We start from the raw sequence: 119114 nt of genomic DNA, 5'->3' as shown, positions 1-119114 counted from the left end.
GGACTAAGCATAGTTATGTCACCTAACAAGAGCACTTTATGAACCATAATTTTCTCTGTTCAAATTATATCTCTCAACTTAGGAGGTACAGGAAGCACCTTTCCATACACACACACACACAGGAGAGAACCTGTCAAAACATGTAGCTTTGATAACATTGACTCAAAACCCGAACGTTTAACAAGAGCTCTCTATGAAATAGATGGGGAAGAGCCTAAAAAATCATGTTTTCCTACAGCTAACATGCTTTCCACGCTATCTGTAAGGCAGAATGAGCTGTGGCATCAATGGTGCACATCTCATCAGGTAGGCTGGTAAGTTATGAATGCAGAAACAGACTTCTAGGAGGAAGAATTGGCAGCACACAGAGCACTTCCCTTCCTGCTCCCTATGCTGTGGGATCTGGGGCATCCCCAGCTGTGCTATAAAGCAGACCTGTCAAGGCTCATACATTGCGTCATTCTTTTATATCACGCTCTGTCAGTGCCGGCACTGCACATTTTTATATGGCAGTACCAGGGCTTCTCTCACACTTTTGGATCCCACACATCAGATGCAGGTGGTCAGTCTGCTCTGTGATTATCTGACCAGCTGCATCTGATGTGTGGGTCAAGGAGCACAAGAAAGGTCATGGTACTGGCACTGCAGCTGGGGAATGCGCTGTTTAGCAGGAGCCAGAACTGACAGGAGCCCTCCTAGGAGGCACGGTCCCCTCTCAAGGCTATGAGCTGCACGATTCAGCTCTTTAATGACTGGACATCTGTTTATCACCTAACCTTGCACAGAAATGTGTGCCCCAGCATGTGGAATCTCACATATCCGAAAAGCAGAAAGTTAAGAGGTGTGTCTTTTTAGCCTTAGTTTTCTCATGAAATATATGCAAGAGGAAGAGATAGGATGACAGCTCTGAGATATGGCTGATATTTCCTCAAGAAACCTTTTGTTAACCCGACCTCTTCCTTTTTGCTATTATTGGTCTGGTCTTGAAGATACAGAAACAACATGAATTCTAATCTTTTTATTTTTCCTCTCCTTGGTTTACAAAATATAAAGGCAATAAGGAAGCACTTATGGTGAAGGTAACACCTGTGAACTGATTTATGTTTACTTATGAGTCTCTCTTTGTGGCAATCAAAAATTACATTTCATAAGTACACACTTGTATGCAGTTAATTGAAATGAAAAAGGCAAATATTTCATTCTGAGGTTTTAAATGTCATCCACCCCAAAAAAGCACTGTAAACGTTTTAGCTGCTCTCAGTGGGGAAGCCCAGTGACTGACATACTAAAAGCCTTGAGGCTGCAGTTACCAACTCTGATTTTCTAGATTCTTCCACACATTTAATTCCTTTCCTCATTGTCAGTCTTCCCAGGCATGTTAACAACACTCTGGTTATTCCTAACGTTTCTTTCTCTGGCCTGATTTTTCATCACTTCTAGAACTGTGCCAAGGAAGACCAAGAACTGAGAAATACCTCTATGCAGAGAGCTTCCATACAATCTTGCGTATCATTCGTTCCACACTGATGGATGCAGCAGGCTTCCGTTGATGCACATGATCCTCTGTAGGATTCCCACAAAACTAGGAATGGCACTGCATAAACACAGGCATAATAAATCAGCACATTTTAACAATTTTCCTCACAAATACAGCCCCCCCAAAACTGAGTAAAATAAGGCTGAGGAAAATATTACTGTCTATGCCTTTACAACAATTAGGATCTCACTGTTTATCTGACAGAAAAACTCCCTTTGGCAGAATCTTCACTGACCACTATTTGCTTAGAGTACCATATTTGTTGGAACACAGACATCTGCTCTTTAAGGCATTTAATCTTTCACTACACATGAAACGCACAGTTCTTACATGTAAAGAGAACTTCTGATCCTAAAGACAGGTCATTCCTGTCTTGGCTCTCTATTAGTGCAATTGCATTTATTCTTTATGCACTGAACCCTAAACATCTGCTAGGCTGGAAAATCTTTGTGCACTGTTTTTACTTCATTATATCCAGAGGTGCAAACACAAAAACATGGAAGAAACAATATGCAGTTCACCCTATCTCAAGTAATCAGATGCAAATAAAATAGTAATGTTATTTGGAATGTGACTGGATAAATCCAAAGCAGACATTCTGTTTAACGCTTAAAATACCAACTTATGTTAAAACCTTTTAAATGGAACGTATATGTTTTGCTATCCTTCATATAAGGCAGTGAGCAGAGACAATAAAGAGTCAAATACTTCAAGGATTCAAAGTATATTTCAAAGACAGGTAGGGTTATCAATACCTGCCCCCCAGTGTGTAAAAAACCAACATGCGCATTCAGAGAAGCCATGAATTCAGCCCATGCTTGACCTTCTGTAGCAGTCTATCAGCAATACTGTTCTGCAGAACATAACATCTATCTGCTTTCTCCAAGTATTTTCCTCTCTAGTTACAGCATTTTCAGCTATGGTTGTTGACTGCTATTTCTGATGAAAGTGAAATAAAAGTCATTCCCTACAGATATTGTTCACCCTTTCTTTTTTCCTCTGGTCAAATAAATCCAGCATTCACAAGTGAAAACAGCTTTCAAGATTCCACACCAGCTCTCAATCCCTGCTTACCAGTTTCCACCCAAGAACTCCAGCGTTCCTGTTCCCATAATGCCTTGATTTTATTTGCCACATTACATCCATAATACTCCACTCACTGCCTTTGGAACAATGCAAACACTTTCACCTGTGCTACCACCAGCCACAAAAGGGGTTTGCTACACTTACTTCACTAACTGTAAAGGAACTGAACTCAGTCTTTGAAGCAATTGTACTAGTGGAGTCTTAGGCTGCATCTACCTCCCGCAATGTACCTTCACCAAAACAAAACAGACAGAGCTAGCTTGGTATTTGGCTGTACATAAAGTTGTACCCTGCATACAAGAAAGTTAATGAGTTCTCCAGAACAAAACTCCCCTTCTAAAACCATTCCCACCAGTTCACTTCTTTCTTACTTCTACCAATAGTTGATCTTACACATCTACTATAACATCAGCGGAAGAAAGGGATCCACATTTCCAGTCCACCTTTTGAGTAAAGCATCCACATTCTTCCATTTAGAAGGTAAAATGTGATTGGAAATATCTGGCAGATGAGCCGTCTTGTGCAAAAATCAGTGCTTTATACATCACATTGTCTTTGTGTCCCCTGCTCTACACACATTGGAACAAAAACCAAAGCAACACCCTCACTTCCCAGTCCTCAACAACCTCTCCTTTTCCTCCCCTCTCCTCCTGTATTTCTAGTGGTTTAAGCAGTTCTCCCACACCAGCACAGAGGACAGGCGTAAGAAAACCTCATTATTACACTGGGCAATAGATTAAGATTACAATGGCAACAAAAGGGTTAACTCTAACCTTACCTGGCTTCTAGATTTGCAGTCATAAACAGCTTAATTTCAAGGATCAGATTATGATTCTTACTACCTTCCCATAGTAACAAAGGATTCACATATTACATTTCTGCCTTTATTAACTGATAATCTATGTTATTTTGGGTGCCCGGTACTTCATTTACTTAGTTTCTCCAAGAGAGAATGAAAAATTTAATTCTTGAAAGGTTTCCGATTTTTTCCCTCCTCCAAATTTATTTGCTTTCATTCCGCTATTGAATGTAAAACAACAGCAAAAAATGGAGGGACAGGGCGCTCTAATGGCCATTATTAATTTATCCAAGAAAGAGGATATCCATCCCTCCTCCTGGCAGGTTTGCACCTCTATTTTGCTTCAGTGGATCCTTAGCAAAATCTAGACATAGACACAGGACAGGGAAACAAAAAACCAAGAATGCAGAGGTTGCTCTTTGTTTTGGGGTTGATCCTAGCTTCCTCCTATTCTTTTCTGTTACTCTTTCAGAATAAGGCAAGAAATGATACACATCACATGACCAAAATTTATACTTATTATTCTTTATCCTTATTATTATACTCATTATACTTATTGCCATTTTAAAAGCAGATTCACTCCTATTTTGTTTTTTCAATACTGTCAAGGTTGAACACTCAAGTAACCCACTGTGTTTAGGTTTCCCTGAGTGCTTCACAGAGATTTGTTAAAGATATAAAGTAACATAACAAACGACGAAAGAGCTTGTTTCCCCAACCATTTCTGCTGGAAGCCACATTGTATATGCTCCTATGCAACAAAAAATGAAGTTTATGTGTAGGTGTTCCACGTTTTTACAAACTCTACACTCCTTAGTTGTTATAAGATTAAAACAATTTTCTCCCTCAGTAAATGCTTCCCCTGAAAACCACTGGAAGCACATAATTCATCTGCCCATTTATAGATTCTATTTTCTTCTAGGCACTGAGAAACTGCTGATTGTGATTGTTGTTTTCCCTTTTAAGAAGCCAATGTTGAACAAGTGACAGATAAGACAATTTAATGTTTCAGTGACCATACAGATCAATTTTTCATTTATTCTGAAGTTTAAAGGCGGGGGGGGGGGGGAAGGTAAGCAACCAAGGTACGACTGCAGGGATTTTGTTTAGCAAATTATTCTTCTCTACCCAGAAAATTTAACAGGCTGTCTCATTAAACCTGCAGGGAGTTTTAAGGTAGCTTTAGTCCTAATATTTCTCTCAAAATGCATTCAAATACTTTTCCCCTGAATCATTTTCTTCTCTATGGAATCTATCAGAAAGGTTTGGAGATACAGGACAAGTCTTTAACTGCAAATAATAGAAAAAAAAAAAAAAAGAAGAAAGGAAAGAAATGTATTACCACAAGCTGTAGAAGATCTCAATAAAAAGATAAATGAAAAGGCAACATTGTGCAGTTTCTGTAGTGGATTCAGAAATGGAAAAACCACACATAGTTGGGAAACTCTTTGTAGGGAAAAGGTATGGGACTGGTATCACCTAGTAGCACTTACCCATTATCATTGTAGGGTGAGGGACACCTGATTTGCTCTTTCCACCCACTTCATTTCTTCCTGTTTTTTCCCCCTGTAGACCTCTGCCTTCTGTCTGTGCAGGAAACACACGTGCCATCTGATGTGCAGCCCTATTAAGCCAGCTAGCATTATAGCATCATATGTGGGCTGGCAAAATGTGTGAACTCAGCCCACTCACAATGGGTCCTAGCTACATGATAGCTGCACACTTCATACAGGTTCAAACATAAAGACACTAACCCCTGGTGCAGTCTGGTGTTCCACATACAAGCGACCCTTCTGGAAAGAGGAGGGGGCCTTAGGTATCTGACTTGGCTGTCCTCAGGAAGAGTAAGAATGAAGAACATCTAAGTCAGAATCTTCCTCCTTCCATTTATTCATCAGGAGACTGAACTCAGATGCCAGGACTGTTTACCTGCACTCAATCCTGCTGCCAAATAAGACAGCACTCGCAGGAAGTTATGCAGTCTTCATGCTATCATCCCACAAAAGTAAAAACTGAAAGAGAGTTTATCAAGTGAACAGCCATCAGTGACATCAAAATTGCCATCAGTAACCAGTGTTTTCAGCTTCCTGAATACGTGAAAGACATTTAAAACTTATGTCAAGGATTTTACAGTGATATCACAAGCAGTCTTACAAAAGTCCTGGAGATACTATGTTGGTTTATATTCCCAAGTCCTATTGCCTTTGCAACTTTAAACATCAGGGAATCACTGTAAAATACCCCAGAATTTTAGCTTCAGAAATGTAAAAAGAAACCCTAGAGATAAGCCTGGTCACTTTTTTATTGTTATTTTATACATATATATATATAACATGAAAGCTAAGAAAATTCCCATCTTTGTACCTTATAAGGCAAAGGGTTTTTTTCTGCTTTTGGGCTAAGTCCTGCTCATTTTACTGATGGGAAGTAGAATTTGAAATCCCATGGATGGATATCTGTGAGGTCTATAGGTAGTAGTTTTGTCCAACTATTCACTATGAGATTTTTCCATGGGCTTAACAGTTATTCTCATGTTTAAAAACATTACAAATCGTACACTATGAATGAATGTGTTTCTAGGCAAGCTTTGCAGTACAACATTTACATCATTATCAGTACTCTGTAAATAACATGCTAAATGCTAGAAGCAGATTTTACTGCCTCATATACTACTCTTGACCACTTAATTAACTCCCACAAAAGCTAATTAATTAGACATCACAGTCTCTAATCATTCTGGAATTTGCTCTATTATGTTCAGCTGGAATATCCTCTTTCCTCAACAGACCCCCTAAAGTTTAGATGAACACAATAAAGCACTCCGGGTTTTTCATTCTCATCTTTCCAGATACTCAAGATCAGGGTGAGAATATTTAGGCTGATTCTATTGCAGATTTTCCCTGTTTAACTCTGTCTTTACTACAATGGATGTTTTTGTGAGCTTGGAAGGCTTCAACCTGTTTCAGTGCCAGGGTTCTGATATTTAAACTAACGCTGTCAAAAAATGCTTCTTAAGAAGTCAAGAAGAATTCCAGCAGCTTAACTCAATGACTGCCTACTGCTGATACATCACAACATGCATGTCACACGCACAGGTGTTTTATGAAGCAACTTATCACTTAAACTCAAAAGCTGTACCTCCAAGATTATCAACTGTTTTGTCAACAAGACACAGTCGGTCTGTAAAGTCAGCCTGTCTCGTGCTGGAATGAAAGTCCCAATGAGAAACAAGCTGATAAATTGGTTTGCCTGATCATTAAAACCCAACGAGTATAATCGTTTTAGCTGATCTCGTTTAAGTCATTCCGTGAAGCTGCCAAGAGAGTTCAGGGATAGGTCGGTCTTCTATTCGCACCATACAAGGATCAGGCAGATAAAATCCAATCAGTTACCTGAGCATTCTTGCATTTATATGTAATTATTCCCTGTTGTTCTAAAGCTTCCATCTGGAGGAAGGAAATCTGTTCTGCTCCTGACCTTTTCAGGCCTCATGTCACTGTATTTAGCTGTAACAGATGGATTCTACCAATCTGATATCAAGATAGAAATAAAAGACTGAAACCACGAGAAGGGTAGAAAAATATAGAATCATTAAAGCCTTGAATCATTGCAAACAGCAGGTCAGTGGGTGAATCTTCACTGGATTCATGGGTCGTTGATCATGCCTCACAGTTTGTTCCTGCCCTAAACTGCAAAAGAATTAAAAAGACTCTATTAAAGAGGTAACTGGTACTACCTTCCTCTAATACACGCATTGGTGAGAGCAGGAAGGACTGCTAACACACACTGTACCTCCAAAGTCATGACTATTCCTAACAGACAGCTATAGTCTACAATCAGTACCAGCCCTGAGCAACACTCTGATCTACCTCGGAGGAGCAAGAGCAACTGCTGTGAGTGGCGCAGATTTCTGCATAAGAGCGGAATTCTTCCTATCTGTGCATGGTTTTAATTCCTGTTATTGGCCAGACCAGGTGAATCAACCATAACTTTCTTGCAGATTCATATACAAAACACTTCAATAAAGGGGTTTATTCTTCATTTTAAAAAAAAGGAAAAATTACAACTATCAACATGGAATTAAGAACTAAGAAGAACAATATACACATGAACTAGCCATTCACAAAGAAAGGAAGCAACAAGAATATTCAGCTTGGGCATGTATTTTATGCTTAAGGAGTAACCTGGTGAAGAAACATTTCTGAGTCTTATAAATGGGGAGCAATTGAGAGAAAACCTGATTCTCTGTCCTTGGTTCAATTCACTTCATCAACTTTATGAAGATAAACTGCAAGGCCGGATGCCTGGATTGATGTATGCTGCTGTTTAACACAACCGTACACAGTTTGGAGTAAGCTACAGCAGCATGAATTTCTGGGCATATTCCCAAAACTGTACAGAGCACAGGGAAGTCGCTTGTAAAACAGCCTTGTCCCCTCCACATACCCATCTTAAGACTCCTGAATTACACATTTTAGGCTACTCAATGTGCTGCATCTGTGGATATAATAAAACAAGGAGACAAAGACAGATTTCTGCCTAAAAAATCCCCAGCATTACCTTCATGGTGTTCTGCATTTTACAACTTTCCACCATTTCAAACTTCTCAGCACAGCTTCACCTTTGCAGAACGGCACTTTCAGAGGTTAAAAACGTATGTTTGGTGCTTACATTTCTTCAATAACTGATATGCATGTTACAATGTGAACAGAAAATCAATTTTTTCAGCACACAACAGAAACCAAATCACCTTCTCTTTTCAACACATGCATTCCTGAAACCTGCTGAGGATCTGCAAATTTTATGACTGCAGACATCAAATCAAACTACATATGAAGACAGAGGACAGAATGCAGGAAAATATGATCTGGGATAACCAAATGGGTAATTGGCATTTTTGGTATTACCAAAATCATAACACTCCCATTGGACCCATCTGGCAAAAACTCTGTGCTACTGTCACTGTCATCAACTTCCCAAAACCAGTCAACATTACTAAAAGACGGCTAAAATCCTTTTAGACCACAGGACATTAGTAATAAAGGCACAGCAAGCATTCTGCTCCATGCTCTTTGAATAGCAACGAAATAGCTTCACATAAGACAAGGAAAACTACTTTTCCCCAAAAAAAAAAACTATCAAAAGAAAGAAATATCCCACCTGGAAATTACTTTGTGGGCTTGCACTGAGCCAGCAACTGTCCTGCATGCCAAGTTCTTTTTAAAATGATAAAATATGATGTACGCTACAGAGCCAGAAAGTAGATCAGGCAGGATATTGACTGATGTGATTCATTATGTTTTCTAGTTTCATTTTCTCCTGAAAGAAATGCCTGTCTCACTATTACCTTCCTATTGTAATATTAATCTCTTTTGAAAGACAGGAATATTGTCTTAATAAACTATGTAACATAACTTTTAGGTCTCCCTATTGGGAACATCTGGCTGCTATAATAGTTGTCCTCATTGAAAAATAACTTTTATTAAAATATTGGAATAGAATTAAACTTCAGTTGTCCTTGCTCTCATAAAGCATAACTGCTCTTCAGCTGAAAGTTCAGATTCTATAGTTCCAATTCTGATGAATACAGCAGAAGAGGGTTTGTTTGCTCCAGAGCTGAATTTGAGTTGTCTTTTGGATCAGAGATAAGGGCAAATTAATAAAATAATATTAATTTTTTAAGTGTTTGACAGCATTAATAAGAAAGGATGCAACTGTTTCCTGTTACAGTCTTCCTGTTTAGAAAGCCCCTAACACAGCTTACCATTAAATTATGGCTACAGCTATCAAATGATATAATTTCCTTTATTGTTTCCTGTCAATATTATTGAGCGTTATTAATTAGTTGTCTATTATTAACCAACTGCTACCAGTGATTTCATCCCATAGAGGCCAAAGCAATTTCTGCACATAGTGACTTTTCTGTACATAGGGAACAGTTAAATACATCGGCTTAAACTGAGAATTCCGAAATCTAGTTGAGATCTGAAACACAGAACATTGTCTGAAAATTAGATTAATCTTAAAGAAATCTAGTAAATTATTTCAAGCTTGATCAGTTTAATGTTTTCTGCCATTTCTTGGTAATAGTCAGCAAGGGTTTATGTTTTAAGGGCTATTTTCTCAGTTAACATAAACTAGCGTAACTCTGATGAAATCAAAGCGCTATTGATTAACTAAGTGAAGATATCCATTTTTAAAAGCCAATTCCCCAATATGCTGATGATCTGATTTTACAGTCACCACCTGTCAAAACACCTAAACCTGACCACCAATCAAAAGCATGTGGCCACATACGGGTATTGTCAGTGTGCTACTAAGAAACAGGTGAGGACAAAAGAAAACTTCATTTATTCTGGTTTTCTTGTGTTTTTAAGAAAAAACCTTTACTACGGTAGTGATGAAATAAAATTTTAAACATGTTCTAAGCCTTTTTTTGTGATTGTGGAAGCATTTTGTGTTTTCTGAGGGTTACTCAGGGTGTTTTGATTGAGATATTTAATGTATATTAATAATATGGAACAGGTTTGCAACACAGAAGTAGAAAAGATTTTATTTATGGAAGGCTCTGCACTTATTCCTTCTCCTTTTCAGATCTGGACCGCTCAGTGCCTGGTTTCTGGAACCAATACTATTTCTGCACCACTGCCTAAGGTTTATTTGGGGAGGGAGGGGGGAAGGACTGCTAATGATCTCCCAGAGATAAACTAAATTGCTGATTTAGTCAAGCTCATTCTTGACCTTGACACAAGATAGGACAGGCAAAGGGAAGAGCTCAAAATAGAGCAAGTGAAAGAAAGGAAGATCAAACGAATGCTCAGGTCTGGCCCAGAACCCCCCTACATTCAGCTAACACCTGGCTGAGTTAGAAAACATGACCAGCCCAACCTTCCTGTTGGAGCCGATTGAAGCTGTCAGCTCCCGGCTTGTCACCCACTGCATCAGGAGGCCCCTGGGCTGCCACAAGAGCCCTAATTAGGCAGAAATGGCACTTGGGCAACTGACCCGCCAGGACCTTTGGCAAAGCATTTAACATCATTAGTTAACATTTTTATTAAAAAAAGTGTGAATGTAAATGAACAGCCAATGCATTTCAATAGGGTCTGTCGGTGGCATCGCCCCCCCACCCTCCCAACCACACACACACTTTTTTGCATGAATAGTTCACTTGTTTTCTCTAAAGGGGGATGGGGATGTAGAGAATGTTTTTCCAAGGGAACTAGACACGTTCAAAGCAGAAGGAAGGTCTAAAACAATCACACACAAACTCTTGCCTTTTGGGGAGGGTGGTGGGGAGCGAACAAACAACTAAATGCAATCTTACCTGCACCATGCCTAAGGGGACATCTGAAAAGGAAAATTTGCAGAACCCACACTCGAACAAGAGATACACAATCACATATTCACCTGATTGTTCTAAGTGTACTCGTTGTATTTGTGTTCTTTTCTGCTACATCCAAGAACAGATAACTAATCCTGTAAGCCTGCGACCCCTTGCCAGAGCTATCAAACGGTACAGCGATGTAAAAGGATGAACATCTAAGAATACTCTGTCCTCTTCTTTCTGTATAATTTCTTTAATCTTTGCACAATACCTTTGACAGAAGATTATAAAAAAATACCACTCAGGCAAGTTACTGATCTACCTCAAATAACTCTCCACTGGCAGGAATTTATGTGTGAAAAGGTGTTCATTCATACAGGAGAGAATGCAGCCTTGAGACACTTTATTAGTACTCCATTTTTCTGCAGGTACTTTAACTGAGGAGTTTCTGTAATTTATCAATATTTGACTAAAATCCTGGCACAGGTTTTTGTAGACGAGAGACACAAGAAAACATAATAATTACAAACATACTTTTAAATAAAGAACTGGACAGGACCTGGAAGGGTGTCCAGTCTTCAGCCATTTTATGTCCACTTTCCATGAACATGTCCCAGCCCATGCTCCTTTTATTTCCTTTGAACCCATTAGCTCCTTCTTTCTCCAATGGAAGCCACAAAATACAGCACTGGGGCTGTCTCCTGGACAAAGACTATCCTACCTTAGGTTCTGGAATTAGCAAATCTCTAACAGACGTATGTTACCTACAATACTTTTCCTTTGCTAGGAAATCATTCTATTACATTGTAGCTGCACAGACTATCACTTATGCCTTCTAAAATATAGCACAAAAGTACAGCTTAAAAGAGATCTTCCACATAAGGTGATGAAGATGATGAAGATGTCGGTTCAAAACCCAACTCATCAGACTTGCTCTGCAGCCAATGGAAGGTTATCCTGTTTCTCAGATCCATGTGTTAGAAACTGAAATAACAGTATTGTCATTTTCTCACACACTAGAATACCCAGAGGTTCTGGTCCCTGGCTGTTTCCAAGCCACATAAATGCTGTACCAGGAAAGCAAAAGACCAAAACAAAACACAAAACAACCCCAAACTTGGCTCTGCACCTTTTCCCTGAGTGGTTCAGTTTGTTAAGTAAGCCAATCTTCCCTTTCAACCCTGACCTCAGTACAAAGGGAGAAGCACTACATTTGCATACATCACCTGAGAGGGAAAACCTGAAGACCATACCTTCAGGCTACATCAGGTGCCTCACAAATTTCCTGTTCTGTGATTGATACGCAGCAAAGTTTGTGTCCAAAACGCCTGAGTAAGGCCACACCAGGACGTAACTCCGTCCCACAGTGCAGCTGCAACCAGTGTTGACCTCTTCAGCTTCTTTGCAGGAATCTTCCATCTTATCTTTGTGCTATGCCTAGTATAAAAAGGTCTGACTGGGACTCCAAGACCTTTGCACTAATAATACACATACACAGTAAGAAGAGTTGTACATGCAGAAAGAACAAAAAGAATGTTACACATGTCCATGGTACACACAAATATGTTCACACACAAAAGGACTGCATGTTCACAGGATGGGTAAAACCTTCTCCTTTGCAAGTGCTTTGGGATCTATGGATGATGTCATGGAAGTTCTTACTCTGTGTGTGTATATATACACAAACAAGTGCTTTCCTTCTCTTTTTAAACAAGTATGTGTAGCCTTGAGGGTACTCAAGAAACAATAAAACAATATGGGTTTCTAAATACTGATTTTGGCAGTATTCAAATCATTTTTACCAGTGAATTAACAAAACCAATACGAGAAGATAAATATTCTTTAAATGTATTTGCTGACAATATTCATATGGTGAGTTACCTGTCCCAGTGAAGCAGTGGTTTAGAGGTCATTAGTTTAAAAGCAGTATCAGCAAAAAAGAATAAATGCTCAAAAAAGCTCCAAAAAGCTGAATCATTCAAGGCTCAGAAAGTTAGTAACAGTAAGGTGTCTGCATCTGACCCCTTTTCCCCATCATATGACTATTTTCCAGTCTAGTTCTTCAGTATGGCTTCTCCTCTCCTGCTGGGAACTAGAGGGGTAGGTGAAGGGAGAGAGAGGTGACAGCTTATTGAAAAGCTTGTGCTCCCTGCCTGGTTTTGGCACATTTTCTGCAGGTGCCTCGCACTATAGCCACAATAGGCTCTGAAAGAGAGGATTCAGACCTGTCAACAGCTACAGGAGGCAACTCCACAGCTTTGTCTTACAGGCTACAACTTCATTGTCTGCTGCTCTGAACCCTGCAGCCCAGGCACCCGTTAATGAGATGAGCCCCTTTTTCCTCTAGCTGTTCCTCCCTCTGTTTCTCTTGCCTTTTTGTAATGACTTAAGTTGATCGTATTGGTTCCTTTCTAGTGGGGATTGCTCCAACGATCAGATAGATAATTGCCTGCAGAATACTGCTCAGCAACAACTATTACTTCCTTTGCTGAAAATGTCAGAGCAATTGAAAGCTCTTAGCGAAGTTCAAGAACAACGAGGCAAAAAAGAAGCACCTCCTATATATGTGGATGTACCTGTGTATCTATGTTTGCATATAGAGTGGCCAGCTGTCCTGGAAAACCTGGCTTTCTAAACACCACTTCCAGCATATTTTATATTTTCATAACTTTTTTAAGAAGCTAAACAACATTCCCCCCCTCTAATTCACATAAAGAAGTATTTATCTCATTTCCTTTGGATTTGTATGTCATTTACTTCAGCTTTGGAAAACAATATTGTATAACTGCTTGATTTGCACTTTCCTCACTTCCCATTCCATTTCTTAGAAACCAAAGTAATGCAATTTATTTTAATGTTTAAATATTGTCTGCATACATGAGATGCTGAGGGAAAGTCTGGAATGGCTTGAAGACATGGGTGCAGTTATTGAATAGTGCTGTGGCGTAATGCTCTTCTGATTTAGCCACTTGCTAGCAATGATGACGTACCTAACATTAAAAAAAGGCCATGTTTCGTGTTGCTCTGCTCTGTAGTTTCATGAAGTGATAACTGATAGGAAAATGCTATACCAAGAAAAGGTCATGTAAACGTCACACTCTGAACCTCAGTATAATTACATAATTATATAATATAATTATATTATAACAGAAATAGTTTGTGTCAGTATTTAATTAATTTCTTCATTGGAAATGTATGAACTTCTACCAAACACGTGATGTCAAGCATTGATAACTAATTCAAGAGCACACCCAAGGACATGATGCTTTTTACCACTAAGGTATGTAGGCTCTAGAGATTGTGTATGAAATCAAGATCTCCATTTATTTGACGTACAGCACAAATAAGCAAGAAAAAGCCTGTACATAAAAACATACTCAGAGTAAAAGCAGAAAAACTGCACAAAACCTCATCCCTTTATCATTTTCCAAATCACATTTTTGCTATATGACATATGCATTATCACCAGTAACACACCACCATAAATTCATATCCATCAAATCTTTGTACCACAAATTCCATAAGGAATAAATAGCTTTTTGAAGCTTCTTAGAGCTTTGCAACAAGGATGGAGAGCTGAAGCAGCAAATGGATCACTACAGGCTATTCATACGCTGAGTTAGTGAGGAAGCACCAGAGGGAAATCACTTACTCTTCGGGAAGGAACTCAGACATGGCCAACTACATGATGGTTCTTTTATTACAAGCCCCCAAATCAGTGTGCCTGATATCTGGAGAGATCCAAGTTCCAATCTGGCAATATAACTGAACCAGACTTACACTAGTTTAAGTACATGCAGAGAATCAGGTGCACAACTTGTTCATACATTGAAAATTTCAGAAACTGAACTACTATTTTAAAACTAATTTCATGGCTACATTTTGTTATACAGAGCTACATGCAGTAGGGCTTGCCACCTGATCATGTGAATTAATTATAGTATAGGTATCCAATTCAACTAAGCAGTGATTTCTAAAGTCCAACCTGTAACTTGTTCATAATTACTTTAAAGCTTTTGCTGGATGAAGTAAAAGGATTCAGCAGATGCATGAAATATTGTTTCCTCTTACTGTTTTCATAACTATAGTTTGAAAACTCGATAGTTGCCATAGGATCAATTCAAAGAGAGTCCCACAACTTGTTTGTCAAAAATAGAGTGGAAATTCTACCTAAAACTTCAACATCAAGAACTGTGACAGAGGAAGCTGAGAATAACTGAGCTCTCTTTGTGTCTGAAGCACAGGCTAGCAGCCTGACTCTGGAGCCCTTGACACAAACTCACACTTCTAGAGAAAAGCTGGAAGTGGTAATTGCTACTGATGCTTGTCCTGATAAAACATGGCCTTTTAATGAACTCCCATTACAGGGCAGACTAGCGCTGTAGCTTCACAAACACTTCATGGCTGTCCTGAAAAAGTGACCATTTATAAGCAGAAACACAAAAGAAAAGTTCTACTATCTTCTGACAAGTAGCCAGGGAATTTATGATGTTCCTGTGCTTTTTCTTGCTTATTATAAGTCAATGCTCACAGAATATGGATAGAATTAAAAGGCTAAATTGCTAATTGAAAGCTATGCTGTTTATTAGGATATTTTGCTATAAGCAGGCAACAATTCATCTCAAATTAAAGCCTAAAATATTTCAACTTGTAGATTATATGCACAGAAAACCCCAATGCAGCACTTAGTATACACAGGAGGTCAAGAGTAGATGATCCGTCCGATAGCCCTTTGTCAATTTAAGCTTGTAAGTGCTGGGATACCATTTAACTTTGAAATAAAGCAATAGTGAGCACTTCTCAAAATAATTTCATTGTGTTATTTACTCAGACACAGCTTGCACTGCCAGAATGCTCTAGGTTGTGTGTGATGGCCTGCTTCCCTCCCCATGAATGGAGGAAGAAACAGAGAATTCATAAACTTGCACAGTCAAAAAATGTGAAGGTTTTACGCTCTGACAAATACACTTACGTACATTTTGGTTCTTTCCATCAGGTCCTCCTGTTGTGTTGCTCTCATGAGCTGTTTGTAAGAAATAGAAACTAGAAGCAGCTGTCCTCTATCATGGTTAAAGGTACATTCCTATGCAGTGAGTAGGCAGTATTTTCAGTAGATAACATGCATGGGTTTTAATAAATATACAAAACCTGACAGAATTTAAGAGTCTGACACTGAATTCTATTCTTAGGCACAATTCCAGTTACTCTCCATCAAACCATAATATTACTTACAGTAATATAATTAAACATGCCATACCAATACACCATAACCAAACACAGCTATGCAAGTCCATCAGTGCAACTAATGCCAGAAAGGAATGAGCTTGCTGGAGTGAGTCCTTTATACAGTAGAAGGATGATTAAGGAACTGCAGTGTCTTTCCTAATGGGAGAAGCTGAGACAGCTGAAACTCTTCAGCCCAGAGAGAAGGCTCAGGGAGCAACCATCAATACATATAAATACCTGATGAGAGGGAAGGAAGAGGAGGAAGCTAAAACCTTTCAGTAGTGCTTACTGGCAAAACAAAAGGCAATGGGCATGAATTTAAAAAAAAAATAACACATTCAGTATATGACAATGTCCTGGGTTCAGCAGTAGCTGGTGCAGTGCAGTGTTTTGACTTTTGGCCTGGGAACAGAGCTGATAACAAGGATGTTTTGGTTTGGCCAAGGACTTTGTGAGCCTCATGCTCTGCCAGGGAGGAGGGGAAGCCGGGAGGAAGCAGAGACAGGACACCTGACCCAAGCTAGCCAAAGAGGTATTCCATACCACAGCACGTCATGCCCAGGAGGTAACTGGGGGTTACCCGGAAGGGCTGGAAGTCTGCAGGGTTGGAGGAGGTATCGGTCAGTGCTTGGTCTGGCTGGGGGGACGAGTTATCGATTGGCTGGTGGTGAGGTATTGTATTCTCTTCCCTTCTTATTTCCTTTATCATTATTATTATTGGTGGTAGCAGCAGTGATTTGTGTTATACCTTAGTTACTAAACTGTTCTTATCTCAACCCATGGGAGTTACATTCTTTTCGACTCTCCTCTCCATCTCTCCGGGAGTAGGGGGAGGGCAAGAAGGCGGGGGAGTGGGTGAATGAGTTGTCTGGTTCGGTTTAAACCACAATAAACAACAATATAATTTTTGCTGTGAGTGTGGTCAAACATTATGGAATCTCCCTCTGGGCAGATATTCAAAACCTGGCTGGACACGGTCCTGGGCAAGATGCTCCAGTCGATCTTGCCTGAGCAGGGGAGATGGAGTAGATCCTCTCAGAAGGCCCCTTCCCACCTGAATGATTGTGACTCTGTAATTTACATCATAGTATAGCTTCAAGAAATTAAGATAAAGATTTGTGAAAGTTCACTAGAGAGCTCTAGGAATATGAAATATTAGGCTAATATTAAACTGAATTGTTTTCTAAACATCATCATGTTTATTGCCTTACTCACTTGTTACAGTTCCCAATCATTCTGTAGAACCAGAACAAGCTACCAAAACCAAGTCACATTCAGAAGTAGAATATTTGTACCTCTGTCCATATGTGTTTGATTCTCGAAACATGTTTATCAATGTTTGAAGAAGTAAATAAAAGGAGGTTTTGTATTAGAGACAGTCACTTTTTCTATGTCTGTATCAACCACTGTTTAATTTTAGAAAAGAGAGATGGCTGAACTATGAATTAATTCCCTCTCTGCAAATGGGCCACCATTTCTCCAATAATCATAACTTCTCCAAAACACCACAAACCCACCAGACTGACCCCATCTCTTCACACAACTCTAATTTAAAGCCATTCTGGAAGAAATGTTATGGATTCACAAGTCTCATCGACTTTCAATGGAAGCCAAAGGTGTTCAAGCTCCCTCAAAATCTGCTGCTTTGAGACAAGCCACACAAATAGCATTTAATCAAACTCTATCAGAATTCATAAAAACAGTATTTAGTGGATGACTGCACCCCCACGCAGTAATGCCAGTCAATAAAACCTTTTCTGCAAAATAAGGGACATGACACAGCACCAGTTGGATGTTATTGAAATACGTATCTTACCTGGAACTGTAAATATTATGTATTCTTCAGAAGTCAGACTCTGACAAACTTCTCAGTTTATAATCACATTTAGCTTGAAATCTGTGCATACTTTTCATGAATATGCAGCAGCAATATTTCCTTTTTTATTTTTTTTAACTGAGTATTGAAGAAAATTATTAAATGGAAATAGGGGAAAATAGAGAATTTTATCTCTACAATTCACACAGTATTTTCCTAGTCTCAGGGAAACGATCTTGTTTATAGCAAAAAATAGGATCAAAATTGTTATAAATGAAATATGACTCATACAAAACCTGAAAATTTGGAGGTATTGTGCAAAAAATAGCAGCAAGAGGAGGCAAGTTTTAGTTTTTTTAATAATAACATTTTTTGAATTAAGGAAGTGTAAATCAGTGCAATGGAAAAAATTAAGTCAGTTATAAAATCATATGATCTTATGGGCTTATCCTGAAATGATAGTCAAGCTTTTGCTCCAGATGGTGCAATAGTGTTTGTGACATCCACTTTGAACTGCAATCTAGTTATGTGTCAAGCAGGAGAGTCCATTATTCACAGCATCAGTGCTGGCGGAAGAAGGTTAAAAGTTCAAGACATGCCCCAAGTGATTAAGGTTGTAAAAATCAGGAGATATACCATGGGGGAAAAAAATGCCATTCTGCCTTTTCTTCCATGCTCAGTTTGTCCCCAAAAATGTGTTTAAGTTAAAAAAAAAAAAAAAAAAGAAAGAATCACAGGATGCAGGAAAGCTCCAGCTTTCAATAGTAATATAAAAATTACCTTTGTATTTGAACTCCTTAAACCCCCCTGATACTAGCTTTGCTTTTCCTGGAAAGAAAGAGAGAGGCTTCTCTTAAAACCTGTCAGCAAGTTACAGGACTTAAGAACTCAATTAGCTACTTCTCGCTCGTGATATTCACTTCAGCTGCTACATACATGCAAATAACTCTGATTTCCAACTTCATTTTTCATGTAGCCCACAGATGACCAGTCCATCTGCCCCTGCGAGGCTTCACTTCTCAGTCATGTAAAATCTGCTAACCAGAAACAAATAACCTAGAGATCACTTCAACCACCCCCAACTTTCTGTATTTGGAACTGCAAGTGCTGCTTCTCAAATATTTGAGCAAATTCAGGGGGATTTCTATGCCAATAGAAAAGGAAAAAAGAAGACATAAAGCCTGAAGGGTGAAGCTAAAAAAAATTAGATTTAAAAAAATCTTCTGCAAAATTCTTTATTGTGAGAGTAATGAATGGAAAGATTTACTAAAACAAACAAACAAAAACAAAAAAAAATCAAAAAGTTGCTTTAGTGCTCTGATAAGATTTGATAATTTAAGAAGATACAAATCATTCTTCTCAGAAAGGTATCTCACGTCAACAAAGCAGAAAAGTAGAAAAGAGTAATTCCCTTCTAACCAATACATTATTTTTTCTGTCTGCTGTTTGAACTGCAGGTTCAAACTAGAACATCAAGAAAACCATTCTAACCATTAAAAATAAGAGCTGATGAACAGGAATAAATTTTGCTGATTTCTGTAAAAGTAAGATTTTCTTTTAGCAGTAATTACTCAGCCTCAGAACTAGAAAACTCAAGTACATGTACCTGCTTTTCTAACTCTCTGCTTACCTCGGATTTTGATTGCTGGTTGGTATAAACTGCAAATGTATTATGGCCATGTTGCCAGATCATCTCTGAAATCATGTTAATACCTCATCTGAATTAATTGATGTACATCCACACATTTCTGTTTTCATTTCATAGAAAACATTTAACATAGATTTCTCAGAGCCTGGTAAATTTCAGACTCTGTATAGATTTGTAAGTCCATCCCCATTTCAGAGAATGATATTGACAATATACTGACAACATATACTGACAAATATCCCTCTAATCCTTCATGTCAGGGGCCCTGAACTAGGTAGGTTTCAATAATGCCTTAAAGCTCATCACAGTCTCTTCAAAATGCATGCATAAAGAAATCATGTAGTAAACTCCTGATACCTGAGACTAAACCCAGCATGCACCCATAACCTGTGCATTACACTGCACAAATCTACAAACTGAGAATACAGTTGTATCACAGAAATTTGAGAACAATCTTCTGTAAACCCAAAAATCAGCTCAAAACCTTTGTCTTTAAATACAAATAAATATGTTCCAAATCATCTGTAGAGTCAGAATGATAAATCAAAGCCTATCAGCTCTTACACTTGAGTTCAGCAGGCTCCTTTGGAGGAGGCTGGGCTTACCCTTGCACAGCAGGAGTCGAACAGACCCACAGAAAGAATCCTCAAACTTTAGAAAGAAATTAGTACTAAAACCCACTCAGCTTGAAGTAACCATTGGAGCGGAGCACGATTACTCAAGGCAAATGAACTCTTATATGAGTACTCTAGAAATTAAAATAATAATGCTAGATGAATTATTAGAAATTTATATATATACATATATATTGCTCAAGTTTTTGTAAGTTTTTAATCTTGACTCAAAGTCCAATCTAAATGTTATGTTCAGTTGTGTCCTAGGACCAAAGCTTTTGTTTACTCTTGTACAAAAAGTTCTATTTAGTTTTGTACTGGAGTTTATGCTTCATAGAATACAGAATATTAAGAATGAAAAGAAACACTTACAGAAGCATTATAGGTGCAAAAAGGGGGAAAAAAAAAAACCCAAACCTTTTATTTAAGAAATTCAAATGCCTCAAAACCAGTAAGATAGCTGTACAAGATTGTTTGTATCACCGAGCTAAAATGGCAATCCTGATTTTATTGGAAATGTCATGCAGGTTTTATGTACTCAGACATGGCTTCTTGAAGACCCTGTCAGTGGAATGAGCACACATTACTCTCCTGTGGAATCCCACAAGAACCCAGGTGGCAATGAGACCATGATCTTAATTGATTTAAGGGTCGAGTTTATATCTTTAAAACAACATTTTAGAACACCAGAAAGCAAATCCTTTACACGACGCTCAAGCACGCCAAGTTATACTGGCTTTTAGAGCGCCCCAGATTAACATCACATATAAACACCCAAGTGAGATGCAATGCATCTTGCAAAAAAAGGAAGGTACACAATACAATTTCATAAATTAGGAACAGTTTATCATAATTTATTTCCTGGCACTAGCTATAGTAAAGGCAAGAGGTGATACGTACAGCTATTTGCAAAAGAAACACAAGACTCATTTCTTTATCCACCCAAAATACTATATGATCTCAAAGATTCTGGGAGAAAATCTATTGAAGACATCAAAATACAGTGTGGAAAAGTAGGAAAGTAGGAAAGTGATGATTGCCAGCTTATACAACTGGGTTTGTATGTTTTAAATGCACGTGTTTATATAAGTAAAGCATCTTTAGTGTTTAAAAACAAGAACTACTGTAGGGCATTATTTTTACCTGATCACTTCTCAAAAGCCAGAGCCACACTAGTCACGGGCTTTTCATCACTGGGTTTTTCCCTGGGGCTTGCAATACATACTTTGATTAGAGAGTTTTTAAATTACACTTTAGCCTGTTAACACCACAGGGCCAATAAAACTAAGAGAAATAGAACTAAATTATTTTCATTCAACACAACTGTTAACTAAACACCAATTAATTACACCCACACAGGCCTAATGAAGATAATGGGGTTGCAGAGAGTTCACTGATGGTATGAAGTGGCTTGCAGCATCCTAACCTTAATCAGTTAACTACTGCATAATAGGTAGGATCACAGGATAAGCCATCCTCTTTCTACATGCTTACAATTACTATTACTGTTAATGGAAATTACACGGCCATACAGAGGATTCATTTAACATTCGCTTGATCACGTACCAAAAGTGATAAATATTTGAGGGGAATCCTCACTAGTATTTCAAATGGTTTATTAAAAAAACAGAGTGCAAGGTTACTAAATAAACCGAGTATCAATCTGCTTCAGGTCACTGCTGTCCTAAAGGTAAAGCTGACAAGTTGTTTTTTTTTTTTTCCCAGATGGTTAATCAATACCGTCGAAGCTGTTTCTCTATGATGCATTTTATTTAGAGCCCTTTAAAAGGCAGAAGGTGGGAAACTGATCTAGAGGCACTTGAAATGTATCAGAAGGCACAGCTCTTGCATTGGCTTGCATTATCTAGCATGCTGAGGATGCCCTCAGAGCACGACACCAGTTACCTCCACGAGTCTTCTTCCAAGAATACTTAATTAAACTGGAGCTTTCCTGGCCAAGCACACAGACGTGATGCAGATCTGGAACTAGTCCACAGTAACGTACCCAAAGGAGCAGCCGCCCATCGTGCTAACGTGAAGGAGGGAAGCCTAATGAGGTATTCGCTGCCTGCTCTCCTCAAGGAACAGGTAGTGTCAGTTTAGAAACTTACTTTGAGGAAACAGCTTGAAAGAAAAGAGGGTTTAACTCTCTGGAGAGGCACCATATTATTTCTGAAGGATGTGAAAGGAAAAGAAAACGATTCAGTAGGGATTTTTCTTCATTATCACCCCACCCAGAGAAGCGAACACACAATGAGCAAACGTCTACACATATTGATTTTAGAGCTGAGGAAGTGTGCAGCTAACAGCTTTTTAAGTATCTCCATTTTCAGTTACTTCAACAAAATTACCAATGAACAGTGTAACAAAGTGAAAGTTTTTTTCGTAGGAAATTGCAGACTAAAAATGATCATTTAGGTTGTGAAACGTTTCTTTTCATTGAAAGTAAAGGGCTTTTAAACACAGGAGTTACCGGGGCATTTTGCGACGTTCTCCTCACTAGACATTTCACAAACCATAATCTGTCTCTCTGTCAGGATGATAATTTCACACCATTTTGTTGCTCGGAGACTTTTAAACCTAAAGAGTACCTGCTCCCGGCATTCTGACTTGGATCGCCACAGCCAGCCTGAGGGAAGCGCCGACACGCGCGGTATTAAGGAAACCACCCCACCCCACCGCCCGGCTCTGCAGCACCCAGCCCAGCACGGGCAGGGGGTTCATCAGCGGCTCCGCGGCAGCAAACCCCCGTTTACCGACATTCACCCCCTCAGCAGCACCGTGAGGAGACCCCGGTACCTCAGGAAGGGGTGGCGGTACCGGTGCGACGCTCTCGCGAGAGCTGGGGCAGCCGTCGCCTAGCAGCCAGCCCGGCCTGCACCGCCACAGCCGCGCCATGGAGGCCGAGGCGGGGCAGAGGCTGCGGGCGTTGCGGATGGAGGCGGCGGAGTACTACCGGAGCCACGGAGTGCCGCAGCGGATGGAGGACGCGCTCAACACGCTCTTCCCCCAGCGCCCCGGGGATCTCTACGGGGAGCTGGTAGAGCGGGGAGGGGAAGCAGCGCGCAGCCTTGACGGAAACCCCGCAGAGCCTCCCTCCTCCCGCGCCGGGCTGAGGGGCTGCGGGGCCCGGGGGTTGCTTTCCTCGGCGGGCAGGATGGTCAATTTCCTTCCTGTACTCGCTACAGGGGCGAGGAGCGGAGGGGAGGCCCCCCCGATGCCCGCCGTACCGGGCTTCCCCGCGGCTCCCTCCCAGTGCCCGGCGAGGTGCCGGGCTCTGTACTTGCCCGCAGGCAGAAGGGATGCTGCCTGCTCCTTGGGTTTAGTCAACCAACATGTTGATGAGTGTTCAACGTCTCCGACTCATAGAATCGCAGAATGGTTTGAGTTAGAGGGACCTTAAGGCTCATCCAGTTCCAACCCCCTGCCGTGGGCAGGGACACCTTCCACTAGAGCAGCTTGCTCCAAGCTGCGTCTGACCTTAGATGGGCTTTGACTCACACAAGGTTTGCAGTGTTTTTACCTTTGTGCCCGGTGGCACTTTGATACTGGGCCAAATACATTTGCACAGCAGTGGGGCTTTTGTCCTGTGCTGGTTTTGTGTGTCAACACAAAACCGAAGTAAGGTCCCTTCCAGTCCAAACCATTCTATGACTCTGTGTAGGCTTAGGAGGGCACAGATGGATGTCCCTAACAAAGGTGTTGCCTAGCACGGCAGTGTGTGGGACCAGTGACAATAGGAGACAGGGTGCTATCCATACTGCAGCTGCTCCTGAGAAGCAAGTGGGCCTCAGTGGAAGTGTCAAGAATCAGACCAATTTTATTGTTCCCAGTTGGCAAAATACTATAGACAGAAGTTCTAATGAAACGTTAGTGGTGATACTGGAATTACCATCACTGCAATAGTGAGAAACTCTTGAAAAAATAAATTCTGGTATGTTCTCTGACGGGAAAGTGAAATATTTCGTTGCATCTTCCACCATTTCCCATCTCCAAGAGTTTTGCTATCACTAGTGGAAGGGACTAGAACTGCTAACACCTTTGCTTGGTGTTTGGCATATCCTTCTTCTATGTAGCTGCAAGTGTTTCCTGGTTTTCCCATTTGGTATATTCAAGGTTTGGTGACTGTCTCTGATACCAGACTAAAGAATGAAACTAGTAAGGAAGTATGTAATAAACCTCAGGGAGCAACTTAATCCTTTTGTTAAAGCAACATCAGTGTTTATTAAATACGGGCAGAGCCCTGAATAAATTCACATAGTTGGATGATGACTGTTCAAAAGGCCCATTAAAGACCATGTTGGAAGATGCAAGAGAGTTCTGCCTGCCAGAAGTCCAGGTTTCCATCTTTCTCATAGATCTCAAAGTGTCCTAACCTAAAATCCCAGATTTCCTATGGAGTAGTGACCCCTAGCTATATCCATTGTCTTGAGTCTTGCTGGTAAGTGCAGCATAACCACAGCTCCTTAAAATCGTGCTGGCCTTGTTAGCTCACTTCTAATTAGGAGAGCTGGTCATGGTGATAAATAACCTTACACCAAGTATGTTCTGTAAGAGAGGAAGCTACAAAAGAAGTAGTTATCATTGTTATTGAGAAGCTTCCTGACAAGCTTCTCTTCCAGATTAAGTCTGCTATGAAGATCTTTAATATTAGTTGAGTGTTGAGACACATGAACATAAGAACGTATGTTCTCATGTACATATGTAGTTGATGAAGCAACCTTGAAACATTATTAGATATCTGGGACATTACGTACTTCCTATAAGCAAGAGGTATATTCTAAATATACTTATTGTTTTCCCTGTGTGCAGCATGTACACAATTTTATGCATAGAATTTCACATGAGAACTTTTTCTAAGCAGGAGGATTTGGGTTAAAGATTGGTTCTAGTTTTATTGTTAGGGGAAAAAATGTAATATTAAATCTTAATAACTACCGGTTAATAGATGTTAATAAATAAAAGCATGCCACAAGAATTTTAATATGCCATTAGAATCTAGTAGCATTCTTTACAGATTTTAAAGAGTTACTCTTGGCCAGGATTTTTTTCTTTCCTTATGAGAGGGAAGAGACAGGTATTCTTTCAAGATCTTATCCACAAACAAACCCATTATTTTAGAGCACCTCACTGCACAGGGGAGGTGGAGGCTATGTGAATTCTAATAGAAATCAGTTTAATGAGTAGCACGATGACTAATTTTGGTTTTCTCTGTAAAGCCAAGTAAGCTTTGGACAAATGCATGGTTTTTAGGAGAGTAAAGGAGATTTGGATGCTCATTGCTAACTTTGCTAAATAAAACACATGTTCATCTAACCTGGATGCGGCTTTGGACTTCCACACTTAGGTATGAGTTGGATCTGTTCCCTGGAATCTCATTCTCAAGGGTATACTACAGAAGTAAATGTTCAGTAACAAATCTTTTGAATACTGCAGCATATAAATGAATTTGCTCAATGGTGGATTTGATTGAAAATACTTAATGTAATAAACCCCTCTTTGCATAGAAATTGACTTTTAACGAAGTTCTTTCTCTTTCATTTAAGGCTAACTACTTATCTAAATTTTCAAAAGTTCCAGTAATATCCAGATTAGTTGGAAGAAAAGTTCTTGATGGAGTTGGTCAGCCAACACTGGAAGTGGAAACACACTGTACAGTTAGAAACTATGAGAGGGTATGAGCTGCTTCTTCCTGGTTGATTTATTTTAGTAAGGAATCGAGGAGAGGTACTCTTCTACTCACATCCTAAAGAAAAATACGTACAGGTGAAAAACACAGTATAGGTGAAGGCAGGTTTTTACACTGAGCTAATAGGCTGATGTGGGTGATAGTTAAGTCAAACATGATCACCTAGCACCTGCAATGCAAAATTGATGGTGCATTGCTATCTCTTCCCCAACCACAAATACTCAAGGTATTGTGTTTGCAACTCTAGCTGTTCTGGAGTAATTATTTCTGCTTTCTCTCAGCTAAACTAGGGTTCACCTCATTCTTGAATTAAATAGCATTTCTTAGCTATTCACACTATGCAAAGGTAATACTGTTAATGCAGGCAGCACTGTGATATTTGTAAATGATTTCTTCATTAAGCAAATTCTCTTTTAAGTATCATTCTTCAACAGTACAGAAAGGTAAGTTTAAATTACTTAAGTAAGACAAAATGTAATTTATCATGAGGGATGTCATCAAGCATGAAAGCTGATGAATCGTGGTACAACAGGCTACCGACAGCTGCACTTAAACATTCTACTGACTGTATAGTCTTTAAAATAACTTCATTCTATTCTGGTAACAAAATGTATGTGTAAACCAGCTCTGTCAGGAGGTTTTTACCTAAGTAGCTGTAATTGAGGTAAGAAACTTGAATAGCATCTGTGATTACTAGAGATAAGGAAGAAAGGAATGGATGAAAAAGCGAAGCAAACAGTAAACTTGGAGAAAAGTCCTTATAGAGTTGATAAGGACAAATACTTCTTAGTCTTTCAAATGCCATTTCCAAGCGAGAAATCAATAAATAGTGTTTTATTAAATCAAATAGTAGTTTAAGCCTTTTTACGTTTTTATTTTGCAGAGGATTTGCTCTGTTGTCATGTCTTCGCATTTCCAAACACTTGTAAATGCTTTACCTGAAACAATTGAAGCTGATGAGAAAGAAAGGAATAACTCTGTTAATGCTGCCGTGGAATGGGTCAATGAATCACTGAGCACAATGTTAAGAGACGTGAAGCCTACTGACCAGGGTGAAGTTGATAAGATGCTTGGGTAGGTCTTGCTTATTATGCAAATTATTGCATTTGAAATATACACCATTAATTTATATTGTAAATTAAAAACATATAAAATATTAAATGTTTTCTACTATTTTTAAAATATTTTTAGAACACGATGTCTCAGGTACATGCACCACATTATTTCCTGCTTTTTTCACAATTATGATATGAAAATCATGCTGGTTTTTACAAGGTTTCATACACGGGATACAAAAATAAAGAGTCCTTAAGAAAAAAAATGCTTGGACATGTTCATGAGTCAAAGTTTACATTTATGAAACTCATTCAGTGCCAGTTTAATTCAGTGGGAATGTTTCTTCAGACTGCTACTCTCCTTCTGTTCATTGCACTGCAGAATAACAGTGATAAAAAAGGCCTCTGTGTGTGCCTTCTGCATTGAGGTAATCCATAGAAAACATATATATATAAAGTTTTCAAGTTCTGGTGGAGTCTTCCTTATGTGCAAGCTACTCCAAAAGGCTTCTTAGTTGAGGCAATTATTTTCTTTGGAAATATAGTTTCTGTGGTAAACATCCATATTAACTTTTTTCATACAAACATTTCTTCTTGGGAGTATCCCAAAGTGAAATACAATGGCCATGTTTTTCCATCTAAGGAAATATGTTTGGATTTTATAAGTCAAAACCAAAAGAGGTAAGGTAAAATTATCACAGATATATCTGAATGTGTTTTCACAGTAACATTAGAGGAGCTACCACGCAACATTAGTGGCTTGCTTCACCCTGGAAGCAGTAATAACATCCTTTGTTGTAGTCAGAAGTGTCTTTCAGCTATATCACTGAGGGAGATGACACAGCCTTAAGGGTAACGATTGGGCTGCCACACTTAACACAGTCTCAAGCAAACAGACCTAATTGCCTTCCGTGTGGATTAGCTTTGGGGAAACCTTGATGAAGGGAGTAAGGACTCCACTGGGAAGAAATTCTTCCAAATGAAGTGAGTCTAAATAAGATTTTAATGCCTTGTTTACACTACTTTATATATCTTATATATTTCCTTTGCCTGAATTGGGTGAGTGTGACCCATGACTTTGGGCATGTAATTGAAATTCTGCTGCTTCTGAGCTTGGAGCTGCTTAGATAACCAGTATACAGCTGATCTATTGGATTAGCAACCTAGGCCAGGCTGCTGTATGTCATGAAGTTATGACAGGATCTGTTAATACAAAAAGCAAATACATCCCTCATGCCAAAATTGTCTGCTCAAAGCTGACTTTCCAACCACTGTGATTTGAAAAGCATGCTTTAAGGTTTATAATACTTGCTTGTGTTTCTTTTTGTTTAATCAAAGCTGCAGAAGACTACCTAAAAAAAAATGTCATTTATTGACTTCTGTAGCTTCACACAATGAGCCTATGGCAGAAGCTCAAGTAGATGCCCGTAATCCACCTCTTAGCATGTTCTTTGGCATGTATCCTGTGTCTGCTTGTCACATATCTAACAATATTTTATTAATATTGTAAATATGATGTTATATCGTTAATATTAACAAAATAAATATTAGAATATAATATTTTTAATAGAGACAATAATCTTTATGTCTCTTCCCTCAGTGAATACTTTACAAAAAAGGTAGAGGAAAAAGAAGAAATTCGAAAGCGAGAAGAAAAGGAAAAAGGCGAAGAATCCCCTTCATGCGTTCCACCAGCAACAGCACTACCTGGGGGAAAAAAAGCAGCAAAACAAGGTTTTATTTTACTTCATTGTAATGTTCTCTGCAATACAGATGTTGATAAGGGTGCTAAAATATTTTCTGAATTATTCTGTGGACACATGACACGATGTCTCATGGTCAATGGTTACTCTCCTAAATCTTTCTGATCACAGCATTTCTGCAGTTTCTACTGCAGAAATGAGAGGGGGGAAAATACAGTTTTCTCATCATTCACATGCATTTCTGCCTTTGTTTTACAGTTGGCTTAGACAGGAGGTTATTAATCTTCAGAGTAAGGAATAAGAATGGAGGAGGATGTAAATGAATAATAAAAATGAAAATGATAAGGAAAGAAAAGAAAAGGGAATCACAGCACTGAACAGGGAATTAAGATAGAAGTTGAAAAGAATGGAAAGAGGGAGGAAGGGAAGTTTCTTGCTAACACCAAGAAAAGGTGAAAAGCAAAAGAGAAAGAAGGAAGGGCATGAGATAGGATTGATGGGCAGGACATAGTAAAAAGCAGTAAACAATCCTACTAAAGGAAAAAACGGTGTGAGAGGAGGGAAAGAGGGGAAGTATAGTGGCCCGAATTAAAATCCCAAAGGGAAAAAGCACCATATGTTATCTCCATATATGCATCACCCTCATTAAAAAAAAAAAAATTATCATTTATTGGAAGGGCAGAAAATTTTGGCAAATTATTATTTCTTATCAGTTTAGTTTCCACTCTCATATACTATTAGTAAAACCTCCCAATTAATATGTTAGGTATGCACACAGTAAATTCACCTTTGAGCTGAAATAGAATCATAGAATCATACAATAGTTAGGGCTGGAAAGGACCTTAAGATTATCTAGTTCCAACCCCCCTGCCATGGGCAGTGTATTATCTGCAGCTGTCAGGACCATTCAGATATCATTATGTTGTGTCTTATACTTTTAGCGAAGCTTCTGCTGACATATATATTACTTGTTATCACTGTGTTTTCTTTATACTTGATTGTGACATTGACTGTAATATTATTGTTATAATCAACACCTACTATTAACAGCCAATGATTATAAAGCTACTTGTTGTTCCAGACCACTAACAGATGGTGACTTCCAGTAGCAGGTGCTTTCAGAGCATCTATGGTGTAATTTATGCACGTTACAAAGTAGTGTAGTGTGAAGGATCTCTGCGAAACACTGCTTTGTCAAAGTCGCTCAGTACTGGATTAGTAGTGTCTATGTATGTAGCTTTTCATCCTCAATGCAAGAAGTATAGAGTCTGTTTATAAGATGAAAATGATGTATTATCTGCTCTGCATATCCCAATTAAGGTTCCATTAAGAACATTTTATCATAAAATACCAGTTGTATCCTGTAGTATTTATCCTTTATTGAAATAAAAACTTGTTCTGTACTCCTGTTAGGAACCAAAGTAGTTGGTCAGGTTGACAAAAAAGTCCCCAGTGCAAAAGTGTTGGGAATCAGAGTACTTACTGTGGTTTTACATAGGTGTTTACTGTACAAGTTCCTGTAAGCACTGTAGGAAATAAACATGGTAGTGGAAACTGCTAGGTTTCAAGCATTTTGGCAGCAGTTACTCTATGTGAAAGGGAAATAATTCCTTTTGAAAATGTAGATTACGTAAAAGACTTGTTTTCTCATTGGAAGACCCAACTATAATAGGACTAAATTTGTTTCACATACATTATTAGAAGAACTCAAGTATGGGAACTCCCAAAAATCAGGTTATTATGTCATTTGCTGGTTTTGCAAAAGCTGAGCATACGAAGGAGAAGGATAAAGAATACTGAAATCATGGTTATGAAAGGAACCTGAAAAATGATACAACGTTACTGGATATAAACATAGATAAATAAAACCACAGATTTCAGTGGCTGAACATCTCCAGAAGAAATGGATTTGAAATATATTTGAAACCAGGGTGACATTTGCATATTTATAAGGTCATTTCATATAAAACAACTGATTCTTTTGTAATACATCGGATAGAACTGAAATGACAGTAGCATATTTACATAGAACTGTGATACATAAGCACATGTTTTAAACCAAGAAAATAATTAACTACTAGTCTCTGACTTGTAGGAAAGAAGGTGTCAGTTCCAGAGAAAATGATCCCACCTGCAGAACCCATTGAATTGGTGCTTTGTGGCAGCTTAGCCATTGGAGGAACATCCCTTGCTATAGCTAAGGCTGGTGCCACCATTAACCGTGTCCCGTTGTACTTACATATCTCACTGCTGAAACACAATCAGGTACATGTGACTTTTGTCCTTTTTATTGATTTATTTTATCCCAGTTATCACAATTACTCTGGAATTCTGAAGCCAGTAGTCCCTCGTGACAGTGGTGTTAAATATACTTCATGGAATACACCTTTAAGACCATTGCCTGTAGCAGCCTTTGAACCCTGTGCCGTAATTCAAATATATAAATCTTATATATATTTACATTTTATATACATTTATGTAAATCTGATTTTTAACATTTTTATAAACATTAAATATGTTACTTTAATATTTAACGTTCATTTAACAATTTTATTAATTGGTACCCCCAATTACAGGATTCACCTAAAGAAATGACTCTACCACTCCCAATGGTTACTGTATTGAACTGTGAAAAAACTGCAAAACTGAAATTAGTGAAAGAAGTTATGCTTATACCACCAGTTCATTTATCATTCAAACAGGTACTATTTCATTTATGTTCACATGTATGTATTCTATAGACTTAATATCAACTATATATGTACATGAGTACCTGGAACTTTGCAATATAATCCTTACAATCTTTCATTTCCTTGTTTGCTTGCAAGGCCAAACTTTGAACAAATGTTAGTGCAGAATTCTAACACTAGGAACATTAATAGAAGTAAATAGATGAAGACTTAAAAGAAGGTACATGAAGATTTCAATTTAAAAATGTATGTGCTAGAGGAAAAAAAAAACTGCATTGAAGATGATGTAGGGCAATTGTGTTACACAAGCAGGGATTTTAGTTTTGTTTCGATTGTGATTTTACATTATTAGATTATAAATAGTATCAGTTGACAGACCACACAAAACAACAAAACTCTTAAATTCACAGGAGAGCCTAAAATCTTTGGGAATACATTGCTTTTAAAATGACATTGTGAAGATAGAAGGGAATACAAAGCAGAACAAAATCTATTCAAGGGGCAAGAAGGATGGTTGATCCAGTCTGTCAGCCTGGATCAACCTTCTCTTTTTGTTTAGCCATGTGTTGCATTAAAGAATGTATCTGCACAAGATGCCTACATTAGGGCTGTGATTTCTACTTTGTATGCTGGTGACCTGAACAAATTGCTGAGCTCGATTCTCTTTTTCCTTTAACTGTATAGAATTGTCACCAAGAGCTCTGAATAAGGTTGCTAATTCTGTACTTTTCAAAGACAGAATGCCTCCTAGTGCTCATGGGAGAGTAGCAAGCTGTTTGCTGCATTGCAAAAACCGTAGCCATTCGTCCTGTGTTGGTGTGTTGTCAGCTCTGACTGACTTCTGCCCTCTTCAGTATTCCTTTGCTGGCACAGTTGAAGAAAATCTGAAATGGGATTTATGAAGTTAGCATTAAACTTTTACTAACTTAAGCAAAAAGGGAAAAAGGGTCTTACACTAAAAGCAATGGATTCATTTAATTAGAGTGTTCCTCATTCCCATTTTAAAATTAAGACAGCGATTTCTTTTTCCCTGCTTCCTGGGAATGTTCTGAAGGTAAATACATTCAATCTTGCCAGTTTCCAGTTAGGAAGTCTTAGATAGAGTTACAATTGTGAAAAGTGATTATCAACTTTCCATTCCTCACATATTACACAGACTGAGGTAACGCTACATGTTAGATTTGGAAAGGCTTTCTTTTGGAGAAGAAGAGACTACTTTTCTTGCCATCCCATTGAGCAGCATGACTAAATACTCATGTTCATGCCACTGCTACTAACCCTTTCTCATTTGACACTTGATGCATTTTTTGGGTGGGGAGGATTGCATTTAGGAAGCTTATAATAGTTTTGGGGTTTTTTTAAGACTTAAGATCTACATCTAGAATAAGTGTTCTCTCTCATCTGATTTAACCTGCTAAAAAGGAAATAATTCATCTTCCTTTTGAAGATTACTGTTGTTTAATTTCAGGGCTTAGAAAGAGCTCTGGATATTCAGAAAGAATTTATGAGACTGTTGGATCTGCTAAGCAAAGAGGTACAATAAGAATGTGCAATAATAATGTGATGTACTTTGTTTCGTCTTTCTGTTTCTATTCTCTTTTCAAGATTAAATACGGAACATTTAGCCTGTTATCAGGCTTTGTCTTATGGCACAGGTTAGAAGATGTGTTTCTCTGACAGATGAATAAGCATTGGCCATTTGGTGATATTAAATTAACAAAGATAATATAAAACAATGTTCTAAGCATAGTAAGACTTTCTGGTTACCTGAAAAAGTATCCTGGGAGTGAATGGTATCACAGTGAATATACAATATATGGTTCTGTTCTTGCTAAGTCACACACAGCTACACACAATGTGCATTATTCAAGGTGCTGTTGCTGTTAGAGTCTACATTATAATTTCTGAGATCCCCTGTATTTTTGATAGACTTGGTGAGAATCTTTGAAACAATGGTTGAAGTGATGCCCATGTAGAAATGAACATTTCTATACAGGTTTAGGGGAGACCTTATCACCATGTTTCAGTATTGAAAGGGTGGCTACAAGGAAGATGGAGACTCTCTTTTTACAAGGGGTCACATGGAAAAGACAAGGGGTCACGGGTACAGTGAATCCCAGGGAGATTTAAGTTCAAAACAGGAGGAAAATTTTTCACAACGAGAACAATCAACCACTGGAATAATCTCCCTAGGGAAGTGGTGGATTCCCCACCATTGGGCACTTCTTAGATTCAGCTGGACAGGGTGTTGGGGCAACCAGTCTAGGTTTTCCCAGAAAGGTTGGCCCAGATGAACCTTGAGGTCCCTTCCAACCTGGTACTCCATGGTTCTGAGATTTGAAATGAGTTACCACCACAAAATAAAAGTGGATAGCTGCTGATAGTATTCAAGACAAAACAGAAGCTGTATCCTAACAAATATTTGCAATCTCTTTAGGCCAAAATTCAGTCCCTTTATTTGTATGACTTTTTTGGACTTTTCCATGGAATTGATTTCTTTCTTATTTTACCACCACCAGCCCAGTCCTCGAGCAGCAGACAGTAAGGAAGGAAAAGCACAAAATACGAGGAAGAAATCTGTGGTAAGAAAAGAGACTTTCATTTTAAGCCTTCAGCATAGTAATAACAGCAGGGGACCAAAATGTTCTAAGGAAATGAAGCATTAATCTACATTACTGCTTTGGAAAGGTTAAGGCAAAACTTTTAAATGTTCCAGATGCTCGTATCTTACATAGTAATTTGGATTCTTCTGGCCATACCTTCCCTTCCTGTGGAACAATAACAGAAAGGGGAAATTCTTCTGGAATCTGGTCTTTTTTTTTTCATATAGAGATCCTGGTAAATTATCCAAACAGGCATTTTTCAGGGCTATAGTGCCAGGAGAGAATGTGCCTTTTTGACCATGTAGGCCATAAAACTATAACCTGTAAGATTTGCATATTGTGCTGTTTCCTGACTCAGGGAGCATAACTCCCCTCTTAATCATGCTGCATTAAGTTCTCAGTTCCTGTTTCAGGTTATAGATAGTGGCAGATACAAACCAGGAGCTAAAGGGCAGCACTCCCAATGTGCACAGGACATTATTTTATATGACTCAGATCACTTCAAAGCCTGTAGTTTATAGATGAGTTTTCCATCTAATGGGATTGAAACGCCATGTGGGTTTTGCTCTCCATTCTGAAACGATTAAAACAGTATCAGGTAAGAATTGTTGCTCTTGTTGAGTATGAGCAAAAGAGAGCATGACCTGAAGTTTTCCTATTCTTTTGCTTAAACACAGAATTCATCATCATTAAGCAGTGGGTAATTTCCACATTCTTATCACAATATATACTGAAGTCACAAGTTAAAACAATTCCATAAGATCTGCATAGGGAAACAATCCATTAGATTCTCTGGAAAAAAAAAATCCATTTATTTCAATAGGAGAAAGCTAAAGGAGATAGAAGTGAGACTGAATTTTAAACTGATAAAAGCACCATGTTGGTTTGAACTTTTTTTTTGGGGGGGGAAAGGGAAAATTACAAAGTAGGCAGTGAAGAAGAACCTGTTTAGGTTGTAGAAGGTTATAGTATAGATAGAAAGTACTATGTGCTATAGTATAGACAGAAAAAATGGTTTTATAAAGATCATGCTTTTAATAGAATGAACAAGGGTACCTAAGGGTACCAATGGAACATATGGGTACCTTGAAACTCACATGAAAATGCAGACTTAACCTCTGTAGTTCATTCTCTAATTCTTGTCAAAACCGATGCTTTCCAATTGTCGTTTCCAGTCTAACCTAGGATTATATCCTGCTGCTTTCTGGGCAACTTAAGGTCACTCTTCATAATCCAAAATTCACAGGCTTTAAAGTCAAAAATCAATGTTTGAAAAACCTACAAAAAACCCTCACAATAGAAGGACACATGAAAGATTTTCTTGATACAACTCTGCTTGCGGCTCATGTCCAGGAACACTGTTCCTGAGGCAGACAACTCTATGCAGCTGTGCTTGAGGTATTTCCCCTCTATGAAATTTGTTCCTTCTAGAAGTCCAGGAAGATTCTAGTGTTTCTCGAACACTCCATCAAAGCAATATCAAAGCTGTAGTTGAGGATAAATGAGTAAAAGCTGTTTAAAAGTAGAGATTATGTTTTTGTTGCAAAGAGATGGTCCACAGTACTGTCAACTTTTACACAGCATCCATAGCAACTCAGTGGTTGTTAAAAATGTGTTTAGTATCTTTTTGTAAGCCAGTATTGGCCGCGTAAGTACAAGAACTACGTGACTGGACATATTTCCAAACACAGTTATCTCTCTACTCGTTAGCACTTGATCATCGCTAATTCATAGAAAATTGCCCTTAAAGTTGCCAATGCAATATCTGAGAACAGATTTATGTTTTGATGACTGAATGCAGACTGAAATGACAGTGAAAATATATATACAAGTATAATACATATACATGTGTGTACATAAAGTGATTATTTTTGTTTTACTTGCAGCAACAAGCCTCAAAAAGAGTATCACACTTAGGATGCCCAATAACAGGATGTGATAATCTAGAACAACTGCTACTCCTAATGCAAACAGCTTGTGACAATAGAAGCCTGCAGTTAGGAAAAGATATGTACTTAGCAATAAATTGTGCTGCTCATGAATTAATGGATTATGTAAGTTATTTTCAGCATCTATTTTGTTGTTCTTTCAAAGAAATATAGCTATTTGTTAACATTATTTAGCATTACGTTGCAAACTCACCTTGAAGCTTCTAACTCCATTTTTTAAGGTAGCAATCAAGCAAACCAAAAGAATTGTCTCTGCATTTAAATCAGTCCTACAAGTGTAACAAATGTGTTACTGGCTTGTGAGTGCAAGGGCTGAGACATGCAGACATCCTTCTGGTAGCCTGGTGCGGTGGGAGCAGGGAGAATGGATGTATTCCTCCTCCCCAGCTGCACCAGCATACTGGTGGCATGGAACAAGGCTCACTGGACCAAGGCAGACCCCCGTTATAGCTTTGTCCTACGTGCATAAATCTCTGTTCCTTTCATGATTTGACTTTAATCATTGAAATGGTATAAGCCTGACTGCGCCAGCCAGGTTTAGTCCTTTTCTCTGTTTAATTATTCATTCAGATTTTTCAGATCAGCCTGGGTCAAATATAGCAAACTCTTTAATGGGCAAACACCTCTGTTTGACAAACCAGCTTCATCTCGCATCACATCTTAGACAATTTTGAATTCAAGTATTAAGCAGCAAATCCTGTTTTGATGTTTGTTGTTTTTTGTTCATTTCACCACAAGGTATAAATGAAATAATTTTGTCCTATCCACCTTACTTGCAAGGATGAAGAACAAGAGATTATTTACACAAGTGTACTTCTGCAATTCCTTAGCACCGCTACATGCTTATTTCTCCATTATACTACACTACATCTGTTGTTTAATTCAAACAACCTTAACCTTCCTGTCATAGTATGATTCTGTACCAACTAAGATTCATCTCATTGTGTATCCACATTAACCTTTTAATTCTGATTTTTAGTCTTAAAGTTCTTGCCCCTTGTTCCAAAATTAATCAGATTTCTCTCTCAGCAGAGAAACTTTCTATTCCATTTAATATCTAAAGAGGTTAATTTGGGTGTACTGTAGTGACTAATATCTTCTGTTAAAGCAGTTGTTGGTTTCCGGACAGTCTGGTGTCTGTATCCCATATACGAGAACAAGAAAAATCTTAACCAGTGAGTTACAGTTACTCTCTTTCTGTTACTGAACTGCTGAAGTCACTAAAGCAGTAGCTATTCTGGCACTGTCTGTCAGTCTGCTTTTAATAATCCTGCAGTTTGTGCTTCCCATAATGATGACACTCATTTTAAACTAGCCCTTTTTGAGAGGGGTGAAGGCCAAGGAAAGGCAGCACCTACGTTTTGAGCACTGGAGGTGCACTCTTTTCCCCTAGCAATATTTTCTTTATGAAATAAGGACCCAAAGTTAGCTCTGGGGGGGAAGTGATTAATGAAGTTTTTCATGCAAGATTCAATAAAAATGTCAAAGATCGATAACTATCATAAAGCAGTGTAAAATGGGCAGTGTTCCCTAAAAATGCTGAAATAGATCTCCTTTGGTTTAGCAGTGGCATGGTTCAGAGATTTTGGCATGAGCCCCCTGGCAGAGTTTTCTATAACAATATGCTGGGCACTTACATGCAGAGTAAAGCAGACAAGTGAATGGGGGCTTATTGAAGAGCACACAACCCACTGCATTGATAGGGATACTGGTGTCACAAGAGCTGTGTGCTTACATTAGCACTCTGGTTTTTAAAGCATTACCTTCCTTATGTTTTATGTTTTTTTACTTTACTTTCTAGAGTAAAGGCAAATATGAAATACTCACTGGAACATTCAAAAGCCCTGATGAAATGATTAAGATGTATGTGGAGCTGACTGACAAATTCCCTTTTATTATTGCATTAATAGATCCCTTAAGAAAAGAGGTAAGATACCACAGTACAGTCCTTAGGAAGCTGATAATACTGTTTGGTGGGAAATCACTGAACTTTTCACATGTTTACAGAAAAGAAAATACAAAGCTTCTGCTTTTGGAGTCATTCAGCATATCACTAGAAAAATTATCAATTCATTTGTGTATTTGTAACTGACAGTAACTCTAAATCTTTCTATACTTTTGACACAATTCCTGATGGAAAATAATCCTGGCATGAACAGGAGGTGGTCAGTACAAACATTTTAAAGAATTATAAGAAAATGCCTTTTTTTCCCTGAACAACTGTGCCATTTTTATTACATTTTCCTTACATTTTGTTACATTATTTCCATTATTCAAATTATAAAATAAAATTATAAAATTCAAGTTATATTTTGCTGATTATATTATATTATATTATAGCTAAAATTATAGCTGTATATTCCTTAAAATCCCTCAAAAAAAAAAGATTGCTGCTGTTCTTCATGGCTGAGATTTATTCCCAAAGCCTGACCAAGCCTGTCACTGGCAGCATTGTGTGACAGGGATTAAAGTGATTGTGAGATCTCATGTATTTCCTATTGTGATCAAAGTTAGAGGAGTTAATTTAGTGTGGCTAATAGATTATAACAATAAAGTAGAATACTGTTAAGCATGTTATCAAGTTAGAGATGGGTGAAAGAAACAGATTGCATAACTCTATTAGCATTTCTACATAGCTAAGATTGTTTCCGTGCATTACACAATAGATCAGGACTTAATTGTAGCAGAACCCACAATTGCAGACCTGGATCCTGCAGATGCAGAACTTCATAAAAATTGCTCTTGCTGTTGAACTTTACACATTATCTTCTTTAAAATAAATATGAAGGTGTTGTTTTCATGAACAAAACATGAAGGCTGTGATTAAAGGGGAAGCAGAGTGAGGTTGTCTTTGTGAATCTGCCCAGTGAATAAATAATTCTAAACCTGATGAACTGCAAAATCCATCTGAGTTCATTCTTAACTGGAACTTTAGAAGTTCATTTTTCAAGTCTCTGTGTTAATTGTTACCTCACTGTAGTTAGCCCTGTCTTCCTGCACTGCTTCTCTCTGACTCTCTGAATTACCCGTGTTCCAAACCACCAGCTTATTCCCCACTCCTGCCAGGGCTGCAAACTTCCATGATAATCCTTATGAAGGAACAATTACAGTATGCAAATCCGCAGAAGAACTTTCACAGATAGTGAAGTGCAGTTGGGATTAGAATACTACTAAGGGACATGCCTCTCCTGCTCCTCCCCTCACTCCTAAATCTATAAGGTTTGCCCATGCCACATCTTTGCCACAGATCATTAAGTCCTTGAGGCTTAGTTCTGGTACCAGTTCAGCAATTCATTGCCAGACAGCAGAGTGTTTGAGTTTTAACATTTGTTCAGGTGTCAAAAGCTTCATTTTCACTTATGTGTGGGCTTGAAATCCTGAGACGAACGGACCCTTACACAGATTGCAGCTACATAGGTACAGAAGTCTGTCTGATCTGCAGATAAAGAATTATTACTGGCAGAATGATTAACTAGAATAGTCATGTTTTTCATGTGATAACTCTACATTAATTGATAAATTTCTGCTTTCAAATTATTTACATATCCTTGTCCTTTGTTTATCCTTAAATCTCAGTACCATGTGGGCAGCGCATTAAAAATCAAGAAACAAAACCCCTAAAGCCCCAGAGCTTTGCTGAAAGCGAGCGTTGCAGTCTGCTGTTCTCTCTGGCTCAGCCTTGCAGCTCTGCTCATCCTGTCTCTATACATGTCATTGAGTCTATGACTGCCTCCAGTTTCAGTATTTTATATCCAAACAAATATTAGGACACTTAAAATGTTAACATAAAAATGAGTCCTCTGAATAAAACAGTAGAAAATTATTTGATACTCCATTAAAATGGAATAAATTTCAGGGAGGAAACCAAAATAGCAAACTCCTAGAGTTAATTTATATGGAAATATTTTAAACTATACTTGTATGCAGCAAGGTTTGAGTAATTCCAGATCAGCATTTATGTTTTCTAGCAAGACCTTAAAATTCAAGCAAAATTCCAGTAGCATGTTTTTCATAGCTGGACAGATTTAAAATACAGTATAAAATATGTTTATATGAAGAGTAGCTTTGGGATTAAATCCAAATTTATTCTTTATTTTTATCTCGTTCAGTTTAGTTTTATAAACTCCAGTTATTTACCTGATTCTTTGTGCAGGACAGGCAGCAATGGAGTAACATATGCTGTGCTCTTGGTTCCAAATGTTTCCTGATTGCTGAAGACGCTGCCACGTATATTTCCAAACTTAAAATTGACCAAAACTTAAATGTACCAACGTGCAGTGGTGTTGTCCTAAAGTATATTAACCAAACTAAGGTCTCAGACCTCATAGAACTTACTGGACTTCTAGACGGTGAGTAGAGTGGGGGGGGGGGGGGGGGGGGAAGGCTGTCTGTCAAAGCTACAATAAATAGCATGGAAATACTACATCATTTTATGTAGTTAGTGCCACTTCTAATTTAGAAACTAAAGAAGAAACTAACATTCATGTTTTGATTCACAAATCTCTGTTCAGGAACTTAAACCGGCATTCAGTGCCTAACTACAGTAAATGAATACACTGTGATGTTTTCAGTGTGGGTGCCCTTTGACACTGCAGCCAAGTGACATACACTAGATATCAGAATTCAACAAAATAAAGATGTAGTTGAGTAATCTGAATTTTAACTGCTACTAGTATTAATGATTAAGGAATCAAACAAGTACAAACTGTTTAAAACTGCAGTTTACTACATTCTTGACTACATATTGCTGAGCCTGTGTGGTAACAGTACTACGATCTTGTGCAGTTTCAATAGGGATTTCTCTTTCTATCCCTTTTTCTTTATTCATTTTTATACAATAGATGGACAAATTTAATATATCTATTTGTTCCAAAAGCCCAGAATCACTATATCAAAGCAAGTAAATAGCAACTTAAAGCTTTCATTCACTCAGGATGATAAACTCCTTTTTTATACTGAATAAAAATCATTACTGTAAGGAGCACATTTCAAATGAACAGAGCAGCCTCCTAGCCTGTAAGAATACATTACCACACAGATCAGTGAGAGACAGGAATCAGGCTGGAATGTCAGAGATGCCCTTCTCCACGCTGGAAATAAACCATAGTGTTAATGCAGCAGACTTACAGAGTTTACATTTAGGTGAGCTGGGTTTCGATGGGTTTACTCCTCTTTGCATTTAAGTTTTGGTAGCCCAAGGATAAAAAAGAATGCAAAGTCCAAACAATTTCTATGTAAAATATACTCTAATGAAGTTTTTCCACTCCCGTTATGTGCAGGTCAAAGACAAATTACCATATTAGGAAGCCCAGATGGAGAATCTTCTGATGATAGCCTTGTGGATCTGGTACGTATTGAAAGCTGTTCAATTGCAGAATTGCCAAAACACTGCTTTTAACATGAACTGGTTTTTAAAGAGAAAGCCTCTTTCTGCCTGAGAAAGAAACAACGTTTTACAAAATGGGCTTTTTCTTGAGAGTTGCTTTTTTTTTTTCTCCCCCCACAGAGTGTTAATCTTTGAGTTTAAAGAGAGCACACAGGAAATTTGCCAAAGCAGGGAGGATATTCAGAAGTGTGTGTGATCTGTTCGGTTGCGTAAAAAACCCTGAGTTACTTCAAACATTTCTGAGTAGTAATAATATTTTAGGCAAAAAACTCCTTCACACCAATATATCGAGTCTTTTTGGATCAAAGCTCCATTTGCAAATACAGTTTCATCCCATATGCCAGTGAAAATTATTGTTTGCATACGACCAGTCTTTCACAAAGGGATTTTATTTCTCCTTAGAGGAGGGGTTTTATCTGTAGAAAGCTGCGAGCGTTAAATTAGGAGCAGGATACCATGTTTAATCAGGGAGAATGCCTTCCCTTCCCCAACTGTAGTTTTAAACTGCACTTTCTCATTTAAGGCTGTCGGACTGGGTGCCAGGTTCATCAAGTTGGGAGGTCTTGCCCGCGGAGAAAGGGTGACCAAATACAACCGCCTTCTTGCTATAGAGGAAGAACTGGCCGAGAATAGAACGCTACGTATGAGCTTCTTTCTTACTTTGTTTTCAGCTCGCAATGAATACGGGAACAAAGATTGGAGGGAGAATGATTGAAACTGCACCACAGGAGGGAAGTGAAATCAAAAGACTATAAATAAGCGCTGACAAAAAAAAACGTAGGATAGCACTTGCCACAATGTATATTGTTGTCCTAATGGATTATCTGTTTACTGAATGTTAAAATAGACCCCTTCTTGAGGAGTAGCCCACATTAAGCTTTTCTCCAGAATTAATTGGTTGGAGTCTTGAAGCCCACAGTGCAAAAAGGAACAAAACAAAACCCATGCATGTAACACGCCGAAAAGCTGCCAAAATGGAATTTTAGGCCAAATACCCCACCTCCCTGGAGCCCCTAAACAGATATTGCTAACAAAACTTCATTTCACAACCCTCCTTTGTGCGTTACATTTCCAGCAGAATGTGTTTGGAAAGCTCCAATTGCATAGGGAAGCGGGAAATAAAACCCAAGAAAACCTGAAGCTGGCAATGCACATTCAGCCTGAGCCACTCGTACGCATCTGCCTGTGTTTCAGCATCTGCATCTTCTTTTTACACCCTTAGCTACCCTGTTAAACGCTTAACAGTTCATTAGAGGCACTGCTCACTTGCTCAGGTATCAATCAAGGCAGAATAAAGGCATACAGGCTGAAGGGGAAGCAGAGACAAGGGGAGGAAGAAAGGAAGGAAAGGGTTTGCAGGAATTGCATTGTGCCTAAGAAAAAGACACATGAAGGAGAATTTAAGTCATTTTACCCTCTTATTTCTCATCATTTTCAATGTGCTATACACGGGGTAGCAGCACTTGACATGCACACTATAGAACAAAGTTTTTATGTTAGAAGAATTTGTACTGAAATCTGAGTTGCTGAAATCTCCCCCTTGCTCATGTATAACCTGATAAAGAAACAGAAGAGCAGAAATTCTTCTTTTTGCTAAGAAAGTGGTTTCACAGAATACACTTCTCAAAAAACAAGACAGATAATTACAGAACTATAAATCTGAGCTGCCTCAGGCATAGTAATGTGTTCCCTATTCAAATGGTATAGTCTAAACAAAAGAGCTTGAGTTTGACAAATATTTAGACCTATATCTCATAAAATGAAAGAGCAACAATTCCCCACGCCGTTAATCGCTTGGCAGCAATAAAATCAGTAACTAAATCAACAGCAGGGAAATATTGAGATAGGGCGTCTGAGCTGCATACCAAGCTCTTCATTTGGCTGCGCTGTGAGCCGTGGAATACACCAGAGAGCTGGGAAGTCGAGGGCTCTCTAAGTGGCTCATGGATGGGAGGTGGCACTGGCCCATCAGGAGTCGCCACCCTGGAGTGGCTGTAGGGGGCCTGCAGCTGGGCCAAAGAGTACCCCTACAATGGGCAAGCTCAGGTCTCCAGTGCCTGGTCCCTGCTCCCTACAGGTCAGTCCAAGCCTTAGCCTCAGTGCAGCCCCTCTGCTGGCATGTGTATCAGTAGCTGGGTTCACGTGGCTGTTGCGTGTGAGCTGCTCGCAAGTGGAATCAGAGAATCCCAGACTGGTTTGGGTTGGAAGGGGCCTTAAAGCTTAACCAGTTCCAACCCCCTGCCATGGGCAGGGACACCTTCCGCTGGAGCAGGTTGTTCAAAGCCATGAATCACACACTAAAAAGTAGTCTGTACTACAAGGGAACATACAGCTGAGCCATGTCGGGGTGGGCACTTGTGCCTGTGGCAAAGCAGTGAGTGAGGTGGTGAGGTAAGGGAAAGGAGTCTCACAGAACTGGGGAAAACAACAGTGAGAAGAGGATGTAGTGTTAGTTTCAGGAGCAATGGCTGAGTGTGGGCTTACATGAGGTTGTGACAGGCCAGGGTAGAGAAATGGCATGGTCAGCTGAGGGGAACTTCTGCAAGAGCAGAGTAAGATGGGTGTTCAAAACAAGGGCAGCGAGATGATTAGTGAAGAAGGGAATGTGCAACAAACACCCCAGCTCAGGCTGCTGTCCACCATGCCCTGTAATCAAAGTGCAGACCTGGTGCTCCTTCATTTATAAGGACCATAGGAGGGCCACAAAAATGCTGGAGCAGCTCTGCTCTGGAGCCAGGCTGAGAGAGCTGGGCTGGGTCAGCCTGGAGAAGAGAAGGCTCCTCAAGGGGAGACCTTAGAGCAGCTCCAGTGCCTAAAGGGGCTGCAGGAAACCTGGAGAGGGGCTTGGGACAAGGGCCTGTAGGGACAGGCCAAGGGGAATGGCTTTAACCTGCCAGAGGGGAGACTGAGATGAGCTCTTAGGCAGAAGCTCTTCCCTGTGAGGGTGCTGAGGTGCTGGCACAGGGTGCCCAGAGAAGCTGTGGCTGCCCCATCCCTGGCAGTGTTCAAGGCCAGGCTGGACACAGGGGCTTGGAGCAAGCTGCTCTAGTGGAAGGTGTCCCTGCCCATGGCAGGGGGTTGAAACCGGATGAGCTTTAAGGTCCCTTCCAACCCAAACCACTCTGTGATTCTATGACCAGCTTGTAAAGGTGTTTCCAGGCTCTCATAAGCATCACATATCCCTGGTAAAAAAATCCAAGTGCACCAGAGAACATTACAGGAAACCAGATTCCAGCAAACATTAATTTTTTTCTCTTCTATTTCAGGTGAACCAACTCTTGAATTTATTGCTTTTCCTTATGAATCACAGCCAGAAGAACCTTCTGATGAACTCGCTCCCTCCACAGCTCTCCTAGACAGCCCCACAGGTTCACAGCCTGTCTGCACAGCTCCCAGCAAGCAGCATACTGACTGACCCAGGTTGTCAACATTCACTTCTGGATAAATTCCTAAAGAAAACCCTGTTCTAGTAAGAAACTCAGATATTAACTCTTCTTTAATCCATTTTAAAGGCATTTAAATGGTAGTAGCTTCCCTTTTCCACTGCTTTCAGCTGAAACCAAGTTAACTGAGCAGTGGCTGTAGTCTGAAAACACCCCCAAATTCTGTGCTGTATTTACAAACTGACCAAACAAATACCTCTGTGTTAAGTCCAAAACTAAATGTTTGTTTTGGGAAAGTGGAAATCTCTCTCCACACAAAGAGCAAGCTATTGACAAACAGTAAAAAACCAACAACAAAGCCCTTGACTGTTATCCTGCTCCATCTCCCCCCCCCCCCCCCCCCAGCACTCTCAATGCTGCTCTTGGAGCCTACATGGGGAGCTGTGCTCCAGTTCTAGTCAACATCAGCACAAGTGCATCTGTGCAAACCCCAAATGTAGGGCACAAAGCTGTAATTGGCATCGCCAGGAAGCCTCAGCCACAGACAGGGAGTAACAAGTCAACTGCACAAGGTCTGGGAAACTTGTCAGGAGTCTTTTTAATAAGCACCAGAGAAGTGATAAATAAGTAATTGATGTCCGAGGTAACAAACAGCTCAAGTGAAAGAGTCTTTAAAAAACTTGTGGGTTTGGTACCATTTGAAAATTAGAACATATAATACAGAAGCAGTAATTCCAGGGGAAAAATACATATATAAAATGTTGCATTTTAAATTCAGTGTAACAGATACCCAAGAGAAAAATGAACCACCAGACCCAATCCCCGACCCCCCAAATGAGGATATCAATGAGAGACAAATTTCCCCAAGTTAAGGAATTCTAGGTAGTCCTGTAATTAGACCAAGTCCAAGATTTTCTCAGCAAACATGCAAAAAGCACCAAAGAAGATGTGAAACTACCACACTCGTTACTATCATTTTATTGGTAGGGAAAGCACCAGACAGTTGCATGCAGAGCCAAACCACCAAACTCAGAACATTCACCCATCACTACTATCACTGTTTCAAATCATGAAATAAAAAAGAATCCAAGTGCATTCAAGTACTTGACCACCCAATTTCAGTTACACCCACCTTTAGGTAAATCCCTGATTACATTTGTTTGTTCGTTATAAAAGGATGAGATACCGTGTTGGATTTAAGAAGAGACTACAATGGAATGTGAGTTGGCAGTGGAGGGAATGGGTGACGTACCTGTCCCACTGCCTTCACAGGAAGTAAGGGCTGAGGGAAACGGGGATTTGTGTTATCAAATACAGACATCTAAAGTGTTACCTCATCAAGTAATTAATGCCACCAGTGTGTACCAGCTGCAAAGCAAAGGCTGATCTGTTAGTGCTGCAGCTTTCAGCTGGAAGCTCTCAAAATGCTGATGCCAAATAACTTGGTCCCAGAATGAGTGAATCCCAAGTGTGCTCCATGATCAGGGAGCCTAGGCTAAGTTGTTCTTTTGCAGTTTTAAGTGCAGACTCCACTTGCAGCAGTTCCACACTTTGCTGTGTACACTGAAACAAAACTCAGGATGTAAATCATCCTTTGAAAAGCTTTTCATCCAAATGAGAGCACCAGCTTCAGCTCACACACTTCTGGCTTATCATCACCAGAAGTCTCGGTACCAAAATGACAATGCTGCACTGCCTCTGCTTTTCAGTCCCTGACCTGGCTGGCCACTGGGGAGTCTGAAACAGACATGGTGTGCTTGTGCTTTCAGCTTCCTCACAACAGCCTCTGTGGAGAGGGCAGGAAGGAGACCTACGAGGTCCTGGTTTAAGTAGATACCAAAATACTTTCAAACCAATGTGTCCAAACGCTTATGTTTTTACTAATGGGTAACCCCCCACTGTACAGCTGATATGTGTGTTATCACCTTCATAGGGTCTAACCCAGACCTGTGCAGTTCAGAAGGGCTGCAAGGGGCTTCTGGCAAGCTTTGGAATGGACAAGGCATCTTCTCAGTAAAAGAATAATTTTAAAAGCCTTTTCAAGTACAGTTTAAAGTAAAGGTAACTGACCCTATCTAAGAAAATAATAACCATAGCTGCAAAATTAACACGGAAATGGGATTTTGAGGGATATATTGTTATGTAACACTTTAAAGCATGTAACAAAACTGCAGTACAAAAGACCATTTCAATGTCTATTACTGAAAACCAGTTGAAGAACAGACCGCAGCCCCTAGTAACACACCTAAGCAACCCACATGTCCTGATAATGATTCCCAAAAAGTTACAGCCTTTCCAAACAACAACTAACAGTTAGAGCTGTCTGTTTCTTTGATTTTCCCAACAGTAGTTTCTTTATGCAGGGGCTTGAGTTTTCCTTCTCTCATTTTGTTCTGGCTCAGCGCAGCTTCAGACATCTGCTCCCCACTGGTGGAAACGGGATCTAAAACCACCACGGATTCTGTCTCTTTTTCACCACTAGAAGCTTTTCTTGTGAATTCTGGATGACTAGTTGATCTAAAGGGAAAAGAACACATGTATTTATACTTACATAAATATATATACTCATATAATACAGAAAACAGTTCACATATTTAGGAGAAAGAATATAAATATACAGAAGAACATTTCTATTTGGAGTAGCACATACGACCAGCATAGGTCTACTCAACTAGTAAACAGATTTGTAGATTTAACAGCTGTTTCAAAGAGAGTGTAGTGCACTAAATGCAAGTCACATTAACCCCTTCTGAACCATGGAAGGTGCTGAACAGGAAAAATGAACTCACAAGGCACTGAGTAAACCCTTACACTATGAAAGAATCAGTTTAAACATAGCCTTTAAGAATTCATTTTCTCTCTGCTCATGGGTTTAGGTTCCCCCATGTCCAACAGAGCAGCTGCTCTGGAAGGAAATGCTACCAGTTCCTAATAGTCCTGCAGCCCAAAGCACGGCTGCTTCTCCACACCTCCATCCAGAGCAGCTTACACAGGGCTTTCACTACTACGCTCTTCCATACCACAGGGAGCAGCAGCAGCGTAACCAGATCTTCCATGTGGCTCAGCACCAGCAGGCTGCTAGTGGTCTCAGCGGGAGCAAGTGCAAGTGATTTCTCAACATTCACTTGCTGCATTTGCTGGAACAGAGGGTGCAAAACCTGCATTCTGTACTGCACAAACAGGGCTACGCCTCGGTGCCTTGCCAGGCAGGGATTCGTGCAGATAAAAAACCCCTCAGAGCACGGAGAGGAAGGAAAGGTCAGAGACACCAGCGTTTGTTGTCGAGGCTGGCATCATGCTATAAATACTAAAAGCACCTGTCTGTATTCAAAAGCTTTGTACTATGTTGAAAACATGCAGGCAAATCCTTACATTAGCTAAAACACACCAGCAGAAATTCAGAGAATCACAGAATGGTTTGGGCTGGAAGGGACTTCAAAGCTCATCCAGTTCCAACCCCATTGCTGTGGGCAAGGACACCCTTACATCAAATACTGACCAAGCCACAGATGGGGGGATCTCCTTTGCAGGAGGCATGTGCCTCCCACACCACCACATCGCACTTCCTGAGCCTGCTGGTCTCAGTGCCAAGGGTGTGCAACCAAGCACAGTTAGGGCAGTGCCACACTGTGCCCTCCTGCTTATCCTTGGGCAGGGCCACACACACCACAGTGTAGGTGTCCACACCGACAGCCACTCAACGGGCAGGGGCAGGGATGCCTTAAGCAGGAAGGTCCTACTCATACCAGCGGGTGTGTGGCTCTGCTCTCCCCAGCAGCCTCACTGCAAAGCTGCCAAATACAACGGCATCTGCTAGTCCAGAGCCTTTTGTTTTCCTTTTTGCTGTTCTGTTTTATTTATTCTTTACATTTTTCCACGCTTACTGCTATGGAACATCCTTCCACACTGCTACAGTAACACCCTCGAAAGGAAAAGCAGTAGAATCAACTGGAGGGCAGAGAAAGAAATTCAGCTACAGGATCCATCTGCCATGAACCGCCCTTTATTGTGACAGTCTTTGTCCTAGAGAAAATGACAAAGCAAAAAGAGGTCACCCCACGCCACAGAGCATGGGGCGGGGAATGTGCTGGCTCCCACCTGATAGAAGAAGGGAAAGGCACAGGTTAAACCCAAGCACATAATCACACAAACAACAGTTGTTGCCCTTTCCATTTCAGACGGGATTTACTCAGCTTGCTGCTGCACAGAGCAAATGAAATTCCATGTTCAAGCTTTAATGATGAGAATTGTCTCCAACATTAGAACTTTGCTATAAGTTAATTAATGCGGAAATGGGTGCTAATAGACACAGTTTCACGCTCATTTGATTACCATCAGAAGGCAGTGATTTCATAAGGAAAATAATGCTTATTTTATGCAAAAGTTGCCAATCATTCCAGAAAATACAAGCCGGGGTATTGGGAACCTTACAGCAAATTAAACTTTTTAAAGCAGTGTAACCAGAAGAGGGTTATTTTTAAAAGTGCTACCCTCTGAAAAGCTGATTGCCCAACATCATCAAAATGGTCAAAGCCATAAATGCCAAGTTCATTTTTATTTCACTTTGGAGGTAACTATCTTTCAAATCCCAACAGCTGGACTATTTAATACAATCTGGTGAATCAAAGTATAATTCTTCAGTGGGCTCACAGCGGGGAGTCTGCATTAGTGTATGGCAGCATTCCAACAACTGATGCACGGCCAAGCGCGCTCAAGTCTGTTTCATTTCTAACAAAAATGGATAAAACTGCAATCATATTTACCACCTTCAAAGGACAGAAAAATGAAAGATGTCGATATAAAGTAGTTTGATGGAGAAAACCAGTGATTAAATCAGCGTTTCCAGCATAAAAATAAGAATTACTATTCAGACTTTGTTGTACTACCACTCCCTTCTTCAAATCCCTTACGGCACCCGTCTGACGGTGATGCTGTTACAGCTGAGGTGCTGTTAAAATCATTAACCCTGTGTACCAGGTGTTCCCAGCTCCTTTTCAACAGTTTGTCACAAGCAGAATGCAGGTGGAGCGAAGTTTCAGTGCAAGAATGAGCATCATTTGGTGCTCCCTTTCAATAACCGGGTTTGACTGCTAGAAAATGAAGCTGGGGAAAGCAATTCATGCAGATACAGTGAGCCACAGCTATGAACTGTTACAGATCTGTCCAGCCAAGATACTTGCATTTAGTTCCATATAAAACTCTTCCCTCATTACGACTGTTAATGCTGTTATCAGTATTCCTGTTATTTGTCCAACTATGTAAGCCAGAAATAGAGAATGTCGTTCTACTGTTCTCATTCATACATCGATTCATAAGCCTGCACGTTATTTTTATGACTAAACACATAAAACCTGTACTGATTTAGATGTTAAGGGTGTTTTAGGTTAATTATATGTGACATGCAAAGTCCCACGCAGTGCAGAGGACTGCTTGTGATACAAGAGTACCAAACTATTTCTATAGTTACAAAAGGATGAAAATAAAGGGTTACGCCTGACGGGCCATCCATGCGCTGGTACTGCTGTGCCCTTAGTAAATAATTTACAGCAGAAGTACAGAAGGACAAACTAGGGCTTGGATTATCAACTGAGACTTGGAGTTTCTTTGTTTCCTTTGGTTAATGTTATAATCTGGGTATGATTTAACCTTGCTCTGTGCACTATGCCCAAAACCATTGTACTGTGGTTCCATTACAAAACAGAGTTTTGTGTAAATATTATAGAACACATGATTGGAGCAAGTCCCATCCTATTTTTAACTATACGTAAAAGCAGAAAGCTAAAGGAAACCAGTCAAGGAAAACACTGTAGGAAAATCTATGGGGTTTACAGCATATTCAGAAAATACCAGCAAAAATCTATTCTGGCAAAGATGGTTTTGCATGGAGGGGACTCTGCCCGGAATCCGAGGTGGCAGGAATGAAGGCATTTCTGCTGCAGGAGCCAGCGCCAACAGGGCACCAAATCAGCTCCCTGATCTGGGACACTGAAATAGCTGTCAGCTGCCTGCAAACAAAACTGCTTTCAAAGACAAAGTAACACTGAACCCTTAGTCCCCAAAAGATGAAATACGAAGTATTAAGATAATCTGACAGCTGCTCACCACCAGTTGCTTCTTTGTAACACTTAAAAACCAGGCTGCCATGTCACTCACAGAACCATACAATCTCACTTCTTGCTCCAAGCCCCTGTGTCCAACCTGGCCTTGAACACTGCCAGGGATGGGGCAGCCACAGCTTCTCTGGGCACCCTGTGCCAGCGCCTCAGCACCCTCACAGGGAAGAGCTTCTGCCTAAGAGCTCATCTCAGTCTCCCCTCTTCAGACCCAACCCAACCAGCCCAGGGAGCCAGGTGAACTCCAGTGCAGGACAGTGGGTCCCAGCACACAGGATGACACCACGTCTGTCTGTGCCATGCCAGACAACAGGAGTGCTGGCTCCCTTTTATCCTCCATCAAAAACGAACTGAGAATAGAAGTGAAACTGCAGATGTGTCTACTAAATATTCCAGAATTCTTAACAAGGCAGGGAAATCCAACAGACAGGACCAAAGCCTAACACAAAACAGCAGTAAAATACCCACTAATTCTAAGTCTTCAGTGAACAAAAAACTCCATCACACTGTGGTATCTGCCAACATGAAATTACAGGGGATACAAAAGGTGAAGCTACTGAATTTGTCTGTTGGTTCCCTTTTCCGATTTTTAGGTGCTGTTTTGAAAATGCCCAAACAAAAAGACTGGCAATGAAGAGGCTCAGAAAGCTTCTGCCTGCACTGAGAGCACATAAGAAATACACTCATAACATGTGGAAAACATCTTACAGTCTCTTTTCGACCAGTGAAAACTGAGGAGACCTCAAACTTCCAGAACATCCCATTGTTTCCTTCATCTGTTGTTCACACTAAATTGCCCATGCTCAAGCTGCAATGGCAAACCTCTGCAATGGTGTCTGGCTGGGGCTGAGCTGCTTCCCGCAGAGCTGGTGGATGATGCAGGGCTACTAAGATTACAGCCAGAAGGAGGACAAATCCTTTAATTGTATAAAATCATCAGATTAAGACTAACCCTCTCTGTGGTTCCCTGTGAGCAGGGAGCTCTCCTGCCCAGAAACTCAATGTTTATAAAGTGCTGGGAAGAAACCAAACCCAAACCCCCAAAAGCAGCAGGGCAGAGCCAGACACACCTTCCCTTTCTGGGTCTACACACCACAGGGGGGCACAGGAACTCTCCTTGCTCACAAGGGAGCTAAATTGTCACCTATTCTCCTTTAAGCAATTGTCACCAAATTGCACTCCTGCTGGATTAAACATTTGGGAAGAGATCTGCAGATTACCTGAATGCTGAGGTAAAGCCTCAATTTCCCTACAGGATACACACCATTGATGTCTTTCCCCTCAGCACCACCTTCCACACATTCATCAGCTGCTGAATGGCTTCAGACCTTTCTTCTAACAGCCTCCTGCACTGAAATAACACCTCACCTGGGGGTTCAACCCCCAAATTTCTCACCTGAATTAACTTCTCTAAGCTATTGCCACTTAGTTTGATTAAAATAATATTTCAGAATCCACCTGATTCACCATGGCCAGGTGGATGGGGCTTGGAGCAACCTGCTCTAGTGGAAGGTGAACCTGCCCATGGCAGGGGGTTGGAACTGGATGAGCTTTAAGGTCCTTTCCAACCCAAACTATTGTGCAATTCCATGAACCTGTGTTTATGGATGTTACAGCCCTTTTCCACAACCCCTCTTTAGGCGACTCAGGAGCAGCCCAGAAGTAATCACACCATGTGTGGAGTCCTACTGCAACCAAAGACTGGAATTGCTTACCCCATGCCTGTGTATTTGGGTTGGATTGTCACCGATTTGGGGGTGGGGAGGATCCAGGGTTTCACTCAATGAGCTAACTCCTCTCTGGGCATTGTTCACAGATACATTCTCAAGACTGGCTCTTTTTCAAAGGCACAACCTTCTTTCTCTGTCAGAATGGGTGTGCTCAACTGTTACTCACCGTGAATAGAGAATGATGAATAGGGCTGTCCACATTTAAATGTCTGTCTGTATTACCTCCTCCTTCACATTACTAGCCTTAGGAAATCGATGGTGCAGCAAAGAGAAATAGCTCATGCACACCTATTCCTCAGGTTTTCTATAGGAAGCTGTACATTAAGATCTGGGTGAAGAAAGAGGAATAAATATGCACAGTATGGGACCTGCAATCCTCTGCTGTGCTATAAACTGGCTGCTGCAAACAGTCAAAGCAGGTCACACCTCTGTCAGATTGCAAGGAATTGCAAATGATGAGGCAGCTGCATCCTCTTACCTCAGGTAGGAATAAGGAGAAGAGCTACAATAAAGCTTTTGTATGCCTTTGACACTTAGGGTACCTGTTTGTCTAGTTAACAGGGCCTAATTGGGGAAAGAGTGGTTCATGAGAAGCAGGCATGTAGAGGGAAACAGCCTGTGCTTCAGACCAGTGCCCTGTCAGTGCAGGGGGGTTATTCACTGAACTAGCTCTGATATGGCCCCTGGGCCAGCCCCTACAGGCTGGATCACATCTTCTGGCTTAGTTTCAGTCTTTCGGTGAGTCCAGGGATCCAGTTTACGCACTAAGAGCACTCCAGGATACAAATCAAAGCATGGCAAATCATGGACAATGAAGAGATGCTCTGCTGATCCAGACTGAACCGCAGGTAGAGATGGACCCAGGGAAGCCCAGAACGCTGCCTAACCACAAAGCCATGCTGTCAGACAAATGAACTTCCTTCTGATGTCTGCATCACATCAGCCCTGTTTCAAAACAGCACATACACACCTTGGAGTCCAGACAGTACCCAGGAGAAAGTAACTGCATTTCCACATGGTACAAAGCATCTGGGTTATCTCTGCTCCTCCCTGCCAGCCCAGCAGCAGAGTAGGAGAGCCACAGCCCCTTCTCTCTTGCTGTAAAACCATCCTCAAGGATGAACCTTTCCAATTAAGCAGGCTTACACCAGTGGCTGGCTGCAAAGATGCCCCACAGCGATACGGAATCTGGCCCACTGCATTTGTTTTAATGCTTTAAACAGATAAATTAAAGTGAAATGTGTCTTTCAGGATGTCACTGAATAGGCAAGCTGAGAAATAAATTGAGCTTCACGTATGCTTTTATAACACATAACAACTGTGACTGTCAACACAAGATCCTTTTCACTGTCAATTCATCACGCATTCTGCAAGACCTTGGGGCCTGCAATTATTTCATTTCCTTTCTTGTAAATGCAATTTCCACTTAGTTTGGTGGAATAAAGGTAGACAAAAGGGGGTAGGAGTTGCTGTTTTTCTGATTAAGGTTATCTGCTCAAAACTGAAGAAATCCACAAACTACACACACGGTATTTTTCAGGAACAGCCTCACCTTTCTGTCAGGGTAGCAGTTCAAGAAAACACAATGGCATCACTCCTGTCAAATTAGCTGCGGAACCAATCGTCATCTTTCGGATTAAATTCAAATGAAGATCGCCTTTCTTTTAAGAATACTCAGATGAAATCAAAAGGAAAAATACACATGACTGGAAAAGGCATTCTGCTTTTAAAACTTGGTGTGAAGGAAATAAAACTGCAGAGCACAAAAGGAAACTGGGCTCTTTATCCATCCAAAACTAAATGATAGAAGTACCTGCACGAGAGGGAAACAAACACCAGCCCATAAAAATAGATGGGAATTGAATTTCCAACTCATTTGTCATGACTTGCTCCTTTGATCCAAGCAATGGAGACTTGCTACAATTGGTACTGGTGGTATTTTCTTACTGACAGAGCAGGAAACCAGAGGTTTAATTAACCACGATTACAATATTCTGCCAATCTGATTTGTCTCATCCACTCCCTTTTCTTGCAGTGACAAACTGACAAACAACCTGACAAGGGAACTGAAGTAAGTGCACAGCCCAATTTCAAAAGGAGCTTGGTATTGTTGTAAAACAAACCAGTCCTCCAGGAGATATACCTGTAATAAGTATTCCTGAAGCAGGTTTAACTCTTTGATGCTTTACTGGCACCTTGGATCTTCAGGCTGTCATGACAGAAGATTCTGCTGCCCATCTGTGCAAATGCAGCACCAACTATATGCTGGTTTGGGGTTTCTTGAAGAATTCATCTTGAGATTTCAGGCTAATTCAGAGCTTTCACCAGCAAACATTTAAGAGTAATAGTGAGGACTTCTTTGGGTCCAACAGGACCTGCCTTGTACACGGACCAGCATGGATTGCATGATTCTCGTTTTTAACATACTGTGCTAGAACTGCCTTTTTTAAATCAAAAGTTAACTGTATAACTATCATCCCTCTTCAGGACATGGAAAGAACCCTGAACCTTGCTATTCCTCTTAAAACCCTGAGCTGTCTTTTTTGGCAGAGAAGATGAATGGGTTTTTAAAGAATATTCACAGATTTTACAGGGAAATAACTTCATCTCAGAGAATTCAATTTCTACCTCCATGTGAGACTTCAGATTCTTTGAGGAGTCAGTGGTAACCAGCTGCAGACTGTACGTATATCATAGAATCATAGAATCGTTAGGGTTGGAAAGGACCTTAAGATCATATCCTCTTAACCAAACCTGGTATTAAATTTATGTGAAATTAAAAACATAATAGGGTATATTTCCTAATAATAAATACATAATGAAGTGGCTGGCCCACCCCGGCAGTGTTCAAGGCCAGACTGAATGGGGTTTGGAACAACCTGCTCTAGCAGAAGGTGTCCCTGCCCGTGACAGGGGGTTGGAACTGGATGAGCTTTAAGGTCCCTTCTAACCTAACCATTCCATGATTCAGTGAAGTTACATTCAAAATTCACCAATTAAACCGATCTGATACTAAAACACATCCAGAGATCCACATTCTACTTACTGTAGTGTAGGCTTGCAGCCTGTTACACCCTTAAGCTGGTTAGAGGTGGGACCTGAGTCAGGAACTTGGGAACTGAATTGTGCCTCCAGGTCTTTCTTGTTCAGGGCTGTTTGTGCAGCACTGGCTCCAGAACCTAGCACAGGCAGAGATTTTGATTCTGATGTGGCCAAGATTCCAGTGGGACCTAAAACCCAAAGAAAGTTTAATGCTTCTGTTATCCTGGTCTAGGAACAACACATAAGCACAGCAGAATTCAAGCTAACTGCAGAGATCAGTTAACAAACACCATTCAGTGAACGGAGAGGATCAAAACACCGTATCACACAGTATGCCACACAGCCTCTGCTCTCCCCACCAAGATCAGCCCCATCTTGTACCATGAGCAGGGCTTGGTACATCAAGTTGTGCACTCAACCCCTTTACCTTCTGCGATGGTAAGTCCCATTGCTCACACAGCACTAACAAGTCACAATTTGGCCATGCTCTCCCAGATGTGCAGCTGGAGCAGGAACCAGCCCAACAGCACAAAAGCCTCTTCTCACACTAGTGAGTACTCAGCGAACTCTCTATCTGTGAAGTCCAAGCTAAAACCATGTAGTGACACTGAAACTAGTTACACCTGCATCGACTCTGGCATGGGCTTACACTTGCACCAACTGTTTCTAATCAGGCAGAAGGTCAATAAATGATAGTAAAGCATAGCTTAAAAACTGCTGAACCTTGTTCTGCAGAAGAGATTGATTCAAAATCAGTCCTAAACCCTCGTTTGTCTGGTTACCATTACTTGTTTCACAGTAGGCTCAGACTATTAACTCCAGTAACAATGTCTGAGCTCCAGGCAGGACAGAGTAACCTGTGTCTATATGGCTGCGTGCGCAGGAAATCCTGACAGAAGCATCTCTTGGAGAAAATGGGGATGGAAAGCGGCAGGAGCGATGGGGAAGTGAGTCACTGCAGAGGTAAGCAGAGTTCTCCAGAATGGCTGAAATGGCAATGGTCTGGAAGAGAAAGTAAAGCTTCAAGAGTCACTTAATGCAGGGAGAGGAAGAGGACTACAAAGAGTCCAACCACTTACTGCCACTGTCCTGGTCTGTGGTCACTTTCCGGCGCCGCAGCACTCGCTCCAGCTCTGTTTCACTGCTGTCTGTTTCGAGGGACTTCAAGCTTCGGGAACTAGTGGATTTATTCAGTGTTTCCTACAGCAAGAAACAGGCATGAGAAGCTGAGGACACACTGTGGTGCCTTGCCAAACATCCCACGTGCACCTTTTAAACAGCATAAAAGCAACTGCAGTTCTAGACCAGAGTGCAAAGCTCTTCCTTTAGTGCAACAGTGAGCATCTGGGGACTGGCTTACCACTCCTCCCCTTACTTGGATTTCCTGATGTAGGGATTAACCACACTTACCTACATATTAGAAGACTGATATCAGGCTTAAGAAAGATGCTCTGGATCATTAATGAACAAATTCTGATGTTTGCAGGGAATTGCCAACTGCCTCTATCTTAACATTTAAAGGATCTTATAAAAAACCTGCTACAGCATTAGCATGGCCAGAATTAACCTTTTGGCAAAAAGCCAAAGATCCACATTTTACATGATGTATGTTTTAGCATGATCCTGTGTTGCTGCATCCTGGTACGTACACGAATATGCAGAAGTCAATACATATTAGCTGCAACTGCAGCACACTATTATATCCTGTATCTAGCTCATCTGCCATAACCCTCACCCTGTGCCCTTGTACTTCATGTGGACAGAGCTAGATCTCAAGCTGAAAGCTTTTTAAACATAGAATAATCAAGTGGTTTGGCTGAAAGGGGCCTTAGAGCTCATCCAGCTCCAACCCTCACACACCACAGGCAAGGACACCTTCCACTAGAGCAGCTTGCTCCAAGGCCTGTCCAACCTGGCCTTGAACACTGCCAGGGATGGCGCAGCCACAGCTTCTCTGGGCACCCTGTGCCAGCGCCTCAGCACCCTCATGGGGAAGAACTTGTTCCTAAGATGTAATCTAAATCTTCCCCTACATACAGAATACATGTTCCAAAACACGTCTGACTCATACAGTGGTTTTCCAGGGACTAAATATTCTTAACATCTTTTGTTGACAGGCACATAACTGCTGAGCAGAAATAGCAACTGACACAAGAAATGGCATCACAAGCTGCAAAAGCTGTGCTGCCTTGGGATCCCAGCAAAGTAACTTGTTCTTTATCCCTGCCCCAAAAATTCAAGTGTTCTCTTTGGCAACTATTAGAACTTGAACTGAGCAGGGACATTAATAATCAGCAGCATGCTCCAGATCCCTACAAACATGCACATACCAGAGCAACTTGAGCAACGGAGTCCCTCAAACTCTGCAATTTACAGAGCATAAATGAGGTTTGTGTGTAACAATTAGATGGAGGCCTATGTGAAATGCACAATTAGCAGAGTAACAACAAATGTTTGCTCCACCACATCCCACCCCCATGTTTGTTGTCTGACTGTGCGTAATGATCGGTCTCAAGAATAGACTGGAATTGGATTTTATACAGTTTGTCTCACACTGCAAATATCCTGAAGGGCTCAAAAGCAACGAGCCAGATACAGAAGGGCAGTGACTGCAGGTTTCTCTCTGCTCCCTCTTAAGTACATAATCGATCAAGTCTCCCCTGATGTCTGTGGTACAGTGTCAAAGACATTAAAGAGCTATCAGAAAAGGAAAGGACCTTCAACAGGACCCTTCAGCCCAACCCTCTCTGGTCCAAACAGCTCACCACATCAAATCAAACCACTCCTGTAATTACAGAGCTCCATTTTAAACATAACCTCCGTGTGGCATTTTATTCCTTTTCTATTTACCTTCACATTTAATTATGTGTCCCTCTAATTAGTGCTCAGTGTTAAGGTCTGGTGGCTCTCTAGATCATTTCTTCCCTTCCTCCCCTGCTTTCATGTGACTGCTGAACTGTGAGTTTAACACAACGGTGGTACACACTCATGATTTTAAATCACAGCACAGGCTGTGGCTACGCTCTTTACTCTCCAGTCTTCCACCACTCAACACAACACTGAAGTTATTTCTATAAGGGCTGTTTAGGTGCTACCACAGATGGTCAGAATGATTAGCCCTACCTTCTGTAGAGTGGATGCGAAGCATTTTGATTCAATGAAGGCAGAATGTCACTGTATTTCACCTTACAAAGGCAAAATTTCACCTGATGTGCCAAAGTTACACTTCAAATTCAAAAGCCTCAGGGTCAGGGAGAAAGAACTACAGCTCCTTCTGACTGATACAATTTTAGCACTTGTGCAAATGAAGCCATCAGTTAAATAAGCAATGCAGTGTATGAGTAAAGGACAAAACAGGAACAACCTTAGCACATTGCTCTGAGCAGGACCAAACACATGCCTGATGTTTGTATTTAGTGATAAATGGGCATATGGACAGCTACTCAGAATCAATGTTTTCTACACATTCACATGCAGACAGACTAGAGAACTCTTGCTCTATTTAAGCTATGCCTACCCTATCAAGAAATTGGGTGACTCGGGAGCAGGAGTTCAGAGCAGTTGATGAGGAGAACCCCACACCTACTGTATGTGCAGTCCAAGGGCTTCACTTCAGACTAGACACAGATACTTGGCTGCCTCTCCCTCCCTAAGCATCCCCACTGTGAGCACTTGGAATGTCTCCAGAGCATCCACGGCAGGTGCAGACTGTAACATCCCCTCTAGTGGCAGGAACATACACATCCAGAGCAGTTAGCAGGCTAGTTTTCTCCCACATAAATTCTGTTAGCAAAGCAAAAACCCAATCCTTCAGTCGGACCAAAATTAAAAGTGGAATTGGTGGATTCACTCCAAACCTGCTCTACAGCTTTAAACCAGAACACTAATGGAGCAGCTTCCAACACTCAGCTATTTTGGGCAGAAGGCCCTGTCAGCTCAACGAGAAGAAACTGAAATACAAACTCTTAAGTTTTCTTACCAGAATCCCTTTTAATTCTTTCATTGCACTTTCGGAGGGCTTTGGTGTTTCTGGCTGTAAACAAACACAACACGTTAAAAACCACGTGAAATGGATCATGACAGACTTTGTACTTGAAGACAGACATGGCATGCACTTGAACACATGCAGGCATACAGTTGTGTTATGCTCCTCTGCTTTCTCCTCTCATGGGCTATCATCCAAAATACTATCTTATATGGATGATGGGAAGACTCTTAGCAGGCTGTGAGTCACCCTTAACCCTGTGAATCACAGCCTACCCATAAAGATTATGCTTTTCTGAACATGGTAAGCAATATCTTATTGTAGCCAAGTTCAGGTATTAGTCTTCAGTACTGTGTAACAGGAATAAATACTGCTAAATACTGTCTACTTCTTGATCACCCCTTTACTCAATGCAGTTATTCTGCCTGTGCTTTTTGTTTCTCGGAACCTGTTTGATTTCAGTTCCTTTGTGTGTCAAAGAAACTGGGATTCTTTTTACTTACTGTTGGCTTCACTTCTTCTTCTGTTCTTCTAGATATATGCTGCTCTAGTTAACTTTGTTCAAAATCAAGGTGAGGCAAATGGCAATTTATTTTTCAGTGTAAATTACTGTACTTAGCTAATATTACTGCTCTGCTGTTTATTCCAAACCTTTGTTTTAGGCCTGCTTGACTGGTTCACTGGTCTCAGATGAACTCCCTTTTTAATTCTGTCCATCATTTCTTCAACAGCTTGTCTCTTCAGATCTGTAACTTCTTCACCTGCTTCAGAAATCAAAGAGGATTATCACATTCTAGATATAAACTACAGAGAAATATCACAAAGGAATAAACATGTTAAAAGCCTCCTAAACAGCTTGCTTGCCATATACAGCCAGTTACCATAATCATAACTTAGTTTTAATGATGAAACAGCATTTATATACACAATGTACTGAGTTATACTTGGTGCAGTAGGTCTTCCTGCCTGTGTGATACACAGTTAAGGCCAGGTTGGACACGGCTTGGCGCAACCTGGTCTAGTGGAAGGTGTCCCTGCCCATGGCAGGGGGTTGGAACTGGATGATCTTAAGGTCCCTTCCAACCCAAACCATTCTAGGATTCTTTATGGTAGCAGAAACAAGCAACCTCATCTGTAGTTATCAGGAACTCTAGTTTCTGGACACAGCATCACAGGAGCAATCTTTGCTATCAGCTAAAGTGTCTCAAGTTCTTCAAGTATAAAATGCCAATCCACACATTGAGGATCATGCCATGGACTTCACAAACAACAAACCACAGTGTCTGCAGAAGCTGAGACAGAAGTAGGTCCCACATGCTGAAAAACACAGAGCTCCTCTAAGTGGGAATTGCACAAGGTCAGTGCTACTGGCTGAAGCACCAAAGACTGAAGAACACAGCCCCACTTCCACCGTGGCTCAGCAGAAATCTCCACAGCTCCACTGACATGGGACAAGTTGATAATGCCTCATGCAACCCATCACAAAGTGACCATATGTCTCCTATTTCTCATGGGTTTCTGAACCTTGCTGAAACAACACACAGTTGAACCCCACTGAACTAAACCCACACATTTAAGGAACCCTGCATCGAGTTAAAAGGCGAAACCTAAATACCATGAAAGGGAATGGTTGCTTCTTCAAGAGATTCAGTATGAAGACTGAAAAAGATTCAGATGAAACAGGAAGCTGCGTGACGAACCTAAACAATACCTGTTAACTTCTCAGTGTTCTGGGTAATGTAACAAAAGATACTTAACATGCCAAAAGGTGGGGGGGAAGAATACTTACAGCAGATACATGGAGAAATAGGGTTGACACTATTCAAAGCTGCAACGTTGTACCTTATGTAAGAGGAATTTTAAATAGACTTTCCCTCGCTCACTTGTCAAGGTACTATTGATGATTCATAGAAATGCAGTTTCTGTATTCCAAGGTAATTTCATGTCAGGCTTTAATTTCACAAACAGGCTGTTTCAAATATAAAAGCTTAATTGGTGGTATGGGATAGAAACCACTCATTCTAAGTCCTTAACAAGGGTCAAAACAAGCTTCAAGTTGGATATAATAACTAGATCAAGAAAGAACTTTCCCCCTTTTTTATCTTTATTTTAAGAACAGCTCAACTATTAAGAGAAAAAGCAGTTTAGATGTGATTGAAGAAAGGTCAGAACTGTTACAGTTTGCTAATAAATAATGAAAGAATGGGGTGTAGAGAATTTCATAGAATTTCCTGCAATCACTGTTTGTAACAGTCTCAACAAAGAGGTGCAATCAAAACACTAAGGATGCTCCAAGGTAAGGAAACGTGGTAAATGAAGGCAAAAGAACTGAACTTACTGAAAGATAAGACTGACTCTTCATCAGAGATCTCAATATGTAGGTTCACTTCTCCAATTATTTTACCCAGACCAACAATCTTACTTCTCTCAGCCTGGTAACCAGGTCCCAAAGATTCCCCATGTCATCCCATTCCTGTGAGGTGAGGAACTGAAGTATTCTGCCTGTTGGACCCTCCACCAGTCCAGCCATGCTTGCATACCATTGCAGTCTGCTAACAGTGTTTTTTTCTCTAACGGTTATATCCTACACCTATAATTTCAGCAGGTTCCCTTCTGCAGCCCCCTTCTTTGTTTAAGTGGCAGCAAATGAGTTAAGCAATTCACTACAAACAAACTCCTGCTGTTTCAGAAGAAAGAGAGAAACAGCAAGAAAAGCTTTGTTTATTTAACTGGCAGTGCCTGTCTAACTAGCTCTGACTCTTCAGGCACTCATGATCATTTGTAAATCTCTACTTAACTCCTGTTCTCAACCTACTAAGTTTCCAGCTTCCATTAAGAACAATAAAAAGCAATTTCAGCTGTTACTTCACATGCAGAGCCACCTCAGTGCAAGATTCTGTTTTGTTTTAGGGCTTCCAGTATTATTAAAGGATTAGCATTACAGTCAACTCCAAAAGGTGATTTTGCAAGATATGAATTGAGGGATGAAAACTGAAGCATTTAACAAACTAGCTCTGTGGAGAGGCTCTGGACAGAAGAAACCACAAAGAAGCAGCTATTTGGAAGTTGGAAGCACCCCTGTATTATGCTGTATATAACCTGCTTTCTGCCTAATGCTTGTTGGGTTTGTTCTTCTGCATCTTCCAGGTAGCCTATGGAAGGCCAATGCCCTGTACACACTATAGCTGCAGCTACATGCTGTAGTGTCTCCAGTTTAGAGGCACAGGTTGAGACCCTTAATGCTCCTATAGTTCAACTACTACAGGCAGTACCAAACTGCCAGGGTACAACTCAACAAGATGCACAGCATCAGTGTAACAGCATGGGGCCTAAACTGAACCATCCTGTTCTACCCCTCCAGCTTATCACCATACCCAACAAAGTGCTTATCTTCTCAGGGCCTTTTGTGAGCCTGTAAGAAACACAACCACAAGAGAAAAAGAGGTATTTTCCTGCCACATCTGCAAATGAAATCAACTCAGTGACATATCTGATAAACATCAGAGCTAGAAGCTGGAAGATCAGAACTTCCTTCAGTTACAGCTAGTGCTAGGTCTTCCCTTAAGGTTTTTGAACCTCAGCATCAAAAACTGTTCATACCAAAATCCATTTGGAAAAAGCAAATTGGATGCTGATCACCAGCTCAGTTGTGGAGGCATACATGACTACAATGGCTACACAAATTTACCTGAGATCTCAAGAGGCTTGCAGTAGAATAGCACAGACTATTTCAGTTGGAAGGGACTCTGACAGGCTTGGGGCACCAACCACCTTTGGGAAGCCTGTTCCAACATTTGACCACCTTCTGTCAAGAAAGGCTTCCCCATATCCAGTCTGAACCTCCCCTGGTGCAACTGTGAACCATTCCTACACATCCTGTCACTGGATCCCAGGGAAAAGAGATCAGCACCTCCTTCTCCATGTACCTGCCTTGGGAAGCTGTGGACAGCAATGAAGTCTTCTCTTAGCCTCCTTTTCTCCAAACTGGACAACTCCAGAGAGACCAAAGCTTCAGTGCCAGAGATACCACTTTCTATTTCAGAGCATGTATACCTGGGCTGCAGTCACATTTCTGGACTGCAAGGTAGATGAATACACTGGGCCATGGACAGCAGTAGTTAATGTTGACAATTCTATCTGTACCCACAGCTCATTTTCAAGAGCTTTATCTGCATTATCTAGTGCATAACGTGCATGACTTGAGAAAGGATGAGCCATACCAGACTCCTGCTGAGGAGGTTTCTCCTTCTTGCTCACGTTGGTGTTGGAGTGAGATCTCTTGCGAATCATTGACATGAGAGACCTGTGGGGGAAATGAAACTGCAGATTGACATTCTGTCCTGTGTTACACACTGCTAGAATGAACTTGAACATGACACACAAACAGCTTGCTTATACCTGATTATACAGCTGCTTACAAAAGACTCACTTAACAGTTCTTGAATGCAGATATATGTACTGAATTACCCCCCACAATGCCTCCCATCAAAACGCACCAGAGAAATTTATTTCTTTTTAACAGACATTAGGCACAAATCAAAACATTCTAGATTTGAATATTAAAAGGCAGTGTCTCATTGTGACACATGACAAATTGAAGCTGCTCTGGCATAATAAAAGGAAAGAAGAGCTGTAGATATTGAAGTATTATTCTCCAGAGGACACTTAAATATGGTGATCAGTATCTCCTCACCAACTCCAAGTTTGTAATCTTCTTACAGTGTCAAATAATTATCCCTTCACTACAGTCAAAACGTAGAAGTCCAGGCAAGGGAATGATTCATCTCAAAGCCCAAGTATGCACATAAATATCACAGTGCATGAAGGAAACACTCTGATTTAGCTACTATAGGGCTTAAAATGAATAGCGTTCTCTATTTCAAATAGTAAAGGGCACGAACTTAAACAAAACAAAAACCCACCACATCCCCACACAGTTAATTCATGCTACATGTTAGTGAGAAAGAAGAAAGAAGCCAAACGAGTTAATGGACCTAAAAAGAGCAAAAGCCCAAATATAATTGTTCAGAACATGTTTAGTTTCGATTTCTGAAAACAAAGCAAGATGCACAAAGGGATGAATTCTCCCTGCTGATCATCTCCATTCATATACTTAACACAGTGTTTGAGACTCCTGTATGTAATTTCCATTACAGAAGGTTAGAAAGTGTCATGGAAGTCCATTTATGTTTAAAACCAAGTAGACAACATGAACATTAGCTGAGTTCCTAAAATTAACCAACCCTAAAGCACACTTCAGGGCTTTGGTAATACATTTGGGTCTAATGCCTGATACAGCATATATTGGGCAATGTCTTTTGCTGTTCTTTGCAAAAAAGCAGGCTTGGTTTTGATAATTTCACCCCAAACTGCTTGATGATGGGGTGGTGATTTTATGTGGGGTTTTAACTTATGAAAGCAATTGTGTGGACTCAATGGAGTCTGCATTTTCATATGAGTAGCTGACAGGAAGTGACATACAGTAATCCAACATATCCTTTGGTTCAAAAGGGTTTTCTTAGCAGTGGATTCAGACAAGCATTTCACAAGTCTATAATTACAGCTATCAGGTGAATAGAAAAAATGTAATCTCCTAAATCTGGAGCAGACAGGTATCCCTCCTCCTCCAAAGTCACAGTCTAGACTATTTGTCAGGCTTGGCAAGGCAGGCACTGTTCAGAATTGGTCAGGGTGTTAGTCTGTCGGCAGGTGGAACGCAGAGCATGTCCTGCTGGTAAACAGCCCAAGATAGATGGAGAAAGCCTTTTTTCTTTAAAGACACTCTTCCTGCTTGAATGCAAGCTCATGTAATGTGTTCTGCTTCAGCAAAGCATTGACGCTGTGATCCTTATTTAAGCACTTACCGTATAGGGTTAGGAGGAGGGGGAGGAGGGAGAGGAGGAGGTGGCGGTGGTGGAGGAGGTGGTGCAGGATTTTCTGACTGCTGTACTCGTTTCTGAAGTTCATCAACTGCACAAGAGCAATAAAACAAACTAGAGTGAGTTCTGGGTTCTCACATCTGCTCTAAAAGCCAATTCTGAGGGTATAAGCAAAGTAGCTACTAATTAACTGAAAACCAAACAAGACTAAACCACACAACTGCTGGCAAGCACTATTTTTGAGTACATTTTCTACCAAGAACAATGTCTTAGGCACACAGGATTCTCATTAAACCAGTTACCTCCAACGTGAGTTACTTTTCAAACTAAAATGACACTCTCCCTCACACAGAATTCTTCTTATTAAGTAATAGAGCAGGGAAAAAAATATCACATTCCTGTGATGGCCTATTTGAGGTTGCATTTGAAAATGAATCATAGAATCCCAGACTGGTTTGGGTTGGAAGGGACCTTAATTAAAGCTCCTCTAGTTCCAATCCCCTGTCATGGGCAGGAACACCTTCCACTAGACAGGCGGCTCCAAGCCCTGGCAACCTGAACTAACCAGAATTAACAAGAACCAACAATAATAATGAACTAACCAGAGATGAAAGAAATGAACAATTTGAGCTTCCAGACTCATCTCTGTCTTGCTGATGGTATGGGTTTGCCCCATAAAAACGGTCAAAACTGGGCAGTGGGCTGAACAGATTCTTTCTCTCCTCAGATCTAAGATGTGGATGTTACTTTTCTGCACTTGAAACATTTTCAAACACAATTAATTGAGGAAGGGCAGAAACAGAGGAAAAGAAGTTAAAATTTCTTTTAGTTACAAAAATTCTTAGCAATTGTCCTAAATACAATAGGAATTATGCAGAAGGGCAGAATATGATTTCCAAAGGGCACACGGTTCTTTGTTGTCATAACGATGGATTCTAATTAAAATTACAAACTTTAACATTTAGTTTTAAATTTTAAAAGGGAAAAAAAATAATCAATGGAGTCACTGTAAATTCCAGGTACAATCTTTATGCTGATAAATCCCTTCTGAAGAACAAATAAGCCTGGAAGGAAAGAACCTGCTGTGAAGGTCAGATCTTTCCCAAGGCAGCTGAGAAGGACTCATATGCTGCCTGGGCATATTTTTAAGGCTGGGTAACGTAAAACTCTAACACAAAACAGTTCTTCCAAGCAAGACTGCAACCAGCTTAAAGATAATCCTGCTCCTGAGGATCTGTTTCAGGAAAGCACGGCTGTATGTGGTGTCTTAGCTAAGGATATGGACTTTGGCCTCCTCTGATAGGGGCTCAAATGCTTCTCTGAGCAGGTGTCATATTTAAAACTAGCACCTCCTTAGGCCTTGAGCTGAACAAGGACTGAAAGCAAAGGCACAATCAAATACTTAACAGCCATAGCTCTGCATTCCCTATTGCAAGGCTACACACACCAGGGCCCTTTTTAAACCCAATTTTAAATAAAGAGCATTAGGTCCAAAATTTCCTTATTCAATAGACAGGATGCTTCAGGCAAGCCAGGCACCATCCTCATAGCAATAACTGTATGAACATCTGCACTGCTACAGTTCTACCCTCCCAAATATTCCATGAATCTTCTCTGCCTGTATTCTTTGGGCAGAGACAAGACACAGTAGCTAGCAAGGCTGTTTCTTGCCTTTCATTCACTTGACATGGAACAAAATATCTGACTATAAGAGATTTAGATGTAGCACTCTCATGGATATGGGCCATAAAAGCCCACTGGATTTGTCTGGTTAACTCCCTTTGTAGAGTTTTGAAGGCAGCATTTACATTTTAAGTATCTGCTCAAAAACAAAGAAAAGAAATACCCCTCAGGCCCTCTCATATCTGCAGAAGTTGTTTTCTCACATGTCAATATGAAGGGCTAAATCATGTTTATTTTCACTGGTGTCCTCTACAGTAAAACTATTAAATAGTTGGGCAGGTTGATAATTCTGTGATTGTTTATTACAATTCATACAACATAGACTCCACAGTCTGTTTGGGGGTTTATTTACTTTTAAAACTAGGTAAGAGGATTTTGACTGAATATGAAGGATTGTGTCTTTCACATAGAAACCCATTCACATGTATAAATCCATCTGTAAGACTCAGGGCAACCTAACAACAGTATTTCTATAGCTTACAGGAGTTAGAATAACAGGGTTATTCTTTCATACACATTGTGGACATGACTGTTCCGTGGTTGAAGGCAGCTGCTGTACTTTGCCTTGTGAAGCACAGGTCTGGATCTCAGCTACACAAGCGCTTCTGGGGTCTCAAACAGGCATAATTCTATTTGACACCACTCATACCTCTGTACCTCTAAAATGAAAGTTATTAGATGATTTTACCTGAATGCTTTAGGTCTCTAGCTTTTTCTTCTGAGTGCTGACACTTGAGCTCTAGTTCCTTTTTATCTTCTTCCAAGAGTTCTAGTTGCTGTTTAAGACGACTGATTTCCTTATGCAGAGCTTGATTCTCTAGCTGCTCTTCCAGTTCTTTGATCTGGAATTGGCAAACAATAGCAGTCATTACAGTAAGAGGTACTTTTTGTCCTTTCTTTTGATAAATTAACCCATTAGGTATGGTTACTCCTGAAAACATGATTTTATACTATAGAAGTGAACTACAAGTCCCAGAAAGGGGCCAATTTTTGAACAAGAGCTGGACAGATTTTTCTAAGAGATGTCAACATTTTCTATCACAATCCCAACTTGTTTCATTTCTTCTTTAGAATACATCTTTAGCTCCAAAGTACTTAAGCTATAAGAATGTTCCCTTTTACTTTCTAGAGCTTTTATCACATAGTTAATTTCAGAATGTTTCTTCATTTGAAGCACAAGAACACTGACATTTTTGTTCTCATACTGACTGCTTCTGACAGGTTGGTTATTTAAACTCCCTTGTCTCAACTCATGCAGATGCCAGTGGGTGAATTACAGAACATCCAGTTTAAAGGCAGCATTCAGGTGCAGAGTATCAATCACTTCCCAACTCCCCAGATATATACATTTTTCTCTAGACTTCAAGTAGCCAAAGACGCAGAGGTTTTCAATGAACTGCCAATTATTCTTCCAAAACACTCATTCAGAAGCATGTGAGATTATACACAGTTTTAGTATTGCTCCATTGATGAAAGCACAGGAACTGTCTACCTATTCCCTGCATTACTGTTACCAGAGCTTTAAGAACAGGCCTCATAGCTAAGGGAAAACTTGTCTTCAGGCTTTTAAGTGAAGCAATGGTGATTTCTCCCAGTTAGAGATTGATTTAGTCCAGTTTCAAAGAACATACTTGTTTAGATCCTAGTTCTATAAATACCACTTTGCAGCATTCACCTAACATTTCCCTACTCCAGTATATCTGGCTCTTCCCCATGCATTTCTTTAGCAAGTGACCAGATTACTATAGTGAACTGCCTGCCTCTCATCTGTCTTCTTGGCTTACCCCCTCAAAATACCCTTTATATTACTCAATGTCCAAAATACTCTCCTGACATCTCTTCTCTTAATGGAACTTGACTTAATGCACTTCACTGGCATTCAGAGTAAAACACTTACTTAAACCAGAGCCTTCAGCCTGAAAAGCTTCCAGGTTTTGTACTCAGGTCTTACCAGTTACCCAGAGGAAGGGAATCACAATCTTCTCTGAAGTTTTGTTTTCAGATGGTGAACTCTTATGGGTACAAGATCCCAAGTAATTCTGAACATAACAAATACATGACACTCCTGACATTCAGAAGGCTTTCAAAGACTTCTGCATGAGATGTTTTACCTTTTGTTGGTGTTGAAGCCTTTCTTCTTCTAACGTGTGGGTTAGCTTAGCATTGTCATCCAGAGCCTTCAAAAGCTGTTGGTCAGGCGCAGAATTCTGCAGAAGCAACTGGCTTTGCCTTTTCATTTTGTTTTGTTCGATAAACATCTGCCAAAACAAAACCCACCCCCAATAAAAGCAACAGTTATGCACATTCTATTGCTATCCTGGGGGAAAAGGCAACTAGAAAGAAAATGAAGAAATTAACGTCATGTTAATAGGGATAGTGAGGAAGAAGGTGGGAAGGAAGGGAAAAGGATGTTTGAGAGTAGAATTTACAAGAGCTAAGCTCGCACTGAAAGGAACTGGGTGTTTGCCAAGAACCACCCAGTGCTACACCTTCATCACCCACATGTTGGCAGCATTCAGAATTTAAACATTATCTCTGGAAACAGGAACAATCTGATCCCTATTCTGGGAGCTCTAGAGAGATTGAAAGAACTCTAGGTGGAATTCACAGGCTACCTCCTCAAACACATCTGCAAGCCTTGCCATAAAGCCCATTTATTTGGGTTACCTGGGTATGGGAATGATGGAGAGTCTTTGGGAGATGAATTTCAGTCCATGTTTGTGTAATCAGTGCATTATGCACTGATTACAAGAAAAGACCTTTCAGGGCAATTTCAGCCTTTTAGTTCTGACCCTTGTGTTCTTTCCTCCTCCCCAGTTACACTTTTGATGTGGAGAATGGATACACTGGGGAGGGGGGGGTTGTCAAATAGTCAAAATTCCTAGTGACTTTATTCTGCATCTTGACATCTTCAGGTAGAGGGCTGTCACCACAGGCAATAAGGGCTTTCACTCCTGACAAACTCAGCTGTGCCTGTTCTTACAGCAGAAACAGGGACTGGGTCATGCTGAGGTTTCAGATGAGTGTGCACAAGTCAGCAAAGCAATACCGCTTTATGGCAAGAGAAAAGGGAACAGCCTGAGAATGCAGACACTCCCTCAGACTGTAAAAACACTGTTATATAGAACAGCAAACGCAAGAAGATACTGTAAGAATGGAGTATTACAAATTCAGGAGTTCAATGTGATCTCTCAAGGTTCCCATACTATTTATTCACAAACCAAAGTTACAGATAAATGTATGATTTCTTCCCATCCACTGCTACTGCAGCAGTATTTATCTTTTTATTTATTATTACCTTTTTACTTATTATATATGATTTATCTTTTTAATACAATTGGATTTTAAAGAAACATCAGCTGATGCAGATCTGTGGCAAGCATTCCACCCAGAGCTCTGCATGGGCACTTCAGCTGAGGCTTCTTAGCAAGCAACTCTCTCCAGTTGTCCATGCAGACCTAGAAGCTTGCTGACTGTGCTGAACTTTTAACTCACAAGGTAGCCTGCTCGACCCTGTTTGCCAAGCAGCATCAATTGATGCAGTCCTAATACTAATAAAACCTGCAATAAGCACTTCATTGGGCAACACTGTGCCACGGGGGTAGGCAATAAAGGACTGGAGTAGTCGATGAAGAGGAAACAATGAATACAGGCTCCGGTACTACACCTTGTTGTAAAACACAGACAAATACAGACCACGGTGGCAGAGTGCAAATGTGCACTGTACATGAGACCCCTGTCCCAGAATTACTCCTGGGGAGATTCTGACTGAACACAAGAGGAAAATTTTATCAGTGAGCACAATCAGCCATTGGAATAATCTCCCGAAGGGCAGAGATGGATTCCCCACCAGTGGACACTTCCAAGATTCAGCTGGACAGGTTGTTGGGACATCCAGTCTAGTTCTCGGTTTGCCCACAAAGGTTGGACCAGATGATCCTTGAGTCCCTTCCAACCTGGGATTTCACGATCCGATGAAATTCTGCCAGTCAACCCAATTGTGCTTGCGTGACCTTACACTAGTAGTGCTGTGGCAAAAGCAAGTCAAAGGCACGAGAAGATCAGAATCAAAACTAGCCACCCCAACCCGTAAAAGGTTTGTCTTTGTATTGCAAGTCATCTATTTAACATTTTATCTTCTTAAAACAAACAGCACCTTTGAAACATCATATTTTAGAAAGGTCCCTAAATCACTGCTAAAGAACTTAATGCTGTCTCAAAGCCTCCTGCTTTCAAGTCAGTCAAAAGTTATTTAACCCCGACAGAAACACCATCTCTCTAAAGCCATCTTTAGCAAACATCACAGTTTGCCTACTGTGAACTTCCAGAGCAAAGTGAAAACTTGGGATTCATTTTTTTTTGGAATCTGACAGCTAGTTTGAAGTGCTTTTTCTAGATTTGTGTTCCCTGCATTTCATCAGAACAGAGTTGTTGCAGCCTGAGAGGGCAGAAAGCTGCCAAAACAAGAAGAAATCAAATAGGGCAACTTGAGCAGACACTTCACCAAATGTAGAAAATCCATATTCACTTTGTTTCACGCTCTTCTGAAACAAAATGAACAGGATCATTTTGAAGACCTGGGTGAAAACGTTTTCATTCAGAAGTCTGCACATGAAGTGCTGCATTTTCTATTAGCTTCCTAAATTGCCTTCATGATATTGCAAATACATTCCTGCTTACAGAATATCCGAAAGTGTCTTTACCACCACAGAAAGATTTGATGCTTATAACTTAATGCTGCAACCAGACACATGGGAAACAATTTCTCATATGGAGTCCCAGCCATTTCAGAAGTTATTTACACACATGTCCGTGAAGTACCAGCATATTCTAAATGGAAGGGACAAAACTAGACAAGATGGTCATGGCAGATATAGCAGAAAGCAAGCTGGTGATGAACTGATAGCAAGTTTTTGAGAGGTTGCTCTGAGTGTTTGACATGGGACAAAAGAGACCCTTAGGAGTTAATTCTAATTTAATAAATACAATTCCTGCTTCAGCAGGGCAGAAACCTGACTGCCTCCACAGCCCTGAATATTAATTAAAGTGACTGCTGAAAGGGCAAAACAGCTACTAACAGGATTATTTGGACTAGGTGGAATTTAACCAAGTGATGGATTAGTTCCGACTTTGCCACCTGCTAGACAATTATCTGCAGAGCATCCCGATCGATGCTGGAACTGTACACTGATGCTGGAGGAATCTACTGAAACCATGACTGCAACTAAAGAGAGATCACAAAGGACAGCAGTTTGCTTACACCTACCATTTTAACAATCTCCAAGCCGTGTGCAAACCAGCTATGTATCTTTCCCCCCTGAGTTTTCATAGAGAAGCTGCAAGGTGCACGAAATCTAGGACTTGGCCACTTTCCACTAAAGCTTGCACAAGAAAATAACAGATGCTTTTCCCTTGACCTGAATGGAGCCACACCTCATTCTCAGACCCCTGGCTCCAACCATCACCCTACAGAGCGTTCACTGCAGCTGTTACTTCTCTACACCAGAGCTGAATAAGGAATTCTTCCTCATTAAAAAAGTTAGAAAGCAACTCTGTTAGTGTCAAGTCCCTGGGAACAACAATCCTCGTTCAAGTAACATTCAGGGTATAACTCCATGCTCTCCAACTAACTCTTCTCCCAGGAGCAAAATGAAGCTGTAGGAAATGCTTTAATATCTATGTGTTGCTACATTTACATCTATACTTCATTTGGGTACTCTATGGGGAGCAACTGGTTTTGTCTTAGCTAAAGCGTGAAGGGAGAATAAGGTTTCAATACAGCAGCGCTGTTATAATAATCAGTGGTTGCATACCGTAAAATAAGCATCAGCAGCAAACGCTACCCACTATGAATAGAGTAACAAAAGGTATGTAGCAAGGCAGAGTCAAATGCTGGATGTCTGAAACAGAAAAGGGAAGATCAGTCAGCTGAGCAGTTGGCTCTGACTTCAGTCCTGGGCAGCACTTCTCCATCCCATCCACATCCTAGTAAGAAACCAGTAAGTCATCCTCATGAAGTGGTAACCACTCATTCACCGTGGTCACGGTCTACAGGAGCTGATGTCTTTTGAATCATGTGCATCCTGAAGCCTTGTGTTCAGATCTGAAGTAAGTCCTAAGAGAGGCATGGTCAAGGTACTTGTATTTTATGTCATGCGGGGGAGAGAATGATCTTCTCCAAATATAGCTTGACAGGGCACTACATGGCTCTGAATTTAGGAGGTACTCAGTCTAAAATATAACTCCAGGTGTGGATTTTAGTTACATAGCTAATTAAGAATATATATCTCTCTCTATATATATATAGATATATATAAACTCACACTTTGTAACGGCTTAACTGTACTCCATTACCAAAGACGCCTGGGCTTGTGAGGTTCACTGCTTATGATTACAGCAGGAAACAATGGCCAGTGGGTTTTTCTGAGAAGCAGATATAACGTATTAAAACACATTAATAAACACGTCAATAGTTTGGACATTGACCTTGAAATGCTCCCTCTCCACTCAGGCTCAATCCTGCACATGAAGAAATTATATCAGCCTTGTATGAGTTATGAAATTTAGTGTTCATCGCAGGTGTCGGAAGCCCTACTCATGAAAAAAGCTACAGCAAATAAATAGGTCCTGCAGTTAGGGCACAATCCAGAAAACTTGAGTCAGCCCATGCTTAATTTTAAGAGCTTGTGGTGTTATTTCAATCTGAAAATTTTGGATCTGGTGCTTGTATTTTTCCCTGCCTGGGAACTACTTCTATGGAAAATAACCACCAAATAATGGCAGACAGAAAGAGATTACCCAAACGGCTAATATCAAGGGCAAGGAGGGCACAGGACAAGATTCTCTTTAACAAAAAAACACCCTAGTGTGACACATGGAAACCCAGAGTGATGCATTTCTGGCAACGTGCTGTGACCTTCATAGACTTCAGAGGAGCCAAAGACTAACCTAGCTGGATTGTCAAACTGTCATAGAAAACTGAGGAACGTGATCACAACAAAGGACATATGCATAGCAATGGGGGCAGCCAAGAATCATTCCTCTAGATGACCCATAATACTTTAATGGTTAACAGCTTTATGTTAAGACCTGCATCAATTTTAGACTAACAAAGACACAACACACTTGTTTTAGTTACTTGGCTGATTGTCAGATAACTTCTGAAGGAACTATTAAGAGCTACAAGCTGTCACATTAATCTGTTTTATGGCTCAAAAGAAGAGGCCTAATTTACTCAGAATGTCGAAACTGGAGTAGATGAGTTAACCCTATTTGTTGTCCATCATTTGCTTCTCATCACACAGGTGCCTGGAGCAGGGATTTTGAGTGTGAGAAAACTGAATCCCCATCAGCATCATGACTTTCCTTCAAAACAAGGTATTTATTTTACCAGCCTGGTCTGTACTAAAGGGTTTGTCAAACTCATTCTTCACTTATGAGGCATAACTGCCCAAGGCCCAGAATAAAGGGGGAAAAACAATCCTTATTGTTACTCATTTCTTCATTTCCTGCAGTCAATGGCTTTCTTTTTGCCATGGTGCAAGTATGGAGATCAGGTCTATAATGCTCAGTCTTACAGCATTTAGACACCATTCAATATTTTCAGAAATAGATCATATACCACATGAAAAAGGAGGAAACATCTTCACAGGTTTTTCCCCCCAGTAGATTAACTGCCTGAACTAAAAAGAGAAGGGGGCAGGGGGAGAGACAGAGACCAAAGAGATAGTTTCCTAGAGCATACATCTGTTACCATTTCACAAGCCTGTTCTTGGGAAAAAGCTCAATGAAACATATTAGTGTTACATCATGCTTCAAAAGTGGTAACATTCAAGCTCAGGAGAATTCAAGTACTAACCACTTATCATGTCTCTTTAATTATTATTTCCAGTTCAGTCAGCTGGACTGCAAATTAATTACCTTCAGATACCAGTTGCTGTCGAACTAGCCTTGATAATGCACAGAGCATCCGACTTGTAAGGGCAGAGTTGCTCCGTGAGTGCTAGTTTTGCAGTACACACTCACAGATGTAGCATGTTAATGCAAGAGACCTCACAAATGAACCCAAAAGGTCAAATGCATCTGAGGAAGCATTCTTTGGGAGCTCATGTCATCAAGATAACCAAATCCATTGCACGCAACCTCATGAGCAGCACAGACATCTGTTGAGAATGACAATAATTCTTCCTAAGTCTTATAAAATGATAGCCACCTTTTATCTTTCTGTAAAGGAAGATTCAGTCCCAGATTGAGTAATGACAGCTGGACACTGACTTAGGTAAGAGGTGCAGGCATTTTGAGGTAAGCAAGTTAAATGGAAACATGTTGTTGTGTAATGATTCCTTAAGAGTATAGTGTGCTGGTTTAATGCATCCGTAAGTATTGAGAACTGGAGGGAAAACCAATGCACGTTATGATTCACTTTGTATTTTTTAATCCATCAGGATCACAGTTCCTCTGAACACAGCTTTCCAACCTCCCAAAGGTGAGGGTGGTGAGGCACTGGCACAGGTTGCCCAAAGAAGTGGTGAATGCTCCATTTCTGGCAGTGCTCAAGGCCAGGTCAGGCAGAGCCCTGGGCAACATGTTCTAGTGTGAGGTGTCCCTGCCCACTGCAGAGGGGTTTGAACTGGATGAGCTTAAGGTCCTTTCCAACCCAAGCCATTTTATGATTCTATGATAAACTAGAAACTATTTTACAGGTAACCATAAGCACTTGGGGAACCCTTTCCCCCTCCTCAGTTGTGCATTTTGAGAAACAGCCTGCTCTAGCCTCAAAAGTGAGAGGAACCCCAACAAAGTGCTCAGCAGTTTGACACTTCATTTCTGGTTTTCCCAGAGTCAGAGGACAAAAAACAATAGCTCAGTGCTAACTTTGAGAGTAGGCTGCCTCTTCCCTGGGAGGTTTCCAAAGTAACTTTAGGTGCAGATTGTCTCGATGCTAGCACACATGACTGGTTTTGGTTGGGATAGAGTTAATTTTCTCCACAGTAGCTGGTATGGGGCTATGATTTGTGATAAAACAGTGTTGATAATGTTTTGTCACTGCAGAGCTGCATTTACACAGAGTCAAGGCCTTTTCTGCTCCTCACCCCACCAGCAAGCAGGGTGAGGGTGTATCAAGGAGTTGGTAGGGGACACAGCTGGGACATCTGATCCCATATGGGGTATCCCATTTGATATGGCATCATGCTCAGCATGCAGACCTGGGGGAAAAGGAAAAGAGGGACAGCGGGAGTGATGGCATTTGTCCTCCCAAGTAACTACGGTGTGTGGTGGAGCCCTGCTTTCCTGGAGATGGCTGAACACTGTGCAATGGGAAGCGGTGAATAAATCCCTTGTTTTGCTCTGCTTGTGTGCATGGCTTTTGCTTTGCCTATTAAACTGTCTTCATCTCAACCTATGAGTTTTCTCACTGTTACCCTTCTGATTCTCTCCCCCAGCCCACCAGGGTGGAGTGAGTGAGTGGCTGTGTGGGGCTGAATTGCCAGCTGGGGTTAAACCACAAGATCACTTTACAAAATATTGTTGCAAGGCAGGATGTATGGGACTTCTACACCACTAAGACTTTCAATTTACTTCTCCCTGTATTCCTCCCCTTTTGGCTTGCTTTGGCTGCGTGTATTGTATTTTGCTCATGTTTGTAGAAGAGCGCTTTTCAGGGCTAGCCTCTGTATTATTGTGATGGCCTTCAAGATACTCTCTGCCTTCCTTTGCTTTCTTACAAACTGCTCCACAAACAGCTGAGAGAGCTTAAAGTGTCTCTTAAAACATGACACTAGAATTCTGGTTAAGCTTGCCAAGATTCCTGTGTTAACAACCCTGTTTTATTCAGGTAGGTGCAGATTCTTCCATGCCCCCACCCTTTACACACTCTATTTATTTAGTTCTTTTATGCAGATTCCTGTACCTTTCACAATGGATTGTGACTCACTTCAAACCCTCTTTCTTTTTCCTTCCCCCTCTCCACACCACGGCTGACAATATTTACTCAGTTTCTTTAGAACCTCTAAAGAACGTGAATTCTAATGTTTGAAGTTGGACCATTTTTGATTAATTAAATATATATTATGGTGGTGCCAACAGCATGACTATAATTACAGCTGTATTAGATTTTTTTTTAATCAAAAGCTCTGATTTTCAAGTGTTCTCTCACTCCTATATGTGCTTCTCCCCCTCTTCCTCCCTCCTTGTCATTCCTCTCCCCTCATCTGTGTTCGCCTCTGCACACACGCTCACCCACCCATTACCTCTCACACCTGCACTCCCACTTGCTCATGTTTTGTGGCAAATCCTCCTTGCTTGTCAGAAGGGCAGGATGCAAAGGGCAGAATGTAAAGGGCATCCCTTTGACAAGCAGCCCGCAACAGCCGCTCATCTGCTCTCCTCCGATCACAGCCGCAATGCAACCCCAGGAAGGTAAAGCTAAAAGGTGAAGCCACGCTATGGAGAAAGTTTCTAATCTGAATACATGGGCCAACTCCCCCCCTGAAGGCAAGATTCAGATCCTTCAGACCCTTAGACAACATGCCCATGACCCTCCACAGGCAGCAAGTCTGTAATTCAGTGAGTTACAAGACTGAGAAGTCACAACCACTGAGATGTGCCATTCTGATGTCATGGTGCTGTGGTGACACCCACGTTACTTTGAGCCTATTTCCTTTCTCGAAGTGCTCCAAACAAGTAAAACACAAAGCACTGAACATCCAGTGCTGCTCTTTACTCAAAGCTATTCCTTCTCTCAACACTGCACAGCTTATCACAACCAACAACTCTGGCTTCTGCAAAATGCAAGCAAAAATCCAGCTGGATTTTTGTTTTGGTTTTTTTCCCCAAGAAACATTTTATAGGGACAGAGAAAACATGTGGCTGATGAAAGCAAACACAAAATCCCTGCACATCCTTAGTGTAATCGAAACAGCTCCTGTAAGCACATCCTAGAAACCTCAGCTTTCAAAACACAGCTGCAACTGCGGCACGATCCATGTGAGAGGAGGCTCAGCCAGCCTCACCAGAGCATAAAGCTTTGCTGTTGTGGATGCAGCTGTGGGCCAGAGCCCGTCTCTCTCATGTCTCAGGTCACTTAAGGGACACCATCAGTATGAAACCAGGCCAAAGATAATAGATTTTTAGAGTAATTTGAAATGCTCTTCATTGCCCAAACACAAATGAGCAATGTTGTTGTTGTCTCAGGCTCCTCTATTTTAGAAAGCTTCCCAAAATCTTTCTAAATAGTGTGATACCAAAGGAAGAAAGCAGATACACAAACAGAAGTTTAACACAGGCCTGAAGTTCACTGTTGCAGTGACTCCTTTTTGGATGGGACAACTTCATGGAGTGAAAAGCCTCAACTGTGCTGTCAATCTGCAACAGGAACCCATATTTTTGGAAGAGACAGCAACTAAATAATGACAACAACCAACCAGTAAGTACTTGCTTGCAACTAATCAGCATTTCTTTGGCATTGTACTTAACAGCTTGGCTGTCACTTTTTTATTCAAATACAAAAAGCACTTTCAATATCTTCTTTCAAAATGTATAGGTGTCTGAATATTACATTTATGAATCTAAGCAGAAGCAACATTCTAGGCCCAGAGTATCAGATTATACTCTTCCATGATGTGAAAACCAGCTTCACTATGCATTTAGAAATCCCTCATTTCTGAGAGATGCAAGGTCCTTACATACATTCTTCTGTTGTTAATGAACAGAAACACATAATTGCTCTGTACTTTAGAAGATAAAACAAAGCAGCAGGAGACTCAAGATAGATACTGTAATAATGAATAAATGAACATGCATAACACTTAGAGATTTGCTTTCTTAAAATAACAATTCTGCAGCCATTACAGACAACAAACACCACTAATAAAGCAATAATGCCTGCACAATCTCGTGAGGTTTAATACAATTCACGTTACAAAACAGCTATCGTGAAAGGATAGGTAATGAACAAATCCAGGTTTCCTAAAATTTAAAAGTAGTTGCACAAAGGTTATCTTTTATAGCACAGACTGATAACAGGCTTGAAAAAATCCAAATCAATACTTCAAAAACATAGGCAATACTTTGGTTTACAATCATAGAATAGGGTGGGAAAGGACCTTAAGATCATCCAGTTCCAGCCCCCCTGCCATGGGCAGGGACACCTCACGCTAAACCATGTCACCCAAGGCTCTGTCCAACCTGGACTTGAACACTGCCAGAGATGGAGCATTCACAACTTCCTTGGGCAACCCATTCCAGTGCCTCACCACCCTCACAGTAAAGAATTTCATCCTTATATCCACTCTAAACTTCCCCTGTTTCAGTTTGAACCCGTTACCCCTTGTCCTATCACTACAGTCCCTAATGAAGAGTCCCTCCCCAGCATCCCTATAGGCCCCCCTTCAGATACTGGAAGGCTGCTATGAGGTCTCCACGCAGCCTTCTCTTCTCCAGGCTGAACAGCCCCAACTTCCTCAGCCTGTCTTCATACGGGAGGTGCTCCAGTCCCCTGATCATCCTCGTGGCCTCCTCTGGACTTGTTCCAACAGTTCCATGTCCTTTTTATGTTGAGGACACCAGAACTGCACACAATACTTCAGGTGAGGTCTCACGAGAGCAGAGTAGAGGGGCAGGATCACCTCCTTCGACCTGCTGGTCACGCTCCTCTTGATACGGCCCAGGATACGGTTGGCTTTCTGGGCTGCAAGCACACACTGCAGGCTTATGTTCATTTTCTCATCGACCAACACCCCAAGTCCTTCTCCACAGGGCTGCTCTGAATCTCCTCTCTAATCTCTTCTTCCAATCTCTTGGCTAATAAAAGCCTCTGTCTTTTATAAATTTGACTGGGATTTGCAGCTCTCATTTTATTTCTGAGAAATCACAGTAAGCCTTTGACCAAATGGTAAATGGCCCAATGGTACTAAACATGTTCCTCGAAGGAGAAGAGAAGGCTGTGTGGAGACCTCATAGCAGCCTTCCAGTATCTGAAGGGGGCCTACAAGGATGCTGGGGATGGACTCTTCATGAGGGTCTGTAGTGATAGGATAAGGGGTAATGGGTTCAAACTGAAACAGGGGAAGTTTAGATTGGATATAAGGAAGAAGTTCTTTACTGTGAGGGTGGTGAGGCACTGGAATGAGTTGCCCAGGGAAGCTGTGAATGCTCCATCCCTGGCGGTGTTCAAGGCCAGGCTGGACAGAGCCTTGGGTGACATGGTTTAGTGTGAGGTGTCCCTGCCCATGGCAGGGGGGCTGGAACTTGATGATCATAAGGTCCTTTCCAACCCTAACTTTTCTATGATTCTATAAAGTCACATTAAATTCAAATTTACTTAAACTACAAGGTGACTCATCAAATGTTTGAAGCTTCAGTAGTGGACCTGATAAACAGTAGTCCGTCTAAAGCTAGGCTATATCACATACCTGTGTGAATGAAACAGAACGTGTCAAAGCTTTATACAGCTGAATTTGCAAATACCTGTCCCCTTCAGGATGAACACCCAACCCTGTTACACAAATACGAATCTTCCTGTTAATAAAAATTGATCTGTACCCAGAAGTTACCAGGTTTCTGCCAAGCAAGCTCCTTGAACCAGTTTCCCAAGGGGTCAACAGCGTGACCTTGCAAAGGAGAGAACAGGAAAGAGAACCAGTCCCCTCGGTCATGATGCTGTGAAGTCCTCCAACCTCTACACACAGCACAGAGACAGAGGGCAAATGCAAAGAACATCTGTCAGCTTCCTCACCCTTAGCTTCCAGATTTTCAAATGTACTTCCAGTTTATCTCAAACTTTGTTTTGTTACTATATGATTCTGTTCGTATCCAAAATACTCAAATACCCCACAAACAGAACACAGAAAACCTCTTCACTGTTTTCTATGCAGGTTCAAAATGTATATATGCCCTTGTTTACAATCAGTGACTGAATGCAGTTAGCTGTGCAGGAATTATCAAACATATTTTTAAGGGGTTTTTGAGAGAGAAACAGCAGCAGCAAAAACAAAAAGCAAAAGAGCTCTACTCAAAGCTGACCTCCTGAAGGCTAAATACCTGCTTGCTGGCAACACAGCTTCAAAATGTAAAATCCACTTCATATCAGATGTTTATTTACAATATCCCAGTACTGATGACTCATGTCATTTTGCTATCTAACGGCTTTAAACCTGAGCAACCTGAAAAATGATTACTCGGGAAACCCAACTTTTATTAAAGAAAATATCAATGCATGGTTTGGGATAGAAAAGCTTGAAAATATAATCCAAGTGCAGAGCTCTCAATATCCAGAGTGCAAACAGAAAAAGCACGAGGAAAAAAATAAAACACCCACACACACACATCCCATTCTACCCCAAAAAGAACCCCAAATAAACCTCATGATTTTATGGGGCTTCAGTCTATTAAACAGATTGAAAGAGTTTGTTGTGTTTTGTAAGGCAAACATTGCCAGTTTCAAGCCAGCAGAGCAACCACCAGCCATTCCATAATGCTCCCCAGTAATTTCATATTCCTCATTGGGAGTTTATACCTTTTCTAGACTATGGAAACAATTTTTGTCAGCTTGAATGGTGCCTGCAATAGGTCATTTGAAAGGCCTATGTTAAATAGCAGCCAAACTTGCACAGGCCTAAACTAATACTGTATTTTGCAACTCTTTTTTTTTGTGAATTCACATACTTCTCAGGAAAAACACAGCACTTCAAATGATATCACTACAAAGGCAGCTGATCCTTCCCAGATCAAACAACTACATACAACACACTGAAATGTCATGGCTAACTAAGCCTGTTACAAATTCACTTTAAAAGGGGAAAGAGGTAAGGCTGCAGGGACAATTCTGAAATGCTTTATAAATGCTGTTTAAACAATAAACCCATTTTACAGATGAAGTACAGATGTTAATTAAGTAGTATGTGGCCACTCAAAGACATCTTTTGTATGAGATCTAGGAACTGAAATCAAGTCACCTAGACTGGTAAGGTTTTGCCCTGTTGTCTTAATTTCACAAGATCTCTTTTTCTTGACCACTCACCTCTTGTGCAAATGACTCTGCTTTCTTCCGCAGGTTCTTTTCCAGTTCAAAGTTTACATGGAGCTCTTCATATTCCTCTACTGCCAGCACAGACACTGTTTTACAAGAATAAAATGAGATCGGAAGTAGAATGGATCAAAAGAAGAAAGTACTGCTCGATTTACCCAGATAACCTGTTATTCCCTAGTAGCATGAATTCTTGAATGAAGGTGTAACCTAGTTTTACATTTCCATATATAGTCCATTTTGCAATATCTATCCTGTTTGCTGTAAACCTCACTACATATATATGCACAATTACTATTCTTCTGAATACAGTAATACTCCTCCCACCCAGACTCCAAATCTCCAGTAACAGGCATCATGTAGCACAGATCACATTTTGCCTCTTTGGCTCTAAGTGACCAAAGTATCAAGAGAGCCTTGCTGAATCAAAGACTGCTGTTATTTTGGAGGCACTTGTATTTGCCCACCTGGTTTCAGTGAGACTAGACGTGTCCCTTCACAGAGGTTTAAAGACACCTCAAGAAGAAAACACTGCAATTTTGTGTTGCCTGTATTTAATCTGTGTTCACAAAAGCCATGCTCATACTGGTGGCTAAAGCTAACCATGGGGCATGCCTTGGTGTTTTAAGGGTATTCAAGTACTACCAGTCATAGGCTTAAGCAATGCAAACACATGGAAGAGTAAGAAATGAATACATGATGGAAGCTTACAGTATATGCCCTCCTGTATCTTGGCCAGATCCATTGTCTTCCACTTCAGGAAAACGTGAAACAGCCAAGGAGACTTTTAAACAAACAATTTTTAAGTTTATAAGGCTAAATAAGAATCAAGAGAAAAGGGCACAGTAATCCAAGGCACTAAAGTCTTTCTCCTCTCTGAACTTCTTTTGGGTCAACTATTTCTCATCTGGAAGCACTAAAATTCATTATGAAAAAGCTTTCCTTTTCTGAGCTTTTAGACTTGCCCTGCCTTGGTTTTCTCTCATCTCTTTCCAGGAAAGGAAAGTCCCCACTTTCCTTTTGCAACTTGGAAATCCTACTTATCTCATTCCTAGCACTCTTGCCTTTTTCTCATCATCCTCTGAACATACAAGAAGTTGCTCTCAATTCTTCAGATATTCAGCTGTTTCCCAACTAATAGAAAGGCTGATGTAATGATTCAGGAAAACAGGAAATGGAAGATTCAAACTCCATCTCTGTGAAGGACTGCCTTAGCTTGCCACTTTCACCACAGGGCAAAGTATTTTTCTATTCATACATACAACCAGCTATTTACACTGTCACATTTTCGTGCAGTAGAGACAGCCCAGAATAATCCATGTGTTTATGCAGTCCATGTGTTTATGTAGTGCCTGTTCCAATGAGGCCAAGTGTCAGATCTGGACCATAGTCACTGTTGTGTAACCTACTCTTTGCTACAACATAAAAGCTCTGAAGCTTTTGCAAAGGATGTAGCAAACTGTTAAAGAACTTGCCGAGACCACACACCTCTGTTACATTTCTCCAACAGTTTTTGCTGCTTATTAACTTCTGATGTCAAAGCAGCCTTTTCGTCTTTCACTCTATTTACCTAGAAAAGTATAAAGAACAAAAAAGGGTATTTTAGTTACTGGCATAAGGCATATGGCACTTACACAGTACAAGCAGTATTTTTCTTGATGTAATTCTGTTTCTTAGATTTGGCTTGTTGTTAGGGTTTCCAGTGGGATGGAAACCATTTTTACCCCAACCCACAGACCTCACAATAGATGTCATAAAAGGGTTATGAATTAATCCTCCTATGGCCCATTCATACGGCACGTACCACTCACAGCTGCAAATACAACATCTTTGGAACCTTTCAGGATCAAGCACCATAGCACCTGGTTGAAAAGTTACTAGCTTGTCCTTGACTGTGTTTTAATATAGTCAGGCTGCTGTTTTGGATTTTTTCCTGTGCTCTGTTCATTGTCCAAGAGCCATCAGCTGTGTCTTTCTGAATGCAAGTGCTGCATAGACAGGAAGAAGCACTAAGTCCTGATTTGCATCAGTACGTGGCTTATCCAGTTTTCAAGCAGGAATGAAACTCTGCTGGCTCAAAAAGCTAATTTGCTGGTCTAATTACCATGACAGGGCACTGCCGATGGCTAAACTCAAGGATATGCTCAATGAAGGAGCACCAATGATTAAACTGGACATCCTCCAGAAGTATTTCTTGCACATCTACAGGTTTAACAAAATCAGAAAAAGAAAAAAACCCTGCAGGCTGCATGGGAGAGGGGCTGTCAGGAAAAGGAGATGAGAGTTACAATATGGGTGTTAAGAACAGATGAGAAGTCACGAGCCAGCAACTGCAGCAGAGTGGACTCTTGACATAGCCCCTTCTAGGTGTATGCCTTAAGTGGTCCATCATATGGGAAGGCTGGCAGGACTTGCGATTAGATAGTATTCAATTAACTTCACAACTGAGTGTTTTTAGCAAAATTAGATACAAAAAGTACTGACTACACGCTAACGTGATCTCGCCTTCCATGGTACAATACATACTTCTTCAATTACTTCTACAAGTTTGCACCTCAGGTTTTCCAGTTCAATGGCCAAGGTCTTCTTTTCCTCATGAACAGATACGATTTGATCTCGCAGCTCTGCAGTTTAGGGAAGGAAATGAAAGATATATCTTACTCTTAGAAGAAAACAACAAAGGAGATGTCATAGCAATGCAAGTAGAATTAACTATGAAACACCCTAACTGCATACAAAGCATCAGCTGTATTCAAGGCATGTCCTCAATAATTTAGGACCTTTGCATAAGTGTCAAGTAACAGACCTATAACTGGGCTCCAGTTTCAGATTTATGCTATTGAGGTAAGCTGCCCTGTTCAGTATTGCTGTCTTTATTTGCATTCTGAATGATTTATTTCCTGCTACAACAGGGCCAATCCTGCAACCCTGCCACCACAGTGTGTCCTCAGCCCTACTCAGGAGACTGGCACATCTCAGAGACTCTGGTACAGAGGTAGCAGAAAGCAATTTTTAATAGGCATCCTTTAAAACAAATTAATGCACTTCAGTTCTTTTTGGATCATGAGTTCTTGTCACAAGGGAAATAAACAAAACAACAGGCAGTTAATACTTGGGAGGTTTTCACTGAAGAAATTGTCCTGAACAGCTGCCAATTCATAGTCTTTGCAACATTCTGTGAGCAGAGGCAGAATAGAACCTTTACTGATGAAGAGCTAATGCTTGTAATTTTCCCCTCAGAATTTTTTGCTCCTTAATTATCAAAATATGAAATAAATTAAATTCACAATGGAATAAAACATTTGATTATAATCACTTCTTAACAGGAGATCAGTTTGCATAAATAATACATCAAGGTTTAGGTTAACATAAAATCACCACAAAAACATAAATGTATTGATATATAGTAGCTTCCAGTAAGTGCTCTGATTCCCCACCTGCTTCCAGGATTTCATAGCACTGCTGTTCATTGAGCAGCAGCCATGAGTTGAGACAATCGTTGCTAATCAATTGCAGATGATGATGACCTACTGGATGTCATTCTGTTTGGTCTCGCATCTTGAAAAGGATTCAACCCCAGCCCCCTTCTCCCAATTCAGGAGCTTCAGACTTATTTTCCTCCAGATTACAGGGGTATACACTTTAAATAGAAAGACCTGTTTTCCCAGAAGATTCTTAAACCAAATTGTCTGGTCTATGGATTTGTGCTTTCCAGTGAAATTAACAGGGGGAAAAAGTCTCGCTGACATTTATAGTAACTGGATTAAGTCAGGTCTTACAATACACATATCAACCTCATTATCTAGAAAAAGAAGCATATCCATACAGCATGAAGAGCCTCAGACTGCACAACCTTATTTGTATATCCTTAAAGAAAAGTGGTGGGAGGGAAGGAATCATTCCAAGAAACATGCAGTATTTTGTTGAATGCTGAGAAGGCTAAAAGACTTCCAAGATCCCCAACATGTCACATTCTGCTCTTTGATGAATTCTTCATCAAGACAGAGAGCATGTGCATCAGAGCCTTTCTCAAATATTTTTCCAGTTTGACCCTGCTACCCTCCTAACCATGCTCTCCTCTGATCTGCAGCCAGAGTCTCTGCTCTCTTTAAATGTATTCTTGACATCCTTCTCCAATAAAAGACAGGAGGAACTCCAGAGTCTTATTTCAGACTCAGATGGGTTGTACAGTGTGGATCACACCCTTCTCAGCCTCTTTTCCTTCATCTACAGGATGGAAATACGCTTAATATACAAGTGTACTATGACATCTTATTTCTTAGGTGGGATTTCTTTAAAGCGTTTTTACAACATTCCTTTTTTTCCTCAATGATACTTTGTACCACTTCACTGAGGCTGCTGCATTCAAAAAGAAAACAATTAACAAGGTCAGGCTGAAAGTTCAAGAACACTGTTCTTAGACATCATTTGCTATTGTCACTTACTAGCAGAAAGAAGTGAAAGTAAAAATTAACCATTTGTCACCAAACGTGGACATTCCCCTTTTTTGGATACTGTGATGTAATAACACACAGAATCGTGTTAGATTCATTACAGAGTTAGATGAAAAAGGAAGGCAGATTTGGGGTTATAGAAATATGATTTGCCTATCGAAAAAGAACCAGAAATTTCTTTATAAAGCACAGATTTTTCTTATCAATGTATTTCCATGTACACCCAGTACAAAGCTCCTTTTTAAGCTGCTTGTTTTGTAACAGCTCTAGAATATGCAGTTCCTGCATATGAAAGTACATAATGGAAACAGAAGTGGAGACTCCTACATTATAAGCTTTGCAATAGTGACATTGCAACTGAAGCAATACCAAGGTGACCTTGTCCTTCTGCTGAACATTTACTTTGTTAAGGATCTGAGGAAATATTTCTTTTACCAACTCTGTAACACTGAACTCAGCTGTAATCTCATTTTCCTATTGTATTGTAACCTACTTTTCAGGCTGTATACCCACTACATACAGTACACAGTATCACTACAAGCCTACCACGCTCTTACAGTCCCCTGGAAATCCTTTGATGGCCACTCTCAGCAGCACGAATCAAAGCCAGAAGGATCTCTGGTCCAAGCCAATACTGCCATTCTTTAGGCAACTTTTGCCTTGTGTGGTGGCATGGGCTCAGCAACAACACTCACCTTTTATTTGCTGCTGACAGTGCACAGAATTGCATGATCCAGAGTTAGCTTCTGTATCTGTGGATGAATCATCCTCATCAATGTTAATCTCTTCAGTGATAATATCTGGGCCCAGTTTTGCCATATAAAGCATACTAATTCTTTTCAAGGTCTTATTTTCTTTGTTCAGCTGGAAGTTGAGAAGCACAAACAGTAAGAAGCTAGTTAGGCTGTCTTTAAGCTGCTGTGCAAGGAAAAAAGTCAACTTTATTTTTTCTCCTCTGTCATTAAAAAAAAATCTATCAAAAACACAACAAAATAACGGTAGATTAAATGCTTCATTCAAAATTAAAATTGTCTGAAATGGAAAGCTTGTTCACTTTCTTCTCTGAGAAGGCTTGAATTCAACAGGATGCTTCATCCATGCCCTTCTTTTCTCTCTGGTACTTCTGATTAAGTAAATAACTTCTGCAGATTCAAAACAAATCAAATCAACTATCAAGCTTACTTACTGCTATACATTCTTTGTGATAGCTGCTTCAGCTCCAGCATGTACCACCACCACAGGAGCCCCAGCTGAATGGCCACAAGAAAGGCTTGTGCTCCTGAAAGCTTGTCTGGTTTTGCCACCTATAGCAATTGGTCAGATAAAAACTCTGACCTCCTCCTATGCCTTTATTTTGCTCATAGACTACAAACACCACAACTACCATTAATTCCAGTCATAATAGAATTACCTCAAAATTCTTCTGAATTATTTTCAATTCTCAGGAATTATTACTGTAGAGTCAACGTATGCAAGATGCCACATCATGAACCAATTCTTTATGGGTCAAAGCACAAGTCAGAAACCATACTGGGCTGGATGCTTCAACACATGGATGATACAGAAGAGGCTCTTAAGACACCTCCATCTTGGTTAAGGTGCCAGAAAGAACTGAACAAGAGGGATTGCTGCAAATGTTTCACTCTCTCAATTTCTTTCACTGTCCTGCAAACAGACACCCCATGCCAGCAGCTCTTGACAAGTTCTGCACAGTCTCAGGGGTGCTGAGGCATACATTGGGGTGACTGCTCACCCACCACCCAAGCAATCCCTGTATTCAGGTCTAAGAATGAGACTCAATTTTCTGCTAATGGCATACAACATGTCAAAGTCAATATGCACCTTAGAAGCTCAATATTTACCTTCAAATCAAACACACTGTAGTTAGCCTGACACTGCTACCTTTGATCCCCCCTGTTCCTCAGCCCCCCAACTACAAGAGCTTTCCTTGAGAACTTCTTCAGCTCATTCCCAATGCATGAAACTGAGGAAATGGGAAGAGTGATGTGAGGAATGTTACACGGTTTAGTCAGCTCACAGCAACAAACACATGAGCTTTGGCAAAGCAGCCCCATAGAGTAAACCTAGTCTTTGAGCTGCCCCATATATGCATTACAGGAAAAGTGCAGAGAAGAACAAAAGTTGCATAAATATGTTCATTTTCTTACTTATATGCTGATTGTCTATCTTATGAATTCTAATATAGTGTCATTATGCAAACAATTAAGTAAATACCTCCACAAAGTACATTGCTAATGCATCTAAATTAAAGTGATTTCTTGCTGGTGTGATTTTTACCATTTCTAAAGACGTACTTTGGGCAGGGGATGGGGGGGGGGGGGTGAAAGAAGGGAAAAAAAAAAAAGCAGTCAGCATTGCTAATGAAATTTGGTTCAAAATTGCTGTAATCCATTTTCTGATGAAGTGGCTCAGATGCATTTTACACAACCAAAAATATATAAGAGAGATAAAAACATTCTTTAATAATAATGCACTTCTGATGAGACGGAATATAGAAAATTACACACTTGCTAAATTCATCAGACTAGACGCAATCAACAGAGCAGTGGAGGTCACCTTTCCCCTGCCCTCGCTTTGCTTTCACAAACAATCACCTGAAATGTAATGCAGTGGTTGACTTTTTCCATTTGATTTAGACATTGAAATGCTCATTATGGTTTTATATCTCACACAGGACAGTTCTAAAACTTGCTTTCCATTTAACCTAAATGCATATAAAAACTAGATATCAAGACGCTGGTCCCTGACTTATTGTTCCAAAATAGAAAGCAAATGAAAACAGGTATGTTTTGGTTTGTGTAAAGGTAGGAATTGGATTTTGCATCTCACTTATGGGTTTTGCCACTTCAAAACCATCTCAGAGATCTGAAAGATTATACAAAAATATATATGGCACATGTATACAATCTCAAGTTAGTAAAGAAATGAGATGAAACAGAATCACCATAATTCTTCTCACCTTAGAAGCCAAAGCCTCAGCACTTTCACGGCACGTCTTCTCAATTTCAAGATGGTTCTGAATACAGTTTACTTCCTCAATAACCATGTGAGAAACTAGGGGAAGAGTTTAGGAATTAGTCAGTATTTTCCAGCCTTTGACACATGCATCCCATGATCAGAAATACTCCATCATTTTCTGTTAACTTTCTATGTAAGAATTGCAAATACAGGGAAGTACATACTTAGATAATCTCCGTGGATGGGAACTATTTTGAACACTGAATATATGGTGCATTGCTTTAAGGAATTATTTCTAGCCATGTCTGCAGCACTAGGGGTGGAACTGGAGAATTGAGCATAAACTTACGGAAGTAGAAGGGCAGCAGGAGCCTCCTTGACCATTGTCATTCATGACCATTATTTTATTAACACTTGAGGAATCAGAGTGAGATCATTAGGACTGTCCCTGAGGATTGCCACTATAACTCTCTTCAAAGTTTGGTATGGTTGTCAAAGAAGACCGGAACAGCAAGATGAACTCAGGTGTGCTACAGAGATTACTCCCACTTTCTAGTCTTTGGGTTTATACAGTGTTTACGTATCATCACACTTCCTAAACACACTGTAGCAGAAGAGCTGCAGGACAGACACCACATAGCACAGGCCTGCGGAATTTACTAGGAAATGGAGAAAGACTGCAGCCTCGATATTCACAGAGCCTCCTATAGGGTGTGCTCCAACAAAGTCAAATCATTACCACAGCACAATTCCTTCATCTCTGCCTTCTGCCCCATCAGCTTCGAACCTACCTGCAGCAGCTGAGACAGACCCTAAAGGATGCAATCCCGATGGAAACTCAACACTGCTTACACTGCCTGACTGCTGACAACTTCATCTGGACAACCCAAGTTCTATATTACCATATGTCTGTACTGTCTGAACTGTTTCTTGTTTGAAGCCTCTCTGTGCTTCAGCACGCCCTAAAATCAGCACTGCACCTGAAATACACAGCTGTGGTATCACAGTATGGTAGAGATTGGAAGGGACCTCGAAAGATCATCTAGTCCAATCCCCCTGCCACAGCAGGAACACCTAGATAATGTTACACAGGAATGTGTCGAGGCAGGTTTTGAATGTCTCCAGGGAAGGAGACTCCACAACCTCCCTGGGCAGCCTGTTCCACTGTTCCGTCACCCAACCAACTGTGGTACTACATTTGATACACAGATGGAAGAGCAAGAGAGCACATCTGTCCTTTGCACTTACAGGATCCCTATTACTGCAGTGGGTACCCACCACTATGTCGAAGATACACAATATTATTAAAAGTGATCAAAAAGTTCTGAAACAGATCTGATTTTGTAACATAGCATACCAGTGAGAGTTAACAGGAAATGTAAAAGCACAGATAGGTTTTGGCTTGCAGTTCCCCTCAACTTCCAGCAGTACACAGGTACTTTACTAGTGAAAGTCTTCTAAGTGACAAGCTTCAGGTTGCACAGGGAAATTAGAGCAAAGCAGAAAACCCAACAGTAGTTCTCATTTCCCAGGCCAGCACCTCGCTCATTGATGCAACTTCTTCGTTGTTCCTGGCACCCTGATCCATGCTAAGCAGCAGCCAGGTCCCTAATTCTGCAAGTTATTTCATGGTGCAGATTCCTTCTCAGCCTGGTGTATTTTGATGTTCAGAAAAGACAATTTGCAGCTGAACAATACTTTGGAGCAGGAACAAGGCTGGAAGAATGTAGGGTAAATATGGAAGACTTTTCCTATCATCTTTCATTTTCAGGAAGATAAGCTTTAAAACCTAGTGAATTCATACCACTGGGTAGAATATCTCCCCCTGCCCTCTTCCAAGACTTCTGCCTAAACACTGAAGAGAGATACTCAAGTCCTCTGATATCCAGACCTCATCTAAATGACTACAAAACACAACTTCAAGAAGAAAAAAGCAGGCTGTTAACAAGGGTTATTTATGCAGCTTTACAGATACTTAGCCAATATTAACTAACATTTTTGTTAGCAACATGGGAAACCAGCAATATATTGGTGTTTGCTATTAAATCAGTAGCTGCATGCAAGAAGTAAGTTCTACAAAATAAAAGCAGCCAAAATAAAGCAGGGCAGAGTCCTGGGAAACCTTGGTCCCAACAATACATTCACATGAGGTCTTCTAACAGCAGAGCAACCACAACTCTTCGGTTGTGTTCTTATTTCCACCTTTTCTCACGCTGGAGAAAATACCTGTTCCAAGCACACAGTACCAGCTGCTACATTAAACTGAATTAAGGAAGAGCTTCAGGTTAGCATGCGTCCATACCTCTTTTGGGTTTATTGTACCTATCTCTGGGAATTTGGAGCAACGAAATGCTTCAAGCAGGATGAGGAAGCAATGGAGATACGGGGCTGTTCCCATTTTACAGACAGGAATCTAATGGCCTCAAGCAAGGCTAAAGTTAGGAAATCAGGATTGGGCTCACATGGCAGAACTAGGGATTACTCTTGCTTCATTTAAACTTAATTAACCTGCAATTATGATTAGCTCGGGGGGGGGGGGGGGGGGGGGGGGGGAACTTTCCAAATTAAATACAAAAAAATATATTATTTCCTAAGTCTGTCCAAAGTTCTTATTATGTCAATATTAATATTCATAAAGCAGCACTAAGTGGCCTGAAACATCTCTAACCTTGACAGTTTTTTTCAGGGGTAATAATACTGCGCAGCAAATGCAGGCCAACCAAAAACCACTTAACTAATTAGTAGTTGCAGTCACCGAGAAAACATGAATCAACACTGTTATTACAAGTGGCACATTTGAGTGGCATCTAATTATGACTTGATGAGCACGATACTTGCATTATCAACATTACTACTGCATCCCATCAGGGACTAAAAGCCGCTGATGGCATTGACTGCGAGAAACTCCCACTCAATGGTACTGCAGCACCCAACAATCTCCTTGGCAGGGGCACCCTCACTAAATGACATGTTAAGCGTAATTACTGGTAGACATTGTAAATAAACAGGATTGGAAGTGAAAATTGTACCAAGTGCATAAGACACAATCTGACACATTGGAAGTGGCAGCCTTAATTGAGAGTTTCTTTGACTGCTCAAGATCATTTCAACTGCATTTCTCGGAGGACAGTGATTATAACTGTGGAGACAGACGGCATAATGGTATCAGCACTGCTGACAGAGCAGTGAATTAAATTGTATCTGCTGTTGTGTGAAAGCCTTGATGAGAGGTACAGATCCTTAGTGGTCTTATCATTATAACACAATGGTCATGTTGTCATCAACCTTGCTGGCTCCAATTGAAAAGAAATGATTGTGTGTTGAAGCTTTCCCCCCCACCACCACCTTCTATCTCTTGTGCTCAATAGAACCAATTTTCAGAGAGCTATGAAATCACGCAATAGGGCCTAAAATGCAGCTGCTTGGCATACAAACGGGGCCCCATTAAACTGGAATCACACACAATATGTGTTTATGCCAGGAGAACAAATAGAAGCTGAGTACAGGCCAAGTTTATTCACAGACACAAAGCCAATGTAGCTCTTCATCAATATAATTGCCTTTTATATTGTCGTTTAAATAATGGGCTCTATTATTGCCTTAAAATCCTAATATTCCTGGCATTTTATCACTATGTTTACAAGGTATGTCCTTTAAAAAATGTGAAAGGAAGATAAAAGAAACCTATAAAATTTTACAACATCAAATATAACTTCAAATTTTAAGTCTTAACTACTTGACATTTTCTGCCACACTCTTGTATTTCTCCTATCATAACAAAAACAAAACAGGCTGCAGTTTTTTTCAGAGGAATTAGACTTCTTGGAGAACATTCTTGCCTCACAGAACAGTTATCCAAGATCACAGATGATTCCTGTTGATCTTAGATCCTTTTCCATAATTGTATCAGATGAACAATTATAAAACAGAAGCGAGCAAATTCCTCTATTAAACACAGTCACACAAAAATACAGACCATGTGATTTCCTTCTCTGCATTAACTTCATCCACATTTCTGATGCTTCATGGTGCAGTTCATGGTACTGGCATAAACCAGACATCACAGACCACAATCCCATTGTGACTGTCTCTTGTAAGGAGCTATTCCACTAGGATACTTCCACTCCCATTAGATGTGCTTTGTTGCTTCCAGACACCATACGGTTTCAACAGAACCATTACTATAAAACTGTAAAACTGAATATTGAAATTCTTACAGCCCAGACAAGACATAACTTGCACTAAAAACTATCAAGAGACAGCAGTTCATCCTTAATACCTTTATTGGTATTTTGGATGAACTCGTTCATGAAAAAAAATACCATTATTATTATTAGCAATCTCAGCAATGGGTCAAATCCCACTCCATCCAAACATGTCACTTGCAGAATCCAGGTGAGACAGAGATGCATTTGTAGCTGTATTTTCTCCACTCTGCAGCCCAAGAATGGCTACGTGGCTCCCTGTATCACAGCATATAAATGCTGGGACAGCAGTTCACCTGACAATGGTTGAAGTCTCACTGGATTAGCTCCTTAACACAAGGCTTTGAAGGAGAAACATCACATGGACCTGAATCTCAGCCTTCTTAACACTGCTATAGAGTACTCTCTATACCAAAATAACCCCACTAACATGATCAGCTTACTTTTCTGAAACTCCTCCAGTTTTTTGACAGCTTCATCTCGTTCTTGCTTGATTTTGTCACACTGCAGAAGAAGAGAAAATTGAAATGAAACACTGATCCCAGTTATTTCATTAGCAGTCAGTCACAACATGCAAAAGAAGCAAAGATCAACTGCTGGCACAGTAACGGACAGAAGCTTATCAAAGCATTGTTTCTTCTTGCTCTCAGTCATGTAGAATCAATGGAAACGATGCATAAAAAATTCATTACCAAGAGTATTTCCTAATGAAACAGGCAAGTTGCACTTGATTTTAGGTTCCAATTCAGAGCTACTCTGGAAATCTTTTAGAACCACGTTATCCAAACTGATACAAACACTCATCCATGTTCCACACAACAGTAAAAGTAATACTTTCTTAACATGCAAAACTGCATGTCAAGAATATGCTTTAAGTCTGGTTTCATTAATGCAACTAGACTTGGAAGAGAGGCTTACATTTCTATACCTACCAAGTGCAAAGAAAACCTCAAAGCCAATAAACAGGGACATGCTGTTCAGCTTCCCAATCTCATGAGCCAAGCTTCACCCTTGAAGAAGGGAGAACAGCCACCTTCATGCTCTAAGGATTTCCTGTCACCCCAGCTTTATTACTTTGGGGGTTAATACTACACAGGACTGCAATCGCTGATCTTGAGATCGAAAGTTTTCCCAACAAGAAAGAATAAAACAGACATTAAATAGACTTCTCTAAGAAAACCACTTCCATAAGCCAACGACAGAACTCACAAAGAAATAAGTAAAGTTCCCAAGAGCCACAGTCAGTGATTAAGCACACTGTGAAAAACACATGACCCAGGGGGAAGTATGACTGGCACACAATGTATCTTACACACACAGCATAGCAGACATCCTTCCTCACATGCGGCTGCCTATGCTCACAGTAATAAATCAATGTAAGACCATGAGTTAAGTTTTGGAAGAGAACTGTGTGACTGAGCTCTTTACGGTGTAACTGCAAGAACAAGGACACTGGTCACTGGAACAGAACTGGAAAAAAAAACCCAACTGAACCAATTTTGCTTGATTTTCAGTTTTTCCACATGAGAACCCACTTTCAGTTAGCCGGGAAAGGAGCCTGCTGTTAAGTAACAAGAAGGGGAAGAACCTGATTCAAAGGCAGCCAAATTCAAGAGACAGCCCTTCCATCAGCTCCAGAGGAGCTTGGATGAGACCCAAAGAAGGATCTGCTCCTGGGCAAGCAAAGGATGCCACTGATGTTGCTTCAGGGGCAGCCTCCATGCAGGCTTTGGAAGCTGCTGCTGCTGCTGGCTCTCTGTGGGAGCAAAAGGAGCTGCCTGCACTCAACAAGCAATATCTCTTTTCCATAATGGTATCAGATGAACAATTATAAAATTAGAAGTGAGCAAGTCTTCTCTTGGCACTGGGGTGATAAGGTGAGGGCAGCAGCTGAGATGGGGACACAGGTTAGTCACCAGCTCCTGTAAAGGTCTGTGAAACAAGGCAGAGCTGCAGAAGCAACATGAAGTGCTAAGAAGCAGCAAGACGTACTAAGCAAGCGGCACTGGACAAGGACTCACCGTTCATCTGGCCCCGTTAACAAAGGAGCTGTTTAGAGAATCCTACACAGGAGAAGTGGGGAAGGAAAATCTGTGCACAAACCTTGCTGTCGTCCCTCTCAGTTTCCTCAGCGTTACCTTACTGGCAAAAGTGCAGTCTAAAACAGGCATCAAAGACACAGAAAGTATTGCTGATTGTTCCTGTAGAACACAGCCCGGCTGCAGAAGGGGGATGACTGTGAGCTGCTGCCTCTTTGTACTCTACAAAAGAGACACTGTAACCACACTGGCATACTTCACCCACGGATTTTTCTGCAAGCTTTCAGCCCACTGCGCATTAAGTAAGAAAGAGATTTTTAATGCTCAGTTTAAAAAACAGGAAGATTGGGCTCTTTAAGGATCTGATCTATTGCCTGCGGAAGTCAACAAGATGCTTCCCTACTGATGGAAACCTTGATGTAGAGGATGCTGTACACTCCCTATCCCAATGATAGGAAAAACTCCTTTTGAAATCCTCCAGCAACACGCTGTAAGGCATAACAGCTTTCCCGGTGCAGCAAAAAGGGAAGTTCAGTGACCTATTCCACTTCACCTTGAGTGCTGTTTGCAGAGAGAGCTCCATCTGGACCACAGCAAGCTGACTATTCTCCCGACAGCGACGCATGTTTCTCTGCACAATCAGGGTCCGTGAGTTTTGGTCTCTACAGAGCAATTCCTGCTCCCAGTTGCAGCTTCCTCAATATTTTCCTTTCTCTGCTACTGTGCTTCAGAATGAAAGAGCAGGAAGAAAAGGAGAGCGGGAGATTGTTGCCCTTGCTGAAACGATCAATGGGAAGCACTTTGCTTTTTGTCTTGCAATCAAACCTGTGCAAGCAGAGCTGCTGCAAGTCCTACCAAAAAGAACTAGTTTAGCTCCAATTTTCCTAAGAATTAAAGTTGAGATTGTCTTTAACTACTTGTTACTGTTTCAAACTTGAAAGTTTAGCAAACAAAATATTCCTATTATGTTTCATCATAAAAAACTATTGTTATCCTTTAAAATAAACTGACCTTACCTTTAAAACAGGAAAATTAGAAGATCAAAGCTTAGGAGAGAGATCTGCTCTCAAAAATTCACAACCACCTCACTTTTCAAAAAGGCAGTTTAATGCATACACATTAGGATTGTTAATTAACAAAAAATATCACTAATCATAAATATTAGAAGATGAATAGCGTAACATTGCTATAAAATCTACTGTTCATGTTTCCCATTCAAGCACTTGCAACTGTTGAGGAGAAAGAGCTTTCACGTATTTACTACGTCTCCCCTTGTCAGTATTAACAGACAGCTCCATACTCCAAAGCACCCTCAAATAAAAAGTATAATAATAAAAAGGTTGAATTGTCAATATGTTTTCCATTTTAAGCTTTATTTTGTTAAGAGTTTCAGCTGCTCAGCAGAGGAAAATGAGCATTTGTATCATTTTACTTACTATATTTTTAACCTAATATTTATCGCACCATTATCCCAATAAAAAATAAAAGGTGATAAGACAATTTTCCCATTCCAGTCCTGAACTAGCCATAGGAGTCAATGATAATTTTCTAGCAATAAAAAAACATTGCATTTGTCCTTTCAGAAGCAAACTAACAATTCAGTTGCCAAAATTCATTTTGTGAATAACTCCAGTGAATTCCTCATCTCTGCAGGAGCAAGTTGAGGAGCTTTGCTGATCCCACTCAGTTTCAGATTTTTGCCTTCTAGGTACACAAGGCAACACTTTCATTTCTAGCACAGAGAACTGGTATGCTGCCTACAAGTCTATCATGTACATGTCGCTGGCATTCAAACCAAATGCTGCATATATAGTGAGGCAAACAGCAGTGCATGAACTTGGCCTGTACTGGGAGCTAGCACAATACCAGGACAGTTGTGAAGTTGGTGCACACAACCTGCTGGAAGCCTGCGGATACATCATCTCCTTGCCACTAACTTCAGGGAACTTCTTATCTATTCTTTTCTAACAGGCTTCTTTATTACCGACTGTTCTGCACATAAGCTCCTACTCACTTCAAGTAAAAGACCTTCAAAGGGCAAAAACAAGGAGGAGATTGTTCAGTCCAGATATTAAGATGCAAGAAGTTCACGTAGTAGCCATATAGCCAATCAAGCCATTGCCAAGCAACACAAAACGCATTCTTTCCCATTTACACAGACTGTGAAATTTATGCAGATTTAATGCTTGTTGTAAAATTATGAGTTTGGTACAGCGCTCACAAGTGTCATCTGACGTTTGCTATACTCTACTTACAGAGGAATAAGCATGTCATCAAGGCAGAATCCCTTCCCCATTCCCATTTGGTGACAAAACATATAATCCACTCTATACATTTGCTTTAACAGAGCAAACACCGTGAATGATGTATCAGAGATACAGTATTACACCTACTGTTTTGGATAGCTGTCTCGCCTTCCTTTTTTCTTTTCCCTACTGGCAGCATGACAAAACACTGTCAAAACCAGTGTTCAGAGTCATTTCTGTCTGATTAGCAAGTAGTCAAATATTTATTCATGATCTGTCTCTGAATACGTCAGAACTGCATATTAAGTGATCTACATTTGTTTGCAACTGAACGTTAGTTATCTGTTTGGGGGGGACTAGCATGTGTGTTTAGTCTGTTATTTCAATTAAAAGGATGACCTAAGAGAAGTAATCTGATAATATCATTTTTGCTCTGGGTTTTCAAAGGATTTAAAAATATTAATTAAAAAAATGCCTGTCAGAGACCCCACCAAATGGCAGTTTAGGAAGACAATGAGGGAGAGACACTATGGATCAAAGATCTTATATTCTGCTCCTGAATTTTCATGCCTTAAAGCTTTTTAGGTAGCAGGCCTTTGAACAAAGTAACCTACATAAAAGTCAATTTTACATAGAATGGTTTGGGTTGGAAGGGACCTTAAAGATCCTCCAGTTCCAACCCCCTGTCGTGGGCAGGGACACCTTCACTAGACCACATTGCTCAAAGCCCCCTGCTTTGGATGCCTTGAATTGAAGAACCTGACATGCAAACTGGAGACTCAGGACACATTTAAAGTTAGCTGCCCATTATACACCAAGTCCCATGTTTCTAATGTAAACTAAGATCATTTCTCCATGGCAAAGCTCATCTTTCAGAGCCATACAAGTGTAGTGGTGACTTAGAAAAAAACTCCATCGAGCGTGTCAAAAGCACACAGATAGAGACCCCTGTCTAACTCCTGTGTGTTACTGCCACAAATACCCTCAAAGTCCTTCGCTGAAAAGTAGTTTCACTTGTCTTCCTCCTATCAATGCAATTATGGGACCACAACTGATAGAGAGGGAGCCATCTGCTTACACTCATACTGGCAGACAGTGGCAGAAACTGGAACTGAATGCACCCACAACTTCCCAGACCCACAGGCAAAGATAACCTCTGCTATACTTCCTCCAATATCAGCTTTGATCCTGCAAAGCATAAACTAAGATACAAAGTTAAAGACATTAATGAGCTTTCAGGATTACCCAACCTTGCAATAACACAAGGCATAGTTTCTTCCAGTATTGGCACTGTAAGCAAATAAAGCCAAGAACTCTGTATCAGTAGATTTTGTGGAAGAAATACACTCAGGGCCTCACACAGAGCCACTTGAGCCCAAGCGCTTAAACAACTAAGCAGGACTGCTTACACAAGCACCCCAATTTGCAGGATGGAGTTTCTTGGATGGAGAACACTTGCGTAAGAACCGAAAATCCTCCAATCCTGAGCACGTGCTCATTTGTGGATGTAATCCCCATGTGCTCAGAAGTGTAGGATTTTCACTTGTTATGCAAGTATTCTGAAAACCATCATACCAACCTTCAAAAGAAACACAAGGAGTGGCTAGAGAGATGCACTTATAGGAAAGAAGTCTTGTGAGAGAGACAAGCAAGGAACAACGAAGGGCAGTGGACAGGCCTGGTGTGAAACTCCTCACACATGACTGAAATCAGCCATCAGCACAGGCTTAGGGGGACAGGACAAATTCAAGGAAGAGAGCTATGGAGGGAAGAACATGCTGAAACAACATACAGCTGAGGAAGTCTCCAAGCTGCAAGTGTTTTGGAGATTAGAAGAGTACTCTGTGGAGGTGTTATACAGGCTTTTACACTACTCCCTCTCTGTTGCTGTCAGAGACGGGACACTGCGCTAGATGGGCTCTTGGTCTAACTCAGTTTCATTCTCCTTTCCTTCTGAGCACCCCGACATGAATTGCCACAGTCTTCCTAACTGCAAAAATAGAGGATGTATTTCCCAGGATATCTAAGGCTCTGGTGTAGGACAGCAGAACAGAAATGCAGCAACAAGCATAGTAAAAAAGATGAGGAGGCCAGTGGGGAGGAGGGAGTGAAGCACAATATGCTGAGCTCAATGGAATTAGACATAGTCACTGCTGAAGCATAACATGAAGATAAGCTTCAAGTTTTCTTCAAGAATGATACAGTAGTTAAGGACAAGATCTTCCCAGTGCCTTGAGTTGCAACGTTTATAACAACTGGACTAAAAGTGAGCCTTATGAAATGACTTCATAAAAAGCTAAAATAACCTACATGCTTTGGCAGCTAACAGGGATCTGAAAACTAACATTTCTTACATCTTCAGCTCAGTAATACTGATGAAAGTATTTTTTGTTTACAGTACAGTGCAGCACCAACTTCTCTGCCTTCTTCACTAGAATTGATAAGAGGCTTTTAGTGGCCTCAGTTTCTTTTGGCAGGTATCTGCTAAAAACCTTTTGCACATTGACGTGGATTTATGCAATGTAACACTGCCATCAAATCTGAGCGCTCTGTTCCTGTTGGCTTCCTCGCAGAAAGCAGGCACAGTGAATGAAAAAGAGTCCTGAATGAAAAAAGATACTTAATGTGCTTAATTTTACTCCTATAAAGACAGTTCATTGTAATTACAAGGAACAATCTAGAAACTGGTCATTACTTCTTACTCCAGTATCTCTAAACACTGAAATAATAGGCTTGTAGTAATGTGTGAAGTTCAGCCCATACATTTAAAGCTTCTTTTCAAGTTGTACAGGCACCAAATTTCACAGAAGGATGCTGAGAATCCATTTTACACTGCAGTACCATCCTGCAAGTAAAGACATTTTGCTCTGCTATTAAAAATTGGGTTGGAGACTTCAAATACCTTCAGAAACCATATTCCCACATTCTGAATTTTCAGGATTGGGTAAGCAGAATTGGTTTATTTTCTTTTCAGGAAGTCTGACTGTGCAAATCAAGTTGTAATAAACAATTTTCAGATCCAAGAGAAACAAGTTTTCCTAAGAATATCTAAACACTTTTAGTCTGTGCCCACACTGTAACCATAGGCAAACTGGCTATAGCATCAATCATATATATATCTATCTATCTATCTATCTATCTCAACTTTTCTGGAGTAAAACAGATAAAATAGCTGCTGGAAGCTGTACTCATTGCTCCTTAATACATATAAGTACAACTGATACTACTTGTAAATAATGAGCTGAGCTCACAAAAGCAGACAACAACCTGCCATAGCCAATAGGGTATTCTGATATTTATCATTTTAATATTATAAATAAGAATCAGGAGATACAAACCTCTTCTTTCGTTTTCTTATTTTCTGCTCTAAGCTCTTCATATTCGCCAATAGCTATGTAGGGGAAAAAAGAAAAAGAATAAAGTTAATGCTGCAGCACCTCCTTTGGTTAAATTAGCTCTCCATTTCATTTATTGTAAAGCTCTTCTGGCTATCTACACAGACTTCTTACATAACATGGGTCATAAACTTCATTAATAGTCTACGGATGAACTGGATGTACTTCTAGAATTGAAGTAATTGGAAAGTGTCTGAGTAAGATGGTGGCTCCTCAAACAATCAATTTCTGATCAATGGAGAGTTAAACAATCTTATTGATAGAGTTCAAAAATTACAAGGTGAATGTACTGGCTTGCAGTCACCATTTTAAAGCCACACTGGCTCAGCTTACAGATCAATGATAGAAAGCACGGTTAATGCAATACTGATACACATGTACATCCAGACCAGCTGAGTACCTTCATTTATTAACATTTCCTTCCCACGAGAGTCCTAGGAGAGGTTTTTTTCTTTAAACTCCACAGTGTAGACATGAAAGGATCGAATGATTTATCCAAGATCACACAAGAACTGAGCTGCAGGGATCAGCAGGGAAGGGATCAACCTCCAGGATACTGGAGGTCCATTGTTTCAACCAGTAATAATATGCAGAACAATCTAGCAGCTACCAATTCAACTTCCACTTTACCGCATATTTTCATGTGTCTTTCTTAAACCTTTTATTTTACTACCTTAGGGATGTGCCATTATTGCCACAACTTCCCAATTCTATTCTTTCAAGTGCATCCCATGTGGGCTGTTTGGTCTTTGAGACCATAGACATTTTATTTCACTAAGACAGAAGCTGAAAACACTACCAAACCTTAGAGAAACCAACCTTGACACGAAAGAGCACTGTTCAGTCTTCAAGATTTATACTGCAAGAATGAGAGTGCTGCTCACATCACTATGCATCTTATTCCAGCCCTTTTGTATCTCCTCAGATTTTCCCTTGTACCTGAGAAAAGCTATACTAGCATTCAGGTTTTATTTCAAGCCAACTTCATTAAAACCAGATAGAGGGTATGAATATATAGTTTTCAGCTAGTGACAGCAGAGATATTGGAGTTTCATCCTAAACTTAACATGTCTTACCCTTCATCTGAAGGCATTAACATGTAGAGGGGTAGATTAGCCACCTGAAAAACTGCTAGCTCCTTCTAGCTTTAGATAATTAAACTTTTTCCAGTGAGCAGCTCTTACAAATGAAGTTGTACTTTGCACGGCTGTTATGTCCCTTTTCTCCCTCCTCCCCAGCATTTCAAAACCCACTGAAATAAAACTAACTCAACTTGCTCCTAGAAGCTAGGTCCACAGCACCACTGTTCTATTTGCCTTCAGCATGCCTGTTACTCTCAGCAGCAGAATTACCTTAGATGTAAAAACCTCATGTTACCCTCTTTTCTCCAAGATCATTTCAGTTTAGAGATGCGTGACTGAGGTACATGAAGGATGGGATAGAGACAGCAGTATTAGCTCCTGGGCTACTAACTCAAAATGCTACTGCTCCTTGTGTGCCTGGACCAGCAACAGGGAAAAGGCAAGACTCTGATAACTGGAAAGCAAAATGAAGGAATGCTAGAAATCTCTTAGCCAGAATCTCAGCTCAGCTGTGATCAGCAACCCAGGGCCCTCAAATTAAAAACACTAAACAGACCTACTGAAAACAAAGTTGCAGTCCACATGCAAACTCGCATGAAATCCCATCATTTCAACATGTGGGAAAACTCCTTCCTCCTGCTCATCCAACTAAAAAGGTGGATCTATAGAGTGAGAATGAACAAAACCAGCTTCTTTAAAATGTGCCCTGCATCCCCACACCACGATAACTAATGTCTCCCATCCATCCCTTTACTTTGCCACCAAGACCCCTGCTATCTCCCATACTGAAGAAGCAGGAAAAAAAAAAAAACACAGGTAGATAAACAGCGAAGAAACCATGCTGATGCAGTTACTCTAATAAAGAGCACCTTAAGTGAAACAGCATTTCCTACTCAAGAACTCAAAAGCTCTATCTATGTCTCTTCATCACTGTTCCACTTCTAAGCCATTTCCCTGTTTCCTTTAGGAAAACAAGTGAAAAGATTTCTAGCATCCAGATGAAGAAAAAAGGGAAAAAAGGAAAGGAAACAGATATACTCAAGTTTTTTCATACTTGAAAACTGGTGGTGTTTGCTCGCCTTTAAGGCAAACTCATACTTGTACTCAGTACTTTATAAATGACCAAAAAATGTAAATATAGGTTTGCCCCACCCTTGACAGCTCTCCTCACATGCCCAGAGAACTGAGAACTCTGAATCACCAGCCCTTGAGGCATGGATACAAGAACAAGCTACTGAAAAACAAGGATAAGAACTTACTGGGAATTGCTGGCATGTTGTGTAAGGGCGCACCTGCGCAAGACTGGGATTAAACTCCCTGCTCAGGGCAGCCCTTCCCATTTTACTGTGCATGGCTCCTTATGGAACAAACACCAAATCATCAGCTATTTTATGCTGCACTCACACAGCAACTTTCTTCAGAGCCTTTTTACCATACCATTAATGCAAAACTATTAGGTCTTCCTTGAATACAGCTAATGAACAGTAAGGACCTGATATCTTAAAATAAGAATGTTCTTTGTGGATGGCAACCTCTAGATGATGAGCCCATAAAAATCCATCATTCATATTTTCAGGTACGGATTTATTAATCTAACAAAGAAACTGCAGTTTTTATCAGGCCTGGAAACAAGTAAGATTTCTAAATGACCACACACATTTCCTGCTCTGTGTCAGATTCTCTGCAAAGGCAGAAGATGCAAGTTGGTGGATGTTTTTCCTTTTTTTAATGCTGCAGGGCTCATTGGGATGCTTTCGCACAAAGTTTTTCAAGTAATTGTGTACAGCAAAGGTCTGAGGCCATCCACAAAAAGAGCCAAGAGTCTACATAACCTTCACTGAAGCGTAAATGGCATGAAGGTGACAATGATTTCTGTGCTCTAAAACTACTTCACAACAATTAATACCAGCAGCACTAGGCAACATGTCACATGTTCCAAATCTCATGTTGATTATTAGCTTTAAAACACTCTTTGGTATATTAAGAAGCCTCACTATGCCTTATTTATAGATTGACAAGCAATAAATCCTGTTGTAGAAAGACTTTCCCAAACCTTCTCCAAGAGGTTTCCCAGTGAGGTAAATGATGAATAAAACAAACAAGATGCTTTATTAAAAGTGCTACTGAAATTCCAGAACTACCCATAATTTTTTCAAAGAATCAATAATGTAGCATATATTGATAGTAAACCACCTACACTGTACTCATCAGCCTCCAGTGAATCCTGATGAAATGTAATAAATATGTGTAAGAGGCCTCTTGAGATACTGTTTCTGTCTGACCCCAACTTAAGTTTATCCTTAGTAAAATTATTCCTGATATACAGCAGTATTACATAAACAATTTATTAGGACACAAATCCCATTTCTCTGCCTCAGGTTAACTTCACGGAGTATGAGGACAACACCATGCCTTCATCTCAAGACTAAGGAGAGAAAAAAACTGGGAAAAAAAGAGACAAGAACAGATTATTTTGGGCTAACCAAACACCCTTAATGCACCCAAAACGTAATCCCTGATCTTAATGCAAAATACTCAAACTATGGAAAAGCCAACGCTGAGTGAACACAGAGTGCTCCTTCGTAACATGACCAGGCATACTCACCAACTACTCACTCCACAGCTCATCTGGCCAGAAGGGACGGTCCTGTCAACATCTATCAACGCTCTTGATCTGTATTAAATTAAGCAGGGACCTTTGTGTACAGAAGCTCTTTAATTATAACTTAGTCTTTTGATTTTTAATTGTGAACCTGTGTCTCCTGAACCTGGATTTGCTAACAGAAAATACATGTTATCTGAATTTGATGGTTTATATATTAGATACTTATTATGGCTAAAAAAAAGCACATATTAGTGAAACAAGGTCATAAGAATATGACTATAATTCATAGTGAATAACCAAAAAGACACTTTCATTTACACAGTGATGTGGTGAGTCTTCCTAGTCTTTTTATTAAATAATTCATCAATCCCCTTTCTAAAGCTGAATACCAAAAAATAGAGATTAAAAGAAAAAACAAAACCACCTTAAAAATGCTACATTCGTGAACTTTAGCACTTATATTTAAACCAGGGTGGCCTTAGAGTAGACCCAGAGCCCTTCCATGCCAAAGCAACAAGTAATGCCACTTCAGCATTCCAAACCTACTTATTTAATCAAAATATAAGTAGAGCTGTCAAAGGAAGCAAGTGTCATCCCACTATTTATTCTTCTTGACTATGGACCAGACATGTCTTTGCTGGTACAGACAAGAAAAGAGCTTAGAGTGCAAGAAGTCCTTTGCTTCAGATGAACCAAGCTATCCTAATGGAGTCATTTTTTGCTTTAGGAGTAAACTTTTTGCAGGTTTGGATGTATCATTAGAGAGAGAATTACCCCTAACACTGAACCAAAAGCTTTATTGGGAGTGCTGTCACCATACTCCCCATCCCAGAGTACTTGGAAGAAGAAGAGGCAGGCCAGGGCTGTTGTACAAACCCTCTCTCAAGTAGCAGTGGTCTCCCTACAAGCACATTATCTCCTGGGCCTCCACGAAAAAGAGATGGAGCTAAAGAATGAGCACTTATGGGCTTGTATAAAGGTGAATGTGTACGATGGCATTATATCCATTACCTCACAATAACTCCAAATCTTGAGTCAGGATATATGATCCCTTTATTAGGCCTAAAGCTTACATGGCCAAACCAGGTCCTGTATCAGTTGCACCAGCTGATATCTACAAGACTCTGTTACCAAACAGCTCTTGAAAAATATACCTGAAAAAGAATATACTTGAAAAATAAAAAAATAAAAAAAACATAGGTGTAAGTATACAAAGGTAAGCAGTGAATATAAATACCGCGAGTCAGTTCCCACATGCTTTGATTTTATTCAAATCTGTAAAAATATATACAAAGAAATGCTTTAATGAGACCCCAAATTTGCATCCTGCAGCCTTGCAGCTTCCTGCAAACTGGACAGGGAAATTAAACACACCACTGCCTGATAAAGCCCAGCCACCAAGCTCACACCCAAAGGCTGGTTTTCACAAGGTCCTGAAAAACACATACATTTCAATACGAGAAAGTGAAATGGGAAACACTTTTAAACTGTAATAAATGAAGTAAACATTGAAGCAGAATGGGTTCTGTTGGGGAATGATGACTGCTGTGTATGAACACCAACACACACAAGCACATAGGGAAAAAGAAATTATCTATAGAGCTGATGACCTCAGAAGAGGATATAGCAGCCAGCAAGATACCCTCCCCTAAACAGAGAAATTCCTCTGGCTATAAAAAGTTACCCATCTGCCACAAAGAACGTATTTGTCAAACCACATTACGAGCTTGTCAATAGCATATACTTTAAAAGTACTACTCTGAGATATTGCTGTCAGATTGGCAGTCTGTTCCTTAGAAGATACATGGTGTTCCCTTATTCAAAGGTTCTGACATATTTTTTATTAAGAGATCAAATAGAGCCACAGGACTAGAGACTGGATATCATCACACTTGAAATCCAGCCAACAAACACAGAGCAAGATAAGACCTTTAAAACTCATCAAGAAAAGCCAGGCAATACAAACATGTTCAGTATATGTGTATTTAACAGTAGCTGTTAATCACTGCAATTTAGCAAAGTGACCAGAAATGTCACTATGACAGTGGCAGCTGAAGGAATTTTACTTAGTTTGTAGCTCCACACATTCTGGTTGCTGACTCCTGTTTTCAACTGAACAAACAAGTGACCACAGCAGAAGATGACTCTGTCTTTAAAGGCAAAGTACCAGCAGTGCCAATTAAACCAAAGACAAACAAGGCAACTTTCCAGGCAGGTAATCAGCTACTGTTACAATGCAGCTGTTAGTCAGTTTGCTGCAGGTTTGCTCAGGTTTTACAGCCAACCATTAATAACACAAGGTTTTGACCACTTGATTTTTGTTTCAGTTTTAAGTCTTACCCATAGGAAATTTAAGAGGCAGTTGAACAGAAATGTGGAAATAATACTTAGAGTAGTTAGGTAATGCTAATATTTTATAGTGGAGCTGCTTTATCAAACCAAGCCATCGCCGAAAGCCAGTCACAGGATTAAAACTCAAACACCACTTTTAAGTCCTAAATATCAACACAGAGATTGTGTTTCTGCATAATGCTCACCTTAAACTTGGTAAAGAAACCAGCCAAAGAATGATCAGTATCAGGTATCTGAGTTGAACACACAAGACTTGGAAAATTCAGCATGGGTAAACGATAAGCACATCTTGGCACACAGACAGCTTCAGTGTCCTTGTCACTGTTCAGAGCTCTGCCAAACAGCAAAGTGAATCTGTCCAGACACGAGTCAGTGTCACAGCTGCCATTGAGAATTGAGCAGAGAGCTGCAAAACACCTGCCTCAGGTTCAGTCTTGCTTAGGAAAAGGACAAGCAGCAGTTGAGACATGACAGCAATCAGCCACGTACGCTGAGACTTGCCTTCCCCTCCACCTTTCACATGGCTTCTCAGACAGTTTAGCTACCTGGTGCCAGGCAAGTTTCTCAAGACTAGAAAAACACACCCAGAAAGAGAAACCAAACAAGGGCTACTGAACCATGTTCTCTGAAGCCCCCCCTCCCCCCCCAAATCAATGAGTGTTTCACAGAAATCTGACTACAGACCATAATGTTATGGTAATCTGAATCCACATGGCACTCCAAATGCAATAAAGGTAAGACAAGGTAAGTGTATACACCCATTACCCCAAATACTCAGAGAGAGCAGGTCCTTCCATCAACTGCATTTACTTCCAAACCAATACCATTATCTACATCTGGAAGCAGTAAAGAGGAAAATCAAGACTTTTCTTCCTTCTTTTCATGCTGCCTCTGTTTAACAGAGCATCTTAAAATTCCTTGAGGAACGCTGTTAGTGTCTACAATAGCCTTATTTTGTTTTCAGTAAGAATGGAAGGGAAACTATATACTCAAAAGTACCGTGTACAAAGAGGAAGCAAATTTACTTTCCTCCAGTAACAATATTGAGGTCACTACTGTTAGGATAATTTTATGCACCTTTTCCTCACTTGTAATCATTACTTTGGGCACCTCAGACTCATCAGTTAACATAATTCAACTACTAACTTAACTACAGTGTGCTGCTTTGCACTGGTTTAGATACAAAACGGCACATAGAAGAGTGTTTTCTTAAGCTTTCCACTGGGTATTTTTTCACCTATATAAAACTACTTCCTCACCAGCCGTACAGTTACAAAAGTAATTGTTAGCCTCACAACTATATACAAACATCCACCAAGAACAGTGTCTCACAGGACAGGGCTGCCAAGTACAGCTTCTATTTCAACAGCTCAAGTGGATCTGGGACAGCCAGTCCTCAAGTTACAGAAGCTTTCCCTTGAACTAATTCCTGCAATCCCAGGAAATTTCATTAGGCGTTAAAGGATACTTGGACCACTTGAGCAAAAGACTCACAGACACTGGAACTGAAACCCCAGTATAACCAATTTCAACAGGTTAGGATTTCGCTAAAGAATAACCCAAACTTGCCTTTTTTTGCAACTTATTATTATCATTTTAGCAACTGTCCTTTTGGCACAGACAACTCCTCTGGAAACAGTTGGAAAGAAAACTCAGATTTTTAGCCTTATTTTTTGCTCCCGTATTATTAAAACACACATCTGTAAGATAATCATGAATTTTACACCCACTGACATCCTTCTAAGTCACAATCTATCCAGTGCAGCTGGTAATCATGAATTTACAATGCTGAGTATATGGGAACAACCAATAAAAATAAGTTCGCAAATAGCTTGCAAATATCCAGCTGTAATGTGGTTAAGAAAAGCTTTGGCTGTATAGCAAAAGTGACCAAGTGCAGTAATGGTCAGAATGAACGGGGCACTACCCACATTCCCGTAATTTCACTTTTACACAACTTTGTCCAACATGTCCATTCCAAACAGCTCCTCCCAGGCTATGGGAGATCAGGCGAATGCAGCTGAGCGAACTACCAGCTGCAAATTAAAGTGCTGGTACACTGCACCTACTGTGGATGAAGCTGTGAGACAGGAGGCACACCAATGCCTTGATGCACACTCACAAGCAGATGTTCACAGTTCAAACAGCCAGTAATGCCGGTTCTTCAGATGTTGCCTACACACTTAACCAGGGTAGAAACTTTGCTGGAACAACTTGGTTTGGGGGTAGACTGATCAGGGATGTTAAAAAATGGGCTACGCTTCAAGCATCCAGGGTTATTTCCATGCCCTTTCTTACAGAATACAGACTATTACAGTGGTTTAGTTTCTAAGCCAAGCTACCCACTCACGAAGCTGAACACTTACACAGCTGAAGTACTGGACTTTCCAACTAAAGCACCAAGGGTGATTCACATGGGGAACCAAACCAGCCCACAACAAGCACTTCCTTTCATTTACACCCTAACTATAAAAGCTCTACAGAAGCTCATGGCGTATCAGGGCAAGCCTCAAGCTATCGGAGGGAAGTTTGCACATGGATGGGGAGCAGATAGAGGGTGTTGATGGGCTGGGTTAGCATCAGATGCCGCAATGCTGAGCAGCAGACAGGATGTGATACCAGGTCAGGTAAAGCCTAAAGTGCCCTCATTCCACATGAAGCTCAGCTCCACAGACAACGAGGCACATGGACTTCACCCCTGGAGCTGGGCCAGACAACGAAGCTCACCAGTGCCACCAGCCAGGGTATCAACATCAGCCACCAGCCTGAGCATGGGTAGAAGGTTGGGATGACAGCAACGACAGCCCGTGTGCCACAGCCCTCACCCTGCTCACCATCACCCACCACGATGCCCACGCTCACTCGGCGACAGCCGAGCTCACCTGCGGGGAGGCGAGGCAGCAGATTCATTCCCTTGAGGCTCTTTTATCCCCTCTTCATGGACGGAGAAGGGGGCCTGGCTTCGAGAGGGGGTCGGGGGACGCCCAGGCCCCGGCCGCCCCCGGCGCAGGCCGCGCCGCCCTTACAGCCCCGGCCCCCCTCTCCGCCTCACACCGCCCCGCGGGGGCCACGCTCCCACCGGCCGAGCACCGGGCCCGCGGCGGCGGAGAGGAGGGGAGGGGATGTAGAAAGGGGGGTGGGAAAGAGCCGCGGCACCGCCCGCCCCTACCTTGGTCCTTGAGGCTGGCGAGCAGCTCCAGCTGCTTCTCCTCATCGGAGCTGTTCATCCTGCCCGGCCGCCCCGCTCCACCTCACCTAGCGCGGCTTCACCTGGCAGCGGGCGGGCGGGAGGCGGCCGGAGCCCCGGGGCGCGGCGGGCGCGGCGAGCAGCCCGGCCCGCTCTGCACATGCCCAGACTCCCGCGGCGCCCCAGTGAGCATGTGCGGGGGTGCGGGCACGGCGGCACCTCAGCCTGCGGGCGGGCACCGGTGGCAGGACCGCGCACCGCGGCCCCTTCCCTTCCGCTGCTGCTCCTCCGGCCGGACGGGGCACCGGAGGGCGCTTAACAAGGGGGTATGAGGGGAAGACCCATCAACAGGCCACCGGTCAGGGGAGACCCAGGTACTTGTAGCCCCCTTGGCACAGTCAACGTGCCAGCCCCCGTCGCGCTGGCACAGACGGGCAATGAAGGCCTTAAACTCCAGACCCAGGGCAAGACCCACCTATGGATGCCCCAAAAGCTGTGAGGAAGCTCTCCTGCACTGCTGCGGGTGCCTGTGGGTTTAGTAAGTAAGCCGCTTTGCACAGTTTGCATGGGGCAGCTTTCCACTTGGGGTTCATGCCCTGGCCGGAGGAGTGGTGAGAGGACATAAGGTGGTGGTATGGAGGACATTGAGTGCTGTGGTGTGAAGAAAGCTAAAAGGCTTTAAAAGAAAACGAATTGGAAGGTTGCAAGTATTGTTTGTGGGGATATAAGGGAATCAACTGCATGGCAGTTCCAGCGTCCAGCACTTAAGGACAGCTTTGGAACAACATGAGGACAAAGGGCTTTGACAGGGACCCTGCTGTGTGCATCTCAGAAGAACACAGTTCTCTGCTGTTCTTCCTTACCTGTCTTACCTTATTTACCTACTCACCTTTACTACTTCTTCCAGTGCCTAAAGGGTCCTACAGGAAGCCTGGAGAGAGACTTCTGACAAGGGCCTGTAGGGACAGGCCAAGGGGAATGGCTTTAACCTGCCCGAGGGGAGTCTGAGATGAGCTCTTAGGCAGAAGCTCTTCCCTGTGAGGGTGCTGAGGCGCTGGCACAGGGTGCCCAGAGAAGCTGTGGCTGCCCCATCCCTGGCAGTGTTCAAGGCCAGGTTGGATACAGGGGCTTGGAGCAAGCTGCTCTAGTGGAAGGTGTCCCTGCCTGTGTCAGAGGGTTGAGGCTGGATGCACTTTAAGGTTCTTTCCAACCCAAAGCAGTCTGTTTCTATGACTCTCTGATGATCCCTGTGTGAAAAAGAAGGGGATCCAGTGATGATCTCTCTGTTAAAATGGTTACCTTACCCAGCTTATCCCAAGGCTGACATAGAGAGCACTGCAGAAATTGTTTCTGCCTCTGTTTTTGGCTGAGCTTCAGTAGCAATCAGCTGAGTGGCAACTATCTTAAGAATTGCATGGGTGAAGGTACAATTCATACACCTCACTACCTCCTTGGCAAATACCTGTGGTTCACCTTGGCAGGCAGGTCAGAAAACAGCCTTGCCATAGACGTGGCAACATTAGTTAGAAGTATCTGGGAAGGAAAGGAAAAAGACCTCACTACAAAGCGTTGCTCTGTCCTCCTTCCTCCCAGACCACATCCTTTAGTCTTCTCATGCTGACCTAGTAAACCTTTAAAACCTGAAGAGATTCCATATTGATGCTTTACAGCGTTATCTGTCCTAGAGGTAGTTGCTAACACATGTAGCATCCTGGAAAGAAGCCAGGAGATCCATGTGAGCTATACTGGTGTCTCATGAGCGTGGTATGCTCATGTAAGGCAAAGGAGTTCTTATGCTAGTCAGCTTATTTTGAACTAGTCAGCACAAAATACGTTTAACTGTACCAGATGGAAAGGTATAAATTCGTACTTCAGGAGGTGGAGTCATATGTAAAGGATGGGCAATCATCTTGGAAAAACAAAGGCTTTGTAGAGGAAGTGGGAGGCAAAGTGCAAGTAATTACATACGTGATGCCAGTAAGGTACTGCAAGGAAAGAATGGGATATACACTGACAGCAGGGGAAAAAAAATCCTCTATGACATTGACAAGACCAAAATAAAGTTACTGTATCCAGTTCTTCAAGAGATGGTACAGAGACATGTATGGAGAAAGCACAAGAGGAATAAAATAACCTAAGGTTTGAGGGGAGTTCTTTGCAATGAGACACATCAAACCCTTGATCTTTTTAACTGAGCGAAAAGGAAACAAATGTGGTTATGTTTATTTCACAGGAGAAAATCCTCAGTACTTGAGGGGTTTCCAGCCTAGTAGAAAAGAGTCAACCAGAATCTGTGCCTGTAACCAGAAGCTGAACGTAAGAACTACAAATAAAGTCACACATCAGTAAATGCCTCCGTTTGAAGGAACAGAGGTCCTATTTAGGTCCTTAGAGTCCTGGGCTGACCTTGACTTCAAATAGTCCCCATGTTAAGTCAGAGCAGCTTTACCAGTGTTTAACTTTTTCATGTCCTTTCTTGGGCTGCCTGTTGGCTTCCCTTCAACCACAGGTCTCATTCCAAGTCCCTCTTCCCATTGCTGATATCATCCCCCTCTGTTTCCTAACCGATTTCTTTCATGCAGTGCAATGGCACAGTTTGCAAAGCAGTCATTGTAGAGTTGCTTATCCCTGCACCATGCCAAGGCACCGGACATTTTCATCTTGCAACAATGTTCTATCTGTTGTACACAGCCAGAACAGGGCATAACATCTCTTTGATATCTGCAGAGACAGTAAGTTGATTCTTTCATTATTTTATTTATTTATTCTCATTAAAGCATTATGGCTCTCTCAAAAGAATCCCCTTCCATGGTGCCTATGTTGCAGCTTTGTCATTCTTCTTACTGCTATTATTCACTTAGACCTACATCGAGTTACAGTACCTTGAAAAGTAAGTATTTAAAACAAGAATGTCCTTGTTGCAGACCCATCTGGTTGCAATAGTAGGATGGGTGCCATTACATTATTCCCCAAATACGTTAATCAGTCAGGTATTAAGTGTTGCTTTTTCTAAATTAGCAGACAACTGAAAAATTAACTCCATTGTATTTGCTAATAGATTCCCATATGCTTTAAGGACTTAATGCCTCCAGAAGTCTTTCCATGGATCATGAATTCAGTTCCTTGTTTCAGGGTTATTTTAGATGAGACTTAGCGTGTAATGTGGTATGAGTATGAGAGTTAGTCTGTAATATAACATCTACACTGTGATTTGATAACTGATGCTGTAAACCATTAAGATCATAAAAGGCCTGAGCAGGTGATACAAGCACCTGATGTGGGATTTCACAATGTTTAAATAGGCACTGTGTAGTAATTACTTCCTCTATCAGAGAAAAGCAACACTGTACTTTGAACACACATAACCAGTTTCTAGTGACAGCATTTCAAGAACACTATTATTCTTTTGTTAAATGGGAAAGCTGAGACTACAGGTGTCTTAAAATTTGTCCAGTACACATCAGTGCCAGTGTTGGGGAAAAATATCAAGGATTGAGTCACTTTCTACTGGACATGATGCATCATAGATAACCCATGTCTTTTTGGAGACAAAAATTTAGATGAATTCACCATATCTTTACATTACACCCATGTGTGCCTGTTCTTCCAAGACCAGGAATAGTTTTGTCACAGCCTGTACAACATTTTGAGAATCACAAATTTTACTTGGTAGGAAGATGGAAGAAAAACACAATAGGGAAGGCTAGAGGCACTGTAGAAACTGGGATTGGAATTCAGCTCTTGCCCAAGCAGAGCAGTGATTTAAACTGGGTGTCATTCTGCATAGTGCTGTTATGAAACAGTGATAATCAAATGCATCAGTAAAATAAGTGCCTCATTTCTGGACGTTTGAGCAAATTAAGGTAATGTGGCTCTTAAAAAAGACAAAATATGGAATATTAATGTGTGTGGATTCATCCTGCTGTAATGACTCTGGCGAGACATCATGCAGAGTAACATGCCGGCTCCTACTGCCACACATCAGATAGAAACACAGACCTGTCTGGAAGAGACTGCAGAGAGCCTACAATGAGAGCAATCAGTTCTAAATGTAATCTAGACCTGTGAGAAGAATGTGTGTGGTTGGGGGGATTATTTCCTGTAAGGAAAACCGAGGGAAAGAATAAAGAAGGTCTTGATTTCACAAAATAAAAAAATAACTGTTAATAAGCTGCCCTCAGAATCAGTGGAAAATCAGTGCAGGGTTTAAACTGTAAGAGGGAAGACAGTTCCATTAGTAAAGATTTTATTAGTGGAAGCACTGAAATAAGCTACAAAGAGGGAAGGTGAAATCTTCACAAGTTTCTGAGAAGTCTGAGTGACCTGTGAGGATTTGCCCTTCTGACAATCAACAGAGGTGACAGGACTGAGAGCAAAGGTACCACTCCTGCTCCTTCGTACCTCCAGTTCCCATCATCCACACCGAGACTAAATTCACAAGAGGTCACCCCTTCCATCTTTCTAAGTCTTTGCAGGAAGTCTCATATCTCCAGGCAGGTCCACCTATACCCAGGAGCTGGTGATGGACTCTAAATTCAAGGAAGGATGGGAGAGAAATATAGAGCTGAATATAGAGCAATACCTCTTCCCTGCTGAAGCTCTCAATGTAGTAATGCAAACCAGATACTTAAAGGGTTTAGAGAGCCCTGTGCTCTGAGGTATGATTCAGTCTTCCCAGATCCCCGCTCCAACCTCCTGTTGTTCACAGATGATTATGTTTATAAGCTTTATTGAAAATAACACTGACACACTTGTTCAAACCCTTTTGTGGTTGTTATTCTCCTTGCAGCAGGACACATTTATTCTTTACTTCTGCTGAATAAATAATAATACGAGATATATATATATATAAATAAATAATAATTCTTCCTTAGCTGTGGACAGATCTGTGTAGGCTGATCTGTGGAAGTGGTGTATGGCCACAGCTCCACAGCTCCTGGAGCAGATGGAAAGAGCTACCAAGAAATGAAGGGCCACAAACCTAAGCACAGCATCCAGGGAAGCATCCCTGAGCAACAGTAGTGGAGGGCAGCAGCTCCAGGTGTCATCTTTGAAATAAAACATGTCTGCTGTCCTTCCACTTCCCTCTCTGGCTCTGTGCACTGCCTCTCGCTTGCTGCCGGCTCAGCCATGCTGCACTCAGATGGTCAAGTTCTTCTGCAGGATTTCCAGGAAAACTGCTGCCAGTATGCAAGTGACAGAGCAGGTGATAAGCAAAATAGCCTAAAACTCTGGCAAACAGATGAGTCACAAGCCTGCCCCTGACCCTGCTGTTGTAAGAACAGAGCAGGTCTTACGTTCACATCCAGAGAGGTTAGGAGAGCTGGGTACTTTTGAAACGATGATGCCACTTCTGGAGGGGCAATTTCTTTTGTTCCCATAGGTGAACTCTCCTAATCACAAAGGTAGTTTGGGAGGGCTGTTGCTCACCGTTTCTTCCTGCTGCTGTCAGGGAATATTTTCAGGAGGCATTTACTGAATATCTTTTGGAATTTTTCCAAGTGTTCATTTTGCCAAGTGCACTTTTTACCAACTTGTTCCTACTGATGATGTATTTAATATGTATACATATATATCTTTTTACTAGGGCTGCCCCTCATCTCTAAGCTGCATGCGAATAATACAAATATTTGTTTATTCAGGAAAACTTCTGATACTTTTTTAAAACTTCGATAGCATTCCTGCACTTCTTGCAACCAGGTTTCCAGTATCCTCACAAACATAATAAAGATAAGCAAAAGCTAAAGGGAAAAAAGCACATAAAGCATTCAGAATTTGCCTAAAATCAATATTCAGTATTAGAGTAGCTTCAGACTTGTGAGAGATCTTCATGAAAATCACATTTATCCCCATCAAAACATATCTGCAGTCAAGTAACCAGTGCACAGGGTGGAACAAGAGCAATGTTCATAGTTCTAAGGAGCTACTAAAACAGCCAAAAATTAAAGGAATCGTTTTCACTGTATCTTTTACTCCAGAGACATTCCTTTGTAATACCTACAAGAACAGATGCTGAGGTAAGAAAAGATAATCATAGCAAGCAGCATGAAGGGAACTGTGTGGCTGGGACTGTATCAAGCAGTAAGAGAAAACAAGTAACAGAGAGCTCAGAGCTGTAATGGAGGAGAATACGGCTGGTATTCTCAATTTCACAGTAGCCAGCCACCATATAAAATAGGACAACTGTATAGAAAATAGAATATAAAGAAAAATACCAAGAGATTTAACTTCCTTTGTCTCCCCTTGGGATAGATCTTTGCAATGTTGGACACCTCTGGTTGTTTTCACTGGTGCTTGGAGTTGATGAAAATGCACACTTCACAACACATATATTGTACTGGTGCAGAATCTTGCTAATAATTAGCTTGCCTATGATTTCTGCAGGGTTTTCTTCATGGTTAAGAGCATGCTTTATGCCTGTTCTCCTCTTGGATCAAACATTGATGACTATTCACACAGATGGACTTTGCAAGTTGAAAATATCACAGAATGACAAACCAAAGCAAATGCTAGTGATTATTCACATAACTCCTAAATTCATAAAATCTAGAGTGAAGAGGTAGGAATGGGGAGCAATTATTATGTGGATGAATGATTTTGGCCTCGAGTCATCTAGACCCAGTAGATTGTGAACCCTAGCCATTTTTTATAGAATATAATCTTTTCTTTCTCATAAATTACCTATTCAACAGAACACTGCACATAACTGCACATGTGGAAGTGAAGAGTCTGGTACCTTATCAAACAGGTATTACAATCAGAAATTTGATGTAGTTGTTTTCCATGCTAGAATGTGCATATTCCTATTCCTCATTTGAGCTAAGTTATTTGGACCTTTGAACGCACACAGTCTTACCTCTTGTGTAAATAAAACTCCAGTATCTCCCAACAGCAAACAGCAAAGGGAGCAATGGAGCTCTTCTAGCTGGAGGAGCAGGGCATTCTCCTCTGAGTCAGTGGCCTCCATCAGTCCCCAAAAAGCCTAAATTAACTCTTGAGGATTCATCATCCTCCTGTTGAGGAGAGCTACCTTATGGAAACAACTGTGACCACAGGCTGAAGTTACTCTCAGGGCATAGCTATGGCCATATGTTTACCACTTTCAAACCAGACATATTTTGAGGGGGAAAAGAGGGGGACAGGGAAGAATAAACTACATAATCCCTGCACAGATAAACAACTATTAATAAACTCACAACAAATGGTAATAGTTATATGAGTGTATAATTATCACAATGAATAAGACTAAGCAGCATATCTACTGAGGTAATGTATATTTTCTCCATCAAACCAATCAGTGCTGAATAATGACTAGCATAATGTATCTTGGTAAATATAAGCATTTCTTGTTTCCATAAGATGGCAACTAACTAATCAACACATATTCAAACTGGAGTATAAGTATGATTAAAAATAAAAAACTCAGATAGTATGGATTCATTTGAAAGCCTTAACCATTTGATTAGAGACATTGACATGATCTTGGCTTGTTATCCCCATCTAGGATGGCAAATATGTACGTCTATCTGCACAAGAAAAGGGCATAAACTGATTGGAGGATAAACCAGAAGAAGATTAAGTATTTAGCATGGCATTTTTAAATGCTCTAATTATACTGTAATTAACAACACTGCATATTAAATTTGCAACTATAAAATATAACTAGGCAAATTATACCTACCTGCTCTTCACAGCAGTACATCGTACTTTATGGATGCTCAGCTTATGTAATTTGGTTGCAATAGGTGCTTCCTCTGTCTGCAAGCATAGACAGGTGGTGGGTTTCACCCACCGAGATGTGAACACCTGCCAACACGTGCAAGAACACAGGTTTAAAGATAACAAATAGCTCAGGAGTAACTCACTATGTTCCTAACAGCAAAACAGGAGATCTCATTTACTTCGAGCCTGGCACAGACCAATATCATGCTCTTGGAAAGCCAGAAGTTGAGTTGCTCTCCAGACGTCTCTCCTGAGGTGGGAGACCCCATGTCACCAGTATCACACTGGGGAGGATGTGCTTCAACACTGCATGTGAATGTATCTGCTTGAAAGAGAATCTGATGTTCCCCCTCAGATGCATACATTATTATCAGCACTCTGGAAACTCCATATATTTCCTGTTAACAGGTCTGCATATTGCTCACCTGCAAATACTTTTAAGAGCATTTACCCCCAATAGTCTCTATCTTTAAACAGTTACAATGTTTTGGGTGATGATAAATGACAATAGCAAAGAAGCTTTTTTTTTTTTTTTCACCTAGGGATGATCTGTCACATCAGGTGAAAAAAAAAATAGCCATGTAGGAGCAAGTATCTGTGCTCTTAATTTCATTATGAAGCATGGACATAATCAGATTTTGGTGTCAACAGATGTTTATCATGGGAGAGAACTTAGGGAAAGAACACACTGAAATGTAATGAAGTTTCACTGAATACAAAATTACTCCTTGCTAAGTTATTCCTGGAGCTCCCAGTTCTATTTTAGACCTTGCTCTTTGATAAACAACTAACATCACATCAAACTAGATCATAAAATCAGTTAGTTAGAAACTTAAGTATGTTACTATACAGCAGTCAAGGTCTCTTGGTACTGATCATAAGC

General features: G+C 40.7%; 2 protein-coding genes across 9 annotated transcripts; one reads left to right on the top strand and one right to left on the bottom strand.

The window, feature by feature from the left end:
- Positions 1-21872: 21872 nt before the first annotated feature.
- ENO4 (enolase 4) lies at positions 21873-44606 on the top strand. Of its 3 annotated transcripts, none has more exons than XM_061458650.1 (14): positions 21875-23090; positions 25597-25725; positions 26623-26813; positions 28395-28528; positions 30593-30762; positions 31074-31199; positions 32656-32721; positions 33707-33769; positions 35677-35844; positions 37541-37666; positions 39893-40088; positions 41019-41086; positions 41649-41766; positions 44392-44606. In XM_061458650.1, exons 1-14 carry the CDS (start codon positions 22947-22949, stop codon positions 44538-44540), a joined length of 1848 nt encoding a protein of 615 aa, XP_061314634.1. In that variant the 5' UTR covers positions 21875-22946; the 3' UTR covers positions 44541-44606. The 3 variants fall into 3 exon arrangements, with proteins under 3 accessions (XP_061314635.1, XP_061314634.1, XP_061314636.1); XM_061458652.1 differs by lacking the exon at positions 21875-23090 and adding an exon at positions 24559-24591; XM_061458651.1 differs by lacking the exon at positions 41649-41766 and having other exon boundaries at positions 21873-23090.
- A 475-nt stretch (positions 44607-45081) lies between these two features.
- SHTN1 (shootin 1) lies at positions 45082-110682 on the bottom strand. Of its 6 annotated transcripts, none has more exons than XM_061458646.1 (17): positions 110492-110681; positions 101227-101279; positions 94047-94107; positions 89400-89494; positions 87115-87283; positions 84492-84589; positions 83454-83535; positions 81960-82054; positions 69052-69198; positions 67629-67782; positions 65243-65348; positions 63599-63681; positions 60030-60142; positions 59373-59426; positions 56473-56593; positions 55398-55530; positions 45082-47025 (listed from the first exon to the last, which is right to left on the bottom strand). In XM_061458646.1, exons 1-17 carry the CDS (start codon positions 110547-110549, stop codon positions 46815-46817), a joined length of 1833 nt encoding a protein of 610 aa, XP_061314630.1. In that variant the 5' UTR covers positions 110550-110681; the 3' UTR covers positions 45082-46814. The 6 variants fall into 6 exon arrangements, with proteins under 6 accessions (XP_061314630.1, XP_061314628.1, XP_061314629.1 ...); XM_061458644.1 differs by having other exon boundaries at positions 55398-55581; positions 110492-110680; XM_061458645.1 differs by having other exon boundaries at positions 55398-55581; positions 60030-60139; positions 110492-110680.
- Between the last annotated feature and the right edge of the window lie 8432 nt (positions 110683-119114).

Source organism: Pezoporus flaviventris, unplaced genomic scaffold (assembly GCF_033815535.1).
Source record: "Pezoporus flaviventris isolate CSIRO_AGI_PZ_B2104156 unplaced genomic scaffold, CSIRO_AGI_Pfla_v1 ptg000029l, whole genome shotgun sequence".
Lineage (NCBI taxonomy): Eukaryota > Metazoa > Chordata > Aves > Psittaciformes > Psittacidae > Pezoporus > Pezoporus flaviventris.
Note: the sequence above shows the minus strand (reverse complement) of the source record. Positions and strands in the feature narration are given on the sequence as shown.

Excerpts from the sequence above, each read along its gene's own strand:
- ENO4 (XM_061458650.1), top strand. The coding sequence starts at position 22,947 with ATGGAGGCCGAGGCGGGGCAGAGGCTGCGGGCGTTGCGGATGGAGGCG. Across the intron at positions 32,722-33,706 it reads TGGATCTGCTAAGCAAAGAG|CCCAGTCCTCGAGCAGCAGA; the intron begins GTACAATAAGAA and ends TACCACCACCAG. Across the intron at positions 33,770-35,676 it reads ATACGAGGAAGAAATCTGTG|CAACAAGCCTCAAAAAGAGT; the intron begins GTAAGAAAAGAG and ends TTTTACTTGCAG.
- SHTN1 (XM_061458644.1), bottom strand. The coding sequence starts at position 110,549 with ATGAACAGCTCCGATGAGGAGAAGCAGCTGGAGCTGCTCGCCAGCCTC. Across the intron at positions 55,582-56,472 it reads CACAGACCAGGACAGTGGCA|GTCCCACTGGAATCTTGGCC; the intron begins GTAAGTGGTTGG and ends TTTGGGTTTTAG. Across the intron at positions 47,026-55,397 it reads GGCTGCAAGCCTACACTACA|ATCAACTAGTCATCCAGAAT; the intron begins GTAAGTAGAATG and ends TTTTCCCTTTAG.